We start from the raw sequence: 144,179 nt of genomic DNA on the forward strand, positions 1-144,179 counted from the left end.
TTTGTTCTGTCCCTGTATGGCAACGCTTACCTTCTTAAGGTGTGGAGGTTCAAGATTTGGGGATTAATGGAATTTTAGGGGCTCTGAAGGGGGTTTGTGTATGGTTTGAGGGAGTTATGTGCAGGTGCCACAACTGCTTTACTGTAGATCATGGTGGTAGGGTGTGTGGGGTAGATGAGGTTTTTATGTTTGTTAGCTTTTGGGTCAATAATTTATAAATGATCTGAAATCTTTTTTTTATCAAAGAGCATTTAGGAAGTGGGGGTCTGCATCAAAATTAAGAACATAAATTAAAAATTAAATTTAGATATTTTACTTGATTTCTTTTCTTGAACCTTTATCACCTTCCACTGCACAGAAAAAAGGAGAAGATTGGTGATTGAGAATGGAAACAAAGGTGGCATAAGAGAGATGTTGATTTTCTAATCTAGAATTTTCATGGTAAAGAATGAGTGGGATGAGTAAGATGTACTCTCTGTGATACTGCTGTAGAAGAGGATGATGGGCTTATGGTCTTTCTTTGCCGTCAAACTCTATGTAATGTGAGGTTGGAAACCAAAGGGTATTAGCAAGGAGCGAAAGCCCTAGTTTAATAGTGAAACTAGTTTTGTATACTTAAAGAATTATTTTTCAAAACGATAGATTAACATCCATTAAGAAGCTTTACCGCCTCTATTACTGATGTACATTGATCAAGAAAACAAATTGGGTGGGAGAATCAGCGTGCAGGCCTTTCTGAAGGGACCCGTATGATGTTGAAGGTTGTCATTCACATTATATATTGACCCTTTAATGCGTTCCAGCCCTGGTATACTAGTTACAGTTCATGTCTAAGTCTGTCTACAGCAGGGGCGACTCTGGCGGTAGGGGGGGCCAGAGCCAGAGGGAGGGGGCACATTTTAGCCCCCCCCCCCCGGCGACACCGATCCCCCCCGCCATTTCCGGACCCCCCGCCACTGCTAGACCCCCCCCCCCGCCACCAATGACACTCTCCACCCCCTCCCGCCGCCGCCAACCCTCCCCCGCTGCTGTCACTTACCTTTGCTGGCGGGGGACCCCAACCCCCCGCCAGCCGAGGTCCTCTCTTCCATGCAGGCTGCGCCGCTGCAAGTTGCAATGCTTCCTGTTCTTCTGAGTCTGACGTCCTGCATGTACAACGCGCAGGACGTCAGACTGAATTCCAAATTCTGAGTCTGACGTTCTGCACGTTGTACGTGCAGGACGTCAGACTCAGAAGAACAGGAAGCGTTGAAACTTGCATCCTGCACGGAAGAGAGGACTTCGGCTGGCGGGGGCTTGGGGTCCCCCGCCAGCAAAGATCGGCGACGGGTTGGTGGCGGGCGGGAGGGAGGGAGAGGTGGAGAGGGTCTGTGGTAGGGGGGTCCAGGGCGAAATCTGCGGGGGCCCAGGCCCCTGTGGCCCCACGCAGATACGCCCCTGGTCTACAGTGGGACCTTTAGTAGGGGGGGGGGGGATGAGAAGGGGTGGAAGCTGCTAGTAAGATGTGCTTCTACTACAGGCCTTTTCTTTCAAAGATTTTGTGCTATGGGCACAGAATGGGAGAATTATGCTGGAGGACAGCGTCTTGCATCATTTGTATCATGTAAGTAACTTTACTGTTAAAAAGTTTTTTAGGTGTGTGGGCAGACAAAAATTGTTCCTGTTTTTTTTTTTTCCTGGAATGAATGTTGTCAGGACTGTGCATTATGTAAAAGAGGGTGCGCTCCTTTAAGAAAAGTTTACCCCTTTTGCATGTACTGCGCACTATTCTCTCTCTATATAAAAGGCAACCCCAACGTTCTGAAGCCTCCACGGAAGTTGAGACGCCCGAGATATCCGGTGTGCACTGGAGTGTCTGCACCGCCCTCGCGTCAAAACGTCATGACGTCGAGGGCGGAGCTATGACACTCGACGAGGGCCGAAACCTGTATAAAAGGCAACCCCAACGTTCTGAAGCCTCCACGGAAGTTGAGGCGCCTGAGATATCCGGTGTGCACTGGAGTGTCTGCACCGCCCTCGCGTCAAAACGTCATGACGTCGAGGGCGGAGCTATGACACTCGACGAGGGCCGAAACCTATATAAAAGGCAACCCCAACGTTCTGAAGCCTCCATGGAAGTTGAGGCGCCCGAGATATCCGGTGTGCACTGGAGTGTCTGCACCACCCTCGCGTCAAAACGTCATGACGTCGAGGGCGGAGCTATGACACTCGACGAGGGCCGAAACGGAAAGGCCACAGCGAACAAGGCAAGTAGCTCGGAGGGACGGAGGGAGGGGGCCCCTTGCTAGCGCCTGTTTCATTGCGCTCAGAAACGGGCATTTTTTCCTAGTCGGCAAATATTTCATCACAAATGACAGCCCATCCCTAGTATTTAGAAGCAAATGCTGCAGACTTTTAGTAGGATAAAGAGGTAGCCCCAGCTTTGCGGAAGGTGGAGTCCTAGACCTTGTACATCCATGAGAGCTAGTTGTCATGTACTGGTTTCTGGAGAAAGTGATTACCTATGGCCTCTGATCAAAGGATTGTCATTGCAGTGGTTGAGTGAGGTAGAAAAGGAATTTTGTAGAGTGTGTGTGTGTTTTTTTTTTTTTAAACAAAAGCCCTTAGGGAGTAGATGTGAATTAGTGTTTTTTTTAACATAGTTTCTAGAGGAGATTCTAGAATTCTTTATTGTTGGGGAACCAGCAGGAAGTTGTCACCTATCATAAATTGGCTCGGGTGCATCACAAAAGGGAGTGTAGCCATGGCAGGGGCATGGGTGGGTCAGGAGCATTCCCAGAATGTGGTCGCAGTGTCATAGAATACTGGGGGTTGTGCACCCAACTTTCGAGCCAGGATTTATACCAAATTTCAGCAGGCATAAATCCTCGTGCCCAAAGTTGGGTGCGGGAATCCGCACTAAGGTGTATTCTATAAAGGGCACTCAGCATGGAACGCCCTGTATAGAATAGTGCTTAGTGCGGATTTTACCCGGCACTTAAATTTGAGTGCCGTTTACTGAGTGTGGCCCTAAATGACTCAGTACAACCTTTTTTTTTTTTTTTCTTAGAGTGTGACTGACAGCTAATAGGTCCCTAAGGGGCTCTTCTACCATTCCAGGACTACCGTTGGGCTACCGCAGGAGCCTGGCGGTAGTTCCCACCCTCAGCGCACGCCAGGGCCGCCGAGAGGGGGGGACGGGGGGGACAAAATTCCCTGGGCCCGGGCCTTTGGGGGGGGGGAGCTGGCGCCGCCGCCGCAGACCGGCCCACCCGCCCTCCATCACTCCCTGGCATTGAATTTAAGTGCCTCACCTTCAAAAGCGCAGCAAGCAGCGGCAGACCACTCCTTCCTTCCGTGCCCCGCCCTCGTCTGATGTAACTTCCGCGAGGGCGGGACACAGAAGGAAGGAGTGGTCTGCCGCTGCTTGCTGCGCTTTCGAAGGTGAGGCGCTTAAGGTCAGTGCAGAGGGCCTGGGGGTGGAGAGAGGGCCTGGTGGTGGGTGGAGGGGGGGCCCGGCGACCTCGGGTGGGGGGCCCCCGGGGGCGGCCTTGTCCCGGGCCTGGCCCAGTCTCTCAGTGGCCCTGGCGCACGCCACTTTCAGTGCTACAAAAATATGTTCTATTTTTGTAACGCCGGTGCTTACCCAGTGGTAATTGCTGACCAGCTAGCGCGGGAGCCCTTACCGCCACCTCAGTGCTCCCCCGCTGAAATGGCCGCATGGTTCACTTACCGCACAGCCATTTCTTTTCAGACAAAAAAGACAGCCTTTTACCTGCTGTAGTAAAAGGGGGTTTCAATGTTCAACAAAAACATGTGCTGATGCTAATGGAGACCCCCTTTTACCCCAGCTTAGTAAAAGGACCCCTAAATGTGTTACCTAGGCTGCATCTGGTTTTATTATGGCACTGTACATTTAAGTTAATGCAGTATTTATTTAGATTTTGCTCATACCTTTTTCAGTAGTAGCTCAAGGTGAGTTACATTTAGGTACTTTGGATATTTCTTCGTCCCAGGAGGGCTCACAATCTAAGTTTGTACCTGAGGCAATGGAGGGTTAAGTGACTTGCCCAAGATCAAAAGGAGCAGCAGTGAGATTTGAACCAGTCACCTCTGGATTGCAAGGCTGATGCTCTAACCACTAGGCCACCCCTCCACTCCAGTATATTAACTGTTAGGTGTTTAATGTGGCCATTAGACTGTACTAACGTGGACATGCCTATTAGGGCATGGTATAGATGGAGACTGCGTCTTGCAGTTAACATGGAGATTATTACTGCACGTTGACTGCTAATGTGGTAACTATCATTCTCTGTGTTAATTGCGTGGCAGTCTTCTCCAGAGTGCTAGGAATGTCCCAGTAGTCAAGAGTAAGATTTTGCATTTAATGCACGTACATTAAGTGCAACCCCTTAGTCCAGCTATGTAAATAGGTTCCTTAGAGAAGGAAGGGAAGGGAATGGAAAGCAAAACCAACTTTTCAATAACTGCATATCTAAGAACAGTGGCTCAGACGGTTGTGAACTCATTAAATCTGGGATGCTAAGTGGGTTCAGGTTAGGCAGGCACTTGCATGGAGGGCTAGCAGGAAAGACCAGGTGCCATGGGCTCTAGAATGCAATGGTAAATCTATGCTAAGAAACAAACACAAGCAGCCATGACCAAGTAGAAAGAGGATTAGAAAAAGCAAACTAGAGTACATTAATCTCTGAAAAATAGTTGCACTGAAAAACATTTTCAATTTGGTTATTTTCACTGGCCTATTTCTATTTATGGATTTGACATTCTTCATTTATGTAATTCTTTTTTTGGGTGCTGGGCCTGGCTCTGGCCCTGTCCAATTTGCTGATATGGTCCAGCTGTTCATGAGTTCCTCTGTTGGTGTTTGATGATTGTTCAAAATGTTTGGGGTCAGTATCTGGATAGTGCCTTTGAATATCCTTGCAGACTGCCTGTGCACTAAGTGAGTGGTGCTAGAGAGAGCCAGAGTGGTCCTGAAACGTACCCAGATAGTGGGAATAATCAGGCTGTCTGGATAAGCCTCCCAGTCTAAGTTATCCGGATAGGAGGCTGAGGCCGCAATACTCAAATCTCTGGCGCTGTTCTGAATAGTGCTGTAAAAATACTGCTTGAACAGCAATAGATCAACGCCCCAACGCTCAACGCTAATGAGATACAAAGAGAGAATTTGGCTGGAGGATTGTGCTTGCTGCGTGTGCAGAAGAGTTCTGTGGTAAGCTTGGCTCATGTGCCTGGTAAAATCTGAATGTAAAGCACATATTGGCATGTTTTCTGCAGCCTAAATATAAGCATTAAATTTTATTTTTTTTTAGCTTGGACGCTTATATTTAGATGCAGGAAACAGACACCAGTGTGTGCTTTCGCTTGGGTCTGCTGTTTCTCACGACCATCACTTACGTGCTTGCACAGGCTTCCTTCTGCTTCCAAAACCAATCAAAACTGGCAGATTTTTGCAGAAAGAATCATGCGCAATCCTCTCTTCCAACACCCTGTCTGCTCCAACCTGGCGATATTTTTTGCAGCGGTAAGGCAGTTTTTGTTTCGGGCGCTCTTTTCTGAGCGTTGGAGAGGACTACAAAATGACCTCACTTACATGAGCTTGACCACGTCTGCATGCATGGCGCACTCATTTCCTGCGCAAAACCCCTCTAAACATTCTGCGCATGTACAGTGCTGATGACCTCTAGCGCCTGCATTTACTTTTGAGCATTGGGGCCTGACTGCCTTACGGGGATATTCAGCAGTGGCCAGAATCTGGGTAGTGGTGCTATCTGGATGCAGCGTTTAAAAATAACCCCCCCCCCCCCAACCACAATGACTGAATAATGAACCCTTTGTTTCTTTTCAGTTGCAGTAATGCATTGCCTGTTACTGGTAGACAGACTGACTAATGTGTGAGTTTTGTGTAAAAGCACAACTGTATTAGTGCAACTAATGTGTAAATAGTAATAACCCCCTCTCCCCCAGTACCTACATGCTGTAATCTGTCAGAAAGCATTGAGCATCTTAAATACCTCTCTTTAAAACCCCCTACTTTCCCCTATTGTGCCTCTGATTTTTTCGGTGCCTGTCTTTATTATTCCTTTTCAATTTTGTAGTCAAGAGGGCTTGCAGCTCTGTAGGCATTCATGTTGAAAGTTTCCATGGGAATAATTGTCATCTAATAAGTGAAGGTATTCTGAGGTCAGGGCTCTGTTAGAACAGAGAACAAGGGTCACAGCAGTATTTCAACGTTAAATTTACAGAAATCCTTTTTTTCCCTTTAACTACTTATGTCCTAAAATGCAAATAGGATAGATGTGATTTTGAAAAGGGTGTAACTCTTAAAGATGGCCCCTTTTCAGGTAAGCCTGATATGCAATATTTATTTTTTTCTGCTTTTCCAGCCCGTCGCTGCGTTGGGTTATTGCTGGTCAGTTCTGCAACTATTTTTACACAGTTAAATATACAGACCAAAGTATACAGCAACCAGGCATTTTATCACATATAATCCGGGCATTTTAACACTAGAGGGGTGGGAAATAAAGTGGTTTGGTAGATGAATGGTACATTTAGGGCGGTTTGCCACACTGTTCATTTTTTTGTATCATCCGTGCTGTGGAATGAAGCAGAGCAGAAGATTATGCAGTATTACAAATTGAATTAAAGTGGACATGTGTACTAACACTGGGTATCTGGCTTACTTGTAGCTAGCTAATAGATAGTTGTAATAATTACAATATCAATGACCATCTATTCAAAGTGGTAGCAGCTGAATTCTCTTCCTGATGTGGGATTTACCAGTCGTGCAATTAAATACATTGATTTGTTTTTAGGCATTCATTTTTGAATGGGTAAACTAAGGCAGTCAAAACAGTGTGTGCAGTATTGATGCAGGAGGGAGGACATGGTTTGCTTTTCTGGTTTTAAAGCATTGCCATTTAGGAGTGTTAAGAATGGAAAGTAAACATGTATTTTTTTTTGGAGGGGCAGTATAGATTTCTTCCATAATTTGCATTTTTATAACGTACCTTAAATTTTGTGATGCTGCAACATTACGCTGTGTTACTATATTTTGAAACCTAGTTCTTCTTAATATATTCCTGGTTTTTCAAGGTTTTCTGCAGGGAATTCAGTTAGTTCTGAGATTTAAAAGGCACTTCCTTGTACTGTATGAGACTTTGCAGTTGCTTTCAGTGACTTCACAGTTTCTGATCTCAGGAGTGCTAATGGAAGTCCAGAAGAAAATCTTTCTGTTTCCAGCTTCTGAAGCGATTTGCTGGCTTGCATTTTTTTTAAATCATCTGGTTTGATCACAGAATTATTTCAGGTTAAATGTGTTCAGAAGTGTGTTAACTGCTGACCTGTATTTAAATAATCATCTTTTGCCGCCCCTATTATGGGTTTCAGATTCCCACTAATCAAAAGTGACTAGGAAGCGGTTTGTGAGGGAGCCGCATGCACGGTGACACTAGGTTTGAAACATTGCACACACTCAGATTATCACATGTGACAGTTCTGCAAAGCACTGTCAGATTGCTTGGCATTTTGAATGTAAACATGCTTGTCAGCAGTCAAACTGTTTTGCAAAGAAATACACTAATTTAGCTTAGATTCGTTATCCATTTTGAAGTTGCGGTGCTGTCATATTTTCTATTTTTATTCCAGAGGAATCGTTTTGATTCATAACCTGCTTCCCTCATTTATTGGTTAAAAAAATTGGCTAAAATTATTCTGTGGTGGGTGGTGGTGGTGGTGGTGGTGGTGTGGGGGAGCTAACCAGAATAAATACAAAAATTAAAAAAGAGGTGGCTTCAAAATGAGGCAGTACTCAGAATTATCTGCAAAATAAATACAGAGAACAATTATGCTGGTTTACTGAACTTGCATTAGTTGCTTACAATGAATAATCTTCTTTACCTATCAGCTCCTATAAAGGTTTAGGTTTTTTAAAATGTCTTGTGAAAAAGATTCTGCCTTGATTGATGTCAGGAATAAAATCATGATCGTAATATCTCTTTTGAAGGCTATTGTATTGTGGGCTCTGGTTTGACAGCAGGAGGCCCTCCTAGTATTATAGATTTAACGCTGTGAAAACACTGACGTTTTCTTTGTTAAACTTGCTGCTGTTCAGTCTGCAAAGTCAATTATACAATGTCAGAGCTCAGTTATAGAGTTCACTGTGAAAGTAGCCGTGCCTTTTCATGTTTATCTTTTTAACATATAATTTTCATTCTTTCTCCTGAAGAATCTGTGAGACAGAGCACACTAAACCCCCCCCCCCCGGTTTACTAAGCTACGCGGCAATGCCGACACAGCCCATTCAAAGTTTACTAGCGCAGCTTAATAAACCGGGGGGGGGGGGGGGGTAAGTTTTTTTTTTTAATAGGGGGGTCAGTATTCGGCCATCAGCAGTATTCCCAGATATTCAAAGCTGGGACCTGTGCGGGCTCCGGATTTGACTATCTGGTTATTTTTAGACTGTTTTAAATATAGCCGCTTAAGTCGATATTCAGCACTTGTGGTCATGGATTACCCCATAAAAATAGGACAGACATTTATGCAGTCCCATTTATGCAGTAAACGTGGCTCCTTAGTGCCAGAATCTATATATGGCGCTTAAAAAATCCGCGTGGAAAACATTTCCGCCTAAGCGTATTCTATAAGCGGCACATAGATTTAGGCATGGTGTATATAGAATATGCTTAGTTGATGTCCTAGCGCCTAAAACTACGCGCATTCATTTACATCAATGAAAATGTGGCGTAAATCCCGGCACCATATTCTATAACTACGCAGGTAAATTTTGGAATGCCTATTTCCTCGCCTATAACCACACCCCTTTTTTGCCTGCACACATTTAAATTTAGGTGCAGTGTGTTAGGGGCCCTTTTACTAAGATGCATAGGCGCCTATATGTACAGTGCATGTCAAATTAGAACTACCGCCTGGCTACCACATGCCCCGGGCGGTAATTCTAATTTTGACACGTATCCAAAACATGCGGTAGAAAATAATTTGTATTTTCTACCGCGTGGCGCTAACTGGGTTGTAATCAGCAGTTTATACGCAATGTCGATTACTGCCCGTTAACGTGTGAGGCCTTACCACTAAGTCAGTAGGTGGTGGTAAGGTATCAGGCCCAAAATGGATGCGCACTGATTTTTATTTTGCTGCACGTCCATTTTCAGCAAAAAATAAAAGGCCTTTTTTGAAGGCATGCTGAAAAATGGATCTGTGCGTGTCCAATACACGCGTCTACACCAGCACAGGCCCTTTTTCAGTGCACCTTAGTAAAAGAGCCCCTTAGGGCGTTGTGCGCGTAAATTCTAATTATTGCCAATTAGTGCTTATTATTGCTTGCTAAGTGCTGTTAACAATGCTGATTGGCTTGTTAAGCCAATTAAGTTACGCATGTTATAGAATATGCTTGGATTTTGGCGCAGAATGCTAGGTGCACTATATAGAATCCAGGGGTTACGGGCTGAATATCAGCACTTAAGTAGCCAAGTGCGAACTCCACCCCAGAACGCCCCCAACTTAGCCGGCTTTGAGTTTGGCACTAACTGCTATATTCAGCCGTAGTTAGCCAGTTAAGTGCTGTTGAAAATTAGTGGCTAGCCCTGTCTAAGTGATTTAACCGGTCAGCGGCCAGCTAATTTGCTTTGAATATTGGGTCCACATTCTGTATAATAATTATCTAACATGGGGTGTTGTGATCGACCCATAATTTTACAGTTCATTAAGGTTGCAAGATGATTTTTATTTGCATCATGAATATTGCAGTCAAAACACATAAACATGACATTAGATATGACTACATTCTTAGGTGCCCTTTTACTCAGCAACTTGGAGCTACCGACAGCCAACGCAGGTGCTGGTGGTAGTTCTGCCTTCAGCGTGCGCCATTTCCGGCACTAGCAGATATACTGAAAAATTTTCCACCGGGGGGGGGGGGGGGGGGGGGGGTGTTACCCAACGGTAATTTGGTAGCTTTGCACTCTGCTATGTTACCACTGGGTTAGCGAGGGAATCCTTACCGCCAGTTCAGTGGGTGGCAGTAAGTGCCCCCCTCCAAAATGTCCATGCGGCAAGTGTTAACTTACCGCACGGCTGTTTTATTTTTGGATATTTTCACCATCTTCGGTTAAAGGGGCTTTAGTTTGCAGTAAAACTGGGGGGGGGGGGGGGGGGGGGGACTTTTTTACAGCAGCTTAGTAAAAGTGCCCCTGAATACACTGTCAAGATTTCGTATCAGCTTTAGTTAGCAGGCAGGATTTTTGTGGTGCTGTAATAGTTCTAAGAGATCCCTAGAATGTATGTGACAAAATGCAATGAACGAATGAATACATTTCTAAATAATTTAATATTGTCTGACACACAAGTACAGCAAGATGGTGGATAATGTGAACCTGTGAAGGGAAATGTGAAAGGAGTGGAGGAGTGGCTTAGTGGTTAGGGTGGTGGACTTTGGTCCTGGGGAACTGAGGAATTGAGTTCGATTTCCACTTCAGGCACAGGCATCTCCTTGTGACTCTGGGCAAGTCACTTAACCCTCCATTGCCCCATGTAAGCCGCATTGAGCCTGCCAGAAGTGGGAAAGCGCAGGGTACAAATGTAACAAAAAAAAAAAATTCTGTAACATGGTGCTTAGTTACGCGCCACTTGAGTACGTAAGTGGCAGCAAATCAACTGAGCGCAGTTTTCTAAGGGCTCAGGTAAATGATATACCGTGTAAATACAATCCAAAGGCAAAAAGAAGCGCAAAGAGCCTTCAAAGAACAGGATTTATTACTCATCAAGTTATGCCGCGTCTTAAATCCTGTTCGGTCTTGGGATAAGGATTTTTTTTTTCTGGTACTTTGATTGGGTGATTTTTGATTAAGGAAGATACTGGACCTCTGAGGCAGGCGCTTGCGCCAAAACACGGCCCGTGTTGGGTCTCTGTGTGAATGATCCACACAGTGCCAATAAATATCTTTGTCTTGTTCTATGAAGGTTCTCTGTGCTTTTTGTTTTTTTTTGCCTTTGCATTGTTTTTTTGTGCTTCGGACCCTCTCTTTGCTGTTCTGTATACCATGTAAATACAAAGGGTGTTCACATGGGAGGGGCTGCCACTGACACATACAACTTACAGAATACAGTAAGGGGGCCTTTTACAAAGTGGCGGTAAGCCCAACTGGGGCTTACCACATGCTAATTTGGAGCTACCTCTGGTCCAACACGGGCACCGGCGGTAGTTCCAGCCCCAGTGTGCACTATTTCCCGTGCTGGGGAAAATAGGGCTGCATTTTTTAGCACGGTGCTAACCCAGTAACCATCGGGTTAGTGTGGGATCCCTCACCGCCACCTCAGTGGGTGGTGGCGTGCCCTCCCTCACATGGACACACAGTAAGAGCAAACTTACCACAGCAGGTATGAGGCTGTTTTTTTAAAAAAAAGAAATGGCCATGCGGCAAGTGACGCACTTGCCTTGTGGCGATTTTGGGGGGGGGAAGCACTTAGCGCCACCCACTGAGGTGGCGGTAACTGGACAGCAAGTGGCACTGCCCGATTACCGCCACTTAACACCAGCACTACAAAAATAAAAATATATTTGTAGTGCTCGAAATGGCACATGCTGAGGGTGAGAACTACCGCCGGGCTGCTCCAGTAGCCTAGCGGTACTTCCCGTTTAGCAAGTGGTAAGCCCGCCTTTGGGCTTACCGTCGCTTAGTAAAAGACCCCCCCATGATTCTAGTCAGATAAAGCCATTTAAAAAAATTATTACGTATTCATTATTTATCTCTCTCTCTCTCTCTCTTTTTCTTTCTTTCTTTCTTTGTGGCTGTCTATCTGGAACTATTTCTTTCTGGACGTGGGAATTGGTTTTCCAATTTAGCTTCCTTGGGTGCAAAGAAGAGTGTTTTCATGCTGTTAAATTGGTTCACAGAGTGGAACTCTTCACCTTGGTAGTCACTGTGTGCAAAAAGCTTTTAATTGTGAAATAGACCAATTGGTCCTGGTGGATGCGTCTATTAAGAGATGCTTCAAGAAAAGATGAGAACAGAAAATAGGAAAAAAAAACCAAAACCATCATTTTCAATATTCCCTTTTGTTTTATTTGTGCATTTATTTGCATATATTCTTGGGAGAGGAGGGAAAGAGACACAAATAACGGTGTATTTAATCCTTCCAGGTTCCGTGCTTAAATCGAGAGAGGCAGTGGCTTTTCCATAAAAAGATATGTAACATAAATAGGAGTAATGAGATGAAGCATATTCAAAGCCATATTAACTAGGATGATAACTATCCATTAGTGCACACTTGTTGGTAATGTTAATAGTGGGATTCCTTAATTATTGTTATGAACTGAACATAAGGGAGATGATTTCACTTACCAGTAATCTTTTAATAATTTTATTTCAGTTCTACAAGCATGAAGCACAACACATGTCTCATTTACTTTGCATCAACATGGAATGCTGTTAAGTTGCTCTAACAATAAGGTTTTATTGATTCTACAGAGGTACTTTGCATGCAGATATTCTGTGCCAAAAACTTAAGTTAGATGGATAAAAAAAAATCCATTTTTGTCTTGGCTTCAGTTAGTATAGTATATCAAAGAATTCTTTTCTGTCCTATTCAGAGCTAGCATTGGGTAGAGGCAACTGTGCTGGGCCCCCAGTGCCACAGGAGTCATCAAGCCTGCCCAGAGCTGAAGGAGGCGTAGGGGTCCTTTTACTAAGGTGCGCCAAAAAGTGCCCTTTCGCTGGCGTAGATGCGTGTATTGGACACGCACAGGTCCATTTTTCACGTACACCTTCAAAAATGGCCTTTTTTGGGCCGAAAATGGACATGCGGCAAAATGAAAATTGGTGCGTGTCCATTTTGGGCCTGGGACCTTACCGCTACCCATTCACTTAGTAGTAAGGTCTCACGCATTAACTGGGTGGTAATCATCAGCACTCGTACGTTGCCGATTACTGCCCGGTTGGTGCCGCACGATGGAAAATAAAATATATTTTCTGGCACGCGTAAAAAATGAAATTACTGCCTGAGCCACTTGGTAGCTGGGCGGTAGTTCCGAACTGGAGCGCGTAGGCGCCTACGTGGCTTAGTAAAAGGGTCCCTTTGCGTGCTATGGGAACCCATCTCAGGTTTTTACCCTGGGCCCCAGCATCTGTAACGCCAGCCCTGTTTCACCATTTTTTGAAGGTGTATTTTTTTTGATGCATTTAAAAAAAGAGAGAGAGAAGTACATAAATGGCCAGAGTCTCTTAATTGCATCTAAAAATGAGCTGTGTCCAAAAACAGCACTTACAGCTATTCTGTAAACTACGCCTCAAGTTAGGTGCGGTTTGTAGAATAGTGCATAGGGCTGTGGAACGCGCTTACATTTAGGCACGGGCATTTATTTATTTGTAGCATTTGTATCCCACATTTTCTCACCTATTTGCAGGCTCAATGTGGCTTACATTGTTCCGTAATGGTGATCACCAATTCCGGAATAGAGAAATGCATAGTTAAGATGCAGATGACAGAATGGGTTAGATATCCAGGTGAAGAAAGTTCATTTTCGTGATGAGAAATAAAAGGTATAAAATTAAACTTCAATCGTGATAAATCAGCTTGAACAGTCAGAAATAATACACTTCAATCGTGAATAGATTAGTTTGAAACAATCAGAAAATGAAAAGTTACATCTTGTGTGATTCTGGTGGAATTTTAATAGTGGTGTTTAGGATGGATCTTTGTGGTACGCCTTTTTGAAAACCTGGTGTGAATACCCAAGCCTAAATATAGGTGCGTTCCTTCAAATTCTATAGCTACGGGCCCCTTTTACAAAAGCATGCTAGAATTTTTAGCATGCGCTAAAAAAAGTGTGTGCTGAACGTTACAGATGCCCATGTATTCCTATGCGTGTCTCTAGCATTTAGCACATGCTAATAATGCTAGTGTGCCTTTGTAAAAGACCCCCCCTACCTGTGCAAATTTGTGGAACGCGCCCGACATGCTCACCACACTCCTCCCATGGCTGCACCCCCTTTTCAGCTACGTGCATTAAAATTTACGCAAGCCTCTTTTTAGAATTCGCCTAAAAAGATGCACACATAAATCCCAATTATTGCCAATTAGTTCTAATAATTGGTTGCTAATGGCCAATTATCACTGGCTCGTTAGTCAATTAATGTGTGTGCGTAAATTGGACACGCAGCCACTTTAATGTGTGCAACTTGCGCCTTATATAGAATCTTGGGGAAAATAGATAAACTGGAATGTAACTAAAAAATGTAGCTGAAGGTAGAATAAATGTTATGTAAGTATATGTATCTACAATTGGGGAAAACATGCAGAGCATGGCTCATGATATTCTTTCCAGCCCCTCTGCATGTGTGTGTATGTATTTTTTGTGCATATGTAGTGCGTGTGTAGTGTCTTTGGGGGATGGGGGAAGGTGAGATTTCTGGGAGTGGTGATGCAGTTTGTGAGGGTGTGGGCAGGGCAATTTATAAGGGTGGGACAGTTTGCAGGTTGGTGGGACAGTTTGCAGGTTGGTAGGACAGTTGTTTGGGGGTATTTTGGGGGGGGGGGCAGAGGACAGTTAGCAGGGGAGTAGTTTTGGATGTGGGGTATTTTGGGGTGTTTTTCAGGGTCAGAGCAGTTTGCAGGGTAGTAGTTTTTGGGGTGGGGTGGGGTAGAGGGGAAACTGCAGGAGTAGTTCTTGGGGCTGGGGCAGTTTGCAAGATGGAGGTGAAGTTGAGGGAGAGTAATTTTGGGCATGGGGCAGTTGCAAGAGGTATTTTTTTTTTAGTTTTGGGGCGGTTGAGGGAAGGTTTCTGAGGTGTTTTGCAGGATTGTGTGGTGGGGTAGGATATTGCAGGGTAGCAGAGCAATCATGGAGGGCAGTTCTAGGGTGGGAAATCTTTTCCAGTGAGGGGTGTTGTTTGGGTGGCTTGGAGAGTAAGTGTATAGAGAGAGGCAATTTGAAAAGAGGAATTCCTTATCCTGAAAATTAGGTTTCTGTAGGTGAATGGTTCAGGAGATAAAGTGCAGAGACAAACCAAATGAATACATACATTAAAAAGTGCTAAAGTTGCAAGGCAGGGAAAGTTAGAAGCAAAATTGGAAGAATATATTCACTGATGGGCAGATGATCGAAAGCCCCGAGCTGTTCCAAACAGCGCTTTAAAAATAGCGCTGGAACAGCACGGGGCTTTACTGCCCCTATGATCAGAGACAATAGCATGCAAATTTAAGCACGCTATTCTCTCTGATCATAGAGTAGATGTGCGGGAGGATTGTGCCTGAGCATGCACTCAGGCACAGTCCTCCCGCAATTGTTTGACAGGTCTGGGATGTCAAAAGCCCAGACCTGTCAAACACAGGGGCTGGAGGTCCATGGGACCACAAGACTCCAAGTACTGCCACCTCAAGCCAAGCGAAACGGGGGCTGGAGGTCCAACGGACCTCTGGTCCCCCCAACCCCCCATGACAAGTTCAGGGGGGGCTGGAGATCCAGTGGGTCTCCAGCCCCCCAACACCCTAGTATCCCCTCAAATGTTCCTGGTGGCCCAGAGGGCCACAGATCAATCCCCCCCCCCCAACCTGGTGGTCCAGTGGCCCTTCCCCACCCCCTACCTTTGTTGGAGGAGGGAGGTGGCCTCCCTCCTCTTTCATCGGCACCACCTCGAAAATGGTGGCGCCCAGGGCAGGGCTTCACACCATATAAGGGAGGGGGTCAGCTTGGGGATCCTGCGGGGGGGGGGGGGGGAGGCTCACCATTTCTCCCCAATGGTCTGCAAACCCTAATGCCAGCTCCGAGCTGGCGTAGGGTTTTCCGCGGACAGTGCACCAATGTTTGGTGCGCTGCAAGCTGATCATTGGGGAGGAATACATTTAGCATGCACTTGAATGCTACTTGTGCTAAGAGCCCTGTTTTACATGCATTTGCATGCTAGTTGCGTTCAGAGCCCCTGAGCGCGTTGTTTCACGCGCTCGGGGGCTCTGATCATGGGGCGGTAGCAAACGCAGGTGCTAATATGGCATTAACAGCCTCTGGTGCCTGCATTTGCTTCTGATCATTGGCCCATGAGTGCAAAATTTCCAAAGGCTATGGTGGGAGGAGTACAACTCATGCCACCCCAATCCTGGTTTATTTCTTAGATGTGGACTGTTCTAAATGTGAGCTCACGGTGCAGTTGTCTTTGCCCTCTCCCATTCTTCCTCACTCTTTCCTTCACCCTTTCTGCATCCCCTCCCCATCTATTTACCACCCTTTTCCAGTAACAGTGTTGTGGTCCACAGTTCATTCTGGTGACAGTGAGAATTTGTATGGTGCTATAAAACTGATATAATTCGTTGCACCTTGAATCAGCCGAATGGCAAAACTTTGGCTATAGTCAGTTTATCAGCAGTTTGGAGTTGAAAAACACCTGTACATAGGCGTAGTTTGACTGTTTCATTTGGGGGGGGCAAAGGAAGGGGCGGGGCATATTAGCATATTCATTTGCATATATGTATATGCAAATTATGCTAATATGGAGGAAGGAAGGGAGCAAGAGCTGGCTTTTTTGGGAATAACCAGTGTTCGTTTGCCAATGGATAGCCACTGAATCAGAGAGGCAGTGGGTTTGGCGACAGGCAGTGGTGTGCTGGCAAATGTTTAACAACAGGCTCTCCCCCCAGTCCCCCTCTGCGCCCCCCCCCCCCAAATTGCAGAGCTGGCTATAGCCGGGGAGAGAGCCTGGGGGGGGTATAAATAAGTAAATATAAACTTTTAATGTTGAGCACCTGATTCTCAAAGTGAACATATTGCAAACACTATAATGAAAATAAAATGATTTTTTTCTACCTTTGTTGTCTGGTGACTGTTTTTCTGATCATGCTGGTGCAGTATCTGATTCTGCTGCTATCTGTCCTCTTAACTCCGTTTCCAGGGCTTCCTTTCCATTTCTTTCTTTCTTCCTTTCTTCTTCATTTCTGGTCCTCAGCTTCTGCCTATTTTCTTCATCCATGTGCAGTTTTTCTCCTCTCTTCCTTTTCCCTCATCTCATCTCCTTCCTCACTCTTTCCTCCCCTCCATCCATGTCCAGCATTTCTTTTCTCTCCCCTGCCCTCCATCCACCCAGTCCAACAGTGACCCTCCTCTTCCCTGTCCCCATACCCAGTGGCCCTCCTTTCCCCCTGCCCTCCATCCACTCAGTCCAGTAGTGACCCTCCTCTCCACTGCCCCCATGCCCAGTGGCCCTCCTTTCCCCTGCCCTCCATCCACTCAGTCCAGCAGTGACCCTCCTCTCCCCTGCCCCCATACCCAGTGGCCCTCCTTTCCCCTGCCCTCCATCCACTTAGTCCAGTAGTGACCCTCCTCTCCCCTGCCCCCATGCCCAGTGGCCCTCCTTTCACCTGCCCTCCATCCACCCAGTCCAGCAGTGACCCTCCTCTCCCCTGCCCCCATGCCCAGTGGCCCTCCTTTCCCCTGCCCTCCATCCACCCAGTCCAGCAGTGACCCTCCTCTCCCCTGCCCCCATACCCAGTGGCCCTCTTTCCCCCTGCCCTCCATCCACTCAGTCCAGCAGTGACCCTCCTCTCCCCTGCCCCCATATCCAGTGGCCCTCCTTTCCCCTGCCCTCCATCCACTTAGTCCAGTAGCGACCCTCCTCTCCCCTGCCCCCATGCCCAGTGGCCCTCCTTTCCCCTGCCCTCCATCCACTCAGTCCAGCAGTGACCCTCCTCTCCCCTGCCCCCATACCCAGTGGCCCTCCTTTCCCCTGCCCTCCATCCACTTAGTCCAGCAGTGACCCTCCTCTCCCCTCCCTTCATTCCGCCCTCTCCCCGTTCCTTCCCCCCCCCCCCCCAGCGAGCCAGTTCTCCTCCCTCCCTCCGGATCCGTCCCTCACCAACGATCTTCGAATTTTTCACCTGCCCGGCCCGCTAGCGCTGACTCTCCACTGCCGGTTCACACTTCAAAATGGCCGCCAAGACTTCTCGCGAGGCCGCCTCTGAAAGTCTCGGCGGCCATTTTTAAAGTGCGAACCAGCAGGGGAGAGAGCGCAAGCGCCTAGCGGGCAGGCAAAAGATTCGAAGATCAGGTCGGTGAGGGACGGATACGGAGGGAGGGAGGAGAGCCGGCTCACGGGGGGGGGGGGGGGCCAGGGGGGGAGGAGAAGGAACGGGGAGAGGGTGGGGTGAAGGGAGAGCTGCCTGTTGCCGGCCCTGCGTTTGGGGGGGCATTGCCCCCATCGCCCCCCCCAGTCTACGCCCATGCACCTGTAAAGCTGAGTCACAATTTTTGAAGATAAAGTCACTGTGTATGGGTTACCATATGGATGAACACTATATGGAGTTTTAATGATCTTCTATTCTATGGAGGTTTTTTATGCCTGAGACGCTAACATGCCTCAATAAAACCTACTGCTGTTCTGAAGAAATTTACAGGGTGGAGGTAGTTTTCCTCACAGAATTGATCGTACTCCTGAGTGGATGTGTTACAGTTTAAGTACTTTGAGTTTAATAGTTGTTGAAGAGTGAGTTTTGAATTATTAACAGTCTCTTTGATCCTCTAAAGAACTGGTTGCTGAATTCATTCGACTAATGTCATATACGCATGCATCTACACACATACACATGTAAATGCCAAAATTCTGCTGAAGTGCTGCTCTGTAAATTCTGTATTTTACAGTAACACACACTTTACAGGTAGGTGTATATATAGTTGGACTCTGAGTGGGCCTGACAGTATTCTATAGGTTATGCACATAGAAAATAAGTTACATGCATACCACCGGAAATTAGGCGCACACATGCCAGCTCTGTGGCTGACATAAATGCTCGCATCTAACTTACAGGAATGTATTTTCACTGTTAGGCACCTACTTTCCTTATAGAATACTAGCATATGTTCTTTGTAGAATTTGCTCCAAAACTGGGGTGCTGGGAATGTATATCCAGGTTTCCTTCTAGGCATAATTTGAGCAAGTTATGCTTGTGTCATGATTTCTTCAGCTTAATTTATGGATTTATTCCTTGGGTCCGCATAGGGCTGGAACCATGCACGAGTGAGCCCTGGCTGTTGCTGTCTAGGCTGGGAGCAGGATATTCTTATTTTAGGCTTTGAAGGTGTATTGGTAAGTTTTTTTTTTTTTTTTTTTTCTTGGCTAGAGACTTGCTGTTTTGACACTGGAAAGAGTTTAAGTTGGCTAGAGGACCTACATGGAAAATTTCTGAGGCCACAAATGGAAGTAGGGTCAAAATTCATGGCTGTTTTGAGAACTAAGCTTTCTTGCCATGGTCCAGTAAATTTCTGGGTGCTGCTGGCCCAGCTGATCAGTGTCTGCTGTTTTAGTCATGGGGCTAAGCGTGATCTGTGGCCAGAGATCCATAGGTGCAGCTTCTGGGGCTCAAAATCTGACCTTTCTCATGGGCAGTTCAGTAAAAAGTGAAAGATACCTCTGCTGGAGGTAGGCACAGAGCGGACAGTTGATGGCAGCATGAGTGAAGCGATTCATTTGTGTTTTATGTTTATGTTTATTTTAAAATTTACTGGATTGTCAATCTAGGTCACAACCAAATCTAGGCGATTTACAATTAAAACAAGAGTATGAAAAATAGAAAGGAACGCTAGTTATTTACAGGAAAGAGCATTCATTCCAAAGGTCATTCATCCAATATTCTCAATAATGATGTACAAAGGTATGTTAATACTGGTCATCTCCTGCCATCCAAAAGCTGCTCAGAATCAATACATTTTCAATTTAGACTTAAATTGTGAGTAAGATAATTCTTGTCTAATATCAGAAGGTAAACTATTCCATAAACAAGGGGCCGAAAAAAAAAGCACTATGATGTGTAGATTCCCACCTTGCCTGTGATAGGCCAGGCAGAACTAATCTATGGTCATTAAGAGATCGTAAGAGACATGGAGGTGCATAAAGCACTGTCAGAGCAGAAGGATAATCTGTAGAGCCATTGTATACTGCCTTAAAAATCAAAGTAAGAATTTTAAAATGAATCTGAGACTTTATTGGGAGCCAATGTAATTTCCAAAACAGAGGGGTAACATGATTTCTCCATTTTGCCTTTCACAAAAAGCACACCGCCATGTTCTGCAAGGATTGTAGATACTTCAGATGGAGATCCCTACATAGACCACATTACAGTAATCTATTCGAGGTGTAAGATGTGCATGGTAAAGTGTATGTAAAATCTCTGAATCCACAGAATTAAGTACACAAAATAATTGGCTCAGGATAAAAAACCCATTTTAAGAACTTAAGAAATATGCTGTGAAAAATTAAAATGATCTCCCAAATGAGAGTCAAGAATTATGCCTAAATAATGGGGAAAAGTAAATGGAGTAATTTGTTTACCAAAAGTTTGTTATTTGTCTGAAGGTATTGTCTTTATCTACGCTTATTTGTCATGGATTGTTGATATTGTTTGATTTTGTGTTTGTGTTTGCTTTTGTATATTATGTTTTGAAAAAACCTTCAATAAAGATGGCCGTCTCTGACGAGCACTTGGCCGGCTTCACTTGGTCCATTTATTTTTAGGACCAAGCCTCAAAAAAGTGCCCCAATTGACCAGATGACCACCAGAGGGAATCGGTGATCACCTTCCCTTACTCCCCCAGTGGTCACCAACCCCCTCCCACCCAAAATAAAATTTTAAAAACATTTTTTTGCCAGCCTCTATGCCAGCCTCAAATGTCATACCCAGCTCCCTGACAGCAGTATGCAGGTCCCTGGAGCAGTTTTTTCTGGGTGCAGTGCACTTCAGGCAGGTGAACCCAGGCCCATCTCTCCCCCTACCTGTTACACTTGTGGTGGTAAACCTCCCCCAAAACCCACTGTACCCACATGTAGGTACCCCCCTTCACCCCTTAGGGCTATGGTAGTGGTGTAGAGTTGTGCAGAGTGGGTTTTAGGGGGGATTTGGGGGGGGCTCAGCACCCAAGGTAAGGGAGGTATGCACCTGGGAGCAATTTATGAAGTCCACTGCAGTGCCCCCTAGGGTGCCTTGTTGGTGTCCTGGCATGTGAGGGGGGCTAGTGCACTACAAATACTGGCTCCTCCCACGACCAAATGCCTTGGATGTGGCCGGGTTTGAGATGGCCAGCTTCAGTTTCCATTATCGACGAAAACCGATGCCGGCCATCTCAAACTCGGCCACTTCTGACATTTGGCCGGCCCCAACCATATTATCGAAACAAAAGATGGCAGGCCATCTTTATCGATAATACGGTTGGGGACAGCTCTTTATGGCGCTGGCCATATAGATGGCCGGCGCCGTTCGATTATGCTCCTCCAAATGACACACAGACTTATAAACTGAAAAGGAACAATTGGTTTTCATCTTTTCTCAGTAATCTAAAACTTTCCCAGTTAAACCAAATGTTCCTAACCTATTCAGCAAAGGAGCATGATTGACCAAATCAAACGCTGTGGACAAATCCAATGACACAATCAAAGCAACTCAGCTTCTGTCACTCAGTAATGATGCCAAAATAGTTTCAGTGCTATAACCAGCATGGAACCAGATTGCTGAGGATTCAAAATATTAGATGATTCATCATGTAAGAGAAGTTGTTCATAAATTACTTTCTCAGTTATTTTAGAGAGAAAAAGTAAGTTAGCTACCAGTCGATAATGTGATGGAACTGAAGGGTCTAATTTAGAAATTTTTTTACAAAGGATGAATCACAGCAGATTTCCAAACTTTCGGTACAGAGTCCAAAGATAGGCTGTGTGATACCATACAGCAGACAAATGGTATTAGTTCAAGATTTGCTAACTTTATCCAGATAGGAGGAAGCAGGTCTAACATAGATGAATGAAGCCATGTTCATAGATGATGAGATCTTAGTAAAATATTTAAAAGAATGAATATTAAAAGTACTCCAAGATGATGCTCCCTGCAAGATTGGCTGGAGAAAAGAAGCAGCCAAAAGGGATTCTGATAAAGAAGAACAAGAAGCCTCAAGTTTTGGCTACCTTAGAGCAGTGGCGTAGCCAAGGGTGGGCTGGGGTGGGCCCAGGCCCACCCACTTGAGGTTCAGGCCCACCAAGTAGCAGCACACCTATAATGTGGCTGGCAGGGACCCCAAGCCCCACCAGCCAAAAACTCCCAACAACTGTTTGCTGCCGGTGAAAATCTGCTATTTAAAAGGTATATGGGGGAGAGGGGATGTTTGAAAGACCTTATGGCATGCAGGCAAGAGAGGGAGAAACCAAATCACTTGTAGAACAAGGCGGAATTCTGCCCACCCACCTTGGGTCCAGGCCCACCCAAACTTGAGTGTCTGGCTACGCCCCTGCCTTAGAGGAAAAGTATTGACCTAAAATATCTGTGGTAGGACTGAGATCTAAATCATGAAAACCGGGAGTAGGAACACTTGTCAAATCTGAGTAGATTTTGAATAACTGCTTTGAAGGATTTGGAAAAGAAACTTAAAAATGTTCTTTTTAAGCTTTATGTAACTGCACAAGAAAAAGTTTCTTTTGTACTTTTATAAATCTTTAAAGATTCAGAACTCTTGGTTTTATGTCAAAACTGTTCTGCCCTTACATACCTGTGCTTTTAGGGGTCCTTTTACTAAGGTGGGCTGAAAAATGTTTTGGCCGCACGCAGAATTATTTTTCAGCGCACCTACAAAAAAAATGACTTTTTAAAGTTTTTGCTGAAAATGGACGTGTGGCAAAAATGAAAATTGCCACGCATCCATTTTGGGTCTGAGACCTTACTGCCAGCCACTGACTTCGCGATAAGGTCTCACGCGGTAACCGGGCGATAATGACCTACGTGCGTCAGAAAATAAAAAAATATTTTTTGGATATGCGTAGTGGATGTGCGCCAAAATTGAAATTACCACGAGGGCAACGTGGTAACCAGGCGCTAACTCCAATTTGGCACGCGTTGGGCGCACGTAGGCACCTTAGTAAAAGAGCCCCTTAATAACCTAATAGCTTGATGATACCAAGGATTTTTCTTATGCTTTGAAGGGTAACTGAAATGTAATCTACAAACTGAGACAGTGTAGAATTCCAAGACAGTAGTCCTTTACAGCCTGGCTCCCAATACCATCCTAAATGAAATCTGAGTTCCTGCCTTACCTTGCACTCCTAATGGACGGATTAATTGGGTGGGGCAGAATTAGATTACAGGCTGGCAGTGGGAGAAGGTAAGAGAGCCCCTCTTGAAAAATGGCCCCAGGCTTAGACTCTGAGCTGTGTGTAAAAACATAATGGTGTGAAAGAATAGTGTTTATAGGTTTGGCTGCTCACCATGTGCTGCCTGGTTCTGTCTGTCTGTATTTAACTCCTTATTTACTGGCCCAGCAATGAGATTCTGTAGCACAGAAGGAAAGTGAACCTGATGGCCTTGCTTGAAATAGATCCTGTGCTTTCATAATTCATAAGTAAAGTGGTTTATTACTGAAAAACATTCAGCATGTGGCAGATTGTTAAAAATAGCACATAATACTGTTTTATGCCTGACATGCTGCAGATTATGCAGCATGTTTGCGAGACTCTGCTTTAATGAAAGAAAATGAATGGTGCACATATGTTGGATGAATTCATTCATTCTTTTTGGAGCCAGCTATGCAATATGCCAAGCAAGATGCTGTTTTATACCTTGTCCTACTTGGCAATATGCTATTAGCTGATTTCTCTGTACATTTTTTGGGTGCAGGGATGAAACTGGAGGTGGAACCCATCTCATTTTGTACATATTGTGTTGTCATTGCAAGTAGTATACCATGCCATACTGCTCTAATTGCCTCCTGCTCATGTTTGATCGATTCTTACTGTACACGGCCTTGAGTGAATTTCTTCAAAAAGGCGGTAAATAAATCCTAATAAATAAATTTTACCTTAAATAGACAAATCCTAGCAGTGCACCACAGCTTGGACAACAAAACCTACGAAATCTTTTGGAACAGAGTCAACAGCATTTGTGTTTAGAAATCTATTGTTTCTGAAAATAATGAAATATAGTCGTGTATTTACAAACCTAATATCTTCTTTTATTTGGCTAGCAGACTTGTGGGTTTGAGAGCAGCATGCCTAAGAAAGCAAGGAGTTGTGGACTACTGCATGGCCTTTCAGCATTTTTATGTTATTCTCTCTGGAGTAGCATTTTGGTTCAAAGCACCCTGTGAATTTGATGTCACATAGTTGTAATAGGGAGCAGAGGGGCCAGGGAAGGGAAAGGAAGGGAGCTGGGATTTAGCACACACCTTTTTCAGTTGTAGATCAAGGCAAGTTAGATTCAGGTGCAGTAGGTATTTTCCTGTCCCAGGAGGGCTCGTAATCTGTTTGTAGCTGAGGCAATGGGAGAGTTAAGTGCCCAATGTCCCAAGGAGCCACAGTGGGATTTGAAACGTAGGCACCAGCAATCCAAAATAATTGGTGCCAAACACCATACAAATTACCTCTCCCTGGACACAGTGAGGTTTGCTTAATATTGGTGGTGCTTAGCATCCACAGAGCTGGCTCTTATGATTTGAACCAGGTTTACTTGGTTTCAGCCCACTACTCTAACCATTAACCCCCGGATTCTATATAGCACAACTTAAGTTGCGCGCACAAATATGGTCATATTCTGGATTTGCACGAGCAACTTAAGTCAATTAGCGCTGATTACCAATTAAGCAATTAACACTAATTAGCATAAATTAGAATTTACGCACACAACTGTCTAAGTGTATTCTGTAACATGATATGCGTAAATTCTAAGTTGCAGTGTTGAAAAGGGGGTGTGGCATGGGCAGGTTGTGGGCGTTTTCTAAAATCTATGCGCGTTGTTATAGAATATACCCGGTCTTTACCTAATTTAGGCATTGGGATTTACATCAAGTTTTACTTGACATAATTGGCTGCAACTAAATTTAATTGCGCAGAATGGGTGCTCGACGTATTCTATAATCCGTGTAGAAATTTAGGCTTATTCTATATAGTATGCCTAGATTTAGGCATACTTTATAGAATACGCCTAGGCATATGTTTTTTCCGTACAGATTTTTCAGGCGGCCTATATAGAATCTAGTCCTAAATTACCCCAGAGTCTCAGTTCTCAGTAGCAGGTATATTGGTGCTCTAATGTATTTCAGTAGAATAATTAAATGAAATAACGGTTACAGGTATGGGTGGGGATGGAGGAGATTACTTGCAGGGATGAAATGGATATTAGCAGGGATGGGCGTGTATAAGTTAGATTCCAGTGGTGTGCCTTGACAGTTTTTGCTCCTTGTAACTGTGCTGCGGGATGAAAAAGTTTGAAAATCACTGCTTTAGTGCATGTGTATCAAAACTGCAGTACAAGAACAGCATCAACTGTCTTAGATTCAAATAGTAAAAACCCTGCTTATGAAAAGGAAGTATTGCAAAGATTGCACAATTCCCTAGAATACCAGTATGCCTATTGGAAAGTGCAGATGGAAAATGGAACAAATGGACCTGCTATAAATCCCTATAGCATACCAACAGGCTGTCTCGATGTGGCTTCACATGCAACAACAGAATAAGTGGCCACACACTAGAAAGAAAAATATGCAGACAAAAACTGAACTGTAACTCCCAAGAAGTCAGACTCTGCATGCAACGCAGCATCAGAGAAATAGAAACAGAAATTAATTTCCTCTTGTACTGTACAAAATTCAGAGATACAAAAAACGCACATTCCCATAGTTTAAGAAGAAAAGAAGACTTTATTCAAATGAATGATGAAGAAAAATTCTGTATTTATCCTAGGATAAATAGTACAAAATTTTCTTAATTTTAACTTCCTTATGTATTTTTTACAACTCTTGTACACAGAACCCGTGGTGGGAGGCGGGGCTGGTGGTTGGCAGGTGGGGATAGTGCTGGGCAGACTTATAAGGTCTGTGCCCTGAAGAGGACAGGTACAAATCAAAGTAGGGTCTACACAAAAAGTAGCACATATGACTTTATCTTGTTGGACAGACTGGATGGACCGTGCCGGTCTTTTTCTGCCGTCATCTACTATGTATGTTACAAATGGTCATGACAATAATTTTTCCTGAATCTGATTTCTGGGCCTGCATTCTTGACCCTATGTGTAACCCACCCAGAAATGTTCCTCTCCTCAAATTTCTTCTCCTCTGCCTCACACTTCCAGCTCCATTGGCAGATTCACATGAGCTGTGTGTGGGCCGGGGCCCGAATGTAATCCCATAAACCAAGGGTACTCTTTCTCTGGGCACACTCTTTCCAAGAAAGTAGTCAGCAGTCTCAGTTGCAATAAACATGAACTTGCTTTACTAACAAACTTGGAAAACAGTTCATAAAGGTCAACTTGGTCTGAACAATACAAGGTGGTTATCTCTCTTTCAGATGGTCAGCACAGCCCAAAACACAGCAATGATAGGGCATTTAAGGTTCTCAACTTCAATCTTATCTTCTCTATTTTCACAAATCAGAAAAAAGTACTTGGTGATTCTCCTCTCTTGATTGCTGGGTCCACATGCTCTCCACACACACAACTGTTGCAGTTATTCTGAATAGTCTCTCATTTCCTTTTCACATTCCTCCAATTATGCTCTGGGAAGATGAAGTGGGGTAATTAGCTACATCATGTCCCCTCTAAGCACTAGTCTACTTTCTTTCCCTTCTTTTTTCCAGGTAACTTTTGTCTTGTGGAATTATAAGTAGCAAAAGTAGTACATTGGTGAGCCGCACTAGTCTCACTTAGCATATAATCCACTGACATGATTATTCAATGTCCTCTGTCCCATCCCGGATCAGGGTTTATGTGCTCAAATAGTGCAGATCCTGCTAGAAGTGAGGTACCCCTGCTTCCACTTCTCCCACTTGAGGTGATTATCCTTAAGCACTTCCCTCTCTCTGGTCCCAAGTTGGGAACCACAGCTGCAGGTACCTTCTGCTTTGTGCAGAGGTTTCCAACACCACAATTTCTCCTGTCTTGGCACCCTGGACTTCCCCCTCAGAACTGTGGATCTCGGCAGGGGTGGGGTACCAAAGCCCACAATTTTCCTCAAGCCATAACTTTTATTATTTCTTTGGCCCTGTCCCCAAGGGCTGGTCCTTACAGTGATTACACCACTTAGCTGTCAACAGCTGTCACCTTAGTGACCACCCTGAAAATTCTTCCCCCCACCCTTTAATGGGCATTTTCGGTGGGAGTCACATATGTACTCATAATGAGAGAATGCATTCTTTTTATCCTCCTTTCCGATGAGAAAAAGGCATAAGAGGTTGCAGGGTGTGGCTCCCTAAGAAGTTTCCTCCTTTGGTATCCTGTTCACATCAAAGTTTCAGGAGATGTCAAGGGGTCCAAGTGGCAGCAGAACATCTTTTTGGTTGGAGGGGCCAAATAAGCCAACCTTTAGCCCCACTCCAAGCTTTTTAGTTCCTGATGCTTTGCTAGGCAAAATATTGGTTGGGTCATGGCCCCTGTGGGTCCACCCCCTTTTCTCTGCTTATGAGAGAGTTATTACGTTTATTATGTTTTATTCACTTTATTGTTTGTAAGCCACATTGAACTTGGAGTCTATTTTGGGCTAATGTGGGGTATAAATGTCATAAATAAATAAATAAATAAATTTAAAAAAAATACTCTTACTCACATGAGTGAATTGGAATGTAGCTTCTTTTAATTTTGCTTGGAACTTCCTGCTTATTTCCTATGTTTAGGTATGATTTTAAGAGATCTTCATGAGCCAGCTTGATACCTCAGTATGAAGGGATTTAGGTTGATTTCCAGGTTGCCTAGGGATGTTGTAAAGGCACTGTTCATAGCATCTTAGGAGAGGGAGTCATAGTCATTACTCAGTGGTGGTCAGATTTAAGGTCCTGGTGCATAGCCTGAGTAATAATGTTGCAGTGACTGGACTAAAGTACATGAGGAGAGGATATGAAATAGAGAGAAATTCCCAGGAAGTTGGGAATAAAGATTCAATGGTGCCTGATCCCAACCCCAAATGGTCTGAGAACCCAAAAGGAAGGGGAGGAAATCATCAGGTCAACAGAAATTATATCCTTAGAAGTTACTTTATAGATCTGGTTGCTCACGATGCCCTGCCTGGTTCTGTCTATTTTACTGACTTCAACTTTTTATTTGCTGGGCCACTAATTAGATGCTGTAATGCACGAGAGAGAAGCTGATGACCAAACTTGAAACAGGTTCTATGTGGTTTAATGCCAAAAAAACATACAGTGTGTGGCAAATTGCTAAAAATGGCATATAATTTTTGTTTTGTAGCAGACATGCTGCAAATCTGGATTTTTTTTTTAAATTTTTAGAAGTCTTTATTGAGCATTGAGAAACAGTATACAATCAATAGGAACACATAAGGAGATATAGAGGAGGCAAGCAGTGCCTAAGAACCAGAATGGTAAACTAAGCAATCACCACCTCCCTAAGAAAATTATCCAAGAAGTTTACTCAAAGCATGTAAAGAACAACCAAGTTTAATGTCAAACTTTTAAGGTTTTTAAAGAATTTCAACCCCCCCCCCCAGCCCTCCACCCCCCCCCCAAAAAAACCCAAAACAACCCCCCCAAACAACAACACCCCCTAACCCGAGTAGGAGCAATGTGTCAGAAAGGGTTCCCAAATAGCCTCCCATTTAGCCATAGTACGACAGCGGGTTGCCCAAAGTTTCTCCATCTCACAGATGTACCAAAGTTTATTCAACCATTTAAGCAGGGAGGGAACCATGGGAGATTTCCAATGTGCTGCCAAGGTTACTCTAGCAGTAGTCATAGCGTGTCTAGTTAGAAAAGCCTGAGATTTGGTAAGGCCAGGTGCTTTCTTTGGAAATAGAAAGTACTCTGGAGATCACTTAATAGGTCTACGAAACCAACTCTGCAATCTGTGTTATACAGCCTTCCAAAAGGCCCGCACCTTGAAACAAGACCACCAAATGTGGTCCATGGCTCCCCGTTGGCCACATCCACGCCAGCATAGAGGAGATACACAAGGAAAGGGAAATGGGACTTGATATACCGCCTTTCTGAGGTTTTTGCAACTACATTCAAAGCGGTTTACATATATTCAGGTACTTATTTTGTACCAGGGGCAATGGAGGGTTAAGTGACTTGCCCAGAGTTACAAGGAGCTGCAGTGGGAATCGAACTCAGTTCCCCAGGATCAAAGTCCACTGCACTAACCAATAGGCTACATGTGGTGAAGCCGAACTGGTGTCAAATACTGCCTATAAAGCACTTTAACCGCATTCTTCTTAAAGGGGGTTGAACTCGACACCTTCATTAACCTGTTCTCCAGGAAAGACCAGTCAACATCACCCATAGTCACCCCCAGTTCACTACGCCAGCACACACGATGATCCAAGGAGGAACGCAGTTGCTTGCGTTGAAAGGCATAGAGACATGTGATAAGGCCCTTTGTTCCTTTAGAATCCTTACAAAGATCCTCAAGAAAGGAGTCTTCCCGCAAGATTTTCCCCTTAATGGCAGCAGAAGTGAGAAAATGTTTCAACTGAGAGTAAGCAAAGACCTCATGGGGAAGATTAGGGTAGTTCTTAACCAGAGAATCAAAGGGAATAAAGCTTTCCTCATCAAAGAGTTGGCCCCAAGTTGACAAGTCGAAAGATGTCCATCTCAAGAATGGTCCGGAGGAAAGAGCAATAGGAGATAATTTAGAAAGAATTAAATCCGGATTGGCAAACAAAGCGTCCCAGTAGAAAAAAGTCACAAATCTGGATTTTATGCAGCATGTTGGTGAAACACTGTTTTAAGGCTAGAAAATGAATGGTGCACATATGTTGGATGAATTCATTCATTCTATTTGGAGCCAACTATGCAATATGCCAAGCAAGATGCTGTTTTATACCTTGCCTGACTTGGCAATATGTTATTTCTTCTGTAGCCAATTTCCAAACATCACTGTGAACGATGTAAAGTTTCTATTTAATACTAACAGTTTAGTTTTTCGATTCTAATAAGTTAGAATACATATCTTGACACCACTTAATTAAAATAATATAAATGTATACTACTTTTCTTTAAATGAGACCTGATTTGTTTTCAGTCTTGCAGTTAAAGATTGCATAGATAAAAATCAATTTCCTGTGTTTATTTATTTTCAAACACGTGGAGGGGCATAATCGAACGCGAACGCCCATCTGCATGGGCGTCTATCTCCGAGAATGGGTACGTGAAGGGGCGGGACAAACTGTATTTAAAAAAAAAAAATGGGCGTCCATCTTTTTTCTGATAATACGGTTTGTGCCAGCCAAATGCATTGGATTTGTGTGGATTTGAGCTGGGCAGTATCGTTTTTCAGCGATAATGGAAACCGAAGGCGCCCAGCTCAAAAATGAACAAATCCAAGGCATTGGGTCGTGGGAAGGGCAAGGATTTGTAGTGCACTGGTCCCCCTCACATGCCAGGACACCAACCGGGCACCCTAGGGGGCACTTGTAACAATTAAAAAAAAAGTTAACTACCTCTGAAGTCCATAGCTCCCTTCCCTTGGGTGCTGAGCCCCCCAAAACCCACTCTCCACAACTCTACACCATTACCATAGCACTTATGGCTGAAGGGGGGCACCTAGATGTGGGGTACAGTGGGTTTTGGGGGGCAGTTTGGAGGGCTCCCATTTACCACCACAAGTGTAACAGGTGGGGGGGGGGATGGGCCTGGGTCCACCTGGCTGAAGTCCACTGCACCCACTAACAACTGCTCCAGGGACCTGCATACTGCTGTGATGGCATTTGAGGCTGGCATACAGGCTGGAAAAAAAAGTTGTTAAAGTTGTTTTTTTTTTGGTGGGAGGGGGTTAGTGACCACTGGGGGAGTCAGGGGTGGTCATCCACGATTCCCTCCGGTGGTCATCTGGTCATTTAGGGCACTTTTTTGGGACTTGTTCGTGAACAAAAAGGGTCTAAAAAAGTGACCCAAATTTGCGCTAAAAATACCTTTCTTTTTTCGATTATCAGCCGAGGACGCCCATCTCTCCTCGGCCGATAAACACGCCCCAGTCCCGCCTTCACCACACCTCCGACATGCCCCCGTTAACTTTGGCTGTTTCCGCGACAGATTGCAGTTGAAGACGCCCAAAATCGGCTTTCAATTATACCGATTTGGGTGCCCACGGGAGAAAGACGCCCATCTCCCGATTTGGGTTGAAACATGGGCATCTTTCTCTTTTGAAAATAAGGCAGTTGATATACCGCAAATTAAGCCTACACAGGCAACTAAGTGGTTTACAGTAGTTAAGAAAAAACACATTCTTCTGTAACTGCTGGTGGGGGAAGGGGGAAAAGGAATAGGTCCTTGAAGAAGGAGAAAATCTCTTACTGTTTTCTATCCTTCAGCAGGATGGTTCTGAGCTCATGTGACTTTTCTGTGTGCAGAAGTGTCCTCAGCTCCCTCACTATTTTTGCTCTGCCGATTTGGCTGCAGAAATGAAGCTTTTCCAATTAGTTTTTGAGAGCTTTTTCGTTTTTACCTTTGCATCTTCCAATGTGCATTGTTCGTTCCTTTCCCTTTTATTTTCTTCTCTCTGTAAATTATATACCTACTAGTAAAAAAGCCCCGTTTCTGATGCAAATGAAACGGGGGCTAGCAAGGTTTTCTTCTGTGTGCATGTGGGAGTGTGTGTGTCCCTGCCCTCTGCCCTCTCTCCCTTCCCCTGTGCTGTCTGTCCCCTCCCCCCTTGGAGTCGAGTCCTTCAGTGTTAAGTTTCTTGCTGTGCTGTGTTTGTGTTACAGAGATAGTGAGGGCTTCTGCCCTCTCTCCCCTCCCCCCTCTGAGTCCTTCACTGTTACAGAGAGAGCGATTTGATTTCGTGCTTTGCTGTGTTTTCCTTCCCTGTTTGTGTTACAGAGAGAGCGAGGGCGGGGCAGACACTCATGGGGAAACCGGATATCTCTCCCCCTTCACACTTCCGGCTGGAGGCTTCATTTAGAACATTGGTGGTGCCTTTTATAAATAGAGATATCTGTCTATATATTTAATTGTATTCATCCTATCATGTTCCAGCGAGATTTAGGAGCTTGCAGTTGCCAGCAGGGTGATGGAAACATCTGGAAGTTTGATAGCCAGTCTTTGTGTAGCTTGCCTAAGGGTCAGCCACAGTCCAGTGTGGTGTGAGCAGTGTGCTTCAGGTTTCCCTGGACAAGAGGATAAAATGGAACAAATGAATCGCTCCAGCAATAACACAGGTATACAGATGAACCTTCCAGTTAGTCATGGGAGAGAGAGAAAATAAAACTCGCACATGCACAACAAATTATTTTATTTTTATTTATTTTATTTATTGCATTTGTATCCCACCTTTTCCCACCTATTTGTAGGCTCAAAGTGGCTTACAGAGTGTGGGGTAATAAGTAGATTTGCTTAGCATTTTTAAGTATCAGAAAAGCAGACATTTATTTCAAACATAATTAGTGGAGCTCCATGGCCAGGAGTATGTCTTCTGGTCCCGGAAGCAATGATCACTTCTTTGCTCCTGGTATTCCTTGCCAATTTGAAGTGAAGCTCTGCAGTTCTGGGTGTGGGCTTGGATTTATAGATTAGTATTACACAAAAAAGAGTTTGTGTCTCTATCTGATTGGTTTAAATGAGATGCGTTCAGTCTTAATTCAAGGTAGCTTTGTGAATCATTACCTGAACCCTCCTGGAAATCTCTCTTCTTACATTCCACTCACTGATTCATATAGCTATACATTCTCCCAACCATTCATAGTCATCTGTACGATTCTTGGTTACAAATAGAGTGCTCATAAGTACCAGTCTATTTTCTTCATGACACTGTGTGATGATCACAGAAAAGGCAGCTTGCCATTTTGGTTCTGTGAGTTTGACCCAGTTCATGTTAAAAGGAAAACCATTCAGATATGTGTGGTATCTTACCACAAATCAATGGTGACATTAAACATAGTTGCTGTGGCTTTGAGGGTCTCATGGAAGAAATTTTTTGTAGGTTATTCCACCTTCTGGTAGTCAGAAATGGTTTGTAATTTAGGGGCTCTTTTAAAGGTTGTTAGAATCTGGGTTTAGGGCTTCTTAATGTGGGACTTTCCTGCATGCTAAGCACAGATTCAGTGAGACAGTACTTAAGGCTTTTTAAATTTTATTTTTATTTTGCAGATCCTGTGCTCATTTTTCCAATAGCGTGCAGGATTTGCAAAAAATTAACTCATGAGCACTTACTGCCCCCTATTTAGAAGGTTCTAAGTGGTCCCCCGTTAACTCAGTATTAGCTAGTTAGTGCATGCTAATGCAAACATACTAGCTGGTTAATGCTTCCACGCCCATAACCCATCCCCCTCGGAAAAAAACGGAGAGTTAATGAAAAGTATTGCCTCCACCTCCATAACTTTTGTTTATATGAAGATATTGTAATGAATACAAAATGAAAATAATGCTTGAAACTTACTCGTTTATTACATGCATTTGCTTTTCTACGTAGTCACCAGATACTTCTGCCAACAAAGAACAAGTTTTTGAAAACCGTTGTGAGAGAACTGTACATACGAGATATTAATTCCAGTGTTGGTTGTTGATGTTGAAAAAGCCTTTGTGTGAATTGGACTTAACCTCTTTTCAGTTTTGCACACCTTTGGTATAACCGTGCCCCTTATTACAGGCTGTGAAGGTGTTGTATGCCGGATTACAGGCTGCACTCTTGGTAAATGGTACAAAAAGGATTTATTCCCCCCTCGAAAGAGGCACCAGACAAAAGTGTCCTTTGTCTTCATTATTATTTATCTTGTCTCTTGAACCCTTTCTCGGGGGGGGGGGGGATATTAGGAGTGCAGAAGGGGGGACAGGAAGTCAAAGCAGTAATTTTTGCAGATGACATCCTAATGATGTTACAGGACTCCAATGCTTCATTGAGCAATGTGCTGGAAGTATTTTACTATTTATTGCAGATATCGGGGTTAAAACTCAACAAGGCTGGGACATTGCCCTTCCCTAGAGACCTTTACAGGATATGGAGGGATCATTTCTCCTGATGTGAAAAGAGGGCGTCCTATGCTAGTCTTTTACAAAGTTAATATAGCACTCTTATTGCAGCTCACACAGGACCATCTATGCATCTGGAAGACATATCCACTTCCCCTTATGGGACAAATATTTCTGTATAATATAATTCTGGTACTTGAATGGTTATATGTGATACAAATGTTACCAATAGTTATTAATTGTTGTAATCTCACCATCTTGCACACTTTATTGTCTAAGTACTTATGGCAAGGGAACAAAACTTGTTTACCCCCTGAAGTTACTTTTGAAGTCTAGGTGTGAGGGGTATTGGGAATTATGGATATAAAGAGATTCAATCTTGTTTATAGAATATGTCACCTTAGTGATGTCCTGAAGCTTCCTTGGATGACAACTATTAAAATGTAAAATTGTATTCCTTTCTGTTGGTTTCCAATAGATTCAAAAAAGGAAACCATTATCTGAATGAGTAATCAATAGATCCAAAAAACAAATTTGATAAGGATCGAATGTATACACAAATTTGAGATTAGGATCACAGGAATTTAACCATCCAAAAAACATGTGCAACTCACAAAGTCTCCCACCGCCCCACCTCCCTGAGAACTGCATTGTGCCTTGAGCTTCAGAACTAACTGAGAAATTGAGGCATGAACGGACTGACAGTGATCTAGATCAGTGTTTCCCAAGTCAGTCCTGGAGTACCCCCTTGCCAGTCAGGTTTTCAGGATATCCACATTGAATATGCATGAGATTGATTTGCATATACTGCCTCCATTGAATGCAAATCTGTTTCATGCATATTCATTGTGGATATCCTGAAAACCTGACTGGCAAGGGGATACTTCAGGACCAACTTGGGAAACACTGATCTAGGCCCCTGGTTACTAAGGATCATGGGCCTCTAACCACCTATCAAAAATGCTTAAAATTAGGGCTGGATTTTAATTAAAAATTTTAATCGTGCTTAATTGCATGATTAAAGTTGGGCCATAGCCAGCTGTGCATGGGGGTTGGGCACACATTTCTTCTCCCTCCCCACCTCTTCCACAGTAGATATCATACCTTTGCTGGTGGGGATGCCGAAGCCAGTCGAAGAAATCCATTGCCAAAGTATCCCCTTCCCCCTTGTACTGCCTCAGTGGGGTGCCTCCAGCCACTGATTCCGATACTTCCTGAGCATGCTCAGTTCATTCATAAACTGAGCATGCTTGGGAAGTGCAGGTGTTGGTGGCTGGAGGCACCCCGCTGACTTTCTTTCATCCAAGGGTACTGAAAGAACTCAAATATGAAATTGTTGATCTGCTGTTAGTCATGAAATGCATAGACATCCGCCTGGAGCTGCTCTGTAGCCACTTAGAGGGTCTGTCCCCAGCACAGCTCAGGCCCGCCTGCACCTGCTGCTTGTCCTCCCACCAACTGGGTCCCAACTGCCTCTGGGCGAGTCTCCCACTCTCAAATTATCCCCAGTGATTTCTAGATTACTGGGGCCACACTCTCAGTGGTCCCACAGTTCCTAGAAAGCACTCAGAGACCCAACACACAAACCACCAGGATTCTTAGTCAGTCCAGACAAGCAGAGGCAATAAACTAAAAATGTTTATTGTCATGAAAATTTGAACAATGAACAGAAAAGGTGCAATCAGCAAAACGACAACAGGTAACTGAAATATGGATCAATTATAACACTATCTAAACATTTGTTTACTATCTAAATAGTACCTGGGAAGATCAGGACATATAGCTGCTCACAGGTTATCAAATATAACTGTTTACAGAGCCTCAGCAAAGAGATCTTTCTCTCTAATCTCCCTGGCTAAGATTGGGGCAAAACCCAGTACATCCTAGATGAATTAAGCTCCTGGGCCAATCAGAGCCCAGAGCAACAAGTTGTAAAAGTAGCTGGCCATATCATTGCAGGTTACCTCTTATCTGTTAACTAAAGAAGGAACAGTCAGTTCTCTGTAACAGCTTTAAATATAAACATGCAACACCTGCTGGTCAAGCTAGAGAAATATACTTCAAGAATTAAGGCAGTTTTACAGGCTTAAAACCCCCCACTGTTTTGTCACACTGTCCTTAAAATCACCCATAGTACCTGAAGATTGGAGGGTGGCCAATGTGACACTGATTTAAGCGCCATCACTGTGGTCTTGTATTTGATCTGCATCTTGTTTATAAGCCAGTGTTTCAGACTTGGGGGTTTAGTTACTAACATGTTATTTTTATCCCTAACTCGTTTTACCTGTGTAAACAAAGATTTTATTTTTTAAAGGCATATTTTACAACATTTAAATCTGTATGGTAATTGGGAAATGTGAAGCGGAGGTTTGTTTCCTTGATGTCTTATTAGAAAGCCTCAGTTTTATTTGCATTGAGCGTGATTGTGCTCACGGAACCATACTGGTGCCTCATGAATACAATCAACAGCAATAGAAATTGGTAGCTACACAGGGGCCGATATTCAGACTGCCGGAGTTAGTCCGGCGAACTCCTGCGGTCGGCGCTGAATCTGGATATTCAACACCGGGCCATTTCCGGTGACCGGCATTGAATATCGGCTAAATCGATATCCAGACTTAGCCAGTGATCTTTAAACCAGTGAAAGATATCTCATGCTTTCATGTAGCCAAATATGGCTGCTAAATCGGGGTTAAAAATCAGTGGTTAGCTGGTTATGTTGGCTGATATAACATCAGCTAGCTGCTAACTGGGGTTATTTAGCGGGGATAGCTGGTTATCCCCCACTGAATATCGGCATATAGCCGGTTAAGCGCAATTTAACTGGTCAGCAGCCATTCTGGCTGTTTAAATAGTGATGAATATCGGGGGGGGGGGGGGGGGGGGGGGGACAGTGTTCTAAATGGAAAAAAGGGGTATCAATACCATGAACATATATTCAAAATTTACTCCTTGGCATCTTAAAATCTTACATAAAGGGCTAAGATACCTCAAATAACGGTGCGGAGCATTGCAGGACTTCATGCTGCTTGGCAGGCCATGTCATGCTATTTGGCCATTCTAACTTGCTGCATTCACTTGGTTGCCTAAAATCAAGCTAGAATTTTTGGGCCAGTCCCCAGATGAGTAAGCACAGTCAACAACGAGTTGTGGTCAATGGTGTTGAAGGTGGCAGAAATATCTAAAAATAACATCAGATATGCTGTATTATATTTAACAACTCAGGGGTCCTTTTACAGAGTGGTGGTAAGCCCAACACAGGCTTACCGCTCACTCTTCTGGGACTACTGCTGACCTAATGCAGCTGCCGGCGTTGGTAGTCCCAACTCGAGCCTTTTCCATTTCTGGGGGAAAAAGAAAACCCCTGGAAATGGCTTAGCGTGGCGATAATCTGGCAGTAATCGAGCATCACCGCGCACTGCCCGGTTACTGCTGGGTTAGTGCGGGAGCCCTTATTGCCAGAGGGTGGGTGGCTGTAAGGGCTCCCCGCCGCATGGCCAAGTGGTAAGTGTTCTCTCACCATATGACCATGTGTGCTGGGGGCAAAGGGTCCTGGTGCACGGGAAAAACGGCCCCCACCGCTAGCACAGGGCCCTTTTTCCTGCAGCTTGGTAAAAGGACTTCTCAGAACAGTAACTGGAACTGACAGAAGACCAACATTTTTATTAGTTATCATCAAGTCACATGTTTTTCATCAAAAACGTTTTTGAGCCATTGGAGAACAAGTCAGCTGACCAATTTGGCTAGAAATTGAGTGGTAATGTCCGGGTTCCTTGGCATTGAAAGTTGTTTTTAAGACAGCATGAACACTAACCCATTTCAAGAAGGAATAGTGAAACACATTAAGTGAGGAGGCAACCACTTTACATAGAAAATCAGCCAAAATATCAACTAATGATTTTAACAACCTATGGGCGTCTTTTACTAAGCTATGGTAGGTGTTTTTAGCTCGCGGTAGAAATCAGCTGGCGGTAAAGGCCAAGATGACCATAGGAATATAATGGGGGGGGGGGGGGTCTCAGCATTTACCACCAGCTGATTTCTACCATGAGCTAAAAACGCTACCGTGGCTTAGTAAAAGACACCCTACATTTTGTATAATTCAGATAGTTCTTCCCCAGGTACAGAATGAGAGAACATCATTGAATTAAACTGAGATCCATATTTAGCTTCTAGAGAAGATATTTAAGTACTTCCAGTAATGTCAAAGGCAGAAGACCACTATCGGAGACACTTGAGATGGAATGTAGATGTGGTAAGGAGGGTATTCCTTTTCCTTGCTGTGACTCCAATTATAAAAATGAGGTTTATTACAACATGGAAGAGAGGGAAAAACTGGAGCCTAATCTAAGTTCCAACACAGAAAATGGTGAGGTTGGAAAGAAGGGCATATAGGAGGAGTAATAGTCAAGTTCGCACAACAGAAGTATAAAAAGAGTCTGGAAACTAGATGGGATAGAGGCTACAGTGCAACTCTTGCTATTTTTCTTTAAGTAGAAAAGTAAGAATATCTGGTCCACAGTGCCTTTCATTACCTGTCCTTTCAAAGTAGAGGAGAAAAGTCCACCATTTTCTAACCAACTAAGAATAACATGAAGGTCCTAGGAAAAAGCTGTTTTCCCTTTTCTTTTCTCCAAAGACATCTAGTGAAGATGCAAAGAAAACTAGGTATTGGATATTGTCGCCATAGCATCAAGTAGCCATTATTCATTAAGCCATCAAATCAGCAGAGGACAGAGGAAGATTCTGGACACTTATTCCAGCAGCATTGGAGCAAAAAACAAAACAACCTCCCCCCCCCCCCCCCCCAAAAGAAAAAAAACTTCATTTAGATTTATTTATAATGTGCCTTTATCCAAGACAGAGAACAAAAGTACATATAAACAAATACCAGCATACAATAATAACTCTCAGAGAAACAAAAACATCTCACAAAAACAGCAAGTCCAAGGTCACAGGTACACCAAGACAGATGGTAAGCCAACTGAAACAAACTCAAGTTTCCCTACTTCTGGGGAGCCAGTGGCAATTTATTCCATTTATATGGTCCAGTAGCCGAGTAGACTTTTTCCTTGTCTGGTCGAATCACACTTGTCGATATGAAGGCATAATGAGTTACTGGTTAACTAGTTCAAAGAAGGAAGAAATGACTACTTTGAAAGAAAATAGATATGGAGGCTTATTTTTAAAGCACTTAGACTTACAACAGTTTCATAGGTTACTGTGGGGCTCGTTTTGAAAAGAGAAAAATGTTCAAAAGTGGCATAAATCTGCATTTGGACTTTCTTCTCACTACTTAATTTTTGGACATTTTCAGCAAAATGTTCAAAGTCAGGTTTAGACATCATATCGAAAATGCTCCTCTGTAACTTTGTAAGTCTAAGGGGCTCGTTTACTAAGCCGCGTAGGCGATGCAAGTCAATTTTGAACTACCACCCGGCTACCGCGTGGCCTGGGTGATAATTTCATTTTTTACATGCATCCACTAATTGTATGCGTGTAGACCATTAGCACTGGTTAACGCGCGAGACCTTACCACTAGGTCTGTGGGTGGCAGTAAGGTCTCAGGCCCAAAATGGAAGCGCCAATTTTTATTTTGACACGTCTATTTTCGGCCCCCCAAAAAAGGCCGTTTTTGCAGGTGTGCTGAAAAATGGACCTGCGTGCATCCAGTACACACGTCTACACCAGCGCAGGCCATTTTTCGGTGCACCTTAGTAAAAGGACCCCTTAGTTCTTTGAAAATATGCCTCCATATAACTTTGTAAGTCTGTGTGCTTTGAATGGGCACCATGACAACTTTAAATTTTTCTCATTTAAATATTTATTAAGTATATAATATACATCAAGAAAACAAATGCGAATAGAATTTTTCCAAATAGAAGTAAAAATATAACTACCAATTGGTACATTAGTCTAAAGGAAATTGCAGGCCAAAGTAGGGAGAGTTCCAAGAATAGAAAAACAACAGAGAATATATTATAGAAATAGGCAAATCAATATAGTACACTGAACTCAGCTGAAAAAGAAATTAACTTCTCCGTTATTCACACCTTCATGGTGATTGCCCCTATACCAGATCTCTTACTCTGAATGAAGCTTTGCAGTTGAGATGGTTCATAGAAAATATAAGAAGCCTCACACAGCTGAATCTTGCATTTACAGGGAAACCTTAAGAAAAAAATTGCCCCCAGGGCTATAGTCTTCTGCTTCAAAGCAAGAAACTGCTTCCTATGGTCCCAGGTTTTCTTACATACATCAGGAAAAATTCTAATGTCGAAGGAAATCCACATTTTGAAAATGAAAATGCAAGTGCATAACTGAATCCTTATCTTGAGCAAAAACAAATGACACCAACCAAGTTGCAGTTCCAGTCACAAACTCTCCAGAAGTTTCTAGCAGGCCTGAAACATCAAGTGAGGTAACTTCAGTCTGTAAAGGCCTCCCTTGGTCTTTTCCAAGAGGCAAAATTTAATGGGGGCATAGTCTCACCCAGAAATTTTAAAACATCCTTTAAAGACTAAACTAGGTCCTGCTGTGCCTTCTAGAGACTCTATTAATATTGTAGGCTGTGGCAAAAAGTTCAAGCTAACTCAGTAATCAGTTTGCCCTTAATAACCTTTGCAAATATTCTGCTTCCTCACACCTTAATTAACACCTAATTCTGATCAGTAGCAGTGCTACATCTTCAGCAGCCAAAGAACAGAAAATAACTGTCTTTTAGAACAAAAATTGAGCCTTGCTACTATCCTTTTTAATGTTCTTTGTCTGTTAAGTTTCTAGCTCTAGAATAAGTTTCAGTTTAAAACTATGGGAAAAGTTTCTACCTCTAGAGAAAGTTTCAGTTTAAAACTATGGAAATATTAAACTGGGGAAATACTAAAGCTTGCAATAAGATAAGATAGAGTACAAAATTTGATAATATATAGAAAAAAAATGCAGTTCAATCAGGCAAGTGAACACTGGACCTAAAAAGAACTAAGCAAAGCCTGAAAGGCATGTCTTAAGACACAGTAAAGAGAATGAACTGAGTGAGTTACCATACTTAATTGCTAGAACCTTCTAAGCCTAAAGGATAAGTCCAAATCAGTTTTTTTGTATGCTTTGGTCTTGGAGACACACACTTATTCCGTCTGCATGTTATTGGTATAGCCTGAGTACTATTGCAGCCTGCTGACCCGTGGCTACTTGAGCCCAAAGACGACAGGACATGCTGGTTGAGAAGAGAACCACTTTACTGTGAGACCACAGGATTCATCTGCACATAAATAAAAAATGAGAAAAAGCAGTGGGAAGTCTTGCTCTTTCAGTCCACAAGGCTCTCTACATTCTTCTGGAGTCAACTCTTTGTGCAGGAAGTTTTCATGCTCGGTAGTAGAGAAGGGGAGGGTGACCACTGAAATGTGTTTTCTTTGCAAATTTTTAAAAACACCCCTTTTAGAATTTTCCAGTGGATGCTTCCTCCTTCTCTGGGATGCTGAAATCAGGACACAACAACCAGTGCCCTGTACAAATCCAAGCAGTTAATTACACAATCCATGTAACTGTCCAAGTGGTATTCGATCACTTTTTACTATCACACTATTATGTTGGCACCTTGGTTTAGTTTGCTTTCACTTTTGAGAATTTGACTTACTAAACCGAATGGTTTAAAGGGAGGTGTGTGAAATGATATTATGTAATCGGAATCAGACAGTAGTTCGTTATGAGATTAGAGAGATTCGGAATCATTTGTATTTGAAGGGCACAGTTAGAATAACAACAATTAAAAATGGTACAATGAACTGATTTCTTGCTGAATTTTTACATCTGTCAGAAAATGGTGTGACAGAGGGTTAGCATTAGCAAGAAGGACATTCTATATTTAGTAATATTGTAATATCATTGATGGTGGCAGATAAGTAGCAACTGGCCCATTCCTGTAGCCAAGGTAAGGATATATCTCGCCTAGCAGCCACTGACTTGACCTACCTTCATTGCTCTAACTCTGCTCATCACCATTTCTTATCCTTAGTACAAGGGGAGGTGATAAGAGCATCTCCTGTCTGTTGGCTGTACAGTCTTGACATTGACTTGTCCTCCACTGTGTGTATATCTGTGTTGTCTTTGTGTGTGTCTTTGATATGGTGGAGCAGTTTGAATAGAGCTCTACACAAACATTTTTATTGGTTTGGAAAGAAGAATAGAATGAAAGACTTGTGATCATATATTAAACCATTAGATGTCTCTGTCAACAGATTTCAGAGGTTGGATTTTTACAATTGCATCACAGGGTACTATGGCAACAGGTATTGGCAGTTAACATGGCAGTTATTAAGAAATCTACACAGTCCAGTCATTAGGTTTCTCAGAATTTGCTTCAAAGAAAATGAAATCTACTGAATTAAATCTGAATAACTACGAGGCAGCCCATCAGGGATAGGGATGTGGTATTACTGGGAGTGGGGTGGGGGAAAGCATGTGGAGCATCTCTCACAGAATTATTCTCAATTACTCTGTGTTTATTTGTGATTAGGAGAGTAGAGGTGAGGAAGAAGCAATTTGAAGAAACAATTTACCTAATATATTTCACAATATTATCAAGGTTTCCATGCTGCAGAAGCTGGAACTGCTTCTCTTATAGAATACATTGGGGTCATGTTTTGGCGAGTATGTCTCTGGAAATTCTGGCTTGGTCTGGTCAATTTTTTGAGGATACAAAATAGGAGCCTATCCTATAACAGTACCTGGGCACCCAGGTTCCATTATATAAGTGTAACCCAGTATTGGCACGCCTAGCAGTTGGGTGTCCACAGTTGTACTAAGGAGCTCATTTTCAAAAGAGAAAAATGTCCAAAAAGTAGCATAAATCTGCATTTGGATGCTTTTCTCACAAAAACAGCCAAATTGGTATTTTCAAAACCGGTTTTTAGACCTTTTTCTATGAAGTCCGTCAGAACTGCGTTCAAATCACAAGGGTGTAAGGGTGTTCCTAACACTTGGACGTTTTTCAGCCATAATAGAACAAAACAAAACCGTCCAGGACTAAAGCTAAGACATTTTGAGCTAGACCTGTTTTTATAACGAATAAGGCACAAAAAGGTATCCTAAATGACAAGATGACCACTGGAGGGAATCAGGGATGACCTCCCCTTACTCCCTGAGTGGTTACTAACCCCTTCCCACCCCCTCAAAAATGTGATTAAAAACATTACTTGCCAGCCTTAAATGTCAGGTCCATTAGAACAGCATGCAGGTCCCTGGAGTAGTCTAGTGGTGGGTGCAGTGCACTGCAGACAGGTGGACCCAGGCTCCTACCTCCCCCTACCTGTTACACTTGTGGAGGAAACTGTGAGCCCTCCAGAACTCACCAGAAACCCACTGTACCCACATATTGGTGCCCCCTTCACTCGTAAGGGTTATGATAGTGGTGTACAATTGGGGGTAGTGGGTTTTGAGGGGCTCAGCAGACAAGGTAAGGGAACAATGGTGAGATGTGTACCTGGGAGCATTTTATGAAATCCACTGCAGTGCCCCCGAGGGTGCCCTTTTGCTTTCCTGGGGATGTCAGGGGGACCAGTCTACTAAAGTGCTGGCTCCTCCTACATCTCAATGACTTGATTTTGTGCATTTTGCACTTGGACTTTTTTTTCCCCAAAAATGGACCAAACAACAAAACGTCCAAATCAGAAAACCTTGTTCAAAACAGTATTTTTGAAAAAAAAGATAGACGTTTTACTTTTTTTGAAAATGACCTTCTTTCCTATTCATATTTTGGATGTTTTTTAGCAAGATGTCCAAAGTCAGACATCATACTGAAAATGCCCCTCCGTGTGTATAGCTCGTGAAAGTGTGGGTATACAAATGTAGCAGGGATGTGTGTATCGTACAGTATTTTGTAAGTTTTATGTGCAAAACTTGGAGTCCTGCCCATGTGTATGCTTCCCTTGCATTTATGTTATTTTTGCAGAAGACAAATATCGTATTACTCCATTGTTATTCCGTTTGCATTGGTTACCATTGGAGGCAAGATTTCAATTTAAGGTATCAGCTTTAACCTATCAAGCATTTGTACGGATCGACTCCTGCTCATTTAGGTGTTCATCTTGTTTTTCTAAATGAGTTTATTTCTAGATCTATGAGAAATCAATTTTTTACTAAAATTTCCCTCGCTTTGCCATGTAAAGGCAAAGAGGATTTTTCAATCTATTTTTTCCTATCAGGCTGCACAGTTTTGGAATTCTCTTCCTTTTTGTCTTTTAAGAGTTTGTGGTTATCTTCAGTTTAGGAAAGCTCTTAAGACATTTCTTTTTAAGAAATTTTACTAATTTGTGGTAATGGTGTAGTTTTTGAAAATTATTGTATAATTTGGTTTAAAATATTGTAATTCCTTATGTTACCCGCAGTGAACTTTTGGTATTTTGCGGGTTATAAGACTGTAGTAATAATAATAATGCAAGTTAGGTGTGCCATTTCAGAATAGTGCTTAGGTGCCCTGCTGGCACTTTTGTGGTTAAGTATACACTGATGCATGTAAGTGCTAGTAGTCTAGACTTTTATTTATTTATGTGTGCAAGGAGCACATAAATGCAGATGCCTAGGTTATAGAATTGTCCTTTATGGGTCTTTTCATTGGGTTTTCCTGCATGCCAAATTTGGTTCTGTTCCATTAAATATTCAGAGTGTTATTTTTCTCCAGATGGATGGACAAGCAGGCATTCTTGACCCCCTATGTATAATTTCCTTCCAACATATCCAGAACAGTTCCATGTGATTTACAAAGATTTTGTTGGTTTGACTTCAGTAAGGAGCATTAGTAAAGATTCTTTGCATAGGTACAGAATGGGAGATAAAGTCTCGACTAGGATGTGGCCTTCTAAAAGTTCTGCTTAAGATCTGTGATAAAGAGGGAGATGTTTAAATGCCTCTGACCTGAGAAGATGCTATCATTTTGTACAGGGGGGTCAGGATAACCTGGAGATGATGGAGCTTCTCATCCAGGCCTTCCATAGTAGGAACTATGCAGTGGTCAGTTTAATATCTCCCAAGGTTGGGCAGAAGGGTCACAGTATCGCTATGCGAAAGAGCTGGGTTTGTTTCTCAGATCCAGCAAGGTCTGGTGTTAGATCCGATGTGGGCCAAGGCAGAAAGTGGGGAATGAGATTCTGGTAGGCATGGGGGCTGCCTTTCCATGAGGGTCTAGGGCAGTTGCCTCCTCCCCTTCTCCATATTGGCCCTGGGTCCAACACCTGTTTCTTGGGTAGCAGTGACCTGACACTGTAGAGACAAAATTCATAGTGCCCGAGGGGTAAGGAATGTTACTCAGCAGTGACACCTAGAAAGGTTACTGGTTCATACGTGTTAGCCAGAGGACCCTGGCTACATAATTAGGCTAGATGAGAAGGGTATTAAGAGTGGGGTGGGAGCCAGGGGGACAGGGAAGGAACCCCAGGTGGTTATGAGAGAAAGCTCATAGTGCCGGGTGGGGCAGCAGGTTATGATTGTGATAAAAGCCCAGAGATAATGATGGCACTGCAGGGGAAGGAAAAAGAAAAGGCATGATTATGATTGCAGCACTGTTATCATCTAATCAGGAGTTGTTGGAAGGCCTTGCGGGAAGGTGACAGAAGGCTGACTTAACAGCAGTAGAGATGTGCTGTGAGAACATTAAAGAAGAGTCCATAAGCAATCCAACATTATATAACAAGCTTTGGTAAAATGAAATCTCAGCCAAGGCTCAATAGGGGACTATAGTCTATTTAAGGCGTCTGGCAGTCCCCTATTAATTATTCAGATTTACTAGAATTCAGGAGATGCTGTTAGACTGCATTATGCTATCCTACAGTGAGTTATTCTATTCTTGAAAGTTTACAAGATGGCATGTAATATGAAGTGAAAAGCAGACAGCACACAATCTTTGACTTTAAAGATGCTGGAGTGCCTCCTGTACTTCCACCATTCAGTTTACTGCTGTTCCCATTTCTAAATTGCCATCCTTGGCCTAAATATTGCAATAAAAGTGTCCCTTGTCTGTACACATCACCTGGTGCAGTGGGATCCTATCATTCTGGTACTGTGTCAAAGAAGCTGTCGCCCTTATGTTTTGTCTTGCACCTTTCCTACCGACTTCATCAGCACAAGTTCAGTTTTTCCATTGAAAATTTGTCATTTCAGTTGAGGTTGACTGACTGTATCGTCCCTAACGATAGTTTTGTATAATACATGCATACTTATAGGACATATTGAGAGCAAGTCTATAAAGGGTGCTAAAAATTAGGCACTAGGAATGAGTTTGCTGAGGGCAAATTCTATGACGGCATCTGGGTACCCAGATTCCATTATAGAATACTAGTGTAAATTTAAGCATATCCACTTACACAGTGTCACTAGGCATACATGCTCGTACCTAAGTAGTCCTTAGATTGCACGCATAATTGTTTGACATATGCATAATTGATATTATAGAATACTACTGTATCTTATAGTAGTTCAATGGCTTTTGTAAATGGTCACACCTAGCTGTAGACAGATAGGCATGCAATGCTAGTATTCTATAACCCGTATGCATAACTGGTAGGCACGGCTCCTTCCAGTTCCATGGCCCCTTTACAGTTGCATGCTCAGGATTTTGTGCATGCAATTTATAGAATACTGATGACTAATGGCAGTTGTGTGTGCAATGGCAAATTAGTGCCAATAATGACCAATTATAGCCAATAATTGATAATACTAATCAAGCTATTATAGACTAATGTGTTGCACAAATAATTTGTAGACGCAACTTTGCACACTAACTCCCTAATTCTATAAAAGTTGCCAAAAATGTGCACACAACTAACTTGCACACGCAATTTAAATAAATTATAAGCTAATTAGCTCCAATAATTGGCTTTTTAACAAGTAATTATTGGCACTAATTAGATTTAATTGGAAAATTTAGGCACAAGTTGAAAAAGGGGGGGGGGGCATGGAAATGGGAGGATCATGGGCAGAACCGGGGCATTCCTTACATTTATGTGAGTTGTTATAGAATGAGAGGGATATATGTGCAGGGCTGCCGAGAGGGGGGCAGAGGGGGCAAAATTCCCCAGGCCTGGCCTCCAAGGGGGGCCCAGGTCCGGCACCAGGAAGCTTCTTCCTGCCTGCCTTCTTCCGAGTCTGTCCTCTCCTACTCCTGTTTGCTGCCCAGGACCTAGTTTATTGCATTAATGTGATATCACGTTAATTCAATCATCCAGGTCCCGACTCCCGGCACACAGGAGCAGGAGAGGACAGAACAAGAGAGCAGGAGTCAGAGACAGAAAGGTCGGGTGGCGGGGGCGTGGCCTGAGTGTGTGGGGCGGGGGCACAGTGCGGCACGGGGGCAGCCCAGGTGGGTGAGTGTGGCATGGCGGTCTGGTTTTGCCTCGGGCCCTGGATATGTGCCTAATTTAGGTACTTACATTTGCACAATGTTTCAGTTGGTGTAAGTGGGTTGCCTAAAGTTAGACATGATTCCTGGGTGCAAGTGCTATTCTATAAACACGCCTAGCTTTAAGGACAGCTTGTAGAATAGTGCTTTCTTCAGTGCCATATTTAGAATTTACTCCTAAGCGTAAAATTGTGCATACTGATTTATAGAATTAGGGGGTAACCCCTGGATTCTATGTAGCACGACATAAATTGTGTGCGCAAATAAAGTCATATTCTGTATTTTATGCCTGTAATTAATTACTTAACAAGCCAATCAGCAATTAACAATTGTTGACAGTAATTGTCATTAATTAGAATTTTCAAGCAGAGCTGTCTAAGCGAATTCTCTAATGTGATGCACGTAAATTCTAAGCCACATACTTGAAAAGGGGGCGTGGCCACGGGTGTGGAATAGGCAGGTTGTGGTCATTTTTAAAATCTATGCGTGTTGTTATAGAATACACGTGGTCCGCATCTAATTTAGGCGTCGGGATTTACACCAAGTTTTAAATTTAGTCGTGTGGATAGGCGCTTGCCGTATTCTATAAACCACATGGAAATTTAGGCTTACTAGGTCTATAAAGTAAGCCTAAGTGTATTCTATAAAGGCATACTTTATAGAATGCGCTAAGGCTTATTTCATTTTGGCGCTGATTTTTTAGGTGTGATATATAGAATCTAGTCCTAAGTGTGTATTTTCTGAAATAAACACACATGTGAGTGCAATAGATATATGTTGATTCCTATTGGCACATACACACAGAAAGTTATTCCTTTCTGGGAGCAGGTGTAACATTTTGTGGATCCTTGTAGGCTATTTTAAAAAAGCACATTGGTGTATCTATTGCTTAGGTACCCTCAGAGAATTACTGTGATATCCATGTACTAAAAATCTCATGATGCCCCCCACTTCCCAAAAGATAAAAAAGACTTTTAGGGTGGAAGGGTAGGGAAACATGCTTTATTTGTTCCTTTCAGGTTTCAGTTTACAGGCAGATATTTAGAAAGGTTTGGATGTAACATGCCTGACAGAAATGCAAGGAATACCTTTTTTAATTTAAAATTTATATATATTCTTTACAAAAAATGCTTATACTATGAAAAAACTGTGGCCAACAGTGGGTGTGTCAGTCAGAATCCAGTAACCTGTATTGCTTTATGTACCTTGCTTGTGCTCATTGTTATATTTTTCTTTCTACAATTGTATTTTTTAGATTTATTTATTTATTTATTATTACATTTATATCCCGCATTTTCCCACTGATGTGAAGATTGACACATTCTTGTACTATTCTGATCAACTAAACATACAAAAACTCCACTGGCTACCCATCAAGGAACGAATAAACTTCAAAGTCCACACACTGATCCACAAGATCCTCCACGGAGAATCTCCAAGCTACATGACCAATCTAATCGACCTTCCAGCCAGGAACAGGTCCAAATCTTCTCGAGCATATCTCAACCTTCACCTGCCTAATTGCAAAGGTGTCAAATACAAAACCTACTATGCATCCAACTTCTCCGTTATAGGCAGCCAACTTTGGAACGCCATTCCAAGATTCATCCGAACAACAAACGAACATCTCTGCTTCTGAAAGCTGCTGAAAACATACCTCTTCAAACAAGCCTATCCAAACGACCCAACTTAATTTGCGACCCTAATCCACACCACTAACATTAAACATGCCTCAACCCTCCCCCCAACATCTCTTCCTCTTGTCCTTCCTTATACAACTGCATTATCTTTGTGATACTGTTTACCCATACATTGTATTACCTTTATGATACTTTGTACCCATACATTGTGTTACCTATGTGATACTTGTACCCATATATTGTAAGCCGCACTGAACCTGCTATTGAGCGGGAAAGAGCGGGGGTATAAATTCCTTTCATAATGTAAGTAGTTATGATCATCACAATTTATAATACTGTTCCCACATTTCCTTGTTTTTACTGTATTCTTTACCATTTAAGATGCTTTCTTTTACTATGTAAGCCGCACTGGACCTGCTGTATGTGGGAAAGAGCGGGGTACAAATGTAATAAATAAATAAAATAAATAAAAGTCTCTTATGGACTTTCCCCACTGACATAAAACTGTTTGAAGTTGTACTATTCCAGGCTGCTAGCTGCAGTGTGACGCTTAAAAAAAAATTTTTTTTCTTAGCATTCTAATTCCCTAGTCTGAAATGTGCAAAGGGCAAGCCATATTTCTACGTGTTGTAAAGGTTTCTCATTATTGGGAACAAGTAGCAAGGTTTGCATTCCATTTTGTCATAAGTTTTCATAGTTTTACTCAGCACAGTACTGTCCTAGAAGTATTCAGCTAAATTATGATACTCTAGAGTAAATGCTAGGTTACTATATTTTCATTTGGTTAGACTTCTTCAGGCTTCAGAAATACAACCATTTATGTTAACTGAAGCTTTACAAATGCTCAGCTGTTTCTTTTAAGGGTATTTCTTATACATAGTTACTTTCACCAGGAATTGTAGGTGTTGGTAGTTTAAGCTTTTGAAAATATACATGTATAATTATGTTCATTTAATCTTCCACAAACATGCCTGTGTAAGTCTGGTTAACTGCCTGCAGCTGGTAATCAGAAAGTTAAATAGGAAGCTGCACACTTACCAGGATGCTGCCTGGGAGCCAAGTAATATATTACGGCAGCCCAACAAGTGGGTTACTCAAAGAAAGGTCTACCAAAACAAATAGGAGAGTGAAGAGCAAGTTGCTAATTGTCAACCACCAAAGCTTGCTTCTGTCAAAGCATTTTACCCACAGCTTCTACTCTTGCAGTACCTCAGGTGTAGATTCTATGGTAAACTTTCAGAAATTCTGTGACATTCGTAACCTATGTAACTTTATAAGTCTAAGCGCTTTGAAAATGAGCCCCATAGTATCATAAATTTGCAAATGTTTTGAATTTTCAAGCTTTTATTTATGTAATAAGGGTTGGAGAATGATTTTTTGATCACGTGTCTGTGTAATTTATTTTCAGTGATTAGGTACAGGCAAAGTTGCCAGGTGGGTGGTTTTACTGCCCAATTGGGCGGGTTTTCGCCAGTGGCGGCGGGAAAATTTCGCCGGCCGCGGGATGCGGTTTTTTTGGGCGGTTTTCCCGTCGCCACTGTGCGAGTTCGGCGGTTTTTCCGGGGCTTCTATTGGTCCAATTCGGTTCAATAGAAGCTTTTCCGGGGCTTCTATTGGTCCAAATTAGACCAATAGAAGCCGTTCAGGGGCGGGGTCAACGTCAGGGATGACGTAGGGGGCGGGGCTAGTGACGTGGGAGGCGGGGTTAGTGACATGGGAGGCGGGGTTAGTGACGCAGGGGCGGGGTTAGGTGATGCGGGGGTGGGGTTGGTGACGTGGGGGGCTTGGTTCGGTGACGCGGGAGACGGGGATTGGCTACAGGCGGTTTTTGGGCGGGTTTACGGCTTGTTTGGGGCTGGGAAAATTTTTCCGAGCTGGCAACCCTGGGTACAGGGAAGAGAGGAAGTGGACCGCTTGGGGCTATGGAGGAGAGGACTTGAGATGGGGGAAGGGAAAGGATCGGATTGGAGGTAGGGGGAGAGAAATTGTACATGAGAAGGGAGTCTGAGATTATTGAAGGAGGAAGAGGATTTGGGGTTGAGAGGAAAGATGTCCTCTCTCATGTCTCCTTTTCCACTTGAGGTAAATTCCTTCTTTGTCACACACTCTCACTCAAACCTATTTTCTCTGTCATGCTCACGTATACTCCTACCTTACCTTACCTCACCTTCTTATATTCCCCCCTCCCTGCATTATGATACTCATCCACTCCTAATACTGATCAGGCTGAGAACCCTCTCTCTCCTCATTTAAGGTTTTACTTAAAACACACCTCATTCAGTCGGCTTTCATTAGCTGAATTTTTTTCTCTAACTGTCAGACTTCTTTAGCCTTAGGATCTTGCAAGATACAGCAGGATTGTTTTTTTATTATTTTATTGTATTTAGTTTTACTCCTCCCTGTTCTTTTCTGTTTATATTGTAACTTTCCTGACACACTATATTTTGATGTAACTTAGAGAATTTAATGTATGTAAATTGCTTTGATGGCAACCCCTTAGGTGATTAATCAATGAAATGCAATCTTGAAACTTGAACCTTGAAGGTGAAGAGTGATAATTCTTTAGGCCATAGCTTCCTTCTCTGCTGCCAACAACATGACCTTGGGTTTGACCTCTAAGACACCATAGCTAAGGACGTGACTTGAGATGCTGCTGATCTTCACTTTCTCATGCTTCCTGATCAGTATAGGTGGAGGGAGAAGGGTAGTACTGAAGTGCATATACCTGTGCCCCTCTAGCCGCTGCTCCCCAGGCCTCCTCCACTGTTTTCCTGTGATTACATGGATGACCACGGATTTTTGTGGCAAAGGCTGAATTCAGCGGTCTTTGCAGCAGTTGCTAATCTGCAGAAGACTAGATGGTTGGTTTTAGTTCTGCCTTTCTGTTGAGCTTAAATGAAAAATAATGCCTCCACTTTCATAATTCATCAACAGATGGCAGCAGCACTGACATGCTACATATGTTCACTTGTTCTTTCAGATCTCTTCCTTCACCTCAGTTGGCAAGAAGTGTCTGTTTTGCTTTTGCTTGTGAAATGGAAGCATGCATTGAATACTTATCGGTGCGATTCAAGCAACCTGCCATGAGTGAATGTCTGACTGTCGAAGGAGTTCCTCCTGTTGAAATTCACTGCTGCATGCAGGTTGTTTATGGTGATGACCGTGTTGATGTAAGTACTGTGCATCACTGGGCCAAGAAATGAAAAGACTGTGGACCGGAAAGGGCTGATTTATGTGATCAAAAATGAAGTGGATGACCTGTGACCTCAATAGATGAGTCTCACACGAGAACAATTGACGAAACTCTTAAAGGACAATCGGAAGATCTCTTAAAGTGTTATATTGCATCCTGAAAACTTAGAAAAAAAATTGAGAAGAGTTTGGAAGCACAAGAAGGAAATTTTGTTTCAACTAGCAATGTTAAGCCTCACACAGGATGAAATACAATAGAGGCAATTGTGAAAGATAGGTCTCAGTCTTACCCTACATATTATACAGCCAAGACTTAGCATCATGTGATTTCTATCTTTTTCCAAAATTGAAAGAATACCTTTGGGGTCATCTGTTCTGCTCAAATGAAGAGGTGGAAAGGACTATGAGAAACTGGTTGAAGAGACAAGATTTGTAGTTCTTTCGCGATAGCTTTCAAAAACGTCTCCATCCTTGGCAGAAATGCGTGGCAAATGGTGGAAACTATATAGAAAAGTCAATAGATGTAACAAAAGTGTAAGCTACAATATTTTAATGTAAGCAAAATTTATGGAGGTGAAGGCATTACTTTTTCATTTAACCCTCATAGTTTAGCATGCAGACCTGACTCTTTCTTCAGCATTTTTGTCATGTTAGCCCTACCAGCATCATTTCTTGTTAGTATGACTTTTTTCTTTCTGAGGTACTGTCTTAAAACCACATAATTAATTTATATGGCAAATCCAGTAGAATTAACTGCATCCTTATTTTTTTTTTAATGAGTTGGTTCAGGTGAGCAGTGTCGTGTTTCAATCTTGTGAACAATTCAGTTGTTTTAAACATTGTGTAGAGGCACTTAGGTTTTGCTTTTTAAACATGCACAACAGAGATGTCTAGTGTTTACCAGGTTATGGGAGTGTGACCTTTTGATTCTAAACAGCATCATGTCTGGTGTCTGGCTATCCTGCCTGTGACTGACAATGAGGAGATACATCTTGGAGGGAAACTGCTGGTATAAATACCAAGCCTAATGAAAGTGGCCTTGTCTTTGGCGCCATCTTCCCCAACTATTGCATCTTTACTGCAAGGGGAAGAGGTTTAGCTCTATTCTGTCATCTAACTGTAAATCTGATTAAGAGGAAGAGAGTCTCTGGCTACCAAAGCCACTGCACCTGGAGACAATTAGGAAGGAAGTGCATTTATCAGTCCACACCGCTACTTTAATTGCACAGAGCGAGATTAGGAGCAGGGAACCAGCTCAGCACCCTTTCTACCAAGAAGTAAGAGGAGACAGAACAAGATCAAGTTGGGAAAAAAACAGGGGGGATTAGAAGAAGGTCCCAGGAGAAATCAGTGGAGCTGTGTGGCCATCAGGGAAGGGACCACCTACATTGGACTTTGTTACCTGAAGGTTCAGAGAGCCCTGCTCTTGGATAGAGACTTACAGAGCAACTCTCCTTTGGAAGAGGGGTCCAGAGAAAGTAAGGCCGTAAAAGGACTTTTACCAAAAAACCTCTACCTTGGCAGAATGTTCATAAGGAAATCAACTAAAGACTGTAAGTGATTGAACCTACTTTGTTCCATGTTTTTTTTCTATTTGAATTTGAAATTAGCTTACACCTTTTTCAGTTGTAGCTTAAGGTAAGTTATATTCAGGTAAGGTAGGTAGCCAAGGCATAATCCAAGTTTAAGTAAACATTTCGGTTCAGAACTGCAATTTATGGCCTAGTCTGAATTATTGGAGGAGGGTGTTGTGTGAGTGGATCAATGTCTGAGTGGATTAATGTGCCAGTGAGCCTTTCAGTGTAAACTGGTCCCTTCCCTGCCCTGACCCTCTACAACTTAAAGGAACCTGCACTGATGCTCACTGGGCAAATAAGATATGTAATTATCCTTCTAGATATTAAATTAGCCAAATATGTATGCATTGCTTTTTTTGCTTATGGGCCGGATTTTGTATATGGTGTCTAAAATGTAGGTGTTTTGGGGTTAATGTGCATAGTGCTATTCTATAAACTGCATCTACAGTCAAATGCAGTTTATAGAATAACGCATAGGCCGGGGGAACGCACGTACATTTAGGCGTGGCCATTTATGCCATTGAAAACCTGGTATAAATGCCTGCTCATAAATGCACACACGGTCCCCTGAATTCTATAACAATGTGCTTAAATTTGATTGACACCCCTATACTCCTCCCATGGCCATGCCCCTTTTCACTTACGCACATTGGAATTTACGCGCACCTCTTTTTAGAATATTCCTAAATAGAAGTGTGCATAAATTCCAATTATTGCCAATTTGTGATAATTGATCATTATTAGAAAATGGGGCAGAAAGATACAGAAATTATTCCTGTTGTATTGAGTACTACAGTCTTGATTAAAACTTGAATTTTCAAGCACACCATGGTAAGTTGCCTGAACATATTATATCATATGAACTCCAGGAAGGAAGCTCTCTTTGCTGTAATGCAAGATCTATGGTGAGTGCTGTAATTTCGAGAGACCGAGATCATTCTCCACATACCCTGGCTTAGGAGTGAGGTTCATTACTGTCATGGCATATGCAAAACTAACCCATTTGGAGACATTGTGCCTGAAACATTAATTATTTTTTGGAACATCAACATACATTTGAAGATTGTCCTTGGAGAGTGATTGACCGTGTTATAACAGACTAGCATGGGGGGTGATCAAGAGTGTCAGATTACAGAAAACAGTATTGAATCTTTTCATTAAGGATAATGCATCATTTGCTCCTCCCACTGTGACAACACAGTGCTGCATTGAGCACATAAGGAGTGAGCCAGTGCAGGAGGAGATGACTGACTATCTGTGCACTCTCCTCACTCCATCGGGATTAAAGACTGTGTTCCTGAGCCTTCAGTACCTCAGTACCAGCTTCCTGGCTCTCTTCCTTGGGACTGTGACATCAGAATGCTGTATCATGCACATAAGAAGGAAGCCAGAAGGAGTTCTCAATTGAGGATGCTTGTGAAGCATTATTTTTATTTTATTTATTTTATTTGTTACATTTGTATCCCACATTTTTCCACCTATTTGTAGGCTCAATGTGGCTTACATAGTAGCGTAAAGGCGTTCGCCAATTCCGGTATGAACAAATACAGTAATGTTGTGGTAGAATAAGGTTTGTGTGTACAGACACATTAGGGAATCGTAGAGAGGAAGTGTTGTTATATGTCCATTACGAGCTTTGGTTTCGTTGTGTTGCAGGGTACAGGCATTTAAGTTGGGTTGGTAGGGTATGCCTTTTCGAACAGGTTACTTTTTAATGATTTCCGGGAGTTTATGTGATCATAAGTTGTTTTCACGGCTTTTGGTTGTTTAGCCTCTTCAGATTTTAACATCTTCCTATGTTATTGTGCACGAGGAATCTTGTATTTTGATTGTAGCTTGTTGAGGCTTTAATTACTAAAAAGATCTTTTAATTTAATAGAATTGTTTTATGTGATTTTAATTTATTTAATCAACTCAGACCAGGTTGTGGCAGTCTTTTCTCATGTTTTTCTGGTCTAGATCCTATCTGGTCCTATATATGCATCAGGACATATGTTAGATCTTTGGTTGTTTTTTTTTAATGATACTGTACTTTCAAAGTCACTTATACAGACAACTTGAGAGAGGAATTTGTGACTTGACCATTATTTAATTACTTGCCTGTTCCCTAGATTGACTAAATGTCATAAACAGTTTCCTTCCTGTGATTGTTTCAGACAAATTGACCATTTGAAACTAAAAGAATCATGGATTTCATTATTGGTCGATATTGATTCGCTTTCCCTTGATGAAGCAATTAACAAATGGCATAATATTTTGTCTGATAGTCTAGACCAGTGATTCCCAAACCCGGTCCTGGAGACACCTCAGCCAGTCATTTCTTAATTGTTATTATGTGTTTATCCCTAAACCTAGGCTAGAAGATCCTGCAGGGTTAGATTCCCTCAATTTAACTGAATTTCTTGAAACTTCTCAGGATATTATTTAAACAAGGGCAACTCTGCTAGTGACCTTTCAGACCGAGCAAGAAAAGGTGAAAATTTTGAAGTTACATTTTGCTAAAAAAAGATATTTCTTTCTGTGGACAACCTATTCAGGTTTTCCCCGATGTAACTAGAGTCACTCAGCAACTTAGGAAACAATTTTGGGCTTTTAAGGGGTGAGTTTTGACTCTGGGTGTATCATTGCCTCTTCAGTATCCCTGTCGTTGTTTGATTACCTTTCAGGCACAGAAATATATTTATTATGATTCTTTTCAGTTGGAATCTTTTTACTTTTAAAAGAAAAGGAGAAGGTGGAAAGTAGGGTCTGAAATATTAGAATCTGTATTTAGGGTGTATTTATCCTTGCTTTTCTTGAAATATTATTTCTTGGAATACTCTATCTACTCGCCCATGATATGAAATGGTTTATATTTCTTATAATTGTATGATTATGCAATTAATATGAACATTTTTAATTAGAAAAGAACTTACAGTATATTACTAAAAGATTTTAAAATACTCCCTGGTTTTCTGATGAATTGAAATTATCTAAACAATTGCTGAGACAAAAAGACCACACTTGGCGAAAATATCCAGATTCTTTCAGCTTATCTGATTATAAACTATATTTGAATGATTACCAGCAAAATACATTAGTAGCTAAGCGCCCTGTTTACTAGGCACGTTAGTGTTTTTATTATGCCTACAATTAGCGCATGCTGTGTAGGAGCCTATAGGGATATTGTAGGTGCGTACATGGTTAACGCGCATTAAACACTAAAGCGCCTGTAATGTGGCTTTGTAAACGGGGCCCTAAGAAAGAGTATTACAATAAAAACATCTTTTTGTCATCTAGTCAGTTGTTCAAAGTAGTGAGAAAACTTACATTTACTTCCGTGGTATGACATAATTTTCTATCTCTTGTCAAGTATTTGCCGATGCCTTTTTTAAAAAGGTGAATGATATTCTTTCGTTTGATGGTGTCTTCTTTTAGAAAATCAACCTGGACTGAATTTTCAACAGTGTCGGTTGAACAAGTTAAATTGATTGAACAATTTGAACACGTCATTTTGCCCTTTGCATAGTTGTTCTCTGACTTTGATTACATTTCTTAAAGATGACCTTTTAAATTCCATGACTAGACTTATTAAAAAATCTTTGACTGATGGTGTAGTCCCTGATATATTAAAAACAGCAGCTATCCACCATTTATTGAAGCTTGACCCAAGTACTGTAAGTAATTATCATTCAATTTAGTCTTTAATATTTTTTGCTAAGATACTTGAGGAAGTTGTGTTACAGTAATTGCAAGATTGTCTAGAAGACCTTCATAATACACTGGATATTACTCAGTATAGTTTCAGACTGAAACATTCTACTGAAACCTTATTAATTTCTGTCTTTGATTCTATTCGGGCTGATTTTTGGCTGTGGACAGCGCTATTTCATGGTTATTTTGGATAGCACTGCAGCCTTTGATACTATTCATCATGATTTATTATTGAATCAGTTGAAATCCTTGGATATTCAGGGTACAATCTGGGGTTGATTTAAATCTGTTCTCTCTAACTGTTAGAGATTTAAATCAACTGTTGCTTTTGTGTCCAAAAAGAGACAGAACATTCAGACTGGAAACCAGTTCTGGTTGATGTTCTTCAAGGGTCTGCACTATTTGCAGTTCTTTTCAATTTGTTTATGACATCTCCTGAGTTTTATCTTGCCTTGGATTACAGTATCAACTTTATGCTGATGAAATTCAGTTCTGTTTTCCTGTGAAAGATTCCATTGATGACTCCTTACGTTTTTTCCTCTATCCCCTGGATTCTATATAGTGCGCTTAGATTTAGATGCCAAAATCGGTGCAGATTCTATAACTCCATACCTAACTTAATTGGCTTAACAAGTTAATGAGTGCTGATAACAGCACTTAACAAGCAATTATGAGCACTAATTGGCACTGATTAGAATTTAGGTGTACAACACGCTAAGCGTATTCTGTAATGATGTGCGCTGAACTTCTAACATGCGGAGGCAAAAAGGGGCTTGGCTATGGGCAGGGAAATGGGCATTTCATGAACGTTGTAAAATTTAGACGCCTAGTTATAGAATGTGGCCCAGTGCACCTAAATGTACACGCTGAGATTTACACCTGCTTTGCATTGGCATAAATGGATGCGCACAGATATCAGCGCTGAAATATCAACTAAGCATATTCTATAATCGGCACCTAAATCTAGGTTCAGTGCCGATTCTTTAGCCACCATATATAGAATCTCCTCATGTGTTTCCAAATGGTGAGAAGTTGGACAAAAGCAAACCACTTTAAACTGAACCTTGCTAACACTCAGATATTGTTTTTATCTAGTAATTTTACCATTGAGAAGATACCCTCTGTTGTTTGAGTTGACGATATTGATATCCCAATTGTTTCTGAATGTAAATACCTCGGTATTATGTAGATGCTTCTTTATCTTTTAACTCTTAGATTAAGAGTACAATTCAAAAAACTTTCTTCAGATTGAAACTAATTAGACATTTAAAAGGTCTTTTGTCTGACTACAGTTTTCACACTGTTACAAGCAATGGTTTCAACTATTTTGGATTATTGTAATTCTTTATATTTAGAACTCCCAAACTCTATGCTACTTGCTTTGCAGATCGCTCAAAATGCTACTGCCCGATTGGTTGTGGGACTCTTTAGAAATGTGCTTACACAAACCAACAGCTGGAAAATGTGCAGTTTAACAATATTGTTGCTTACTTCATCATTCCAGTATCCTATATTTATTTTGTAGGGAAGAAAAGACCTCAGTGTTCCAGGCACACTCTTAGAATGTTCCATTCATAATTATAAGTTCATTCAAAATAGTTCCTATATAGACGCTTCATATAATCATGGGTCAAAAACCTCCCATTTTTAAGACCACTAAAATGGGATTGCTGTAATAGAAAGCTAGATAATATTTTCCAAGCTGAAACCTTGCTAAGAAAGATAATCCTACTGAACTAGACAAAAAGGATGTATGCTGATTGTTCAACAAAGAGTCACCAATTAATATCTTTGTGCGAAAAAATATGCAAATCCTTCCTTCAGTTACTGGTGGTACCTGCTTGAGCAGCAATAACTTCGTTTAAACATTTCCTGCAACTGTTGATCAGTCTGACATTACCCTTGATAAATTTTAGCCCATTTTCCCCTGCGAAACCGTTTCAGCTCTGTGAATCCAGAAAAGCAACCTTTTAAACATGATCTGCAATGCCATTTTTTTAAAGGTTTGAAAGCAGTTCCATTTCTGTAGTGCAGAAATGTTTATACCCTAGACCTCGTGTCAAACAGGTGTACAATCTGAGCTAGGTTATAGCTGGTTGAGCTACTTAAGGCATGAGGAATTGCTCTATTGAGTAGAAGTCAGTGAAACCATAATAGAAATGTTATTTACGCATTGTAGTTGTGAAGTCTGTACAGATAAGTGGTGTCAAGTAGAATGCTTACAGTAAAAGTAACAGAAGATATTAGTAGCTTGAAACCAAAGGAAACTGTCACATCCTGAGCGGCATCCTGTGCGCTCTACTGGCATTCTTTGCAGTAAACTGAGCTATGCTGTTAGCTTCACTGATAGTGTGAGTCACCTGTAAAAATATATTTACTTAAGAACTATCCAGAGTTGGCGCACAAATGATTTTTTTTATTCAGTTGAAAATGTAAATGGGAAGTCATACCCAGGAGAGTTGAAGTACCATGCAATGTGTTTGTCTAGAGGAGGCAGCTACTAATATCTGTTGCATACACAGTATCACTTTTTAGAAAATGTTTATGTGAGCATCAGCTGGCCCTCCATGTTTGTTAGAACCTCAGCTTTGCATATATATATACACACATAAATACACAGGCATGTATGTATGCAAGTGAGGGCTAATTTTCTAACAGGACGCCTAGAAAAAAATTCATAAAAAGGCAGATATTTTTGTGCCCATTTTATAAAGACAACAGAGACAATGACTCCCAATAACGCACAAATTCTTGCACAGAAACTTACATCTTCGCTGAAGAAGGTATCAGTATGTACGTGTCTTCTGTTGCTTCACCTAGATTATGCCCCTAAGAATGTCTGTGCCTGATCTTGGCATGTATACATGTATTCAGCCATGCAGTTTTTGAAGAAACATATTTTACTCATAAAAATAATTTATAAAACTATCCCTTAGGTCAGGGGTAGGCAACTCCGGTCCTCGAGAGCCGCAGGCTGGTCAGGTTTTCAGGATATCCACAATGAATATTCAAGAGATAGATTTGCAAGCACTGCCTCCATGGTATGCAAATCTATCTGCTGCATATTCATTGTGGATATCCTGAAAACCTGACCTGCCTGCGGCTCTCGAGGACCGGAGTTGCCTACCCCTGCCTTAGGTGGTAATTCTCTAAGGGGCCCTTTTACAAAGCTGCTGGAGGGCTAATGTGTGGGTAGCGTGCGCCAAATTGGCACTACCGCTAGGGTAGTGCGTGTGCCTGGCGGTCATTCTGAGTTTGGCACGTGCCGAATCCTGCTGTAGAAAATATTTTTCTATTTTCTACCGCGGGGGGCGTTCCCAGCGGTAATCAGCAGCGTGGTCACGTTGGTGTGCGTTTCATGGTTACCATGCAGGTAGCGTGTGAGCCCTTAATGCTAGGTCAGTGGCTAGCGGTAAGAGGTCAGGCCGTAAATAGGCACAAGCTAGTTTTAAATTTTTTTGCACGCCGGTTTCCTAGCCACGGTAAAAAGGGGCCCAGTTCACGAAAAAAAGACACATCCACACTACCGCAGGCCCCTTTTTCCGTGGCTTTGTAAAAGGACCCCTAAGCTAGGTGCTAAAATTTACACCTAGGTTTCACACATAAATGTTTAGAATACTAGTACATATGCACATATGTCTACACTTTAATGCATGTATACCAGCATGCTGCCTAAGCATTATTTAATGAGTACCATATATACTTGAATATAAACCGAGAAAAGGCATCAAAAATTAAATCCTGGTTTATATTCGAGACCTACCCCGAAACTGGAAAGATTGTTTGCCTTCTATCTTTCACCTATATGTCGTATAATCTAATTTCTATATTAAAAGAACATTGTCATATTGTTCAACCTGGTGGTAACTGGTCAGCATGCATCAATGCCCAATTACCACCGGGCTAGCACCACGCTATAAAATAATTTTTTCCGGCTTGCTGGAGATGCTGGCATGCTGGAGATGGACTGGCATTGGGCTGGTGGTAGTTCCGGTTTAGTGTGTGACCAACACTTTGTAAAAGGGCCCTTTAGAAATTAAGACATTCATCCATCCAATGACTGGAGAAGAATTTAAGCTGAAATGATTTAGTAACAGTATAGCCATAAGTGTGGTATATGCCGCAGTGTGCTCATGCAACCTCTTGTACATTGGAAAAACAAAACGTAGCTTTAATACTAGGATCGTTGAAAACAAAAGTGCATTGAAGAGGAAAATTGCTGAGAAACTGCTGGTAGACCATTCATTACAGGCTGGCCATGCTTTTGACGACTATAGATTTTTTTGTACTGATGGTCCCACGTACATCCTAGCGAGGAGGAGATCAAGATAGACTTTTGCTACAATTTGAACAAAAGCTGATCTTCAAATTTCAAACAGTAACTCCTCATGGACTTAATATGGAGCTGGACCTCTCTGTGTTCCTTTAAGACTACATGATCTTTACTGTTACAGGCCCCTGACACAGCCCTTGAAATGGCGAAACATGGCTGTGTTGGGCTTGTAATTATTTAACTATTTATTGTTTTATGTGGTGAATAAATTGGACGTTGTGATTTTATTCTGGCAGGGGTAGAACAGCCCTACGCATATATTCTTCCCCTTCACACATGGAATTTCTATCTATAAGAATTCTACGTTGCTGTCTATTTCATGCAGAGTTTTTATTTTGTTTAACTCATATAGCGCAACCCCCCTCCAATTTGATCCACCCTATCATTTCAATATAATTTATATCCTGGTAACACGGTGTCCCATTGATTGTCCTCCTTCCACCAGGATTCTGAGATACCTATTATATCTACCTCTTCATTTAGTGCTATATACTCTAACTCTCCTATCTTAACTCTTATCCTAGCCTAAAAATAAGATAGGCTTCTAGCATTTGTATACAACCACTTCAAATTGTGTATTTTCCTTACATCTACAAGCTGCTTAGAAGTTGACATGGATAATTTGCAAACTTTGCTGTGTTCTACCCTTATACACTCCTGGCTTTCTTTCACCTTTGCTGAACCCTCTCTATTGGGATTCCCTAAATGTCCTGTTAAAATAGTATCCTTCAAGGATACCTCACTCCGAACCATGCGCTCCTGAGCGACTCTCAGCTTTCCTCTCTATTCTAATTTAAAAGCTTGGGAACCACTGTCATATACTACAGGTGTGGATGCTGTGTAACTCTATGAGGGAGGGGGAGACAGCTAAAGGTTGAAATTAGAGAGTAAAATGTTGTTAATCAGTATGGTTGGATTGTTGGTTTAATCATGTATTGATAATGAATATGACTATGCTGAGGCCATTATAAGAAAAACTACTTTTTGGATTACTGGCATTGTTTTGTGGCTTCATATATAATTGCCTATATGAAATACACATGATGACAAATTGCCAATTGCCCTGGTTGTGATACCAGTGATACCAGTGTTCAATCATGAAGAAGTGAAACCTGCACAGAGTAGTAAGTGCGGCAGACTGGATGAACCACGCAGGTCTTTATCTGCCACTATTTAGGGTTATGTTTACTAAGGTACGTTAGTGTTTTTAACGCACCTGTAAATTTAAGGTGCTTTAAACGCTAATGCACTTATATGTTTCGATGTGCGCATTACTGTTTAACACGCGTAAACCATTTACGCGCATTAAAAACGCTAATGCGCCTATAACGCCGCTTAGTAAACATAAGCATTAGTATGTTACTGTGTACTGGGCAGGGGGATTTATTTTTAGTTCATATTTCTTTTGTAGGTGGTAGGGAACAGTTTTAGTTGGCCCCGTGGAGAGAAAAATCCTTGTTTCTAATAAGAAACAAAAGTATTTGAGCCAAAATTGACCCCATTTAAAATCTAGGTTAGTAGAAAACATTTTTCCTTTTAGGGCCTTAAAGTGTACATTTCTACAAGTGATGGAGCTTTTAAACATTTTTTTATTTTTAAAAATTTTTCTTTCCAAGCTCTTAGACAATCGAAAAGCTTGCCAGCCTTTCCAGGTGCACTGTAATGCCGGAAGGAAAGAATAAAATTGTTTTGATCTGACTAGAATATATGCCACGGTTACTGAATCTAAAAATACAGAGATTTCAGAATCTCACCTTTGAACACAATTTTGTCTGCCAGAATCCTAAGTAGAACATGGCTGTTTCAAGGTGATAAAAAAAAACCCAAAAGATTGTAGTTTGAGTAAATTATGTAATGTTTTTCATTGTATTGTTAGGACAGCATGTACAGATATCCCTTTTTTTTTCCACGGAAGCTATGGTCAGAGATTATTTTATTTTAAACATTTTTAATTAAGGGAATGATGAATTGATACTTGGGGAGACAGTCTCTATGAATTCACCAGAACAGGGGATTATTACATAAACATTACATCTTGAGGAAAATAATGTAGTACTTAGGGCCTCTTTTATCAAACCACACTAGCGATTCCTGTGTGGTAAACGAGAGGAAGCCCATTCAATTTTTATGGGCTTCCTCTCATTTACTGCGCAGGAATCGCTAGCGCAGCTTTGTAAGAGAAGCCCTTAGTAAATAAAAGCAAAAAAATAAGGGATTCATAATGTTGTAGAAGAAGGATGATGCTATATTGGTGAGACAGGCAGACACTAAAAATAAAAATCTATTCACACAGACCAAGATGACACCATCGTGGGTGTGTGTGGGGGGGACATGAACACTTTTTCAGACCATACCATTGCATCAATGACCTTAATGATACCTAAAGGGAAATTGAAAACAAAAGACTTTTGAAGCTGAAATGATAGGAACAGAAATGGACAAAATGGACAAAAACAGCGCAAAGAAATGGGCTTTATAATGCATTATGAGCCATAAAATTCTACTGCCTCTTTTTAAATTACCCATCAAGTTTCCTCCTCCTACTTGCCTTTCTAATTCAGGCTGTCATTGAAATGTATTTTGTATTCCCTTTTTGATAATATCTTTTTTTTTTTGTTCATTCTGTTCTGATGTGAGAAAGCACTTCTAATCAAGAACTTTGGTTTTGAGGGGGGCACAATACACATTTTTGAATTGGACAGTACTGATATCCTGATTTTTGATGACATCATCAAAGCATCACTGGAATGCATAGGATGTGAGTCAAAATGGCCACTGGAATGCATAGCATTTTTGTTGGATTTTAGTTTATCTCCCCAAAGCTACTAAAAAATAACAGTAAGTTATTCCAATAAAAAAAATCACTGCATATTTTTTATTTTATTCTTAACATTTATTTCTATAGCAATAAAGGTCATCAAACACTAAGAGGTCCTTCTACTAAGCTGCAGTAGCAAATGGTCTCAGTGCGCCCTTACACTTGCCATTTTTGTATGCTAAGGCCATTTTTACTTCGACTGTAAAATCCCTGATTTTCTATTTTCTTCATTAATGGACGTGCGCTAATGATGCCATTAGTACTCTAAGGGGTCCTTTTACTAAATACTGTTCAATCCATTGTTTGTCTATTGGCTGCATGGCACTTAGGGGTCCTTTTACAAAACTGCAGCAAAATGGGGCCTGCACTGGCATTGATGTGTGTTCTTGACATGCGCCAAGGCCCCCTTTTACCACAGCGAGTAAAATGCAGGTTTCCATTTTCTTAAAGAAATTGGCAAGTGAACCACTTGCCGTACGGCCATTGAGGTGGTGGTAAGGACTTCCACACTAACTCGGCGGTAACCGGGCAGCAAGCGGCACTGCCCGATTACCGCCGGATGCATACCGGTGCTACAAAAATTGAAATATTTTTGCAGTACAAGAAATGGCACACACTGGGGGAGGGAAGTACCGCCAGGCTTCTGTGGTAGCCCGTCGTTACTTCCCTTTTAGCGAGCAGTAAGCCCACGTTGGGCTTACCGCCACTTTGTAAAAGGGCCCCTTAATGTGCACTAATTTGCTAGTGCGCATTAAATCTATTAGTGCACCTTAGTAAAAGGACCCCTAAGAAATTAGTAAATGAGGGCCCCTTTTACTAAGTGGAGGTAAGCCCATTGCGGGCTTATCGCTCGCTAAAAAGGAAGTACCACTGGGCTACTATAGCAGCCCAGTGGTACTTCCCACCCCCAGCGTGCCATCATATCTGGCGCTACAAAAATATATGTTTGTAGCGCCGGGGTGTACCCAATGGTTTAGCATGGGAGCCCTTAAGGTGGCGGTAAGGGCTTCCCATGAAATGGCTTTGTGGCAAGTGCTTTACTTGCCGCATGGCTATTTAATGCAGGAAAGAAAGACTTCCCTTTTACTCACTGCAGTAAAAGGAGGCCTTGGCATGCGTGAAAAACACACATCAATGCCAGCACAGTCCCCCTTTTTCTGTAGCTGAGTTTGTAAGACAGGAAGTCTTATTGGAGAAAAAGAATTACTTCTTTCTGAAGTCATTTTCCTGCATTAATATTTTTCTTTGCTCCTTTCATCCAATAAAAATTTTGTTTTGGGAGATACACTGTTTACTAAGCTGCGATGTAGGCGCTCTTTTTAGCACATACTAAAAATTAGCGCGCTAACGTTAGAAACACACATTATATTCCTATGGGTATCTCTAGTGTTAGTGTTAGCGGCTTCGTAAACAGGACCCCTTGCAGTGGTGTGCTGGAGCCGGCTCTGTCAGGCTCGCAAGAGCCGCTTGTTAATTTTTGACAGCTCTTGCGAGCCAGTTGTTGTTTGGGGCGAGCCGGCTCCATTACAGAGGTAAGCATGGCAGGAGGGCGCCATGCTTACCTCCCCTCCCGCTCCCAAACATGTGCAGCGATTTTCCTTCGCCCCCAACCGTCCCCTCCCGCTCCCATCCATCTTGTTTAGTACCTCTCCGTTGAAGCGCCACCTTATTTAAGCCCTGCTGCGTCTCCAGCCTTCCCTCCCTGCTTGTTTCGATGAGTTCGTTCGTCGTGCCCTTAATCCCGCCTTCTGACGTATTCTAGCTTCTTTTCTTAAATATTTTTAGCAAAGTAGTTCTCCTCACAATTTCTCCTCACAGTTCAAATTAAACATTGATACTTGATCGTTTTCAAAAAAGCCTAAGAACAAAGCAGCACTTATCTCTACAGTTGATCCCGCAGAGGAGTTTACCGAGCCCCGAACATTGATGGAGTAAAGATATTACTGAAAGCAGCGTTTCTGACTCATCCCCTGATGAAGACGTCTTGGTGAAGTGGAGATACCTGTTGGGATCAATTCTGGAGATAAGTGCTGCTTTGTTTTGAGGCTTTTTTGAAAATGTTCAAGTATCATTGTTTAAAATTTGAACTGCGAGGAGATACTGAGGGGCCCTTTTACAAAGCTGTGGTAGGCTCTACGCGTGTTCAGCATGCACCAAAATGAGATTACTGCCAGGCTAGTGCACCCCCTGGTGGTAATTTCAGATTTGGCATGTGCCCATACTGCCAGGACAAATTAATTTTTTATTTCCTACTGAGCATGGCGTTTCTGGCGTTAATTGCCAGTTGGCGCGCACTGACTAGTCACTGTGCGTGTATCATGTGAGCCCTTACCGCTAGATCAATGGGTAGCGTTTGAGGGCTCAGGCTGTTAAAAAGCGTGCACTGGTTTCAGTTTTACCGAAGGCCTTTTCCCTGCCCTTTGAAAAAAAGCCCTTTTTCCTAGACGTGGGAAAAACTGGTCCGACATGCGCCCAAAACACACACACACACTACCGCAGACCTCTTTCTGCCACAGCTTAGTAAAAGGATCCCTTTGAGAACTACTTTGCTAAAAATATTTTGTTACAATACTTTAAAAATATACTTAAAAATATATATATATGCATTTTTGTTGATGATGAACATTTGACACACTTAATTAATGAGAGTTTTTAACCTATGATTAAAACTGGATGCTTGTGTGCTATGAATCACTTGCCCGTTGGTGTTACAGCAATCATGCTAGCCATAAGAGGTTGTTTCTCCTTGGATATAAAAGCAGTTATTATCATCATGGTTTTGACAGTCCAATGTTTTTGTTGTTTTGTGTTTTGCATTTTTGCTTTATTCGGTGGTTTTTGCCATTTGTTTACATAATTCATAGAACTGCCTCCGTAGTGTGTATTTTACAGGTATCGGTGGAGTCTGGGCGGGATTCACACTTAAATATGTGTTACTTGTAGAATATAAATTACACATGTTTATCTCTGGCATTTAGATGTCAGCACTTTCACCATAGATGATTATTTCACCTGTTATGCTGTTATTCTGTAAAAGACAGTAGTTGTCATATAGGCCACTTGTTATGCATGTGTTTTTCAGAGGAAATATTATTGTTCAAATACTTGTGTCTGTAATTTTCTTCAGTACTTCAGCCTTTTTCTTTTCCAGTTGGCCTTTGATCACCTCAGGGTCACGTTAGGTTGCTGTTGACAGTGTGCCTGCTCTCCCTATTACAAGGACAAAGGACAAAGCTAGAGGGAAATGATACAATTGTAATTTTTTTTAAATTTAAAATATTATTTGTTTCAGAATAGTGTATGTTTTCTGTGAAATTTCTATACACTTACCTACAGAATTCTGGTTCCAAGCATGCATCACTGCTCTAGGAACCACGAAAGCACATTAAGCCATCACTAGGAGCAGATGGACTGGTTATCAGTTCTGACACCCGTATGACAGCTTCCAAAAGAGCAATGGGAGCAAAAGGCAGTGCTGCATGTCAATCCATATAAAAATATGGAATGTTTAAAAAAGAAAAAGGTATGAATGAACCAGTATTCCTAGTTCAGAAATCTTCTCTCTCTTTGTAAAATATATGTTTAGTTATTAAAAAAAATAAACTCTTAAATATTTAAGGATTAACTTATTCACAAGCTTAACAAAAATACCATCAGAATTCAGCTGGTGACAGTGAGCATTTTTTTACATGCTTACCATCGCTGGCAAAGTTACATAAGTTCATAAGTATTGCCATACTGGCACAGACCGAAGGTCCGTCAAGCCCAGCATTCTGTTTTCAAGAGTGGCCAATCTAGGTCACAACTACCTGGCAAGATCCCAAAAAAGTACAATACATTTTATGCTGCCTATCCTAGAAATAAGCAGTGGATTTTCCCCATGTCATCTTAATAATGGCTTATGGATTTTTCTTTTAGGAAGCTAACCAAACCTTTTTTAAATCCTGCTAAGGTAACTGCTTTACTACATACTATGGCAATAAATTCCGGAGTTTAATTACACATTGAGTGAAGAAATATTTTCTCCAATTCATTTTAAATTTACTACTCTGTAGCTTTATTGTGTGCCCCCTAGCCCTAGCATTTTGGAAAGAGTAAATAAGTGATTCATGTCTACCCGTTCCATTCCACTCAGTATTTTATAGACCTCTATCATATTTCCCCTCAGCCGTCTTTTCTCCTAGTTGAAGAGCCCTAGCCACTTTAACCTTTCTTTGCCACCTTTCTCTGTACCTTTTTTAATTCCACTATATCTTTTTTGAGATGTGGTGACCAGTATTGCACACATCATAGCGTCCTTATTTTTGTTTTCCATTCCTTTCCTAATAATACCTAACATTCTATTTGCTTTCTTAGCCGCCGCCGCACATTGAGCAGAGGGTTTCAACGTATCATCAACAATGCCGCCTAGGTTCCATTCCTGGTTGGTGACTCCTAATGTGAAACCCTGCATTACATAGCTATAGTTTGGGTTCCGCTTTCCTACATGCATCACTTTGCACTTGCTCACATTAAACGTCATCTGCCATTTGGATGCTCAGTCTCCCAGTCTCGTAAGGTCCTCCTGTAATTTTTCTCAATCCTCTTGCGATTTAACTACTTTGAATAACTTTGTGTCATCAGCGAATTTTATTACCTCACTAGTTACTCCCTTCTCTAGATCATATGTAAATATGTTAAAAAGCAACGGTCCCAGCACAGACCCCTGCAAGCTCATTTTCAAAGCACTTAGCCTCCCAAAGTTCCATAGAAACCTATGGAACTTAGCCTCCCAAAGTGCTTTGAAAATATGCCTGCTGGTGAACTCCACTATGTATCATTCTCCATTGAAAATACTGACCATATAACCCTGCTCTCTATTTTCTATTTTTAACCAGTTTTTAATCCACAATAGTACACTACCTCCTATCCCATGACTCTCCAATTTCCTCTGGAGTCTTTCATGAGGTACTTTGTCAAATGCCTTTTGAAAATCCAGATCCACTATACCGTCCAGCTCAGTTTTATCCACATTTGTTCACCCCTTCAAAGAAATGTAATAGATTGGTGAGGCAAGATTTCCCTTCACTAAATCCATGTTGGCTTTATCTCATTAATCCATGCTTTTGAATATGCCCTGTAATTTTGTTCTTTATAATAGTCTCTATCATTTTGCCCAGCACCGACATCAGGCTCACTGGCCTATAATTTCCCGGATCACCTCTGGAACCTTTTTTAAAAATTGGCGTCACATTGGCCACCCTCCAATCTTCTGGTACCATGATTGCTTTTAAAGATAAAATTACATATTACTAACAATAGTTCTGCAAGTTCAATTTCAATTCTGTCAGTACTCTGGGATGAATACCATCCGGTCCAGGCGATTTGCTACTCCTCAGTTTGTCAAATTGACCCATTATATCTTCCAGGTTTATAGAGATTTCATTCAGTTTCTCTGACTTGTCCGCTTTGAATATCATTTCTAGCACCGGTATCTCTCCCAAATCTCCTCGGTGAAGACCAACGCAAAGAATTCGTTTTGGGGCCCTTTTACTATGCTGTGTAGGCACCTACGCACTCCCAATGCGTGTCAGTTTGAAACTACTGCCCGGCTACTGTGAAACTACTGTGGCCTGGGTGGTAATTTCATTTTTTATGTGCATGTACTTTACATGCCAGAAAATATATTTTATTTTCCGATGCGTGGTGCTAACTGGCTAGTAATTGGCATTGTACGTACGCTGATGATTACTGCCCAGTTAACACTTACTGCTAAAAGTGAATGGGTGGCGGTAAGGTCTCAGGCCCAAAATGGATGTGTTCCAATTTTCATTTTGCCACATGTCCATTTTTGGCAAAAAAAAGGCCTTTTTGCAGGTGCGCTGAAAAATGGGCCTGCGCGTGTCCAATACTTGCGTCTACACCAGCTCAGGCCACTTTTCGGTGCACCTTAGTAAAAGGACCCCTTAATCTCTCCGCTATGGTTTTGTCTTCCCTGAGTGATCCTTTTACCCCTTGGTCATCAGTGGTCGAACCAATTCTTTTGCCAGCTTCTTGCTTTTAATATACCTAAAAACATTTTTACTGTGTGTTTTTGCCTCCAATGCAATCTTTTTTTCAGAGCCCCTCTTTGCCTTCCTTATCTGTGCTTTGCATTTGACTTGCCATTCCTTATGCTGTTTGTTATTATTTTTAGTTAGATCTTTCTTCCATTTTCTGAAGGATTTTCTTTTAGTTCTAATAGCTTCCTTCACCTCATTTTTTAACCATGCTGGCTGCCATTTGGTCTTCCTTCCTCCTTTTTTAATACATGGAATATATTCGGTCTGGCCCTCTAAGATAGTATTTTTGAACAGCATCTACGCCTGATGTAAATTTTTTGACCTTCGCAGCTGCTCCTCTAAAAATGTTTTTCACCGTTCTTCTCATTTTATCATAGTCTCCTTTTTGAAAGTTAAGGGGGTCTTTTACCAAAGATTAGCTCAAGTTAACTGCAGCAGGGCCCATAGGAATAAAATGGGATCTGCAGCAGGTAACTCAAGCTAACCTTTAGTAAAAGGCCCCTTAAATGCTAACGTATTGGGTTTCCTGTGTGTATTTACTCCATAGCCAATATCAAATCTGATCGTTACCTCCAGCACCAGATCATGCGCTCCACTAAGGACTAGGTCTAGAATTCTTCCTCCTCTTGTTGGCTCCTGTACCAGCTGCTCCATAAAGCAGTCCTTGATTTCATCAAGGAAGTTTACCTCCCTAGCATGCCCTGATTTTATATTTAGACCTTCATAATAAGTACTGGCTCATGTGCAGGCAGTTTCATTAAATATCTGAGCTTGAACTGTTAGGAAGCAGCCACTGGGACTTATGCAGATCCTGGCTGAATATCAGCCGGGACCTGCATGAGGGTATCTGGCCAGGTGACTCCCCCTGATTCCAGTCCTCCCACCCACCCCTGGGAACAGCGTCTAACCCCAGCCTATTCTGATTCCCTCCCAGGAACAGCATCTTCTCCCCCCCCAAGGATATTGAATATTGCTGGCTTCCACATAACTCCTGGCTGCTACTTGACTCCACCCCTGGAACACCCCTCTCCTGCTTGGACTTGATATAGCTGGTTAGTGCCAATATTTAGGGGTATTACCCGGTTAATTGCTCCTGGATATCGACAGGTGGCCACTTGAGTGTGATTTAAATGGGGAGGAGACACTCCTGCCCGCTTAAATACTTGCACTGATGATAATCAAAGTTAAGGAGTGTAATTGAGGGCTGTAGCCTATTTAATTCACTGCCATGTTACAAGGATCAAGTAGATCTCATCAAAATTGTTTATATTAAGTAGGTTTTTAAAATTAAAAACGACTGCCTCAGGGAAAACATAACTAAAGTCAAGGATTCAAAATGTTGAGATTTTAGCTGATTTTTGAAATCATGGGTCCACTAAGACACCAGGGATTATTTTTTTGAGTTTGGGGGAGGGAAGGGTTGCTAGACACCGTAGAGTGGGGTTAGAGACACCTGGAGGAGGGGTTGGGTGGGTGCCAATAGACACCAAGGATTATTTTCTTTTAGTCTGGGAGGGAGGGGTTGCCACTAGGCACTAGGAGGTTGGAGGTACCTGGAGAGGGTTAAGGTGGGTTGGTGCCACTAGACACCAGGGAATTTTTTTTTTGAGTTGGGAGGAGAGAAATGGGGGTTGAGTCATCGGGTTGAGGGCTGATGCAAACTCTTGCAGCTTGGCACTAGTTTGTTTTTGAAATGTCATCCTTCTTTTCAGTGCCTGAGCCAATCATTGCTTTTTATGTGGCAGTAATTTGCATATTCATTGATTATAGCATTAGCATGGCATGGTAAATTTTGCAGATTGAATTTTCCTGTGGGCGTTTGCACAGTTATGTCTTTATTCTATAAAGGTTATGCTCCTAAATTTATGCTCCTAAATTAGGAGCATACTCTATGGTCCAAAATAGATTATGCTCCTAATTTAGAAGCATAAATTTAGGCGCGTAAATTATGCTTATAAATTAGGAGCATAACCTTTATAGAATAAGGCCTTTAGCATGCGCTAATTTTTAGTGTGTGTTAAAACTGCTAGTTCACCTTTGTAAACAAGGCCCTTAATGTGCAATTAGTTCATCAGTCCTATTTTTTGTCTTTCCCCTCCCCAAGCATACATACCCTAATTCATACCAATGATCCTAAGTCAGCTATACTATCACTGAATTTACTTTTATCCATATTTATTGTCATGTGTTTTTGAGAAGCGATTGACGTGGATTCTTGTCTTCAAAAAGCTCTTGCCTCAAAAGATCATTTTACTCTTTACAGTGCAATTATCCTCTGTTAATTTTCCAAAATAACTGATCCAAAATGAAATTTTCTGTACCATAAATACATTTTTGGTGTTATTGAGGATACATAGGCCTGGCTGTGACCTCAGCAAGCATTGTTAGTCTCACAAAAGATCCTTATATATGTCTGGCAATGTTTTGATTTCTCTTTTTTCCATTTGCATGTTTTTTTTTTTTTTTTTAAATCATTGTCAAATCCTTTCCTACTGGACTGTACATGATTCTCCTGGATTTCCCTTGTTAGTGATGCCCATCGGGAGAACTGTGTTCCACATCAGGCAATTTTCTGGCTGGAACTAGGCTAACGAGAGAAGGTAAAAGGACATGAGCTGATTTCCATGTGCCATTATCTGAAGGGCTGTCTGTCAGGAGCTTCTAGTAGGAGAATCATATATTGATTATATTACGATGGTATATGTTTCCAGTCAACGTGCCCTGTACAATCAGATTTCATTATATTTGGTGGTTGGGGAGTTTCTTTTTGATAGTAGTAGTTTTAAAATATATAGTTTTTCATAGTAAGAATACCAATTTTGTTTTTCCCAGACTTTCCAATATAACAAAATTGATGTGTTCGAGACAGTCATTGGTGAAGAGCCTCTTGGTGATTATAACAATTGAAACTGAGACAGTGATAAAGAAAAGGGCAAAAGAAAAGAGAGGGGTTTTCAGTTTCTTTTTTTACCTAGAGGTAAAGCTGAACAAACAGGCTTTAAAAGATCTTTTCACTGAACTAGAAAAAAATCCCTTCATCAGCTTACTGCAAACTATGGGCCCCTTTTACCAAGCTGCAGCGAAAGGGGGCGTGTGCTGGCATCGGCGCGTGTTTTCCATGCACGCCGAGGCCCCCTTTTACTGCAGCGGGTAAAAAGGAAAGTCTTTCATTCCTGCAGGAAATGGCCGTGCAGCAACTACAGCACTTGCTGTGCAGCTATTTCGGGGGGGGGGGGGGGGGGAGCCCTTACCACCATCCATTGAGGTGATGGTAAGGGCTCCCACACTAACCCGGCGGTAACCGGACAGCGTGTGGCACTGCCCGATAACTGCTGGGTACACCCCGGTGCTAGAAAAATAAATATATTTTTGTAGTGCTGGATATGATGGTGCACTTGAGGTGGGATGTACCGCCAGGCTGCTGCGGTAGCCCGGCAGTACTTTCTGTTTAGCAAGCGGTAAGCCCACTTCCATATATTGTAGTACAGTGTTTGAAGACTGAAGCCCATTTATGATTTTAAATACCCATGGCATGAGTTGAAAAAGTTTCCTTCACATCCTTCCAGACCAATCCAGATCAAGTAAGTTATGATTTCCTACCAGAAGGTGGAGGTAGAGGAAAACTACCCTATCTTGAACCTAAGCATAAAAGGTTTGTTAGATCATGAAGGAGCAAAAGAGGCACGCAGGGAGGACAAGGCTATAGTGGAGAAACTGATTGAATTCCTTGTTTTGGTCTTTATGGAAGATGATGTAAGAGATCTACCTGTACTGGAAATGGTTTTCAAGGGTGATGATGTGGAGGAACTGAAAGAAATCTCGGTGAACCTGGAAGACGTACTGAGCCAAATTGACAAATTAAAGAGTAGTAAATCACCTGGACTGGATGGCATACATCCAAGGGCATAAAATTGCTGATCTGCTGTTAGTAATATATATCCTGTTGTTAAAATGGTCCATAGTACCTGAAAATTGGAGGGTGACCAATGTGACGCTGATTTTTAAAAAGGGTTCCAGGGTGATCCGGGAAATTTCAGACCAGTAAGCCCAATGTGAGTGCCGGGCAAAATAGTGGAAACTATTAAAAAGAATAAAATTACAGAACACATAGACAAACATGGTTTAATGGGACAGAGTCAGCATGGGTTCAGCCAAGGGAAGTCTTGCCTCACCGATTTGCTTCATTTTTTTGAAGGCATGAATAAGCATGTAGATAAAGGTGAGCCAGATGAAGTACTGTAGCTATATTTTCAAAAAGCTTTTGATAAAATTCCTCATGAGAGACTCCTGAGAAAATTAAAGAGTCCTGGGATACGAGGTAGTGTTCTGGTGTGGATTAGGAATTGGTTATTGGACAGAAAACAGAGGGTAGGTTAAATGGTCGTTTCTCTCAATGGAGGAGGGTGAACAGTGGAGTGCCACAGGGATCAGTACTTGGACTGGTGCTGTTTAACATATTTATAAATGAAATGGAAATCAGAACGACGAGTGAGGTGATTAAATTTGCAGATGACGCAAAACTATTCAAAGTTGTTAAAGCATGTGTGGACTGTGAAATATCGCAGGAAGACCTTAGGAAATTGGAAGACTAGGCATCCAAATGGCAGATGAAATCTAATGTGGACAAATGTAAGGTGATGCACATTGGAAAGAATAATCCAAATCATAGTTACCTGATGCTAGGTTCCACCTTAGGGGTCAGCATTCAAGAAAAAGATCTAGGTGTCGTTGTAGATAATATGCTGAAATCTTCTGCCCAGTGTGCAGTGGTGGCCAAAAGAGCAAACAGGATGCTAGGAACTATTAGGAAAGGGATGATGAATAAGACCGAAAATACTATAATATCTCTGTATCGCTCCATAGTGCAACTGCATCTTGATAATTGCGTTCAGTTCTGGTCACCGTATCTCAAAAAAGATATAGTGGAATTAGAAAAGGTTCAAAGAAGAGTGACCAAAATGATAAAGGGGATGGAACTCCTCTCATATGAGGAAAGGCTAAAGAGGTAAGGGCTCTTCAGCTTGGAAAAAAGATGGATGAGGGGAGATATGATTGAGGTCTACAAAGTCCTGAGTGGTGTAGAACAGGTAGAAGTAAATAGATTTTTTATTCATTCCAAAAGTTTAAAAACTAGGAGACACTCGAGGAAGTTACATGGAAATACTTTTAAAACAAAAAGGAGGAAATATTTTTTCTCTTAACGAATAGTTAAGCTTGGGAACTCTTTGCCAGAGGATGTGGTAACAGTGGTTATCATATCTGGGTTTAAAAAAGGTTTGGACAAATTCCTGGAGGAAAAGTCCATAGTCTGCTATTGAGACAAACATGGGGAAGCAACTGCTTGCCCTGGAATTGGTAGCATGGAATGTTGCCACGATTTGGGTTTCTGCCAGGTACTTGTGACCTAGCTTGGCAACTGTTGGAAACAGGATACTGGGCTAGATGGACCATTGGTCTGACCCAGTATGGCTACTCCTGTGTTCTTATGGTAGAGTCAAGAACAGTGAGTGAATTCAAAAATGCATGGGATAGACACAAGGGATGCTTAAATAGAAAGAGGATGGAAACACATCATGGCTGTTGAGGTGTTATATTTTGCAAGAGTACTGGGAACTAAGGCCAATTCCGGACAGATGTCCACACATGGCAAAAGACTGGTGAAGATTCAGCAACTCCAGCACTGGGGGAAACAAAGCCGATGTCGGATAGACTTCTATGGTCTGTGTTCCACAAATGGCAAAAGACAGGTAAAGTTTTGACAACTCCAGTGTTGCAGATCACTTTTTTGTCATGTGCTGCAAGTGAGGGTACTGTGTGGTCAGGGGGGGGAGGGGAAGACATCTTGACTGGTAAGTTGAATACTGTCAGCAATTCTTGGGGTTCATATGTGGTTATAATCAAGATTCTATCATATTTGGTTGCCTGTATGTGGTAGAGACTTGCCAGCCAGTGTTTAAGCATGGGTGGCTACGGCCTGATCAGAGTGGCGGATGCGGCTCTCCCACCATGTTGGGCAGACTGGATGGACCACGTGGTTCTTTATCTGCTCATGTACTGTGTTACTGTGTAACAACTCAGAATAGACCATCTTGTTTCTGCTTTAAAACAAAGGAATTGGATGAGTCCTTTCTTCCCACTTTTGTCTTGCTCCTTTGAAGGTCGGGACACTAGCAAGGAAACACCATTGTGTCCAAGTTCTACTGGAATTCTAAAGTTCTTCTGGAGATACCTGTTTTTAAATTGATCTTTTCATATGGATTTCTGGGGCAACATTTATGTTGCTGTTAGAGAATTAGTTATCTTTAGATTTGACTCTTTTGCTTATCCCTTTTCTATTTATCTGTTGACCTGGCTCATTTCCATCATTTATTTAATTACTAGTAAAAAAGCCCCGTTTCTGATGTAAATGAAACGGGGGCTAGCAATGTTTTCTTCTGTGTGCATGTGGGAGTGTGTGTGTCCCTGCCCTCTGGCCTCTCTCCCCTCCCCCCTCTGAGTCCTTCACTGTTACAGAGCCAGCGATTTGATTTCGTGCTCTGCTGTTTTCCTTCACTGACTGTGTTACAGAGAGGGCGGGGCAGACACTCATAGGGAAACCGGATATCTCGCCCCCTTCACACTTCAGGCTGGAGGCTTCATAGAACGTTGGTGTTGCCTTTTATATAGAGAGATCCCCTTTTTAAACTTTGATTCTGGAGACCTGATCCTATCTCTCCTGTTTAAAAAAAAAAATTAAATAGAGAAAAGTTGTTTTTCCAGCACAGACCACACATTCTGCCAAATCTTGTAGCTTTTTTTCTCTGGAGAAAAGACCACGCAAGTCTACGCTCTCAACTACCCTAAATAAAACTTGCCAGTAAACTGCCTTGTCATCCACAGGAAAACCAAGGCATAATGGTCTTATTTTGAGCTTAAAAAAAAAAAGTCTGGCTCAGGGACATAAGGTGAACTGAACAAAAACACTGCATTTGTTTTGTAAGTTGAAAATAAAGGTGTCTAAGGCAGTACACTAATTTTTTTTTTTCAGATTGCCTTCTGCAGAGGCCTCTAAAGCGATGGAAATTTATTGCACCAACCATGCTGGAATGCGATCACAAATTACATGTTCAATTAAACAGCATTTTCTGAGTGTAAAGAATGTGCTGCTGGATGGATGGCAGGCTTGACTTGGTGATACTTGCAGACAATACCTCTGGGGATTTTGTCCAGTCACTTGTGCAACTGCAGTTTCTAGGGTATGTTGATATATCATGTTCAGTCTGATTTTTCACTGGTGACAGCAACATAACCAACAGAAACGTTTTTTTTTTTCTATGAGTTCTAGATGTCAAGCGGGCATAGAGATTTGGGAAGTGAGTTTAGCAGATTTACATGGGTAACAAAAGCTATTTACATGTGTGCATTGGCATACAGGTATGAGCAAGTTTTAGAGCAGGTAGGTGCTAGTTATAAGTGCCTGTGCACCCTCAGATTTAAAGAGCATATGGTTTGAGTGGACTTTCAAAGTGTCCATGTATTCCCTATTTTTATAACTGTAATACACATATACTTCAATAAATGTCCCGTTGGCCTTTATACGTGCTTTGAATCACACCTTAGCATGGGCTAACCTCTTGTTTGGGTCTGAACTTGGGAGGAGAGCTTGCTGACCCCTCAGGTGTTCAGAACCATCTCAAAATGAAAAATATTTGGGCTTGGCTCCTGAATTAGCTCCTCTTAGATACGTACTAGTTCTGCAATCCACCACTTGGATGTGTAGATAGCAAAATCTTCTGCTTGCACGTGTACTGTAACATTGTCTATGCAGGTACTGCTCAAACCCATTTTTGGTGGCTCCAAACCTTACAAAATTCTATTGCTCGTGTTCTAATGAAAGCCAAGCAATTTGATCATGTTCCCCCCTCTGTTCTACCGATCTGGGTTTAAAATCCTTGTCCTTGACCATAAGGCCCTCCATGCTGTTTATTCTCCCTGTCTTTCCTCAGTTATTATCCCTTATACCAGGGGTGTAGCTAGACAGCCAATTTTGGGTGGGCCTGAATCCAAGGTGGGTGGGCATGAAATTCATGCCCCCCGTCCCTAGCCCTCCTCTGCTCTGCTTTGCTCTGCTCTTCATCCCTCCCTCCACCTGCAAGCCCACAATATTAAATAGCTGAGCAGGAGGGGATCTGCAAACCCCTCCAGCTGAAGATTTCCTCCTACTCAGGCAGCCAGCGCTCTTCCAAACAGAAGCCAGCAGCACTTTCCTCGAGCAGATGCCACGGTTAGCAGGCTGTGCATGCTTGAAAACTATGCATGTGCAGAGGGGCTGGTGTTGGTGTTAGCTCGAGGCAAGTGCTGCCAGCTGCCGTTTGAAAGAGCAACAGCTGCCAGAGAAGGAGGAAATCTTCAGCTGGAGGGGTTTGAGGCTCTCTGCCAGCTATAGAAAGAGTGCCACAATTTTGGGTGGGCCTGGGTCCAAAGAGGGTGGACCCTGACCCACCCAGGCCCACCCATGGCTACGCCACTGCCTTATACCCTTGTCCGTTCTCTTCGCTCCCTTGATGCTCACCGTTTAGTCCACCCATCCCCTAAGCAGGCCCAGATCCTCTGCGTTCTTTTTTCTCGCCCCACAATCTTTGGAATAACCTCCCACCATACATCAGATCTGAGCTTTCTCTGTCTTAGTTCAACTTGCTCCTGAAAAGCTATTTCTTTAAACTTGCTTTCAGTTTGCCCTTGCAGCGATAATTTTCTTGCCGTATGGTCTGTGTGAATGGGTTCTTTCCTGTTTTAATGGAGTTCGTTTCTGATGTTCCTTGATTCTTTTAAATATTGTTTTATGTAAACTGCTTTGACCTTGTTGTAAAGTAAAGGCATTATATCAAATTCTGGATAAGCATAAACTGCCGACATACAGGGGTGATTCTCTAAAGTGGATGCCAATATTTATGCGCTGCGCATATATGTGCATAAATGCCAAAATTCCATCTAGGCGCTATTCTGTAAATATGTGCATGTGTTTACATTTCAGTCTTTTGAGATGTCCATATGCTTCGAAAATAAGCGCCTTGGTGTACAATTGTCAGGGGGGCATGCACATGGGCGGACATGGACGTGTCACGGAGGAGTCACAAAAGCAGTTCATGCAACTTGTAGAATACTATCAGTTGCGTGTATTGCATGGCGCACAGGTGCTCCCACTTACGCCACTCATTGACGTGTTGTAAGTAGCCGTGCCTAACTTTTGGCATACCAAAGCGGTTTTTTAAAAATATTCTATAACAGCTTAGATGTGCTGTTAGGATGTTATAGAATTGTCGCTAAGCACGTCTCTTTGTGATACCTAAAATGAGAGTGCCAATCTGTAGAATTGCTGCCTTACAGCCCTGTTTACTAAGCCGTGTTATAGGCATGTTAACGTCTTTAACGTGCGTTAACCATGTATGTGCGTTAACAATGTACGTGCCTTCAATATCCATATAGGTGCCTACACGGTTAACGCATGCCCTAATCGTAGGCGTGTTAAAAACGCTAATGCGCCTTAGTAAACAGGGCCCTTAGATTATAAGCTCTCAGGGAACAGGAAAATACCTATTGTGCCTGAATATAAATCGTCTTGTGCTGCTAATAGAAAAAGGGTGAGCTAAATCCGAATCCCCTGAAGAAAAATGTTATACTTTCAGTCTTAAGTGAAAGAACGTATATAAATAGATACATTTTGGTCATTATAATCCAGTATACTTTCAACTGAGGAGAGTCTGAGGTTGAATAACTGTGCCGATATTAATCAACAGAATGAAAATGAAGGAGTAGAAATGAAGAGAAAAATCAAAACACAGATGCAGAGAGGTCAGTAACTGGTTCTTGCTGTAAAGATTAAATCAATGCATCCGATAGCAACAGACTAGCCAGGTGTTAGTCCAGGCCCTGGTTTGATGATCACATTCTCAGATTTTAACTTAGCCTCAAGAAAATCCTATAACTGTTTTGGTTCATAAAATATATATGGCCTATGCTCAAATTTTATCACACATTGAACATAAAAATCAAAGTAGAATATGAGCTTCCGAAGAGAGCTCTCTGCCGCATAGACAGAAACACCTTATGGCTGCTGTGTTGACTTACATGAGTCAACAAAACCCAGTATCTTATGTCCAAGAAAGGAAACTTCTTTATAATAATAAAGAAGTCCCCAAATCAATTTCTAGATATGTGAACTCCAAAGAGGCAATTAAGGTAGCTTGAGCCAGGTCCACTTCAGCGGAACTCTCAGGGGTCTTTGTCAAGTTTAAGCTGTCCACAGCTGCCCTATCTCCTTTCCCTTCAGCTGGCCTTTCCTTACTGTCTTCATAATAAGGACTATAGCCTCTGCAGTGAAGTGCTGTACCACCTAAACATATATCCAAGGGTAATCAATAGAGACTGAACAACTGAGAAAATGTGGGTTTAATTGCCTTGTCTCGTTATCTAAGACTTCCAGTTTGTGGTGAATCACTGAGTAAAATTTCAACTCTGAATTTCGATAACCCAGAGCGCTAGATTACCCACTTTGTTCACGTGCTCTGTCAAGTCTTCTCTTGCTGTAGATGTGGTCTTTCACTTCATCAGTATTCTCTTGGATAGGTATTGCTCTGTAGAGATAATGGCAGCCCATAGGATCTTCAAAGTCACAAACTGGGATGGTATTGTTGGGGTAGACTGCTCTTTTCCTACCTCTTTCCAGCAAATCTGTCTAACTCCATTTCCTCCATCACCTGGTGCCGCAGTAACCCATGCACTTTCACCGGAGCTGTCTAGAGTTCTGCAGAACTTCCTCTCTCCTTGACACAGTCATGGAACTAACTTGTGCTGCCTCCTTCTGAAATCACTGGAGTGCTGCAAGCTCTGGGACAGTGCAAAGCCTCCAACTCCTTGCTTATAGACTCTCATTACACTTGGCTCTCGAGGGCAAAGGTGAATGGAAACAGGGACTGGCTTTGGGACACAAGCTCAGACTTTCACCTTTTGCTCACCTAGAACAGCAGCAAAATAAGACAAGTATTCCTGTCTACTTGGTGCCTCTTGGACCTCCATATTCCCTTAAATGAGCTATCCCGCTGGATTCTTTTGTTCAGAAAATGGATGGATAGTTTCTTCTGCCATCTTTTATTTTAAATTTTGCAAACTTGTTTTGTTTCACTTGATAAAATAAATTTACTGTGAGCTACACAAATGTAGAAAGTATATTGTATTTCGAAAGTGCATTTAAGTAACCTTCAGATAGGTTATGCCAGGATTAAGAAAATGTGCACTCATGCAGCTTATTTTGCTCTGTGTCCATACTGCATTGCAACTTGGTTTATAAGGTGCCACCAGTCTCTGTCAGTGTTAAATTACAGCATAGTGTATGCTCTGGTGGATCCTAATCTGCTGCTTTCCCACTATCAGTTGGTGCATCTCAGTGCTCCGCCTTGGGCTGCCTTCTTTCTCTGTACATTGTTCCCTTATGGACAGATGATCAAAATCCCTTCGCTGTTGCAAACAGTGCTCTAAAAATAGCACTGGAACAGTGCGGGGCTTTACTGCACCTATGATCAGAGATAATTGCATGCAGATTTAAGCACGCAATTCTCTGTGATCATGGGGTAGCTCAGGCACAATCCTCCCGCACTTGTTTGACGGGCTTGGGCTGTCAAAAGCCCAGACCTGTCAAACACAGGGTCTGGAGGTCCATGGGACCACCAGACCCCAACTACCTCTGCTCCGAGCAAATGGAAATGGGGGCTGGAGGTCCGGAGGACCTCCGGTCCCCCTGACATAGATTCAGGGAGGGCTGGAGATCCGGTGGGTCTCCAGCCCCCCTTAACCCCCCCAGCATTTCTAAGAAGTCCCTGGTGGCCCAGTGGGTGACCAATGACCCCCCCCACCCCAGCGACAGGGGTCTGGAGGTCTGGTGGTTCTTCGGTGCCCTCGACCCCCCCCTGACACATGTTCAGGAGGGGCTGGAGATCTGGTGGGTCTCCAGCCTCCCAACCTCCCTACCCCCTCCCCAGCATTGGCAAGAAGTCCCTGGTGGCCCAGTGGGCCGCGGTCAATCCCCCCACCCCCCCTACCTTGGGTTGGAGGAGGGAAGTGGCCTCCCTCCTTTTCCTTCGGCGCCACCTGCAAAATGGCGGCGCCCAGCCCTGCCCAGTGTATCCTGGGATGCACTGGGCAGGGCTTCACACCATATATAATGTCATAAGTACATAAGTAATGCCACACTGGGAAAAGACCAAAGGTTCATCGAGCCCAGCGTCCTGTCCACGACAGCAGCCAATCCAGCTTCCAAAACGTACAAACATTCTATACATGTTATTCCTGGAATTGTGGATTTTTCCCAAGTCCATTCTTATGAATTGAACCAACTGATAAGCATGAAGGTATTAAATTGTTTGCAAGAATGCAGTCATTATGGGGAAGCCTGTTTAATCTACACTGAGCAGGCTGGCCATCAATATTCAGCAGCACTAAACCGGGTAATGCTGCTGACTATTGGCTCTGATGCCTTGGCAGAATCTGCACATTGCCAGGGTGGTTCAGGGCAGACCTGGATATTAAGTGAGCACCAGTGATATTCAGTACCAGTGCCAGAATAACTAACTGGGCCAACAGGACTGCATGGAATACCGTCCTCTCTTTGCCTGGTTAGATATGCAGGTATGACACTGAATATGATCCTGCATAACTTCTGGATCCACTGAAGACCTTGGATAGTCAATGCTGATACCCGGACATAACCTGGCATTGCATATTGGGTCATATTCAGCCTGCAACACTCAGTACCTTTAAATTAGTTGTCTGCCACAAGTTGAATAGTGGGGGGGGGGGGGGGGGGGGGGGGGGGAGGAGGAGGAGATATCCCTACAGCATTAACTTGACTGGAAATTGTATTACTATAGAATACTAAACAGTATCTGTTACAAAATTGTATTTTCTTAAAAAAATTGTACTCCAGTCTTAATAGTAATATTAAATTATTCCTTCTACTGCAATGCTTAAATGTTAGCATTGCATTTTATGCTGTAATAGAATGAACGGATACAGGTGCTATCTATCTTTAGAATTTTATGTGTGTGTATGTATACATATGTGTAGATATATCTGTGCCATACAGTTTTTTCTAACTTTGCTTTATTTAACGTGCATTTCAACTATTGCTACAAACTTTTTAACGGACTCAAAATCCTTGCCCTCATGAAATATGTTAGTACATTTTTTAAGCTCTAGGGATGAGGTGAATGCCTGGAGCTATTCATGTTATGTCCCTGTTAGACTTTGATGTAAATGATTTAGGTTTATTTTTTTGTGTGTGTTCATTGTTGCTCCTGAAGTTTATTATACATTACATAGTCTTCTGTCAGGTGTGAGTAGTTTATTAGTAGCTGTATCCTGCTGGTGCTGAACAACAATGGTGTTGATTTTAAGATTTGCATTATTGGAGTAATTAAGTGGTAAATGTGGAAGTGTCCAGGCCTTGACATCGGCCTGTTATGAGCTGTCCATTGTGTCCTGGAAACCATTTCTTCCTGTTAATAATAATCACTTGTCTGTTTAGCAAAAAAGGTTTCCTCCTTTGCAATGTGCTAAAGAAAAAAAAAAGAATTAAATAAGAAGAGGTTGACCTTTTTTTTTTTTTTTTTAATTTGTCTTAGACAGCCAGATTTGGGAGCATTTGCAAAACTAATTCACCATGGAAAAGCTATATAACAGAGATTATTGACATTTGTTTTAGTATTATCGTGTTTCGAGTTTTTAAAAAGAGCAAATAGCATAGTGCATGGACTGCGTCTTAACCGTGGCTAGACAAGTTGGTTTTACGTATTCGGGAAGTGAAAGCAGGAGGCACTGCTTTTTCCTTTAGCAAAAAAAAAAAAAAAAAAAAGTAGGACTCTCCGTGGGAATTTTCATCTAAGACTAAACATGGATGACTCATATCGTAAAACATGAGTAAGCCTCAAAATACATTTTTGCAAAGCACAAAACCTTTTGCACAAACAAACTACAGTTGTTGGAGGAATGTAAACAGCCAACAGGTTTCAATATAATTATACCATTGTCTTCCTCTAGTTAGGGCTGCCCTTGAGAAGGAAGATAATACTGCTCTGGTGTTATTTGCTGCTTTCTGTAATGCTGCTACTACTACTACTACTTAACACTTCTAAAGCGCTATTAGGGTTACGCAGCGCTGTACAGTTTAACAAAGAAGGACAGTCCCTGCTCAAAGGAGCTTACAATCTAATGGACAAAATGTGCGGTCAATCAAATTGGGGCAGTCTAAATTTCCTGAATAGAGGTAAAATGATTAGGTGCCGAATGCGACATTGAAGAGGTGGCAGTTTTTGTGCCATGTGCAGCAATGATAGGTTGACATGGCTTTATCTAGAACCATTAAAGGACGTGTAAATGAAAGTGAAACACTCGAGTATTTCTAAGTTGATAAAATTCTACTTTTCCTGAGGGAAGACATTCAGGGCCCTGTTTACAAAACCACACTGTAGTTGCACTAGGAATTAGCTTGTGCTAACGCTAGAGACACTCATAGGAACGTATGGGTGACTCTTGCATTAGCGCTCGCTAAAAATGCTAGCGTGCCTTAGTAAACAGGGTCCTCAGTTATCAAAGTTGGTTTTGGTTTAATTAACTACATTTGCCTCCCATAAGACGTATGATTCATTACACAGGAGGCAAGTCACCCTACACTTTGTAAAATTAGCCAATGTGTGACTGGTTTTACATGCTGTTGATGGGTCTCAGTAGAGTACTCTTTTAAAAACCTTTTTTATTTTATGATTGTATTTTGTGATGTGTTATTGTTTGTATTTTTTAATGATATGTTATTGTATTCTATTATGTGTCTTTTATGAGAAAAGTAGCTAAATCCAAATTTGAATAAAACAAAAATGGAACTATGTAACCAAAGACCCATGTGAAACAGTAATTAGGTCATTAATGATATTTCCATGCAGACAGCTGTGTTTTGTACTGGGCAAACCTTTGCCACAGTTGTATTACTCCTTCCCTTCCGGTCAGAACCGATGGTACAGGGCTCGTTATCACCCCTGATGACTGATCCTTTCCCCCCTCCCCCCCCCCCCCCCCCCCCCCCGCTCTTTTGCACTTGTTAGTTGTTTCATTGTCTGGGAGGTCAATTTGAACTCCTGAGATGCTGTTGGAGGAAGAAAACCTGTTCACCATTACTCTCTCTTTCATCACTGATCTGACAAAAGATGTGTGTTTAAAACCTAATAACAAATACAATGAACAACAGCAGCCGCATGAAGTCATTAATACTTGTGTCACTGAGGCTATTTGCCCCCTTGGTTCACTTGCTGTGTGAAGATGTACTCTAGCAGAATGTCTGATGTGTTTGCACAGAGGGGAGAAAGCTTGTAATTAATAATACATAGTAAGACTTCTTTTTAAACTCAGTGAATTTGAATCTGTAGTTTTATTTTCAAGATGTGAACACTGACTCATCCAGGGAGCGGAGTAAATTATTGTCAATGGAAGCCATCTTAAACCTTGACCCTTTATCTGAGGGATTCCAGAAAGTTCAGTTTTCATTAAACTGTTGAAATAAAATGATCTGCAGTGCAATTAGTCAAAATAAGCTGTTTCTCTGTTGTTAACATTGCAAACTTCCAGTAATAGGTCCACTATTGATTAGCATTGGTGGATTGGCATTGAGCTTGAAGACACACCTTTTAAAGATGGATTTGGTATTATTCTAGAACAATGGTTTCCAAAGTTGTCCTAGGTAACTACATGCTGGTCAGTTTTTCAGGATATCTACAATAAATGTTGCATACAAATTTATCTCATGAATATTCAATGTGTGGATATCTCAAAAGACTGACTGCAGGGGCTCTCCCAGAACAGATTTGGGTACTACTGTTCTAGAACTTGTTGGTCACAGCATAGATGCCACAAGTGTGTTGTTTGTTTTTTGTAAGGCAAATCAATATCTGTCTACTGGTAGAATGGACACACTTGTTATCTTAATGTACTCAAAAAAGCTGTTTTGATAAAGATATATTTTTCATGGGGAGGAGGAGGAGGAGAATATAATATTGCATCAAATGCTATGTCTATGTCACTCAAGTTACATGGAGGGGCATAGTCGAACGGGGTGCCCATGTTTTCAAGAGGGCGTCCTCGCAGGACGGCCCTGTAACGGGGCAGAGCAACCCATATTATCGAAACAAGATGGGTGTCCATCTTTCGTTTTGATAATACGGTCGGGGACGCCCAAATCATGAAATTTAGGTCGACCTTAGAGATGGTCGTCCTTAGGTCGTTTTTGAGATGGTCATCCCCGGTTTTCGGCGATAATGGAAACCGAGGACGCCCATCTCAAAAATGACCAAATCCAAGCCATTTGGTCATGGGAGGAGCCAGCATTCGTAGTGCACTGGTCCCCCTGACATGCCAGGACACCAACTGGGCACCCTAGGGGGCACTGCAGTGTACTTCAAAAAAAGGTCCCAGGTGCATAGCTCCCCCACCTTGGGTGCTGAGCCCCCCAACCCCCCCAACCCCCCCAAACCCAAAACCCACAACTGTACACCACTACCATAGCCCTTAGGGATGAAGGGGGGCACCTACATGTGGGTACAGTGGGTTTCTGGTGGGTTTTAGAGGGCTCACATTTACCACCACAAGTGTAACAGGTGGGTGGGGGTGGGCCTGGGTCCGCCTGCCTGAAGTACACTGCACCCACTGCAACTGCTCCAGGTACCTGTATACTGCTGCAATGGAGTATGGCATTTGAGGCTGGCATAGAGGCTGTTAAAAAAGTATTTTTAAAGATTTTTTTTAGGGTGGGAGGGGGTTAGTGACCACTAGGGGGGAGTAAGGGGAGGTGATCCCCGATTCCCTCCAGTGGTCATCTAGTCAGTTCGGGCACCTTTTTGATGCTTGGTCATGAAAAAAAATGGACCAAGTAAAGTCACCCAAGTGTTTGTCAGGGACGCCCTTCTTTTTTCCATTATCGGCCGAGGACGCCCATCTCCTAAGCACGCTCCAGTCCTGCCTTCGCTACATTGCCGACATGCCCCTGTGAACTTTCGTCGTTCCCGCGATGGAAAGCAGTTGAGGGCACCCAAAATCGGCTTTCGATTATGCCGATTTGACCAACCTTGCGAGAAGGACGCCCATCTCCTGATTTGTGTCGGAAGATGGGCGCCCTTCTCTTTCGAAAATTCACCTGATGGTGTACTTGTTGAAAAACATACAATACAATGGTGGCAGAAAATGCAAAGCATTTCGCTGTGAAAGAGCTTTAAAATAAATATTTAAACAGATGGTTTTATTTTGTTGTAACAGTATAGGTAATTGAATTATAATCGTTGCCTGGGAAAGCCAGATAAAGACATAATGCTTGTTTTCAAGTAGGTGGGAGAGTATGTGTATAGCTATGTAAAAAAAATAAATAGGACAATTACATTTATTTATTTATTTATTAGGATTTATTTACCACCCTTTTGAAGGAATTCACTCAAGGTGGTATACAGTAAGAATAGATCAAGTATGAGCAATAGGCAGTTACAGCAGTAAAAATATTCAACTAAGAATACAAAGTATGGCATGGTATACTATTTGCAATGTCATCATAATATGTAATAGAACATTATAATTGATAGTGAAGGGTAAGGCAAAGTTGCAACATATAGATGGGTAAGAAAGTAAGGTGACTGATTTGAAGAAAGTTGCACATGAGGTCAGAGAGATGGTTAAATATTATCTCAGCTAGAGTAGGAGTAGATAAACATGTCCCGCTGCAGTATGTGCAGCCCAAGTCACTCCTTGTGTGTGTGAGTGAGACTAAGAAGTTAGTTACTTCTTCCATTAAAGGCCTGGTTGAAGAGCCAAGCCTTCACCTGCTTCTTGTGTTAAGTGGAGCCTTTCAGGCAGTGCATTCCAGAGTGTGGGTGCTACTCCGGAGAAGGCTCGCTTGCGGGTATCATGGTTATATGGCCAGATCTGACCATCTCATACTTATCCTGATTTGCTTCTCTCTTTCCAATAAGAATGCGCTAGATTGGAATACTGTTGCTTGTGGAACACATTTGTTGTTAATTTATCCAGATGAGTGTTATAATTCACAGCTTCCACCATATCTAAAACAACTGCACCGTGTCTGTGTTACAGTGAAAGTTGTCTTCCAGTTTTCTTAGTGTCATTTCTATACAATGAAGTTTATTAAAGCCCAGTTTGAAAGGGTGATAGGTTAGCATAGGGGTGTCACTCATATCAGTGTTGGGCCACATTGGTGAAAAAGATGTACTTATGGTTTATGGTAAAATTTGATATACCGCTCTTGCAAGCTTTGCATAGAAGTGGACATAATAAAATCATTTAATAGGAAATGGAAAGTGAAAAGGAACTTCACTATATGATAGAAAAGGAGTCATTCATACAAGACAAGCTTGCTTCACAACATTCACAACACTTATTGCAAGGGATGTAACACAGATGTACACAAATGCATAAAACTACAATAACATAGGTACAATGGGCCGGCCAGTTCATGTTAGAATAGTAGCGAGGTGGTAATCATTGAAAGCCTTCCTAAATGCGGGTATGATCATTTTAGACAGACCTGGGAAGGGAGAGAATTCCAGAGAGGAGGGGCAACATTTTAAAAAAGTGCTGTTTCTGGTTGTATACAATCTAGCCGCTTGTGGACAGGGAATTTGTAGCTGATGGTCATTGAGGGAGAGGAGAAGCTGGGAGGGGGGGATGCATATGGGATAACAGAAGAAGCAAGGTAGGAAGGGGCACTACTATGTAAGGCTTTAAAGGTAAGGATAAGGATTTTAAATTGGATATGGTATATAATAGGTAACCAGTGATGCTGAATCAGAAGGGGTGTTAAATGAGCATGCCACTTAGCTCAGGTAAGACTGCAAATTGCTGTATTTTGTATGACTTGAAGCCGATGAAGTGTAGAGAGAGGTAGTCCAAAATAGATGATGTTGCAGTAGTCTAACCAGAGATTAATAATAGTATAGAGAACTGTCATTTGAGAATTGTTGTCCAGAAATGGTTGTACTATGCAAAATCATGAAGAAGAATGAAATAGGATTTTGCCAAAGATGTAATCTGTTCTTTAAAAGTAAGTTCCTGCTCACTAATAATTCCAAGGCATCTGAAAGATGGAATTACCTTGATTGGGGAGCCATTTGTGCATGAGGTCAGCAGAGGTACTTGCAAATTTCAAGTAACCCAAATAGATACTGATTTTCTGTATTTAACATAAGTTGTTTTTCATGAAGCTAGGTGGAAATCTTTTGGAGAGCAGACTTAAGTAGAACCAGATTTGGATGAAGAGAGTCAGTGTGATAACCTATGAGAACATCATCTGTGTAAGAAAAAGCATGCAACCCCCGTGTCTTGAATTACTGTTGCTAGAGGGCTGCAGAATAAGTTAAATAATAAAGGGGCCAGGACCGACCTCTGGGGTACATCACAGAAGATGGAATGGTTTTGGGAGTCAGTATTTGTGAAAGAGGCAGAAAAAGAACGTAATGTTAGAAAAGAAGAGAACCAACACAATACTGTTCCAGAAATACCCATATCTAGTAACCGGGAAAGAAGTAGGTGGTGATCAACAGTATCAAAAATGGCTGACAGGTCTCAAGAGACAGCAAGGTAATATCACCCCCATCGAGCGTTGAATGTAAATCGCTCAATATAATTGTCTCACAGCTATGACCAACATTAAAACCTGACTGTCAAAGATGTAGAAGATTATTCAGTTTAACGAAGGAAGTAAGTTGTTGAAACACCAGTCATTCTGCTGTTTTGGAAATAAAGCAGAGATTGGAAATGGGGAAATAATTGGAGAACAGAGAGGCTTTCAAAAAAGCTTCCTCAAAACTGGACACACTAATGCATGTTGCCAGGTGGCAGGTAGTTCTCCAGGTGAAAGGCTGTTAATTACCATGGACATTGTTAATGGTAGTAGGCAGTAGTGGGTATGTGTAAGCCAGCAAGATGGGATAGGGTTTAATAGACAGGTAGTAGGGTGTGTTGCTTTATGCAGGCTGTCCATAAAGGGGAGGCCCCTCCCCAATTTTGTGATTGAATGGGGGTTCTCCTGTATCTGTAATGTCTAGCTTATTTACTGCTTCTGACACAAGAGGATCGGAATGGATATATGAGAGAGACTGCAGCATGGGCGTAGTTAGGAAGGATAACGGGGAAACACAGGTAGCTAGATAGTGAAGACCTTTGCTGTCCTGCTGATCCACCACATGACTCAGCCAGGCATCCATTTGCACTAGCTGTTCTTCCTCCTGCTCTCCCAGCCCTGGCCCAATACTTCGTGTTAACCTCTGTGGTTACAGTGGACATTGGAACCACGTGCCTGTGGGAATTAGAAGTTACAGCACTAGAGAGAGTTTTCATTTGGCGAAAGCACTGGATTGGCACTGAAAGAATGGGAGGAGCAGCCAGGGAAGCTCTTTGAGCAGAGACTGTCTTCTATGTTTGTGCAGTGCTGCGTACGCCTTGTAGCGCTATAGAAATGCTAAATAGTAGTAGTAGTAGCCAGGGAAACAAATGCCTGGCCTTTGGGTCATGAAGGGGAAGGGGAAATGGAAAGAGGGAGCACCAGGGGAAGTAAATGCCTTTTGGAGCTTCTTGGAGAGAGGTGAGAATAGAGGGGGAGCAAAGATTCAGTAATTAAGGATTGAGGATTAGTGGAGATTCAGAGGTTGCTGGGCAGATGGGTTCAGAGGAAGAAGCAGGACTTGGCCAGGGCAAGGTGTAGATATATTTAGATTGAGCTTATACTATGCTCACTAGTAGCCAAGGTTGAGTTACACTAAGGGCCTGGGACCTAGGGCAAAGAATTGGGAGGGATCCCCAAAGCCCATCATCAGGCTATGCTTTCTTGAACTTTGGCTACGTTTAGGGCCTCCTGTGGCATGGGGGGCCTTGTGCTGCACCTCTCATTAAACATTAGGCCCCTTGGCCTCCCCAACAATTATGATCACCCCAACACCACTCCTCCTAGATTAAGGTGGATAAATGGGCTATTTGAAAACTGCCACCCTCCCTACTGTTAAAAGTACCTTCTGTTGTTTGAGTTTGTATAGTTGTCAGTTCCATAACACCCCCCCATGCTGCTTCCTAAGGGAAAGGCCTAGTCTTTACTAATGGTTGGGATGGCCCTGATGGGGACCCACACACCAGGCAGCACAAGTAGAAAATATTTTTTTTCTTTCAAAGTTTAGTGAGTTAGAATGCACCTCTTGTCTTTTTATTTTGCCCAGTAGAGGAGGAAGTGCATTTCTGCTTCTGTTTTCTCTGGTGGCTTTTCAGGATTTGCATTTTACTTTTTCTAGTTTTTGGTCACTTTCTGTATTTGGTGAGGGTCTGTAGCAGTCCACTTTTTTATTTTCCTAGTAGAAGGTGTATTTGTGTTCTGCAGCTCATTGTAATGTTTTCAGTCTTGAGTTTTCTTAGGGCCCCTTTTACTAAGCCGCATAGGCGCCTACGCACACCCAACGTGCGCCAAAATGGACTTAGCACCTGACTACCGCGTGGCTCTTGCAGTAATTTCATTTTTGGCACGTGTCCGCAAAAGAATTTTTATTTTCGGACATGCGTAGCACAGTCGCGCCAGGTGGCATCTGACGTGCGTAGGTCCTTACCGCCCAAATTATTTACCGCTAGGTCTATGGGTGGTGGTAAGTTCTGAGACCCAAAATGGATGCGTGGCAATTTTGATTTTGCCGCACATCCATTTTCAGAAAAAAAAGAGGCCTTTTTTTCAAGTGCGCTGAAAAATGATTCTGCGTGTGCCCAAAACCCATGCCTGCAGTACCGCAGGCCATTTTCAGCGCGCCTTTGTAAATGAACCCCTTAGTAAGGGGTTGTTGCTGTTTGAGTCCACTGGATTCTGTCCCACCCTGTATAGAACCCAAACCATTTGGTAGTATTGGTTAAATGAAATCATCAAAATAATTTCTGTTTTACTGAATGGTTGAAACTGGTTGAGAGGTTCTTTACTGGATAGAAAGCCCATGAGACATTTTACTACTACTACTTATCATTTCTATTGTACTACTAGACATACGCAGGCAGCGCTGCACACTGGACATGAAGAGACAGCCCCTGCCCGACAGAGCTTAAAATCCAATTAGGACAGACAAACAGGACAAATAAGGGATAAGGGAATTGCTAAGGTGGGAATGATAAAACATGGATACTGAACAAGTGCATAGGGGTTAGGAGTTAAAAGCAGCATCAAAAAGGTGGGCTTTTAGCCTAGATTTGAAGACATCCAGAGATGGAGCTTGACGTACCGGCTCAGGAAGTCTATTCCAGGCATATGACTCAGCAAGATAAAAGGAACGGAGTCTGGAGTTAGCAGTGGAGGAGAAGGGTGCAGATAAGAGAGAGTTACCCAGTGAACGGAGTTCCCAGGGAGGAGTGTAGGGAGAGATGAGAGTGGAGAGGTACTGAGGAGCTGCAGAGTGAATGCACGTTCTTAGTGTTTTTACTGCTAATTTAAAGCACCCCTTTCCACCCTCCAACCATATGAACTCCCTACCTCTTACTTTCTCCCCTCCACCCAATTAAACATTGAAATGATGCATGTGGACTGGATAAGAAGGGACACAAGAGAGAAAGGGACAAATTGCAAGGAGATAGAAAAGGATGCTACAGCTAGACAGGAAGAGGTTTGAGAGAGAGAGAGAGAGAGAGAGAGAGAGAGAGAGAGAGAGAAAGAGGAAGGCTGCCATCAGTGTAGTTTGGGGGTGTGTGTGTGTCGGTGGGGGGGGGGGGGATGTAAGGGTGAGGAAGGCATATTGGCAGTAGAGGGGGACACCAGTTCAATGCTTAGTACCCACAATATTTGTGTGACGGTGCTGGTCCCACATGCCCACCCCAAACTATGCTTAAGAAGAGGTATGAGAGAGAGAAAGAGAGAGATAGAGAAAGAGGCTGTTTTACCCTGTTCACCTCCAAACTTCCTCTTCCTAAAGGTTTTGGGATGGGAAAGGCTGACACAGGCTTGGATAGGAGCTTCAATGTCAGCCGTGCCCAAGACACTCCATCTTCCTTTGTTTTACTCAGGACAACAGTGCATATGGAAGTCTGCTCTTCAATAACATATTTTATCCCTCGAGCCTTGTGCTTCTGCTTCCAACACTTTAAAAATCCGTTAAGATCAGAAACTGTGGGCAGCCTATCCCAACCCTTTGATGTCCCTGCACTGGAGTGTCCAATGAATAAGTACCTTTTATGGGCTGGGCAAGATTTCAGTGGGATAAACAGACTGGATAATGGAGCTTAGTAGGTGGATATGGCTTGTGGGCTATCTGTTTGACATACAAAGTTTTCTTTTATAAAGTTTAGTGGTAGGTTATGTAAAATCAGGCTTATTTTCAAAAGAGAAGAGTGCCCATCTTTCGACACAAATCAGGAGATGGGCGTCCTTCTCCCAGGTTCGCCCAAATCGGCATAATCAAAAGCCGATTTTGGGTGCCCTCAACTGCTTTCCGTCATGGGGACGACCAAAGTTCACAGCGGTGTGTCAGAAGCATAGCAAAGGTGGGACTAGGGCGTGCTTAACACATGGGCGTCCTTGGCCGATAATGGAAAAAAGAAGGGCATCCCGACTTTACTTGGTCCTTTTTTTTTTACAACCAAACCATAAAAATGTGCCCTAAATGACCAGCTGATCACTGGAGGGAATCAGGGATAACCTCCCCTTACTCCCCAGTGGTCACTAACCCTCTCCCAACTTAAAAAAACAAATTTTAAAATATTTTTCCAACCTCAAATATCATACCCAGCTCCATGACAGCAGTATGCAGGTCCCTGGAGCAGTTTTAGTGGGTACTGCAGTGCACTTCAGGCAGGCGGACCCAGGCCCATCCCTCCACCTGTTAAACTTGTGGTGGTAAATGTGAGCCCTCCAAAACCTACCACAAACCCACTGTACCCACATATAGGTGCCCCCCTTCATCCCTAAGAGCTATGGTAGTGGTGTACAGTTGTGAGGAGTGGGTTTTGGGGGGCTCAGCACACAAGGTAAGGGAGCTATGCACCTGGGAACTTTTTCTGAAGTCCACTGCAGTGCCCCCTAGGGTGCCCGGTTGGTGTCCTGGCATGTGAGGGGGACCAGTGCACTACGAATACTGGCTCCTCCCACGACCAAATGCCTTGGATTTGGTTGTTTCTGAGATGGGCGTCCTCGGTTTCCATTATCGCCGAAAATCGGGGACGACCATCTCTAAGGACAACCATCTCTAAGGTCGACCTAAATGTTGAGATTTGGGCATCCCCGACCGTATTATCGAAACGAAAGATGGCCGCCCATCTTGTTTCAATAATATGGGTTTCCCCGCCCTTTCGTGGGACGTCCTGCGAGGACGCCCTCAGGAAAACTTGGGCGCCCCATTTGATTATGCCCCTCCATATTTTTTACCGATGCAACTATTAGTAGCAGAACAGAAACTGGACAAATATTATGAGTATAATGAAAAAAAAAAGAAGCAATTTGTGCTTTCAGGCCATGAATGCTTTTTTCCAGACAAAGGGAATGTATCTAGTCTTTCAAGAGAGGTTAATTGTGCCATTGAACAGACTATTAATTTTGAGCCAGGTTTTAACAGTCTTGGTTTGTAAGTTATCACAGCCAGGACCCTTATTTGCACTTTTCAGCACATGGTGGAAAAGTACTTAGGCAGTGATTTAATCCATCTATTTCTCTATCCCGACCTCTCTAAAGCACCATAATTTTCCTCATAGGGACCAATGAGGGTTAAATTTAGTAAGACCAGCCACGGGTCTGGAATTAACTGCCAGGTTTTGAGCTTCTGCTTATGTAAACCAGTCTTTTTTTTTTTTAAATAAGATGTTAAACTTGACTTTATTGTAACGTTAAAGAGAGTAGGGTTCAGCCTGATTGTTTCCCCTGATCTAGAAAATAATCCTCATGTAAATCCCTAGAGCAGAGGGAGTTACTCTTCCATGAAGAATTGAGAAAACAGATGAAGGAGCTGGAGCTTGTCTTAGCACTGGAAAGTTCAACCCATGCAATTTCCAGTAAGAGAGAAAAGAAGATCTGTTCCAAGTTTTGGGTTAGCTCCAATCTGTCTTTCCTTTAAATTCTGGAGCACCGAGGAGTGGAAGAGAGCTGAACAGTTTTATTGTGTTAATACTGTCTGCAGAAATCCTTTGCCAACAAGATTGTCTTAACAGGATCTTACACTGAATAAAGGGAGGTACACTGGTTTACATAAAACACTTTCAACATTTTATTTATAAACTAGTAAAAGAGGCCCGTTTCAGGGCAAATGAAACGGGCGCTAGCAAGGTTTTCGTCGCTAACACCCCCCTCCCTCCCTGGCCAACCCCTTCGTTGTTCTGCCATTGCTCCGCCCCCAACGTCATGACGTTTGACGCGAGGGCGGGGCCCGGAGCGATTTCCCCCCTGCCTCCCTCCCTGCCAACCCCTTCGTTGTTCTGCCATTGCTCCGCCCTCGAGGGCGGGGCCCGGAGCGATTTTGGTGGCTTCACCACCATGAACCTTCGAACCTTTTTTGAAGGAAGTCAGGGCTTGGCTTCACTGACGTCAGTGTCCTCAGAACGCTGAGGGTAAGTTTTATTATAGTAGATGTTTTATATGCTACTGGCCCTGACTTTCTATACTAAGTCTGTAAACTAAATGCAGGCTCATCTAGAGTGTGGTTTCAATACTTTCAAGTCAGTTGTCTGTCAAGTCAGTGGACTTAACTTTTCTTTGGGTTTTCCATTATCTCAGATCTAGATATACACACATAGGTCAAGTTGTTTAGGTCAGAATATCCAGTTAAAACAGTTCAGTTACTTTATGGTACTCGGGTATCACGCAGGCCAATGTTCAGCCCGTGGGAGGCAGGCCGGTTAAGTCCCGCGAGCCAGGATATTCGATGCTGGGCCATTTCTGGTGACCGGTATTGATATCTGTTGTTTTTTTTCCGGCTTCTTTAAACATAATTGGCCAGTTCAATATCTATTTTTTTTCCTGCTTCTTTAAATGTAACTGGCCAAGTATATTCTGCCGTGGCTGGTTAACTTTATAGCGACCAAAGATAGAACTGCTATTTAGGCAGTCCTATTTGGCTTCTGAATATTTGCAGCTAGCCGGTTAGCCGTTAACCCCAGGATTCTATGTAGCGCACCTAGAGATCCGCGCTGAAATCCAGGCATATTCTATAACTTAATTGGTTTAACAAGCTAATCAGCATTAATAACAGCTCTTAACAAGCAACAAGCACTAATTGGTAATAAATAGAATTTGCGCACACATCTCGCTAAGTGTATTCCATAATGAACTGCGCCTAAATTCTAATGTGTGCGCAGTTCAAAAAGGGCATGGATATGGATGGGGAAATGGGCATTTTGTGGTGTTCCAAAATTTCCGCATGTAGTTATAGAATATGGCCCAGTGCGCATAAATCTACACGAAGGGACTTATGTCACGCTTTCATTGGTGTAAATGGAGGCACATAGTTTTAGGTGCTGAGATATCAACAAAGTGCATTCTATATACTGCGCCTAAATCTAGGCGCTGCTTATAGAATACGCTTATGCGGAAATGTTTACTGTGCAGATTTTTAGGAGCCTTATATAGAATCTGGCCCTAAGCACTAATATTCAACAGAGATAACCGGCTGGTCTCACACTGAATATTAATGCTTAGCTGGTTAGTGCTATTTAACTGGCAGTAATGACCTACACGCATCAAATGCAACTTGGCGCACATCTGTTACCACGCGCCCAAAAATAAAAAATATTTTTCAGACGCGCGTATCGGACGCGTGCCAAAAATGAAATTACCGCAAGAGTCATGCGGTAGACAGGCGGTAACTACATTTTGGCGCACATTGGGCGCGCTTAGATGCTTACGTGGCTTAGTAAAAGGGCCCCTTAGTCTTTTTTTGATTAATGTGTTGAATTTTATTTCTTTCTCTCTTGTGTGACCTGTCCTTTTCTCTGTTTATTTAATAAAAAAATTTGCTATACCGACTATTCCTTTTACCTTTATATTTTTAATTTGTATTTAATGTACATCGCTCTGTTGTTTGTATTAAGAGTGGTATAGTAAATGTGAATAAACCATAGCTATAACAGGTGGTGATGTACCATTCAGGTCTGAAATAAGGATTTGGGGAACTAACGGTAGACTCATAACTGACGATGGAACAACATGTGAATAAGATTGTAAGGAAGGCCTTTTTCAGTCTATATGTTACGTAGATAGAAACTTTTACTGCAAACTAACCGCAGCTATTGATTCAATCAACTGTATTTACACATCTGGATTATGGTAATTGTGCGCTTTTGGATTGCCCAAGAAACAGCTAAGAAAGCTGCAAGTGATATAGAATGAGGCAGCAAAATTAATTTTGGTAGGCAAGTGGAATGAGCATGTAACACAATATTTAGAGGTCCTTTTACTAAGCCACGGCAAAAAATGGCCTGCGGTAGTGTGGACGCGTGTTTTGGTGTGCGCCGGACCAGTTTTTACTGCGCCTGGGAAAAGGGGCTTTTTTTCAGTGGGCCAGGAAAAGAGCCTGCGGTAAAATTGAAAGCAGCGTGTTCCTGTTTACTTCCACAGTCCTTAATTGCCACCCATTGATCTAATGGTAAGGGCTCATGCGCTACACGCATGGTGACAGATCAGTGCATGCCATCTGCCGATATAATGCCAGAAACACCACACGCGTTAGAAATAAAAAAAAATAATTTGTCTCGGCGGTATGGGTGTGTGCCAAATCTGAAATTACCACCAGGAGGGCATGCTAGCCTGGCAGTAGTCTCGTTTTTGGCACATGTTGCACGCACATAGAGCTTACCGCGCCTTTTGTAAAATGGCCCCTTAGTTAGGCTACATTGGCTTCAATAAAAGTAGGGGTAGAATTCAAGCTGCTTATGTTTGTATTTAAGATGCTATCCCCCAGATTCTGTATAAGGCACCAAATGTGTGCATCAACATTTTGGCAAGGAGCGAAGATGTTAACAATTATTGCAGTTAATTGTTAATAATTGGCGCCAAAATCCCCTAGCACGCCACTCAAAAGTAGGCATGGTCGGGAACAGGAAGGAGAATTCTGAAAACCTGCATGCGTTTTTGTAGAATACCGCCATTTCCCATGCCCAAATACGGTAAAAGTGGCCTGTGCTAGTATGAATGTGTGAAATTGGCTTGTGCTGGGCCATTTTTTACTGCGGTGGGTTAAAAAGACCTTTTGTTAACTGGGCAGTAAATGGCCGTTGCGCTAATATTAAAAGTAGCGTGTGGCTATTTACTGCCTGAGCTCTTACCATCACCTATTTACTTGGCAGTAAGGGCTGACATGCTACTCGGTGCAGTAATCAGTCAGTGCGAGACAATATGGCCACACTGTCTGATTTACCGAGTTGGATGGCCCCCCCCCCCCCCCCCCCCCCCCCCCCCCCCACCCACCCCCCCCCCGGTTAGGAAACTAAAAAATATTTTCTACTGTGGAAAACAGTGCACGCCAACTTTGGAATTACCACCAGTTGCCTGGTTACCCTGGCAGTAGTGTCAGTTTAGCGTGTGCTACCCATTGCGTTTAGACCTGCCAGCGGCTTAGTAAAGGTCCCCACAATGAGTTAGCTGCCGGCATTTACACCAGGTTTGAGCTGGCATAAATACCAGCGCCTGACTTGGGTGTGGGAATCGGCACTAAGTGCTAATCTATAAAGGCTGCTAAACTCAAGCGCCCTTATCGAATAGAAACATAGAAATATGACGGCAGGATAAAGGCCAAATGGCCCATCCAGTCTGCCCATCCTGTGTAATAGCCTACCACCCCACCACCCCAATATGCTTAGAGTCTGGGCCTATTTTAATCATTTACATTGTATATTCCTTTTAAAACTGCTGTGGGGCTACGTGGGAATACCAATTTGCTCAACAGAGTTTGGAACTGCAGGAAAGTACCATCATATGTCCCTGAAAGCAGCAGAAAGCTGAAATGTGGACAGGTCAGGCAGGGGACTTTTATACCAGCAAATGAACTACATATTTTTTAAAGACTTTTTACTATACTGTTTTTTTTCTTGATTTTTGTTCCTGTCGTAAAGTCTCTCCTTCAAATAAATATAAACCAGATGGCAGGATGGACTGACCACTGAAACAATAGGGCAGTGCTGAGGGCCTACAGCAGTAGGAAGCCCACTTTCCCCTAGCTTTGTTTTCTCAATTTTTTTTTCCAACGCTATTTTCTGATTGGAGACTTACACAGAGGCAGTATGACCTCCTTTTTCTAGGTGGCCATTCCTCTCCCCAATGCACCAAAGCATCCTTCTGGCTGTTGCTTTCACTTTTTGTTCCTCTTTGGCTACTTTGAGATCATCAGATACACTCACCCCCAGGTCCTGTTTTTTGTTTACCAGATGCACTTCACCTCCTTTATTGTACTACTCTCTTGGGTTTTGTGAGCCCAATGCATGACCCCTGTTCGTATATTAGAAGGATCTCTCCTGGTTCTCACACTCTAGTCATGGGTCCAAACGTAGCTCATAGGCCAAAAGGTTTGCCCACCCCTACGTGGGGGGGAATGATTTCATTGAGAAGCTTGCGGGTTGCTGCCGACATCCCTTGCAGCTTTGTAGAACAAAAAGAACAACAACAAAATAGTGCTGCTGGACATGCTTCTGTTTTCATTCTGCAGGGGGTAAAAATTATTCAGAGACTTTGCAGACATAAGGCTGTTTGCAAATTATAGTCTAAGAGCAGGTGCATTACAGAATACAGATTTGGAGGAAATATGCAATCAATAAGAGAAATCACTTTGAAATGCATATTATTTTTACTTGTTTTAATTTTGCACTTAAGTGTCACATTATTCCACTGACCCAATGTATTTTACAATATATAAAATATAAATTTTTATAGTATAATATCCATATTGACAGTATACATAATACAGGAGTGGAGGAGTGGCCTAGTGGTTAGGGTGGTGGACTTTGGTCCTGGGGAACTGAGGAACTGAGTTCGAATTCCCACTTCAGGCACAGGCAGCTCCTTGTGACTCTGGGCAAGTCACTTAACCCTCCATTGCCCCATGTAAGCTGCATTGAGCCTGCCATGAGTGGGAAGCGCGGGGTACAAGTGTAGCAACAAAAACAAACAAATATAATCATAAATTCAGAATATTATATCAATCTCATCTGTAAACGTTAAGATGCAGATGCACCAAAGTCCCTGTAAAGCATCGATTGCTATTTTACCTCGGTAAAATTAATGAGTTGGAAATAGCGAGGGATGCTCAAAAGAAACGGGATGCCAAATGGACTGCTCGCAAAACAGCAAGCAGCTTGGCAGGGGGGAAGCCAATCGGTCACCTGAGCATGCGCAGAACAGCCAGTTGCTAATCAGTATATGGTAATGTAACTGCACTAACTGATTAAGTGCAGAAATATCCACTCTCTGCCCCCCAGACATGCCCCCCTCTGTGATAAAAAAATTTTTTTAGCGTATGATTTGCATGCACAAATCAGGAAATTATCGCAGGATGCCTGAGTGCGTTCCGTGGTTAGCCTTTTTAAGCTGCCTTAAGAGCGTGCTAGCGCTTACGGCCAGTGGTGTTCCTAGGGTGGCTGACATCCGGGGCGGATCGCCGATGCGCCCCACCGGGTGCAGCGCGACACCTCCACCCGGCGAAAGGACACCCCTCCCGGGTGCAGCACGACCCCCCACCCCCGGTGAAACGACGGACACCTCCCCTCGGGTGCATTTTTACCTGCTGGGGGGGTGCCGCGCGCCTGTGGCTTCGCTCGTTCCCTGCTCCCTCTGCCCCGGAACAGGAAGTAAACTGTTCCGGGCAGAGGGAGCAGGGAATGAGCGTTGCTGACAGACGTGCGGCACCCCCCCCAGCGGCGTGCACCCTGGGCGGACCGCACCCACCGCCCCCCCTTGGTACGCCACTGCTTACGGCAGCTCAGTAAAAGGACCCCTAAATGTTTTTGCCAGTGCTTTGGTTTCTAGTATGCAGGTTATGTACCTATATGTGATTATCACATAGGGCTCATTTTTTTTTCTTTATGGATCAAGCCTGTGGTGAATTGATTGTAAGTTGAGTGAAAGTCCATTAACATGCGATACATCTACTGTAGATCTGATGTATAAAAATTGTATTATGTGCAGCACTTTCAAAATGAATGCACCTTCATCTGTAATAAATATTTCAAGAAATTTGCACTACAGATATGATCTAATCATATTTGTTTTGATATATTTAAAAAAAACTTTTCAAAACTAGTGCTAAATATGCATTTTCACTTGTGCTAATTGACGAATGGCTATATTCAGTCAAGACCATTGTTGTGGTTAGGTCTTAATGACCAGTGGTTAAAACAGATTACAGATTTCCAGTAGCTCTGTATGTGATGGTCTTAGTAACCAGAGACCTTCTATGAGATACACACTTCATTCCTGATACGTTCATTATAGCTTTGTGTTGACTCATTGTCAGCTCTGGGAGAGGATGCATCAAATATGGCTTCCTAAATGATGTGTCAGTAGTATGGGATCTATATATTAAAGTGCACCAAAATTGATAGAGAATGTGGTATCCACTATGCTGATGCAAATTACAGTTGTGTTAGAACAGCTATGTTAAACTGACCTTGGTCGGTGCCATCTACTATTGCCTATGCTAATTGGCCTTGAGATGTGGGTCTAGTTAGCATGGGCTGCAAGATATCTAGAATGGACAAGAGGTGGTGGAGAAAGAAAGTAGCAATGCAGAGGCTCACTGGCCATACATCCCCCTTCTAATACAGGTCAGAATACAAGTACTGGTGAAGTGGCAGGATGTTTCTGGAGGAACAGGAGGCAGGCAGGTAAGAGATGGTAAAATCTTCCAGTGCTCAAGAGGTGGTGGGGGGGGGGGGGGGGGGTGAGATTTGGGATGCAGCCTCCCCCCACAAGTTGACCTGCAAATGTGCCAACCCACTCAGTGCATCAGTTATTTCCTACTCCTCAGCAAATAATATGATAATGAGCGGATTACCATGTATTTGCATATTTTGTATTGGTGGCCACTGTAAAATGATGGTGTTGTAAATGGTTCCCATCCCTCTTCCCCCACCAATCAGGTGCTTGCTACCTTAGGGCACTGAGAAGATTGTGACGAAAATTTTGCTGATCATTAGCTAGGGCAAGGAGTGACCACAGCTTTTTGAGTAAAGAGTATGTCAAAAAGGAAATTGAGATCAGAAGGTGTAGAGAAGGCAAGGAGAGGTGAAAAACTAGTTGCAGGAGGCAGAAATATAGAGTAAGCAAAATTATGTTGTGGAGGAAGAGCAGATGGGTGACCAGTAGAAAGGACACTGACAGGCCGATGCTCGGAACTGCTGCAGTAAGCCAAAAGTGCAGAAACCATACTGCTGGAACAGCACAGAAACCTAGCTCACCAATGCTCAAAGAAAATGATATTCAATTTATATGTGCGCTGTAAAAGCGAAAGCAAGGGAGAGCGTGCTTGGCGCATGCTCAGAAGAGTTTCGCGGTAAGCTCGGCTCCTGTGCGCATTTGCCTGACAAATCCAGATGTAACGCACACATTGGTGTCTGTTTTCTGCACCTTTAAATATAAATGTTTCAATTTTTTCAAAACTGATAACGCTTATAGTTAAATTCAGGAAGTAGGCACTAATGTGTGTTTTCACTTTTGGGTTTGCTCTGACTTTCACACATTCGTTTCTCACTACCAGTGCTAAGGGGCTTACACAGGCTTCATTCTGCTTCCAAATTTATATAAAAACTGGGAGATTTTAAAGAAAGAATCATGAGAAATGTTTTCTTCAAAATCTATAATCTTACGAGCTATTAGAGTGTTGACACACACGCAATCAGCATACATATACTCTATGAATTCTCTACTGCTGTTGTTGATAAGAGGAGGGAAAAGCCTCAAAACCAGACAGGAACTCCTTTTGTTGGAATCCAACTTAATGGGAGCCCTGTCTACTCATCATGGGCTAAAAATCCTCCTTAATTTTATTTATTTCTTAACTTGAGACCTGACACTCTAATCGTAAATGTGTCAGAATCACTTATCTTCCAGCTGTCTTATTGATCTGTACTTGCCCACGGCCCGACTCCGGCCGAGTTTCGAATCCTGCTTCAGGGCACCGTGGATTCTTGCGATCGATATTTCGCCGGCTGGAATGCTGTGTGATGTCAAATGATTTAAGGTCATATTGCGGAGAGCTGTTACACTTGTGGTGCTGAGCTCTCCAAACCCCCCCAACACCCACTGTACCCACATGTTGGTACCCCCCGTCACCCATAAGGGCTATGGTAATGGTGTAGAGTTGTGGGGAGTGGGTTTGGGGGGGATTTTGGGGGGCCTCAGCACCCAAGGTAAGGGAGCTATGCACCTGGGAGCTATTTGTGTATTTTTAAAACATTTTTAGAAGTGCCCCCTAGGGTGCCCTGGCATGTGAGGGGGACCAGTGCATTACAAATGCTGGCTCCTCCCACGACCAAATGCCTTGGATTTCGCCGGGTTTCAGATGGCCGGCATTTTTTTCCATTATCGCTGAAAAACAAAACCGGCGATCTCAAACCCGGCGAACTCTGGCATTTGGCCGGGCGAAACCGTATTGTCGAAAAAAGAGATGGCCAGCCATCTTTTTTGATAATACGGTTCCGGCCAGCTGTTGCGCCACCACCAAAATAGATCTGGAAGTGCAGGATGTGCCAAGATTCCTCCAGAGCTAGGGCCCTACAAAAAGATCTCAAGGTACCATTCTATCCTATTCTGTCTGGTTTCATTTATACCGACTGTTATTCTTAAACTGGATTCACAGAGGTTTATATAAAAGAAGATCCCAAAACATTAAGGTGAAGAGTTTACAGAACCAGAAACATCTACTATAATAAAACTCACCTTCAACGTTCTGAGGACACTGATGTCAGTGAAGCCAAGCTCTGACTTCCTTCAAAAAGGTTCGAAGGTTCGTGGTGGTGAAGCCACCAAAATTGCTCTGGGCCTCGACCTCGAGGGCGGAGCAATGGCAGAACAACGAAGGGGTTGGCAGGGAGGGAGGTGGGGGAGGGGTGGGAAATCGCTCTGGGCCCCGCCCTTGAGGGCGGAGCAATGGCAGAACAACGAAGGGGTTGGCAGGGAAGTGAGGCAGGGAGGCGGGGGTGGGAAATCGCTCCGGGCCCCGCCCTTGCGTCAAACATCATGACGTTGGGGGCGGAGCAATGCCAGAACAACGAAGGGGTTGCCCAGGGAGGGGGGTGTTGGCGATGAAAACCTTGCTAGCGCCCGTTTCATTTGCTCTGAAACGGGCTTCTTTTACTAGTAATACATAATTAAACTTAACCTTCAAATAGATAGGTCAAGCATCTTTCTAAAATGTATATAGGAAGGTTGTGTTTTCAAGAACATTGAATTTTGGACTTTTTTAGCAAAACATCCAAAGCTTGACTTAGTCATATCGAAAATGCCCCTTTATGTGATCACTGTTTAAAATTTTCTCAAACAAATTTAACACCATTCCTGTCACTCCTACTTCAGATAACTGTGTGATGATTTATAGTGTCAAAGGCAGCTGATATATCAAACTGCAGTAATACAGCCTGTAGCCCCTGACTCAAAAGATGTCTAATTTTAGTTGCTTACTCTATAAACAATTACGAAGACTAAGGGACACTCCATGAAGTTAACACAGAGTGGAGGAGTGGCCCAGTGGTTAGAGCAACAGTCTTGAAATCCAGAGGTGGCCAGTTCAAGTCCTACTGCTGGTCCTTGTGATCTTGGGCAAGTCACTTAACCCTCCATTGCCTTAGGTACAAACTTAGATTGTGAGCCCTCCTGGGACAGAGAAATATCCAGTGTACCTGAATGTAACTCACCTTGAGCTACTACTGAAAAAGGTGTGAATAAAATAAATAGGAGAAAATATTTTTCACTCAACGTATAGCTAAGCTCTGGAAATCATTGCTGGAGCAAGTTGTAAAAGCAGTTAATGTAGCTGGTTTTACAAGGGGATTCAACAACTTCCTGTAGGAAACATCCATAAACAGTTATTAAAATGGACCTGGATACAGCCATTACTAACCCCTGAGGTTAAGTAGCTACTTTTTGGGACTTTCCTGGTTGCTTGTAACCTGGACTGGCCACTGTTGGAGACCAGATGCTGGACTAAATGTATGCTTGGTCTGACTCAGTATGTCAACTCATATGCGCTACACAGTGTAAATTTTAGTATTGCTGCTTTAGAAGTGCTAAAACTATGTTAGCATGCATGCACTAACTGTGGATAGACCTTTATGCAATAGTAACATAGTAGATGACGGCAGAAAAAGACCTGCATGGTCCATCCAGTCTACCCAACAAGATAAATTCATGTGTGTATACCTTACCTTGATTTGTACCTGTCTTTTTCAGGGCACAGACCGTATAAGTCTGCCCAGCTGGATTCCCCGCCTCCCAACCACCAGTCCCGCCTCCCATCACCATCGCCTCTGGCACAGACCGAATAAGTCTGCCCTGCACTATCCTTGCCTCCCAACCACCAACCCCTCTTCCCCCCACCTGCTCCGCCACCCAATTTCGGCTAAGCTTCTGAGGATCAATTTCTTCTGCACAGGATTCCTTTATGTATATCCCACGCATGTTTGAATTCCGTGGCATCTATTGCAAGTCCTAAAACTAGCAATCAGTCCTGTAATAGAGTGACTTTCTGTATTAGACGTGGTATCCTCAATTTTGCTATTGATATATAATGTAGCCAATAGAAACAAGGTGACTTTATTGACTTCACAAACACTTTTACTAAAGAAACACACCGACTGAGGTGAATTTTATTTTGGAATGAGAGAAATTTGGGCATGCAAGTTATTGAATAGTGCCAGTCATGTGCCTGTCTTAATTGTGGGCCTTAAGTACCAATAATGGCCTTTAAGTGGTATTAATTGGGCTAATTTGCACTAATTTGTAGTTACGCACATAACTCAAGTACTATTCTGTTAACCTAGTACCTAAATGCTATAGCACACAATTACATAGGGGTGTGCACATGGGTGGATCAGGGAAGTGTCTTGTGGTTGCACGTGCAACTGCCTATTTTAGGTGCCAGCATTTACATCAGCCTTTGACTTGCGCTCTGTTCTATAAAGGCAATTTCACACAGAACTAGAATTAGATCTTAGGGCCAGATTCTAATTGTGGTGCCTGAAAATTTCATGTGGAAAACATTTCTGCCTAAGCGTATTCTATAAGCTGCACCTAGATTTAGGCGCAGTATATAGAATATGCTTAGTTTGTATCCTAGCGCCTAAAACAACGCGTCTCCACTTACACCAACACAAACATGGCGTAAATCCTGGCATGAAGATTTACTACTACTACTTATCATTTCTATAGCGCTACTAGATGTACACAGCGCTGTACACTTGAACATGAAGAGACGGTCCCTGCTCGACAGAGCTTACAATCTAATTAGGACAGACAAACAGGACAAACAAGATCCTGGTGTATTTGGGATCAGAAAGGCCGCATACACCAGGATCCTGGTGTATTTTCAATCAGAAGGCACAGAGGGCCATATTCTATAACAGTGTGTGTACATTTTGGAAAGCCCACCAAACGCCCATTTCTCCACCCCATAACTATGCTCCTTTTTGCCTGTGCGCATTAAAATTTGGGCGCAGTGTGTTTTAGAATATGCTTAGGGAGTTGTACGCGTAAATTCTCATTATTGCCAATTATTGCTTGTTAGGTGCTGTTAACAGTACTGATTGGCTTGAAAAGCCAATTAAGTTACAGGCGCTGTTATAGAATATGCCTGGATTTTGGCGCAGAACGCTAGGCACGCTATATAGATTCCAGGGGTTAGTGCCCATATTTTTCACATCTAGTTTGTGACACACGTTCTCGAATTTACTTCTGTATGTTTTCTTCCCAAATGATGTCACAGTTGGGCTAATGTGAAGTTGAAGGTGTGCAAAGCATTTGATCGATTAGCTTATTTGTGCACCAAGATGCAACAGTTTAGAGTGGTTCCCACACCTGATCCTGGAGGTACCCCAGCTAGTCAGGTTTTTGGGATATTCACAATGAATATTCATGAGAGAGATTTGCAAGCAGTGGAGATAGCGCATGCAAATATCTCTCATGAATATTCATTGTGGATATCTCAAAAACCTGACTGGCTGGGGTACCTCCAGAACCGGGTTTGGGAACCATTGGTTTAGACTCTGATTTTTATGTTTCATCTAGGCAGAGTCTGAAACAATCTTTATGCTGATAAAAATTTGTTTATATGTCTATGTGACTACTTTCCATGGATGTATATTTCTGAGCTACTAAGAACATAAGTTCCATACTGGGTCAGACCAGTGGTCTATCCAGCCCAGCACTGTCTCTGGCTGTGGCTAATTTGGATCTCTTGCAAGTAACTGCTACATCACAATAGGGAGATCCATTCTATGCTTCTCACTGCCAGAAGGTGGAAAAACCACACATTTACCTGGCTAATAAATGTTTCCAGACCTGTCCTCCAGAAACTTGTCCAAACCGTTCTTAAACTCAGCTATATATCTTCTGGTAGCAAAGTCCACAGGTTAATTCTGTGTTGACTGAGGAAAAAAGAAATCTGTCTTAAATATATTTATTTATAATTTTTCTAGACTGTCCTACAATACAAGGGGAAGATAGAGCGGTTAACAAAAAAAAAAAAAATCTAAATACGTACAAAAAAGTCATAAATTAAACTTAACTAAAACCTGATTTCTGCCTGTTCTTTCAATAAAATCTATCAGTTGGCTTCCCAGGTCAACTTAACTCAGTCTCTGCTTAACTACTATCAGCTCAGTTACCCTCTATCAAGATATACACTGAAAGCTCAGGGAAGAGGAATGTTTTCAGCTTCTTTCTAAAAGTTCCCTTCATGCCTAATCTCTAGGGAAAGGGCATTCTGTAACTTAGGACCTGACACCGAGAACCTCTGAGATCATAACCACAAATTGGTTTTGTCTGCTCCCAGTTGTCATGACGTGTTCCCTAGTCCTAGTACTATTTGAAAGATTGAATAGCTGTTCCTATCAGTTTGTTCCACACTACTCATAATATATCAACATCTAGCATTATCCCCTTTTGAGACATTTCTTTTCCAACCTTAAGATCTTTAACCTGTTGAGCTGTTCTTCATAACAGATCCATGATATGCCTTTTCATTTTGTTGCGTTTCTCTGCACCTTATCTAGTTTTACTATGTCTTATTTTCGAGATGTGCAGTTTTTACTTGTTAGTTATCTTTAATTCGATCTAACTCTGGTTAACTTATCTGTATGTTTCATTTCCTCTTACACCCTATTAAGATGTTTTAATGTGTATCGTGTTGACACTGTAAATAGCAAACTATGCCATAATGTGTTGCTTGACTATGTTTACTACAGTAATTTATTGCCTCAGTTCAGCTTATTCTTGCTGTATACTGCCTGGAGTGAATTTCCTTAAAAAGGCAGTAAATAAATCCAAATAAATAAATAAATAAATAATAGAACTGTGCGTAGCATTCAAGATGTGACTGCACAATGGCTTTATACAGAGGCATTATGATATTCCCTGTTGTCTTCTCTATTCCTTTCTGAATAATCCTAACATCTTAGGATCTTATTAGAAACTGCAGTACATCGAGCTGAGGGTTCTGCTGTATTGTACACAGTGCCCTCCAAGACCCTTTTTTTCGGATGGCGACTCCTAATATGGAACACGCTGTGTACATATAGTTAGTATTATTTTTGTCAGTATGCCTCACTTAGCACTATATTTCAACATAAAATTTCATCTGCCACATGCAGATGTCTAGTACTCCAGTCTTGCAGGGGCCTCCTCTTATTCCTCACAGTTTGCTCCTTTTTTTAACTACTTTGAAAAATGACCCGCAAATCATTAAGTTAAACATTGGTCCCAGTACATATACCTGGGCCAATTCGCTACCTTCCGCAAGTGGGGTAGCAGGTCACCGGTCCTTCCCTTACGCCCTCCCCTCCCCCTTCGCCCACTCCGTCCCCTTTTTGATGTCTCCAACAACCAGCCGAGTCCAAGAGCCTCTTCCAAATTGAGGAATTTTTATTGTGATGGCCATAGCACAATTACAAAACTTTGTGTTAATTCAGCAAATACAAACATAAATTCCCCCTTTGTGTGCTAACTAACAATTGCAATCTATGCCTAACAGTTGTCCAAATTCTTGGTAGCCTACTAGCCGCACTGCTATAGGGCTGGGGGCCATTGTAAACTCTTGAGTGCAACTTCTTAACATTCGCAATGTACATTCTCTATATTCAAGGCACTTCTGTACAAGCTGGTAGCTGTGACCTTATTTAGATTCGGGATGCTGTAACAAGCTTTTCCTGGTCCTTGCTGTTTGTTACTCCTATTCCCCCCCCCCCCTTCCCATCTGTCCAAGCTGAGGGGGAGCCATTGGCTAACGTTTTACCTTCTTGGAGCAGTTCGTGCAGCTTGGGGCTCACCCCTCCATGTAAGAGGAGTGGCCCACCTTCGAAATCTGTGGGTGTGCCCACTCTAGCAAGCACCTAATCCTAAGTAACTTGAACATTTAATGGCCCCCATATCCCTGTGTGCTCCTTGTGTTACTTGCACTTGTGCCACAATGAGTGTGATTTGTACCCTATCCTGGGGAATGCTTAACAAAGTATGTTCCTTTAAAGTGCTAAATTCTGTGATCTTAGAAGTTTGGTTAAGAATGTATTAATTGGTATTTAATACAGTTGTTTGATCTTGTTAGAGTTTAAATAGTCTAGTGCCGGGGTTCTCAAGCCAGTCCTCGGGACATACCTACCCAATCCCAAGTTTTCAGGTTACCCACAATGAATATGTATAAGAGAGATTTACATACACTACTTCCATTGTATGCAAATCTATCTCATGCATATTCATTGTGGGTATCCTGAAAACTTGACTAGCTAGGTATGTCCTGAGGACTGGCTTGAGAACCCCTAGTCTAGACAGCCTCCCAAAACTCATAGCTCTAGCCCTAACCCTAACCCACAGCTCAAGCTAGGCCTTTCTTTAGCCTAGGGTAAGGTGTATAGTCTAACTAATCAGCCACACACAATATACCCAGTTGAAGAATGTTGTCTAATGTATCTCAACTTTAGCAAAGCTAGCAAGCCAAGATAATTAGTTTTTAATATGCATTCAAGCTAGCAGTACTTAACATCACTATTTTAACCGTAAGACAAAACTTGCTTTTCCTTTCAAAAGTATATATTGGTCAAATTAATACGTACAGTAAATGGGGAAAATTTAAGCAGTTTTACTTCTCCCCACAGCAGACAACTTACTCTACTAGCCTCTTACTCCACTGGAGCCTCTCTTTACTACTTATAAAAACAATCAGTCCTTTCCTAATAGAGCTTATGAATTCACCCACAGATTCTATAAAAGTACAGTACTCCAAACAATAAATTAGGCACTAATTGGCCTTAAGTACCAATAATAGCCCTTAAGTAGTGTTAATGGGTTCTAATTTGTAGTTACACATGTAACTGCACTTAGGTGCTAAATGCTATAGTGCACAACTACAAAGGGGGCATGTACATGGCGGATCTTGCAGACCAGGGATGTTTCTTGCACATGGGCGGATCAGGCAGTGTCTTGTAGACCAGGGGCATGTCTTGTACATAGGCAGATCAGGGGCATGTCTTGCACATGTATGGGTCAGGGGCAAGTCTTGCAGACCAGGGGCATGTGTTTCACATGGGCAGATCAGGGGCAAGTCTTGCAGACCGGGGCATGTCTTTCACATGGGTGGAGCAGGGGCAAGTCTTGTAGTCCAGGGTCATGTCTTACACATTTGCAGATCAAGGGTGTCTTGCAGACCAGGGGCATGTCTTGCACATGGGTGGATCAGGGGTATGTCTCACAGACCAGGGGGGTGTGTCTTGCACATGCGCAGATCAGGGGCGTGTCTTGTGCATGGGCATGTCATGCAGTTATGCATGTACATTATTGAATACTATCACTTACACACACAGCTGCCAACTTGAGGCATGTCCATTTATACCAGCCTTTGACATGGTGTAAGTGCTCATGCCTAAAGTTAGGTGCACGCATACTGACTTATGCTTTATTGTATAACAACAATTTTGAATGCAATTGCTATTATAGAATTGACACTTACCCTTGTGTGTAGCGATCTGCGCTGAAATCCAAGCATATTCTATAACAATGTGTATAACTTAATTGGCTTAACAATCAGCATTGATAACAGCACTTAATGAGCAATAATGAGCACTAATTGGCAATAATTAGAAGTTACGCACAACCATTTTTCTTATGCAAAAATTATGTTGCATTCGTAAATTTTTTCATGTCCATCAATTTCAGCTACTGGTTCAGGCTTTGCTGTTGAGCTCAAAAGATTATTGTAATGTTATTTACCAAGGCTGTTGTCAAGTCTTAATATGTAAGTTTCAGGCAATTCAAAATACTGTGCTCAGGTTGATATTTTCTTTAATACGTTCTGATCATTTGTCAGTAGCTGCAAAGGGTCATGTTCAAATGATCTTGTTTGATGTATAAGGTTTCTTATGGTCTAGCTCCAGTTTATCTGATTCGATGTTTCGCTTTGTCAAATCCTGTTCATGCTTCCAAGTGTATAAAATTATTTTCCTTTCCATCAAAGTTAGAAAGAGATGTATAGACTCTCTGCTTTCTTATCAGGCAGCTATGGAAGGAGGTGAATGTAAGAGTTTTTTTAATTAATTAATTTTGTTACTGTATTTCCTGGGATGTCAAGTCTCTTTATGTGTAATCTGCATTGAATTGCAAGGTATTGCGGGCTGTAAGAATAAAATATTATATTATGTCAACTTGCTAAGTGTGTTCTGTAACACAGAGTGCCTAAATTCTAATGCGTGCAGGAAAAAAGGGACGTGGTTATGGGCAGGGAAATGGGCATTTCGTGGGTGTTCCAAAATTTTTCGCACACCGTTATAGAATATTTCCCTCTGCGCCTAAATCTACGCACTGGTATTTATGCCACATTTCCTTGATGTAAATGGATGTGCATAGTTCTAGGCACTGGGATATCAACTAAGCATATTCTATATACCTAAATCTAGGCGTCGTTTATAGAATATACTTAGGCAGAAATTTGTTCCATGTGGATTTTTCAGGTGCCATATACAGAATCTGATCCTTAATGCCCATATTTTTTGCACCTAATTTTTGGCACTCTTTCTTGAATCTACCTCTAAGTGGGCACATGAAGCAATGAGAGAATGTTACTTTTTGTAGGAGTCCACTTCCCTAGTTGTAAAGGTTTCAAATACAAACTAGTTCACACATCCTGCTTTTCTTACATTGGCACGCAGCTGTGGAATACATTACCACTTGACGTAAAAAAATATTCATGACGTTATCAACTTTTGAAAATCACTAAAGACCTACCTCTTTAACAAGACTTACCATAATAATCAATAATAGGAACTCCATCACATCATTACTTACTAGAGAATCTGTCTGTTTTTTGATTTATCGAATTGTTTAATCTGTCTGTTTTCTGATTTATTGAATTGATTATATCTATTATGTTACACTTGTTCTTCATATAACCAATTGTTTTATCTACTCTTGATTGTCAGGATGTATTATTGTAAGCCACATTGAGTCTGCAAATAGGTGGGAAAATGTGGGATACAAATGCAACAAATAAATAAATAAATAAATAAGTAGGTCAAACGGAATTTGAATCCAGGTCTCCTGCTTCACAAGCTGTTCTTCTAACTGCTAGTCCACCTATTTCAACTCTTTTTGTCTTTTCATGTAAGAGTATGGGCATAACCTTATAAAGACTTTCCATTTGTAAAGTCTGCTATACATGCAGAAAAGGGTTTTCGTAAAACCACACACTGCAGGTGCCCATAAAAAGCATGTACATAGAAAGTGTGCACCTATTTTTCACGATCTGCATGTCGGTGCTCCCAGGGCCCAGGGATGTAGTTAGAGCAAAGTGGAGATGGACGTATGTATTTTATAACATATGCAGTTACATCACAAGTACAAGCAGAGAGCATTACTCCAATTTTGGAGCAGGTTTAAATGTGTGTTGATATTTGCATGCTGTTGGGGCAGGTTTTGGGTGCTTATTTAGTAAAGGCACAGTTGTCTATGTTGCCTTCACAAATAGGCATCTTTTTGTAGTTCTGTTATAAAATGAGGCCCCTTAAGTGTAAAATCAATTATTAGCTTATTTACTAGTAGGCATCTTATTCTTTTATAACCTCTAGTATCGGCTTTTCACTACTTAAAAGAATATCCAATACTAAATATGTCTTTTCTTCTCTTTTACAGTTGAAGAAGGCGAGTCTTCAGAATTCACCTTGACCTGGGACTCATCATTGACTCAATCAGGTAATATTTTTAGTTTGTTTTCCATCAGTGAGCTACCACGTTTGCTTTAGGAATTGTGTGTGTAACACTTTTTTTCTTTTTTTTTTTTAATATCAAATCAAATCCAAAACTACCCACTGCAATGCAATTTTTATATCTGTTCCATATGGTCAATAAACTGTATTACCTACAAAGACTAATATACTCTTAAATCCTCCTGGGAGCCATTTCTTCTCCTTGTGGGCACAAAGGAAAGGGCTGTGATTTTTGACAGTGTAGTAGCTTTGCCGCTTCCTGCAGTGGACACTAGTGCACATTCATTGCAGCCTAATTACATAAAAACTGATTTGTAGTCCTCTTAAAGCACAGTGGAAATAGGCACACAGAAGTATTTTTCATTTTTTAAGAACCTATATAGTAAACTAAACTCAATGTTTCCATGAGAGAGGTGGCTCATGGGAACACAGTGGATACCACAAAGCTCATAAAAATTGTGAAATTGACCATTTCCCTAGTGACCTTAGCAGAGCAGTGACTATCTGGCCTAAACCCCTGGTTCATTTGAACATGTTATTTCAGTGTTTGACTACAGTACCTTTAAGCTACAGTCGATAGTCAGCCTTGAAATGTATAATTGAAGACTTCACCTGTTTTGAAAGTCATAGCAAAAGAATCAGTAAATGGACCTAAATGGTTTTTTTTTTTTTTATCAGCATCTACAAAAGTACTTAGCAGTTGGTCATTGTCTCTTTCTACACGTGTTTCCTTGTCACCTTTTCCTATGTTTTCTGGTCAGGTACAGTTCTTTTGCCTTTACCTGGTAAACATTATGAATCCATATCTTCTAAGGCCTTCTTCTGGGCTTTTGCCCAACCATCTGCATTTCCACTACTTAAACAATTGGTATTTAAAGTATTCATGTTTTTAAGACATGTTGTTTGGCAATCTGCAGTCTTCAAAGTGGCTGACATGGTATTCTGTTTTTCCTATGTACCTATCCTTCTTAACCAGCATTGTGGAGGAACAGCACAAGCCATGGCCTACTGATTTTTCTCCTGTTCCCTACTTTTCCATTCATTTTCTTTCTTAGAAATGCACAACCTAAAACATACTGGGGTTGATATTCAAAAGGTTTAACTGGCCAGGAGCCTGCCCGGTTAAACCCCTCTGAGGTAGCTGGCCGCCAGTATTCAGCTGCATTTAACCAGGTAGTGCTGCTGAATATCACTGCTAATCAGACATCTAACTAATTAGGTTAGGAGCAGGCTGGGGGTGGAATTAGGTCAGACCATTAACCTAGCTGGTTAGTGGCCAATATTCAGCCCACTAACCGGCTTAGTAAGTAATATGCACTGAGTTAACTGGGCATCAGTCTGAATATTGGCTGGTGCCCAGTTAAATTCCAGAAGATAAAGAAGAACAGACTGGTCCTGTATGACAGTAGACTTTATTCACTACACATGTTCCTGGGTATTTACACACAAATGTCCAATGTGGCCATGTTTCGCCCAGGGAAGGGGGAAAGGGAAATGGGACTTTCTGTGGTATTTTGCAACTACATTCAAAGCGGTTTATATATATATACAGGTACTTATTTTGTACCTGGGGCAATGGAGGGTTAAGTGATTTGCCCACAGTCACAAGGAGGTGCCGTGGGACTCAAACTCAGTTCCCCAGGATCAAAGTCCACTGCACTATCCACTAGGCTACGCCTCCACTCCTTCAGGGGCAAATGATTACTGTAAACATACATACCGTGTTTCCCCGAATATAAGACACTGTCTTATATTAATTTTTGCGCCCAAAAAGGCGCTAGGTCTTATTTTCAGGGGATGTCTTAGTATTTCGGGGAAACATGGTTGGCCCGCCCACCTTCCCTCCGTCGCTCCTGCAACTACCGGTAACCCCCCACCCGAGGTCGCCCCCCCCCCACCCGAGATGGCGCTCCCACCCGAAGTTGCCGGACCCCACCCCCCTCCGTCGCTCCGAAACTAACCTGAACTTAAGCCTCCTTTCACTTTCCTTCCAGTTCGCAGCAAGCAGCAGCAGCAGGAGGGCAGGCCACTCCTTCCTTCCGTGTCCCGCCCTTGCCTGCCCTGCTGCTCCTGCGAACTGGAAGGAAAGTGAAAGGAGGCTTTTCAGGTTAGTTTCGGAGCGACGGAGGGGGGTGGGGTCCGGCGACTTCTGGTGGGGGCGCCATCTCGGGTGGGGGGGGGACCTCGGGTGGGGGGTTAGTTTCGGAGCGACGGAGGGGGGGCCCGGTGATCTCGGGTGGGGGGGGGGCGACCCTACTTACCGGTAAAAGAAAAACTTTGGTAGGCCTTACTTTCGGGGGAGGCCTTATATTTTCCAAGGGCACCAAAAACCTCGGTAGGTCTTATTTTATGGGGATGCCCTATTTTCGGGGAAACACGGTATATACAATGTTAGTAGAAACCATATGAAATAAATATGGTGTACATAATGGGGTTAACAACAGCTAAACTCAAAAGTGATTACTATAAAAAATAAATAAAAAGAATATCATTGTATAAGACAATGCATATATGTGTGTGACAGAACTTAACATGATTGAAATCAGGCATGGACATTAGTAAAATCAATAGACACAAATATAAATGAGCTTACCCAGTTGTTATGAAATTTGGCCTTCACCAAAATGGTACACCCAAGCATGAGAATAAAAAAAAGTAACTGTTGTGAGGAGGCTTTTTCTAAAAGAGAGGTGTGGTAGCTGTGTTAGTCCACTCTTAAGGTTATCAATAGAAATCAAACAAAATAAAACATGGAAAAGAAAATAAGATGATACCTTTTTTTTGGACATAACTTAATACATTTCTTGATTAGCTTTCGAAGGTTGCCCTTCTTCCAATCTGACGAAGAAGGGCAACCTTCGAAAGCTAATCAAGAAATGTATTAAGTTATGTTCTAAAAGAGGGAAAAGAGCAAAGTAACAACAACAATCATTAGCTGGAAGGAGATGTATACTCCCTCACCAGCATCTCTGACCTGAGCTTCAAAGTAGTGAATCAAACAAACTTAGTGGTGCAGCCTAACATGGATACCTTTCTGGCTGAGTCATCTACTATATTACTGTAGACCAGTCAAGGAGGTTTAATAAGACAGAAGATGGCATGATGTCAAAAGGCTGGAGCCGTCTCTTCGTGCAGCTACCATATTGGTATGCCCAAAACAAATCAAGGAGGCTATCAGCTACAGTATCCATGTTGTCATTGTTCATTGCTATTTTATGTCAGTTATATTTAGAAACATGCCAACTTGTGCAGCATATGGATGTATACACAGGAACTATCACAACTGAAAAACCTTTCATCGATTAGAGTAGTCTTTCTCTTTATCGTAAGAGAAAATCCCCAAATGTGAAAAGAACTTCCAGCACGGCCTGCTCCACCGGCCCCAGTGGAGCTAGTGAGATCGAGTCACTCATGTCCTGTCAGGTAGCAGAACCTCCCTCCCACAGTACTCCTGCAAAGCTCAGTCGAAGTTGCGTCCCATTGGTCCTAGGCCCCCATCCCCAAACCTGTGGCCACTTTAACGGATCGTCTGCTCAGCAAGAAGTGCACAGCAATCATCTCACCGAACAACCATTTGCTATTGTTTTTACATAGAAATATCTTTATTGTCATCATAAGCAAAAATAAAGGCATATAACATCACTGAAATCTACAGTACAGCTTTGCAAATGACAAAGCAAACTCTTGAGCAATGTGAAAAACATTTTGAATATAACCCTCCCCTTTCACAGACCCTTTGAAAACTCCCCAACCCCTCCCACAACTCCCCTTACATCTCCCCCCCCCCCCCCGATCCCTTCCTAAGAGAGAGAATGCAAAACCTAGGAGGTTAAATAAAACAATATAAACTTCACAAGGTTGTTATTGTTTTCAATAGCATTTGCTATTGTTTTGGACAACCAATATAGTGGTAAGATCCACCCACTGGCTTCAGCCCAGATAATGGGCCAGATAGACTGATGCCATCTCCTGTCATTAAACCTCCTTGAGACTGGTGGTTCTCAACCCAGTCTTAAGAACACACTTAACCAGGATACCCACAGTGAATACGCATGTGATAAATTTGCATACACTACATCCATTGTATGCAAATCTATCTCATGCATATTCATTTATTATGAATCTCAACCACTCTTCAAGGTTTCCTTTCATTCTGTCTACTCCCATCAGAGGTGTCTTTTTCTTTTTTTTTTTTTTCACTTCCTTAGGAATAACTGTGAAACCACAGTTGGACCTGCTATATAACACAATTACTACAGCATGGACTGCAAACTGGGTTCCCTATTGTTAATGCACTGTGCAATCTTCAACAAGTCACTTGAGCTTTCTATGTTTAAACTTTTGTGGTGACTGGAGAGTAGATACTGTGACGAGAATGATAAACAGCTAATATTTCTATTCTAAATGTCCCATTAGAAAGACAGTTCTTGGCAGGTGAAGAGAATTTGTATTAGGCTAGTGCAAGGATATCTGAAAGATCATGTACATGGATTTTTGGGAGCCCTTATCTGAATATGGTCTTGTAATGTGTCTTCTTTGGTAAGCTGATTAACTTTGATATCTACAATAAAAAATAGTTACAGGAGGTGAAGTTGTTACATAATGAAGCAAATGCTTCTTTAGCTTTGCTCTAGCTATCCATCTATATGAATGCACACATAAGGAAAACGCAACACTTGCAGGGTATATACATCTAGTATGTGCCATACAGCCAGCCTGACTTATTGGTTTTCACCTTTGGTGACTGGCCAATCTGCAGGCCTCAAATGAAGCCACAGTTGCCTCTGTTTTCTTTGTTTTGGTGATTTGCATTGTACATAAGATGCTGTGTGTTGCTCTGGGGATAGGCCTTAGGGCTGGCCTTAATCAATTTAGTCTTGTTATTGTTGTGTTAGAAAATATTGTTGCCACTGCTGTAAAACTGTGACTGGAGTACAGAAGGATTGTATGTGTCTGAAACTAGGCATGCATGAAAAATAACAGCCTCTCTAGCTTGACCTGAGTTTCAAACAGCACTGGAATGAACTAATTAGTGTTATCTATAATAAATCTTTAATTCTATTAATCTTAATATAGAAATTTTACTTCAGTAGATTTTTTTTTTTTTTAAAGGATTCCATGAAATGTCATTGTAGGCATATAACAAGTCTGTCAAAGCGTTCTGTAGACTGAGTGTGTTTGCTAACATTTTACTTGAGTGTTAACCTGTAGTAAGGTTGATAGGTAGTGGAGGAGTGGCCTAGTGGTTAGAGCACTGGTCTTACAATCCAGAGGTGGCCGGTTCAAATCCCACTGCTGCTCCGTGTGTTCTTGGGCACTTAACCCTCCACAAACTTAGATTGTGAGCCCTCCTGGGACAGAGAAATATCCAGAGTACCTGAATGTAACTCACCTTGAGCTACTACTGAAAAGGTGGGAGCAAAATCTAAGTAAATAAATCACAGTGGGTCCTGTACTATAATTTCTAGAAAGCCTGTTCAGTATCAGTGTAAAACTTATGGGCAGAGGTAAAAGTGTTTGGAAGGAGGATGAATGTAGGGAGGAGAGGCTTCAAGAAAGGAACAAGACAGTTCATAAATGCCAAGAAGGAAACAAAGTAGTAGACCAGATGGAGATGGTCTGAAAATGGATTTATGAGGTGACAACAACACATGGGGGATTAAAAAACAATGTCTGACATGGCTTAGAATCAGTGGAACAAATAAGTGTTAATAAAATTCTAATAACTTATAAGTGAACAGAAAAGCCAAACAACTATATATATACATATTTATATGTACAAGGCATAATGTTCTCAAAACATAAATAATCCAATCAACAAATAAATATATAAACATGTACATAAGAGGTGCAAATTGAATCTAAAACATAAAGGATTTAAATCTAAAAAGATAAATAAAATACCATAGGTCAATCATAAAGCACATAGAATCAAATATATAAAGACCAACTTTTTAAGGATAAAAGATAGTAAGTAGATAAGTGGCTTAAAAGCACGATTAAAATCCCCAAAATGGTGCTTGACAACATCTTGGACATACCCTGAATGGTGTCTGATAACAGATCCACCACTAAGGTGAGTCCCCTCCCCCCCACACCAAAGTTGATGATCTGGGCTGAACATTATACTTATACTGGAACAGCAGAAATAATGCAGGCCAGTAGTGAGATTCATTTATCAAGCCAGCAGTACCTTTTCTTCATGCACTGTTTTTGGTTGTGTTTTAAGCTCCTTGCTTTCCTAGGCTATTAAGTGTCCATGGCCCAATTTTTAAATGTTTTAGATGATCTGCTTGTGGTGACTTACTCTTGCTTCTATTCAAGGCCTGAACTGGACAGTGAGTCCACATACATAGTCGCATCCAGCCCACCATAGAAAGCAGGTGAATTTGAGAATTAATTAAGGATAAACCAACAGCACAGGATGAAAATAAAATTTTGAGAAGCTACATACTAAGCAAATAATAAAAAAAAAAATGTTAATACCTAGTGGTGTAATTGTGTAGGACAGTGCTACATTGGGTAACAGAAACTAGTCCCAATGTCCCAATGTGCAGGGTTTTCATTCTCTGCTTTATGATCTTCCTGTTTGCATTAGGTTTAATAGTGTGATATAGAGCCTCAATAAAAGAGAGAGAGCGCAGAGGATAGGCCTCTGATTTTTATTTTTGAAATTAAACCTTCCATACACCAAGATTTAAGAAAAAAATATTTTGAAGAAATTTTGCACTTGTTAAAAGAAAATTACATTTAAATGTAGACGCTGTCTTTTTCTCCCTCTTCTTCCTTTGCCATATTTCTGAAGTCACTTATTTATGAGGGGTTGAGTTAATGTATAATAGTCTGTTGTCTTCATTTTACATTGCATTGCACATGCTTGCTTGGAGAACTTAAGACTGGGATTTTTTGTGCACCAAAAGCTTCATTCATATACACAAACAAATGAACTTCATGCCTACTGACCTGTGGAAGTTTAGCCAGTCTCTGTAGGCACAGAGCCTAATTTGAATTCAGACTTGAAGATAAAATAACCTTTCGGAAGCTATGCAGTGTCTGTTTAGGCCTCCTGTGCGTTTTTTGTTCCCTTATCCAACTACCAGTGCCTATTTAGAAAATGAACCCATTCATTGCATTAGCACAACTCCTTGTCCTTGTGATGTCTCTACAGGGCTGGCTTTCTTCATCTGTCATGATTGCCCATAGTCCTACTTTATAAAACATAGAAATCTTTTTTTCAGTTGGTTGGTCTAGATAGGGATCTTTCTTTGGGTTTTTGTTAAATATTTTCCTTTTGTTAGATTTTAAGCCTGGTTCATTAAATAGCAGCTTACCCATTAATGAAAACTTTGCATCATACGTACTGCAAAGAAGAGTAAAGGACAGCTTTTTCCCAACCATATCAAATAGATACAAGATATAGCTCTCCCTTTGTGGAATTTCATTATATGCAAGTCCAATAGCAGTTTGGGTCAAAGCATATCCATATCCATCATTTTGCTTGACTCAGCTCTTCAATGAGTCACATCAGCATATCCACACACCTATTTATTTAAATGAATCTATGGGCCGTACATCCAAAGCAGATCTTTGTGGTCAACAAAACACACATAAGCAAGAAAACAAACAAACAAACAATACAGTAAAATAATCACTTGTCCTATGCTTCAAAAGCACATCTAAACTGTTCTCTATATGTAAAACATCTGGCAAGGAATTCTAAAGCAAAAGAGCAACTACAGGAAACATGCTGCATTCATCCAGAAAAGCCGTGTCTCATACCAATGGTGCACTCAATTACTATACTTACATTTGTGATCTGTAACCGAAACATCACTAAGATATCCGAATTTGAACTGTATGCGGTGAGTAACAGGAAGCCAGTGGAGGGAACAGAACACGGGCATCATTCAAATGTGTGACCCACAAAGGGTCAAAAATTGGGCATCCATAGTCTGGATCAGCTTAAGGCTCCATAGCACGTAGTCTGGCATTATAATAGTCATGGGAGACTATAACCATAGATTGTAAAACCAGGCACAGGTCTTGACAGGGCAAATATATCTGTAATAGATGCAAAGGATGAAGATTTTAGAAGGTCATTGCAAGCAACAACTGAATATAAGACTTGAAAGACAATAGAGAATCCATCAAAACCCTCCTAAATTATGGATGCTGCTCTTAACAGGTACAGTCTTATCCCTACATCTTGCCATCAACGGGATGGGGCAGTGACCTACTACTCCACGACAATTCCATCGTGAAGGCATTCAGATCCATATAATTAGAAGCAATTAGAGCCCAGCAATGACTCAGCTTAAATTGAATATCATCCAGTCCACTGCCTACAAAAGGAAGCTGAAAGTTATTGGCATAAATCCAATCCAGAACATCATTCCTGATGAATGCAAAACCCCAGCCAATGGCCACAAATATAAACTTTAATAAGATGATAGATAAAGAAGAATCCTGAGAGATCTCACTATCTAGAGAGCACCATGAAGAAACAGAGCCAAAAACTTTGAGCTGGGAGAGCAGAATGTTGTGATCAACAGTATCAAATCCTGCATCTAAAGCGGCCAAGAGCATAGAATTGTCTTTGTCCATCTTGCAGTGGAAAATGTGAACCAGCGAGACCAACAAAGGTCTCAGTGCTGCATCCACTGTGAAATTCGTATTGAAAACCATCAAGAAGAGAATTATTTGCAATGAAATCATCCAACTACATATGAACCCCTTTTTTGATTATTTTACTTAATCAGAAGATAGCTTTTCAAGGGCCTCTTGGTCAGTCAACCCAGGTTCCAGAACAGAGTGAACTATAGTGTGCTTCAGAAGTGTTAAGTAAATAACTACAGAAAGGGAAGTATTTTCTTTATCCACAATCAATGGACTCAATTTATCTGCCACTGCACACAGCATCATCACTGAATAGGGATCTACCATGGGAAGTTCTTATCCAGTATGCCCAAAAGGAGTAAATGCAAAGGCTTTAGCAGCAGATCTAGAATCAATAGAAGTATGAAGCTTAGCAACTTTTGCCAAGCAAGCAATTGCAAATATAGCTGGAGAGGGAACAGCCTCCTTACCGTTTGGTTCCGGTTTAGCCACCAACCGCTTGATTATGTGAAACAAATCTTGAGGGACATTTAGGGCTGCATGAATCCACACTGACACTTAGAACCACTTGGCGACCTGAATGGAGTCACAATATTTGTTTAACAACTGCGAGTAGTGAGATTTATCCTCAGCATTATAAATGTATCATCATTGGCACTTGGCAGTTCTCAGAGCTTTCTTAAGATTACACAAATCTCCAGAATACAAAGGAGGATGACTCCGCCCCCTTAGGCAAAATCCCAGTTATGAAGTGTACTACCTTATCCAAATTGTTTACAATAGCAGCATACCAGTCATGTACCATAGCATCAGGATCCTGATGGTTTTTTTTTTTTTTTTTGGGGGGGGGAACTTAGGGAAGCTCAACTGAAATAGATCAATCAAATTGATCAGCTTTAAACTTTCCTCTAAAACTGTATTCAACTGTATTCTGCCATTGATCCATTCTTGCCACGTGAAGACTTCCAACCACAGACCAGTCAGACCATGGTACAGGATAGCAAGAAACCAACAAAGCATACAAGTCAATCAAGAATGTGTCCATTAGAATAGGTTGGGCCAGGAAAAACTGTTGAAACTCAAGCATCTTCATCAAGAAATCCCTCTCTACATTTATCCTGCTTATCATCCACGTGGAGATTAAAATCTTCTTAATACTATTGCTGCTTATAGATCAAACCCCAATGCAACCAGAATATCCAAAATTATCAAAGGATCAATCAAAGCAACATTTGGGGAGGGAGGGTGGGCAAACAATCAGCCCCTCATATCCCATAGTAAACTAGGCTGAAATCAGTACCCCTCTTATATCAGCCCTCTGCTGATACTTGTAAAAGTAACCAGATGCCTCATGTAACAAAATTAAACTTGCAGCTGCATTCCAGGATTCAGTAATGCAGCATGGATCAGCTGAAGAATCAGAAATTAAGGGCCTTAGTTAATAAGGTGCGCTAGCGATTTTAGCTCATGCTAAAAATTAGCGCACACAAACCGTATACATGGTTAGCATGCACTAAAAATGCTAGCACACCTCTAGTGAGGCTTAGTAAATAGGGCCCTTTATCTACAGTGCTGGATTTTTTAATTCTGTACTAATCTTGCATTAACATAGATTAGCTTCAGGTAAGATGCAGAGCTAGTAACATGAAAATCATTGATCAATGGAGGACAGATCAACACTTTGTTTTGGTGGCTCTCCCACCTCTGCTTTCTCTCAGTTTTTGCTTCACTATTCCTGCCTTGAGCCAACATCACAGGAATATATTTCTCCAGCACATAGTTCAGGAGAGTCACAAAGAAACATAAATAAGTGAGCCTCTTCTCTTAAACCTTAGAGCCAGAAGAATAAAAAAAAACACACTGTACTTCAGCTCAAAACCCAAATCTCAATCCTCACATAAGCTGTAAAAAACAAAACAAAACAAACCTCAACCCCACCAAACATACAACAAGCATCAGCAAACAACAGCAACCCCACTTGCACAGACTAACACCCACCCCAAGTCAAAAACTGAGCCACATGGAGGGGCACACAAAGAGCAGATGCTTTTGTTACACGCCTCTGATGCGATGTCTTAGAATAATGTTGGCACCTTTATCTCACCACTGGTGACATAATTGGGTGGGTGGGGCTAGCAAGCAGAAATGGAGGGTGAACAGGTTCAAAGTCCTAAGGAGCTGGTAGGAGTTACGTGGAGGGGCATAATCAAACGGGGACGGCCATCTCTAAGGACGCCCATCTCTGAGGACGTCCCTGCGAATGGGAGGGGCATCCCGTATTATCGAAACAAGATGGGCGACCATCTTTCGTTTCGATAATATGGTCGGGGATGCCCAAATCTCACCATTTAGGTCGACCTTACAGACAGACGACCTAAATGTTGAGAAGGTCGACCTTAGAGATGGGCGACCTCGGTTTTCAGCGATAATGGAAACTGAGGACGACCATCTCAAAAACGACCAAATCCAAGGCATTTGGTCATGGGAGGAGCCAGCATTCGTAGTGCACTGGTCCCCCTGACATGCCAGGACACCAACTGGGCACCCTAGGGGGCACTGCAGTGGACTTCAGAAATTGCTCCCAGGTGCATAGCTCCCTTACCTTGTGTGCTGAGTCCCCAAAACCCTCCAAAACCCACACCCCACAACTGTACACCACTGCCATAGCCCTTAGGGATGAAGGGGGGCACCTACATGTGGGTACAATGGGTTTCGGGTGGGTTTTGGAGGGCTCACATTTACCACCCACAAGTGTAACAGGTGGGGGTGGGGGGTGGGCCTGGATCCGCCTGCCTGAAGTGCATGCACCCACTAAAAACTGCTCCAGGGTCCTGCATACTGCTGTGATGGAGCTGGGTATGACATTTGAGTGTGGCATAGAGGTTGGCAAAAAATGTTTTTTTAATTTTTTTAGGGTGGGAGGGGGTTGGTGATCACTGGGGGAGTAAGGGGAGATCATCCCTGATTCCCTCCGGTGGTCATCTGGTCAGTTTGGGCACCTTTTCAAGGCTTGGTTGTGAAAAAAAAGGGACCAAGTAAAGTCGGCCAAATGCTCATCAGGAACGCACTTCTTTTTTCCATTATCAGCCAAGGATACCCATCTCTTAACCACGCCCCAGTCCCGCCTTCGCTACGCTGCCCATATGCCCCCGTGAACTTTGGTCGTCCCTGCGACGGAAAGCAGTTTATTATGCCGATTTGGGCGACCCTGGGAGAAGGACGCCCATCTCCCGATTTGTGTCGAAAGATGGGTGCCCTTCTCTTTCGATTATGCCCCTGAAAGTCTCCAGAAGGGATGTGCATGGTACTATCGGCCTCAGGATAATGTTGGTGCTTTCACCCTGCTGCCAATGATGCCACTAGTGGGCAGGGCTAAAAGGAACAGAAGGTGAACAGATGCAACATCAGCAGAAGCTGGTAAGCCTTGCTGAAGTCTCTGCAGGACTTACTCACAGATAAGTCAGTTCTCATTAATCACAATATCCAGGCTCTCTAGTAGTTAAGGAGCCCTGGTGGCTGGAACACTTTTTGAGATGTAGGGACTAAAGCAGTTCCTCGGGGCATGGTTTACTAGTCCCTACCTCAAAGTGTGAATAATAAAGTAATACCATTTACAGTCTCTCCAGCGACATATAGCGGGTAATTGTTTGAAGACGTATATATTATAAAATACGAACGTATGTTGGCATTGGTGTGCCTAAAGTTAAGTGCCAATAGGTAAATCAAGTCAATAGCAGAGAAGTGTGTGTAACTTATAATATCCTATAAGTTATGTGCATACGTCATAGACACACCCACTCTCCACCCCTTGAATTTTGGCACATATGTTATTGAAAAGCACCTAGCACTTGTGGCACCAATCATGAGACTAAGCGCTGTTCTTTAACCTGTCTTAAGGCACCAGTTTATAGAATTACACTTCACAGGTGTAAATGAATTTCATTTTGTGTCCATGGGAAAAATGCCAAGTACATCTGACCTCATGATGCCTTCAACTATACATGTTCTTTTATGACAGTATGATAAGTTAGCTTTGAAAAAGATTCCGTTTTAGATCTCGTATAATTTTATGGCCCTGTAGAATATTTGTGCAACATTTTCAGGAGACAGCAGAGATGTTTGTTTTGGAGGGTCTTGAAGAGACCACTAGTGAGAAAGGAAGCTGGTGTATGTAAACAGTAGAAGTCCATCTCTCCGCCTGTGCCCCTACCTTCATGCTGTGTTGCCTGCTACGTTTGTGAGCTCCCCATCTGCATTCCTTGTGCCTCTCAGACCAAAAGCATGTCAGACTCAAGGGGAAGTGAGGTGGGCTTTCGGCAGGAGGGCAAACTCTCAGAAGGAAACCTTACACAAAGTTTATTTTTTCATCTTGCTAAGCCAAGAGGCGCATGAGGTTTGCATTTTCATCTGCCTGTAGCCTTGTTACAGCAGTGCCGCACTGCTGTTTTAATATATCACTAGAGCATTCTTTGGAGGATCAGCAAGGGACTATAAAGAAAGAATGAGTCTTACTAAATGTACTGAAGGTATTTTGAGTACTTATGAAATTTGTTTCTGCATAGGGGCTGCAAAGGAATTCATGTTTAACTTGCTGGCTGTTATTCCTACATGATGTTGACCTTTTGTTTAAATGTTTCAGGAAGGTCCTTTTCTAAATACTCAGTGAACAAGCTAGTGGTCCTACATTTTTCATTTTTGCTTTTCTTGTAATCTGTTCTGGTCTCACACCGCTCCAGCCTTGCACATCTCTTTATACAAGCAATGATTTGGTCAGTATTCGTCTTTAAGCAGTTGGCCTGTTAGGAGGAGACAATTTGGAGTTTGATGTTTGTCCCCGTAGTCCAATATTAGAGCCACTGATAAAATCCCCTTTGACTAGCAAACTCCAGTGCAAAGTTCATTGAGTCAATTTTCCATGAATTTTACATTAACAAAATCCTTTAAATGGGTAAAAATAAACATGTCTTGTTTGATATGTGCAAGTGTATTTACTTAATGCTAACTCTGAATTAAGAACAGGTAAGCCAGTGTTTTATTTTGAGACTTATTTAGGGGCCCTTCTACCAAGCTGCAGTAAAAAGGGCCCTGAGCTAGTGGCGGGGCCCGTTTTTGCCGCTCGCTGAGTACCTTGTTACCGCATTCTGCCAGGACTGACATCCTCCCACATCCTCCAGTACACTGTACAATTTCCTGCTTTATTAATTCAAAAATATTTTCTTCACATTTTTTTTTTTTTAGATTTTATAGAGAAACTACACGTGAATGTGTTGGGCATATGGCAACAGACACAGAAAGGAGTTCAATTAACACAAGGCTGAAAGTTGTGAACAGTAGTGTCAGTCACTGAGATGTCAACCCTGGCTATTGTCTGTTGATATGTTCTCGTGATAGATTTCTTTATTTTATTTATTTAAAAGCTTCTGTACCGCTCAATACAAAAGTTCTCAATGGTTAACAAAATATAAAATCATAAACATTTGTTCTTACAGACACAAAAATTCAAACACACAAAAGACATATACAGATCTTAAATTATTAACAGATCCAGAGCTTCAGTCCAGTTTCTCCAGTCCAATTATTTCTGTTAGCTTAATCCTGATCTTCTGCCAATCCATACGCTTGCATAAAAAATAATTCCTATGTTTACTAAGCCGCACGGCTTAATAAACAGGGAGGGGTAAGTTTTTAGCTCTTGTTTGAACTGTTTTACTTCCTGAATTTTTTTGAGTCTTAACAGTAGGGCATTCCACCTTGTAGGGCCTGTTATATAAAAAATGGTCAATCTGTACTCATTGAGTTTTATAACTTGATGTGACGGCACATCTAGACACAACTGTTCTGCAGACCTCAAAAGCTTTGAAGGTTGATATGCATGCAATTTAGTTGCCAACACTTTTGATACCTGACCAGCTGAGGGGCCCTTTTAAAAATGGTCTGCGGTAGTGTTTACGCGTGTTTTGTGTGCATGTATAATCATTTTTCAGCGCACCTGTAAAAAATGCTTTTTAAAATTTTTGCCGAAAATGGACGTGCAGCAAAATGAAAATTGCCCCTGGTTAATTTTGGGTCTGAGACCTTACTGCCAGCCATTGACCTAGCAGTAAGTTCTCATGCAGTAACCGGGCAGTAATGGTCTTTGGATGTAAAATGCCCGATTACTGCCCGATTACCCTCCGCACACCAGCAAATAAAAATATTTTCCAGCGCGCGTAGCGGACGCGTGTCAAAAATGAAATTACTGCAAGGGCCACACAGTAGCCGGGCGCTAACTCAAAATTGATGTGCATTGGGCATGCGTAGGTGGCTATCATGCTTATTTTTGAAAGAGAAGGGCGCCCATCTTCCGACACAAATCAGGAGATGGGCGTCCTTCTCTCAGGGTCGCCCTAATTGGCATAATCGAAAGCTGATTTTGGGCACTCTCAACTGCTTTCTGTCGCAGGGACAGCCGAAGTTCACAGGGGCGTGTCGGCAGGGTAGCGAAGGTGGGACTGGGGCGTGATTAGGAGATGGCCATCCTCAGCTGATAATAAAAAAAAGAAGGGCGTCCCTGAGCACTTGGCCGACTTTACTTGGTCCATTTTTTTTTTTACGACCAAGCCTCAAAAAGGTGCCCGAACTGACCAGATGACCACTGGAGGGAATCGGGGATGACCTCCCCTTACTCCCCCAAGGGTTACTAACCCCCTCCCACCATAAAAAACAAGTTTAAAAATACTTTTTTTCCAGCCTCTATGCCAGCCTCAAATGCCATACTCAGGTCCATCGCAGCAGTATACAGGTCCCTGGAGCAGTTGTAGTGGGTGCAGTGTACTTCAGGCAGGCGGACCTGGGGGGGGGGGGGGTTGGAGGGCTCAGCACCCAAGGTAAGGGAGCTATGCACCTGGGAGCAATTTGTGAAGTCCACTGCAGTGCCCCCTAGGGTGCCCGGTTGGTGTCCTGGCATGTCAAGGGGACCAGTGCACTACAAATGCTGGCTCCTCCCAGAACCAAAGGGATGGGATTTGGACGTTTTTGAGATAGACGTCTTTGGTTTCCATTATCGGCGAAAACCGGGGACGACCATCTCTAAGGTCGACCTAAATGTTGAGATTTGGGCGTCCCCGACCGTATTATTGAAACGAAAGATGGACGCCCATCTTGTTTCGATAATATAGGTTTCCCCACCCCTTCACTGGGATGTCCTTAGAGATGGGCGCCCTTAGAGATGGTCGTCCCCGTTCGATTATGCCCCTCCATGCGGCTTAGTAAAAGGCATCTGAGATCTTAAATACTAAATATGCAACTTCACACTTAGGCTGGAATCTACAATCACTTCCAGATTCTTTAAATCATTCACCATTAATATTATCCCTCAAATTGCAATGACCCAGGCATATCAGAAGAAACATATGGTGTCAGCAGTAATATCTTTGTTTTACTCACATTTTTATTTCAGACAGTTTGCTTTCATCCAGCTGACCACAGCAGACATTATTAAACTCAATTTATCAAATATATATATTTGCATTTAAAAATAATTATATGAGCAAAATAATTGACAAGAAAAGCACAACTCAGATAAAGCCATACTTCAAAATAATCATGTACAAGGCAATAATATTTATTAAACAATTTATGGACCGCATGATCCTACAATTCTGGGCAGTTTCCAAAAAATTAGCATACATAATAAAATCGTTCAAAAGCAATGGCATGACAGACATTTACTAACTAGCATTTATTGTAAAAACACAATTTAAAATTTGTGAAAATTCATAAGCAACATATATAAATATTGTATTGCACCTAAAACAGTTATCTTTACATATTGGCAAAGGCTTGAGTATACAGATGTGCTTTCAGTTGTTTTCTAAATTGTACAACAGATCAAATTTTGTGCAGGTCTTCAGGCAATGCATTCGATAAAACTGCCCCTTTAATATAAAATGTAGAAGATCAAAAAGCATCCAACCTGACCTGCTGAAATGAAGAAACATCAAGTAATGATTTAGCACCAGATCTCAGCGATCAGTATGCTTAATCTGTTGGAGTTGATACCTTTTCTGTAATCATCATTATTTCCCACGTTATCTAATGTATGGAGTTTATCATACTCTTTTACAAAAATCTTTTCAGGAGTGTTCCCTTTGGCATTCCAAGTGACAAGTAGAAGTATTATATGCCCCTTACTGGAGCAAGTTTGAGACAGTAGCAGTGACATATGTGTGTGTGTGTGTTGAGGGGAGGTGGATTTGCTCTGAATTAAGGAGAAACTCATTATGGTCTTTGGAGAAATTGTGCTCTTAGCACCTGGTTGTATATATGCTTTTGTCAGAAAGAAAAACAATAAAAATAAAACAACCCTCTTCCCCCCACCAACCATACTTTTGTAAGAGGTTTCTAATTTGGTGCTTCCCTGTTTTTCCAGTTCAGACCCACGTAGTGAGCAGACTTGGAAAGTTTGCATGGCTGTGTGCCAACGTTCACATCTGTCATGAAAACAGATGTTGCCCTATTAATCTGCTCAGCTGTTTGTGCTGAAGTGGTGATGCTATGAAGGAAACATATCCAGAAAGAATTAATGTAATGCATAGACAGATGCTTGCTTATCTTACTGTTTCACATAATATGTATGCTAGGATGGATAACCTTATTTTGTTGATAATTTGTTTTTCTTTCAAGATTTATAAAGTATTTTATAGGTATAATAATTCAGAAATATATATAGAGCCTCCTCTTCAATGGTTACTAGTGGAGTCGATGGCATTTTTTAATGTCTTCCAGATAACAGAAGGCAAAACAAAGCTGTGGGAAAGAGACCAGGATAGAGATGTTGGAATAATAAGGATCTTAAGTTAGAGATGAAGGGGAGATAGGAAGATACAGGGGTTGTAGAAGGGACAAAAAGAAAGAGAAAAACGACATAGAGATTAGAGGGTTATGGGGGTAATGGAGGCATGGAAGATACAATGGGGAGGGGGATGAACTGGATTGACAGAGGGGAGGAAAATCATATCTAATTCATCCTTTAGGGATGCAGTCCTTGAGAGCTATAGATAAGCTGGACAGGAGAGTGGAGAAATTTGAGAGAAGAGAGGCAGGGGATCTGTCACGGAGATGGAAGAAAGAAAAAAGAGACATAAAAAAACATAAGAAATGAGAGGGAGACTGAAGAGCTGGAAAAGAGAAGAAAGGAGGACCAGTGCTATTTAACATATTTATAAATGATCTGGAAATCGGAACGAGTGAAGTGATTAAATTTGCAGATGACACAAAATTATTCAAGATTGTTAAAACAAATGCTGACTGTGAAAAATTCCAAGAAGACCTTATGAAATTGGAAGACTGGGCATTCAAATGGCAATTGGATTTAATGTGGACAAATGCGCATTGGGAAGAATAATCCAAATCATAGTTACTTGATGCTAGGGTCCACTTTAGGAGTTGGTACCCAAGAAAAAGATCTGAGTGTCATCGTAGACAATTTGCTGAAATCTTCTGCGCAGTGTCAGATGGAGGCTAAAAAAGCAAACAGGATTCTAGGAATTATTAGGAAAGGGATGGAAAATAAGACAGAGAATATTATAATGCCTCTGTATCACTCCATGGTGTGACCTCACCTTGAGTATTGCATGCAATTATGGTTGCTGTATCTCAAAAAAGATGTAGTAGAATAGAAGGGTGACCAAAATGATAAAGGGTATGGAACTCCTCTTAGGTGAGGAAATGCTAACGAGGTTGGAGCTCTTCAGCTTGGAATAGAGATGGCTGAGGGGGGGATATGATGGAGGTCTACAAAATCCTGAGTGGTGTAGAATGGGTAGAAGTGAATCGATATTTTACTCTTTCAAAAAGTCCAAAGACTAGGGTTCACGCTAGGCACACGCTAGTTTTAATTTTAGCACACACCCATTTCACTGCCAATTTAAACTTTTTCCCAGACATGGTAAAAAATGGCCTGGTAAGCGCCCAAACTACCGCAGGCCACTTTTTACTGCAGCTTAGTAAAAAGACCCCCTTGACATTTAGGGCATCTTTTTGTGCCTTATTTGTTCTGAAAGCAGGTCTAGACCAAAACGTCTTGGTTTTAGTCCTGGACGATGTTGTTTTGTTCCATTATGACTGTAAAACTTCCAAGTATAAGGCACGCCTCCGACATGCTCCCTTGTGATTTGGATGCACTGCAGATGAATTGCATAGATAAAGATCTACAAATCTAAATACACCACTAGCAAATAAATCTCTCTCAATACCATGGGACATTCAGAGAGGAAAAGACTTCAGATACTCAATAGCCACTGCAACTTTATTAGCAGTGGGTATCGCGCTGCTCAGCATTTACTATTGAAATGACTTTTCTGATGTAAACCTGCTGGCGAGCATCGTCATGAGTCATAAAAACCTCTCAAACTGTATCTTTTTATAAATGTTTTTTTTTTAAAGTTTTTTCTAGCAATGTCTTAAATACTTATATAAATCACAAGACACTTATCTGCTATCAACTTGGGCTAACGGGTGACGCCCGACAGCAAGCCCCTGTTTCGCCGATGCTTCTTAAGGAGCAAAGCCCATAGCCACATGAAATGCCCTGCAAGCAGAAAAAACAGAGATAATCTTAGAGGGGCATAATCGAATGTGAATGCCCATCTCCATGGGCGTCTATCTCTGAGGACGGGTACGTGAAGGGGCGGGCCAGACCGTATTTTTGAAAAAGATGGGTGTCCATCTTTTTTTTCGATAATACGGTTTGTGCCAGGCAAATACATCGGATTTGGGTGGATTTGAGCTGGGCAGTACCATTTTTCAGCGATAATGGAAACCGAAGGTGCCCAGCTCAAAAACGAACAAATCCAAGGCATTTGGTTGTGGGAGGGGCCAGGATTTGTAGTGCACTGGTCCCCCTCACATGCCAGGACACCAACCGGGCACCCTAGGGGGCATTTGTAACAATGAAAAAAAAATTAAAATACCTCCCAAGTCCATAGCTCCCTTTCCTCGGGTGCTGAGCCCCCCCAAATCCCCCCCAAAACCCCACTTATGGCTGAAGGGGGGGCACCTACATGTGGGTACAGTGGGTTTTGGGGGCGAATTGGAGCGCTCCCATTTACCAGCACAAGTGTAACAGGAGGGGGGGATGGGCCTGGGTCCAGCTGGCTGAAGTGCACTGCACCCACTAACAACTGCTCAAGGGACCTGCATACTGCTGTGATGGAGCTGGGTATGACATTTGAGGCTGGCATACATGCTGGAAAAAAAGTTTTTAAAGTTCTTTTTTTTGGGTGGGAGGGGGTTAGTGACCACTGGGGGAGTCAGGGGAGGTCATCCCTGATTCCCTCCGGTGGTCATCTGGGCAGTTGGGGCACTTTTGGGGGATTTGTTCGTGAAAAACAAGGGTCCAGAAAAAGTGACCCAAATTCTCGCTTCTGGCACCCTTTTTTTTCCATTATCGGCCAAGTGCGCCCATCTCTCCTCGGCCGATAAACATGCCCCAGTCCTGCCTTCACCACGCCTACGACACGCCCCCGTCAACTTTGTCCGTTCCCGCAACAGATTGCAGTTGGAGACGCCCAAAATCGGCTTTCGATTATATCGATTTGGGCGCCCACGGGAGAAAGGCGCCCATCTCCCGATTTGGGTTGAAATATGGACGTCTTTCCCTTTCGAAAATAAGCTGGTTAGTAAACTTTATAGAGAGTTTAAGAAAGCTCGTGGAACTGCATTTAACGTTTTGTTCGCCTACCTGATTGTAGCACCGACTTCGTTTCTATCGTGAAGTTCTATGTGCAAAGATGGCGGTCAGTTTTTAAACTGATGCTGACCCTATCAGCCAATCGTATGTCTCCTGTAAACTTAAAGGGCTAACATATTTTAATCATACTCTTTTGCTCTCTATGGGTCTCTTAACTCATCTGATCCCTTTAAACCAATTTATGAAAAGGCTTTCCATTCCACACGATTATTAAGGCCGTCTGGAACTAAAGTTGCAATGGCTATCGAGTATCTTTTCCTCTCTGGATGCCCCATGGTATTGAGAGAGATTTATTTGCTAGTGGTGTATTTAAATTTGTAGTCTTAAAGCAAATACCAGGTAGAATTTGAATAGATAAAGGTCTGCAAAATAGGATTCGAAAATACCGAATTGGACATTTTGAGAACAAATTGTGCTTTACGACAATTTTTGGATGTTTTTCTCTTTCGAAAATGAGCCCCATAATCTACTATTGAGATAGACATGGGAGGAAACCACTGCTTGCCCTAGGATGGGTAGCATTCTGATATTTGGGATTTTGCCAGGTACTTGTGACCTGAATTGGCCACTGTTGGAAGCAGGATACTGTTCTAGATGGACCATTGGTCTAACCCAGTAAGGCTATTCATATGTTCTTATGACTACAATGGGCAAAATAAAGAAAAGGAATAAACAGATATGATAGATAAACAGAAACACAGAAAGATTATAAAATTTGATTTTTGTTTTCAGGTTTTTTTCTCTGTACCCTAAATTGACTCTGTTTGTGAAATTCTTGGGGGCAACCAGATTCTTTGAATTGATTCACTAATCAAGTTTCTGGCTTGCCAGCTATTTAAAAGAGAAGGTTGTACTTCTCTATATGGGTAATGTAAATGCTTATTGTGATTGACTCTTGCATGTTCACAAGAAATTAAAGAATTGGGTGCTAATGCAATTAATAAGATCTGCAGAATTAGTCCCTTTATATCATATAATATTTGGGTGTGTTAGCTTGCAAATAAGGCCATAGAATTCAGTGCAGAACAACTTTTACCCATATCTCCTTTAATGGAGAACCCACATTGATTTTGCCAGCCTTCACCCCTGACCTAGGAGATTGTAGGTCTGAAGATTTTAGGACAAATCTGGAAAGGGACAAACTTTAAAACATTTATGGAATTTAGGACAAAGTTCACAGTACCGTTACAACTGCATTACATGTGAGGAGAGTAGTGTATCAAGTGACAAATGAAATCAGCATATTATGAATCAGGAAAGGATTAGAAAGAATGCTTCCCAATGCTTGGCATGATACAAAAGCTGTCTCATGCATTTTTCACATGAATATAGGGCGGGGAAGCAATTGAGACAAGCAGGATCATTGTTGAGTGTCGGAATTAGGATGTTGATCTGGAACAAGGAGGTTTAATTGACTGGAGATGGCGGAGGCATGCTTGGCCCATTATCTCTCCTAAAGCCAGTAGATGGAGCTTACAAAGTAATGTATTTTGAGTGTATCAAGATGGTGACGGCTGTGTAGGGAAGCAATTAAACCTCCTATCAACCAAACCTCCTTGATCTGGGACCGGATGAGGTGGACTGGCAAAAAATATGGTGCTAAATACGGGTGTGCAAGTTAGTGTGCTTGAACTTCATCCATGCTAAATTGATTTACACACTGTGATTCATAGAACACTTTAATGCATGTTTCAAATTCATTTAGCACATAATAAAAATTTCCTATTAAAACAAATGTGTGAAATTAATTTTAAAAAACACTTGAAAATTGGGAAAAATCTTTGAACAAAAGGAAAATTAACTAAATTTTTCTTGTCTGTGCACATCCCTAGTGCTAAATCCCGAAAATCTCAGTCATTTGGTAGCCGATATAAAAATTGGTAGTTTTCTAGGTTTAGTAACACAGGTCCATTGTGCTGGACCGCTGGACAGGACATTGGAATACATTCGTAAATATTTGGTGGAGCTCTGGGGGTGAGTAACAGTTTTGGTCTGATACTTGGTGGTATGGGGGTTGGGGGAAGAGAGAGCAGCTGTTATGGGTGTGTCACTAGACTTAGTACAGCGACTGTGTCTGTTGGGCTAAAAGCACTCTATTCGCCATATCTTGCATGCAGAAAGCTTGACAGTTGTGTGTGACTTTCCTCCCCTCTCTATCTTTTCAAAGTAACTTTTGGCAAAAAAAAAAGATGCAGAAAGAAGTATTTCATGGTGCAGATCACTTTTCCTTGAAAGGGTAAATGAGATGAGAACATAGCTATCTGGGAAAAATACTAGATGTGGCATAGAACAAATCCTATTATTCAGTTCTTGATAATTTGGGGGCGATATGGGCTCAATGTATGTATACTTAGGGAAGGGACAATATCCTGGTTTCATCTGTAGGCTAATGTTACATCTTCTCTACTTTACATGCAGTCTAAAATATTTGTGTATGTTTGTTATTCCATATGTCATAGGGCCCCTTTTATTAAGCAGCAGTAGGGCTAATGCGCGGGTAGCAAGCGTCAAATCGGCACTACCGCTGGGGTAGTGTGGGTGCGTGGCGGTAATTCTGAAGTTGGTGCTTGCTGTTTCCCAGGGTAGAAAATAATTTTCTATTTTCTACCGTGGTAGGTGTTCCCGGTGATAATCTGTAGCACGGCCACATTGGTGTGTGCTGCTGATTATCGCACGAGTAGCAGAAAAAAAATGAATCTTGCACCAACATTCTGAATAGTTTGTAGCTTTTTCAGTAAGGACTTGGGGAACCCAATATATATCATGTTGCAGTAATCCAACTGAGCATGAATGAGACTTTGGACAACTATTCTGAAGGTTAATAATTTTAGATAGCCTCTTATTCTTCTTAATTTTCTCAAGATCAGAAAAGACTTTTTAACCACAGGTTTTATATGCTGTTCTGGTGATAGAGTATTAGATATAGTTATACCTAATATTTTCAAGTTAGATTCAAATCTAAAATCTAGGTTACTTAATTTCAGGATGGAATTATTCCATATTTCATCTGATTGACCAAATAATAGGAATTTGGTTTTATCTTTGTTCAGTTTTAAATATAGATCACAAAACCCATTTCTGTAATAAATTTGAACAATCTAAAGTTCTCAGTTATGTTTCCTCAGCTGATGGCAGAGCTGGAAGAAATACAGTAATATCATCTGCATATATGAATATCTTAAAACCAGCTGAACATATTCTGTGTCTCAGAGAGCTCATTAACAGATTGAATAAAATCGGTGATAAGGGGGAACCCTGAGGCGCGCCACAACTTGGGATCCGACGGATATAACGTTCTGAAATTTTACCTTATATGATCTTAATGTTAAAAAGCCACAAAATCATTCTAAAACTCCTCCCAATATTCCTGTCTCATAAGTTACAAAAGACAATCATGGTCCAGCAGATCAAAAGCACAAGAGAGGTCAAACTGTATTAATACTGTTCTTTGCCCCTTACTAAGAAGAGCTCTACCCTCGGCCAAGATGGCCCTAAAGACCGTTTCTATGCTATAGTATTTACTAAATCCTGACTGTGTAAAGTGAACAATACCATATTGATCTAAATAAGATTACAATTGATTAGTTACTAATCCTTCTATATTTTGGTTAACAGAGGAATCGAGGCCACTACCCTATAATTTATTTATTTGTTGCATTTGTATCCCACATTTTTCCACTTGTTTGCAGACTCAATGTGGCTTACAATAAAACATCATGACAAGCGTCAATCAAGAGTAGATAAACAATTGGTTACATAAAGAAGAAGTGTAACAATTTGTGACATCACTTAGTTCTTCCTTGACATTTATAGGAATTAGTGTTAAAATAATATCTCTGTCTTTTAAGGGGAACTGACCCAATGAAAGTGAGTGGTTTAACCAATTTTTCAGTACAGACAGGGAAAAAGGAGATGCACCTTTCATTAAATAAGGTAGGCATGTATCAAGAAGGCTGAGGGGAGATATGATAGAGGTCTATAAAATAATGAGTGGAGTGGAAGAGGTAGACGTGAATCGTTTGTGTACTGTTTCCAAACATACTAGGAGTAGGGGGCATGCGATGAAGCTACAAAGTAGTAAATTTAATATGAATCGGAGGAATTTTTTCTTCACTCAGTGTGTAATTAAACTCTGGAATTCAATGCCAGAGAATGTGGTAAAGGCAGCTAGCTTAGCGGGGTTTAAAAAAGGTTTGTACGGCTTCCTAAAGGAAAAGTCCATAGACCATTATTAAATTGACTTGGGGAAAATCCACTGCTTATTTCTGGGATAAGCAGCATAAATTGTATTGAACGTTTTGGGAATCTTGCCAGGTGTTTGTGACCTGGATTGGCCACTGTTGGAAACAGGATGCTGAGCTTGATGGACCTTTGGTTTGTCCCGGTATGGCAATACTTATGTACTTGTAGCTAAGGGCCCCTTTTACAAAGGTGAGGGACCCTGTGGTAGCATCGGCGCATGGATTTGCGGCATGCCTAGGCTCCCTTTTATTGCAGCAGATAATTTTTTTTGTTTTTTTAAAGGAAATGGCCATGTAGTAAGTGAACCACTTGCTACATGGCCATTTCCTGAGGGAGCCTTTAACGCCATTTATTTAGGAGGCAGTAGGGCTCCTGTGCTAACCTGGTGGTAAGCAGGCAGTGAGCGGGGCTGCCTTTATAGATTACTAGTGTGATTTGTGCACCTAGAATTTAGGCATGATCACTTATGCTAGCCCTAGAGCCTGGTAAAAATGAAAACACCTAATTCTGAGCCCCTTTTACCAAGCTACGGCAAAAGGGGGCTTGCGCTAGTATCAGCGCGTGTTTTTCACGCGCGCCTAGGCCACCTTTTTCTGCAGCAGGTAAATGGGAAGTCTCTCTTTCCTGCAGGAAATGGTCATGCGGCAAGTAAAGCACTTGCCGCACGGCCATTATGGGGGGGGGGAGCCCTTACTGCTACCCATTGAGGTGGCGGTAAGGGCTCTCACACTAACCCAGTGGTAACCAGGCAGTGTTACCGCCGGGTACACTCTGGCGCTACAAAAATAAATATATGTTTGTAGCGACGGATATGAAGGTGCGCTAGGGGTGAGAAGTACCGTTAGGCTGCTGCGGTAGCCCAGCGGTACTTCCTGTTTAGCGAGAGGTAAACCCGCATTAGGCTTACCGCTGCTTAGTGAAAGGGGCCCTCTGAAAATTACATGTGCAAGTGGGAGTCCCGCCTTTGATGCCCCCATACTCTGCCCCTGTGCATGCCCTCCGTGGAAATGCATATCATGTACTTTAAGTGGGTATTTGAAGAATAGTCCTTAGGTGGCATGCTAGCATTTAGGTGTCTACATATTTATGTTTATTTATTTATTCAAATTTTTTCTGCTTGATCTGTAGTTCTCAGCGGATTACATAATTACTCACCAGATTACATAATTACATACACAATCTAAAAACAAATAAAACATCAACACAATCAGTACAAGGTAATCAACAAATCAAAATCCTGAAGCAAATGAAGGTATGTCATACATTATCCCAGCTTTAAGCCTTCATAAACAATAATGTTTTGAGCTCTCTCTTAAATTCCTTAAAGTCTGAAATACTCCGTATTCGCAGTGGAAGTTTATTCCAGTAAGCTGGTCCAGCAATATAAAAAAGTTTACTTCTGTATTCACTAGAGCATATCACATGATTATTATGTTTATGCATAATAAAATTTGCTATACTGCCCTTTCTGAACAGACAGGTCAGGGCGGTTTGCAATGTACTAAAGTAAACATAAATTAAAACACACAGAAAAGGAATTCCATTATGATAGGAAAGGAAACACTCAAGACAGGAACACATATCAAATGCAACCAAATTAATAAAAACATTTGAAACCCTGATCAGGAAAAATCGCCACTAAGATATTCTGAAAGCAACAGAAAAATAATGAGATTTAAGTAAGGATTTAAGGGGTCCTTTTACTAAGGTGCGCTGAAAAATAGCCTGCGGTAGTGTAGATGCAGGTTTTGGGCACGAGCAGAATTATTTTTTAGTTCACCTACAAAAAAATGCCTTTTTAAAAGTTTTGCCGACAGTGGACATGTGGCAAAATGAAAATTGCCCCGTGTCCATTTTGGGTCTGAGACCTTACCGCAAGCCATTGATCTAGCGATAAGGTCTCACGCAGTAACCAGGCGGTAATGGTCTACGCGCATCAGAAAATAACAAATATTTTTCAGATGCACGTAGCGGACGCATGCCAAAATTGAAACTACCGCAAGGGCCACGCGGTAACTGGGCGGTAACTCCTATTTGGTGCATGATGGACGCGCATAGGCGCCTATGCGGCTTAGTAAAAGGGCCCCTATATTTCTTAAAAGAGGGTTTAGCATGGATAGAGGTCACCTTGTGGATTCAAGATGGGCTTGTTTGGGTGCTGGAAGAACTAAATGGTGACAACCCAAGGAGTGTAAACATTGTGATGGGGTGTAAGGAATAATTGAAGAGTAAAGAAAAGAAGGAAGACCACTGTGATAAGTTTTATGAACTGGTCAAAGAATTTTAAAAACATTAGTGATCAAGATAATTAAGGGGTATGTTTACTAAGGTGCGTTAGCGTTTTTAACGTGCCTGTAAATTTAAGGTGTGTTAAACGCTAATGCAACTATACATTTCTATGGGTGCATTAGCGTTTAACATGTGTACACCATTTACATGCATTAAAAACGCTAATGCGCCCATAGCGCCACTTAGTAAACATCGGCGTAAGTGTGTAGCATGCTTGAAATTGTTAGAGACACCAGTGGCATGATGTAGAACCGATGATATGGTGTTCTGGATAGACCTCTGGTTCATGGCTTCTGGCCTCAGGGCTGTTGCTGCAATGGCTAGATTAAGAACAACAAGAAGGGGGGGGGGGGGGGGGGGAGACTCCAGAGGAAATTAGAAAGTCATGGGATAGGAGGTGGTGTCCTATTGTGGATTAGGGTTAAATGATCAGTATTCTCAATGGAGAAGGATAGATAGTGGGGTTCTGCAGGGGTCTGTGTTGAGGCCACTGCTTTTTAACATATTTATAAATGGTCTAGATATGGGAATAACTAGTGAGGTAATTAAATTTGCCGATGACACAAAGTTATTCAAAGTTGTTAAATTGCAAGAGGATTGTGAAAAATTGCAAGATGACCTTACGAGACTGGGAGACTGGGCATCCAAATGGTAGATGATGTTTAATGTGAGCAAGTGCAAAGTGATGCATGTGGGAAAGAGGAACCCGAACTATACCTACGCAATGCAAGGTTCCACGTTAGGAGTCACCGACCAGGAAAAGGAAATAGTAGTCATCGTTGATACTTTGAAACCCTCTGCTCAGTGTGCTGCTACAGCAGCAGCACAGAAAGCAAATAGAATGTTAGGTATTAATAGGAAAGGAATGGAAAATAAAAATGAGGATGTTACAATGCCTTTGTACCGCTCCATGGTGTGACCGCACCTTGAATACTGTGTGCAGTTCTGGTCGCCGCATCTCCAAAAATATATAGTGGAATTAGAAAAGGTGCAGAGAAGGGCAATGAAAATGATAAAGTGGATGGGACAACTTCCCTATGAGGAATGGCTGAAATGGCTTGGGCTCTCCAGCTTGGAGAAAAGACGGCTGAGGGAAGATATGATAGGGGTACATGAAATACTGAGTGGAGTGGAACGGGTAGACGTGAATCACTTGTTTACTGTTTCCAAAAATGCTAGGACTAAGAGGCACGCAATGAAGCTACAAAGTAGTAAATTTAAAACGAATCAGAGAATATATTTCTTCACTCAACGTGTAATTAAACTCTGGAGTTTGTTGCCAGAAAATGTGATAAAAGCAGTTAGCATAACGGGGTTTAAAAAGGGTTGGTTAGCTTCCTAAAAGAAAAGTCCATAAGCCATCATTAAATGGACTTGGGAAATCCACTGCTTATTTCTGGGATAAGCAGCATAAAATGTATTGTACTGTTTTGGGATCTTGCCAGGTACTTGTGACCTGGATTGGCCACTGTTGGAAACAGGATATTGGACTTGATAGACCTTCCATCTGTCCCAGTATATCAACACTTATTATGTACTTATGTAACAGGGGAAAAGTTCCTAAGTAGTTGAAAATGTTCATGGCACCAGAATCCCAGCACTGGGTCCACCCTCAGTTCATATTCTCCATAATAGTCATGTGAACCTCATTGTTCCTACTGAATATGTTGAGCCTTCTGGTTCTGAGGAGCTACGAACAAGGTGTGCAGAAAGATGGGCCACTGTACCCGAAAGGCCTACATGTATGCCTTTTTGCCTTTCTCCAGTTCTGTTTCTGAATGCTATATCAAGATAGTATTAAAGAAATGTCTTTTTGTTTCACCTGTGACCTCAGTCAACCTTTAGGTATGTACTAATTGAGGACTGTTGGCTGTTTCATGAGCCTTTTTTCCCCCTGTGTGCCAGTAACACCTCTCTTGGTCATGGAGGTGACACATGCTCCATTGAGTCATTTCCTATCCCCATTCTCTTCCTTTCTCCACAAAATTTGTTGACCAGTGTATGAACTGTAGTGAGGGCTGGGTGCAGAAAATATGAAAGATACTTTTCTCTACATTACCGATACCTGATGTAATCTCTGAATGCTTAAAGATGTAGTTATCAATGTGTTAAGATGTGCTATTTTACCACTAATTTGTGCTATTTTATGCAGTGAGACTAGTTACTCAAAACCGAGGTTAACAGTAACATAACATGCCTTAATGGTAGTCACCCATTAGTCTGCAAACTGGTGGAGTCGAAAGCCAAGATTTCTGTTCAGTTTGTGATGAGAGGTACCAGGATCTTCATTGTCCTGTTGATAGACCTGATACAATTGAAGGGCTTATTTCCTAAACCCTCTAAGTCTAATGCAACTTACTGGGTTTTGGAAATAAGCCCTTCAATTTGTATTTCATCTTTTTCTCTGATTTTTCAGTGAGGACAGCCTTGTTCTTGATAAGATGCCGGGCACAGACTCATCTCACAGCATTCACTTTGCTGTTTTCCACACTTACCTCAGTCAGTTCTTTCCTTGGAACACTTATTTTTGAAAGAATGTCAAAGATGCCAAAGACGAAGGCAGGTTTCCATAAAGTATTCACCTAAACGTCTTGTACTTTGCCTGTGTTGTGCTGGTGATGTGGCCTGCTGCTGTTTTAAGGGCTGTGGGATGTGTTTGCAAGAAGGTAAAAACCATGGTACCTCTGGGACTTTGGGTCCTGTTGCTCTCTAAGGAAAGGCCAGGTGCTTCTGTTGTGAATTGAGCAGGTGTCAGGGAGAACTGTTTTCTCCCGGGAACTATGGCCTTAAAAAGAAAACAAGTGCTAAAAAATACAAAAGATCATCTTAATTTGAAGTCCAAAAATACTAAAGCTGTGTGTGAGAGATCTTCTGTACAGGGTGAAAGTGATATAAGACCATCTCTCTTGTGTAAAGGTGTGGGGTGATTATATAAATATTGACAACCCTCTTAAATTAAAGATGTTATTGCAGTGGTGAAGATAGGAGTGTGAGCTAGGGATGGGGTTGCGTAGAAGACTGACTTCTCTGTAAGAAGTATAACCAAAATGCTATTCTTTCTGTAATCAAACCGCATTCCACCTGACATTCAAAGCAATTTAAACGGCTCAGAGAGGCTCCTGGCTGTTTAAATTGCTTCTCCATGGCTCACCACGAATATTAAGCAACACTTAACTGCTTAGGGGGAGATTCTATATATGGTGCTTAAAAAATTGGTGCTGAAATTAGTGCCAACTAAGCATATTCTATAATCGGTGTCTAGATTTAGGCGCTGATTATAGAAT

This window comes from Microcaecilia unicolor, chromosome 5, assembly GCF_901765095.1.
Source record: "Microcaecilia unicolor chromosome 5, aMicUni1.1, whole genome shotgun sequence".
NCBI classification, from domain to species: Eukaryota; Metazoa; Chordata; class Amphibia; order Gymnophiona; family Siphonopidae; genus Microcaecilia; species Microcaecilia unicolor.